We start from the raw sequence: 119,858 nt of genomic DNA on the forward strand, positions 1-119,858 counted from the left end.
CAGTAGCCATTTTAACTGTCTCATTGTTGTTATTATTATTGTTTGTGTTGCATCAGCACTGTGTTGTTAATAAATGCGCATTGCACTTTTTCAGATTTGTATTCCTTATCCTCATTTTTCAAAAATATGATAGTACTGATGAAGGCACATAAAAAGTGCATGCAACACATGACCAGCAGATGGCGGTAGTGTGCACTTAAAAAAAGTCTTCTTTAGACCATGTAAATACTATTAATGTATGTGTTTGAGATACTATAAGTATATACAAGTATATATCTTACTGACTACCTGTCAATTGCACATATCATAGACAATTACACTAATACAGTTATGTTATCAAAATATCTGTAAGTAATGTCAACTTTAATTTTAATGATGATTCATTTACTAAAAAACATTGGTAATTAAAACATTTCTGAGGTGTCTGTGTTATTGTCAAAGAGCTCGTCAGATTGCAGCCTGTGCTTGGTAACTCCCATCACGTATTTGATCCAGCTGTAATAGAGGGACAGTCGAGTGTACACGCCGTACTTGCCCTCTTTGGCACACTCCTCTCCCCAGCTCACGATGCCCGTCAGGAACCATGTGTTCTGGTGCAGGTTCACATGTGGCCCCCCGCTGTCCCCCTGACAGGCGTCTTTGGCCTGGCTGTGGTAGCCCGCACAGAACATGAAGCGGGTGATGCGGGCGCTGCTTGTCTCTTTACAGTGTGAGCGGTCAGTGAGGGGCACGTCCACCTGCTGCAGCACATTAGACATTGAGCCCAAGAAGCGTGTTCGTCCCCAGCCACTGACTGTGGCTGGAGAGGCCCGCCGCACCAAAGCCTCAGTGAAGGTGCGGGGCCCCACACATATAGGCCTGGCTGTGGGGGAGAAGGAAATGGGGGTCCTCAGAAACAGCAGGGCGATATCATGGTTGTACAGGCTCACGCTGGAGTTGTATCGAGGGTGAATGTGGCGCTCCAACACCTCATGGTCCTGCTCAGTGCCTTCTGAGAGAAAGAGGTCATGCTCCCCTGTGGGACAATCATCATGATTTATTCAGGTTCACTAATATTGGCAGTCAGCACATTCATCTGTGTCTCTCACCTGCTCGAATGATAAAGGGGCCAGGAGCCTCTGCTATGCAATGAGCAGCAGTGATCACCCAGCGACTGCTCAGAATGGACCCTCCACAGAACAAGTGGCCACTTGGATGAGCTATTATTGCCACCTGGACATACGATGAGACAGAAACAAAACTAATGTACATTTGTGATGCTGATATGGATTAAAGTGATCTTTTTGGTTTTGAATCAGTTTGCAAACTGTGATTTACTGCTGGCACTTGACTTCCTCTTGATATAAACACTTCGGACAAATCTTTCAAGAATAATAGTACACTCTATGAAAAAAATCTATTAGTAAAACTGTATACAGAATTATCATGGCCCTGCTTCTACATATCATTATTCAAACTGAAAAAACAAAAAAATTCTTGATTTGGCCCAGTTTTTCGGTGAAAGCAGCACACAAATCAGAAAGTCTGCTGAGTGAAAGTCTGCTGAGCGCTGCCTTTGACACAGTGGACCACGGGATCTTACTTCACAGGTTAGAAAACTGGGTGGGAATCTCTGGTACTGCTCTAAACTGGTTTAAGTCCTATCTCGAAGACAGGACGTACTTTGTTGAAATTGGCAACTGTGTCTCAGACAAAATTGCCATGACCTGTGGAGTCCCCCAGGGGTCAATCTTGGGACCTCTCTTATTCAACTTGTACATGCTTCCATTGGGTCAGCTAATAAACAGCAACAATGTGTCGTACCACAACTATGCAGATGACACTCAAATCTACGTGTCACTGACGGCTGGTGAACATGGGCCTGTAGATACTCTCTGTCACTGCATCCAACAGATCAGTTTGTGGATGCAAAACAACTTTCTCCAACTAAACTCAGACAAAACTGAGATCATTGTTTTTGGCCCACAGGCACAAAGACAAAGTGTTATCAGTCACCTCGAGTCTCTCTCTCTAAAACCAAAAAATCAGGTTAGAAATCTAGGAGTAATCATGGACTCAGACCTGAACTTAAACAGCCACATCAAAGCCATAACATCATCAGCTTTTTACCATCTGAAAAACATTGCTAAGATCAGAGGAATAGTGTCAAAACCAGACTTAGAGAGACTTATCCATGCATTTGTCTCCAGCAGGTTAGACTATTGTAACGGCCTGCTCACTGGCCTCTCTAAACGAGCTGTCAGACAGCTACAATACATCCAGAACGCTGCTGCTCGAGTCCTGACAAGAACCAGGAAATACGACCATATTAGTCCAGTGCTCCGGTCTCTGCACTGGCTTCCTGTCAAAACAGCTCTGCTTGTCTACAAGTCTTTTCATGGTTTAGCACCAAAGTACATCTCTGACATGTTACAGCCGTATGAACCATCTCGGGCCCTGAGAACTTCAGGGAGGGGCCTCCTGGTGGTTCCCAGAGTCAATAATAAACACGGTGAGGCTGCGTTTCAGTTTCATGCAGCTAAAATCTGGAACAGTCTTCATGAGGATGTGAGACAGGCCTCAACTCTGACAATGTTCAAATCCAGGCTGAAAACAGTTCTTTTTACCGATGCATATGACTGAAAGTATTTTATCTGCACTCTCGCCTTTTACTGTAATTGATTAATTTTATGTTGATGTTTTTTATTGATTCTATTTGTTTTCTTGTATTTATGCAACTGTGAAGCACTTTGAATTGCCTTGTGTATGAATTGTGCTCTACAAATAAACTTGCCTTGCCTTGCCTTGATTGGTCGGATTAGTTCACAACAATGAAATCATTAAACATGGGAAAATAAAGTCAAGACTTGCAGTGTGCGTAGTAGGACATCACAAAACTATTCTTTTCATTTTATTTTCTTAAAGGCATTAGCAGCAACATGTGTGTGGTGACTTCATGTTGTGCATCATACCTGCCATGGCAGCTCCCCTGGGATGACTTGATGACCTCCTACAATGCGTTTGTTAGCTAGTCTTGGCTCCTCAGTTGGAGCCCCTGTACTGTTGAACCCCCACAGTGGCCGTGTGTCTGCTGAGGTGTTTGTGTCCAGAGATCGTGGGGCTACTGTTGTCAAAGTGCTGATATTGTTTTCACCATTGGCCAAAGACCGTTTGGTGAGTTTTATCAAATCCGTAAGGACTGTTCTGCCACATGGGAATTCATCTAATAACAAAAACAACTTGTCAAAAAAAAATAGAATTGTGATATGCAAAACAAATGTATATTTTTACCTTCTGGTTCGCAGTCGTTCCCATTCTCTTGTAGCTGATATCCCAGTGCGCAAGAGCATTTGGCCCCAAAGGTACCCGTAGACTCACAGAAATGCATGCACTCCCCGTTGTTCACGTCACATCTTCTGGCTACAACTAGGAGGAAGACAAGTAACAGATGGGACACATCACTGAGCAGTGTGGATGATTGTTGAAAACTATAACAAAAAAACATGGAACATTATCCATACTATTCATATTTTTATATTTTTTATCATTCAGAGTGCTGTTGTCTCTTACCGATCTCACAGTTCCTGCCAGTGAAACCAGACTCACACAGGCAGGTGTAGTAGCCAATGTGGTCTTTGCACGAGCCCTTGTTCACACATGGACTGGAAGCACACTGGTTACCATCTGAGATAAAAGGAAATATTCAAGTTTCAGTATGACATTCCTAAGTAAACTCTTCACAAATGTACAGTTCAATAAGTGTTTAGTCTGTTGCTTTTACTCAGAATGTAACAAACAACTTCTCTTACAAGAAGTGACAGTGCGCACTCTTGAGGTAGGCCTATATTAAACTTTACCACTCAACAAACATAAAGAGTAAAATGTGTTGTTGTTGTTGCTGCGTCCTCTGAACTGTATTACGGTTTGAGAGTGATATCCATACCTACATACACAGACCAGAACTCCATCTGCACACATTTAAGCACACATTTAATGCAACTTTATCCAAAGGAGATGTTTTGTTTTTTTCTCCAGACAGAACGCTCCTCACCGTCTTCTCGTCGTTCTCGAAAGTCTCCCTAGCCTCCTCCAGGTCACACTTCTCCTCCATGCACTCCCGCTCCAGGTTTCCCTGCTGGAGCTCCTCCAGCCACCCGGTGTTGTAGCGTTTATGGCGCTGGAGAACGGCGTTAGCAGCTTGGGTGGTCGAGAACACACCACCCCCCACTGGGGCCAAGAAACACAAGAGAAAGGGGAAATATTTGAAGTTAGTTAGTTGAAAAGTGTTCATCAATCAAATTATAATAATCTAGGCGCCCGTATTTACCTCCAGAGATCGATGAAAGCGCGCAACATAATAATATCTGTAAAGTTTCCATGTCACAGTTACGGATTTACTTAGTAGCCTCTCATTCCAAAGTACAAAATCTTTTTTGTTTACCGTTCTGTGCACTTAAGCTTTCGAGTAAATAGCCTATATTTAACAGATAAAGTAGCCCTAAATGTATTTGACTTAAGGAGAAGAATACGGCCCTCACCTCGGCACGTCTCTTAATTTTCAATATTCATAATAAAAAGTATTAAACATTGAATAATTGTACTTTTCATTTTTAGCCACAAGATGGCGCAGTTAGACCTCAATGACCCCATGATGAGAAGCCATAATATCTTTTATACCAGTAATTAGTTATGTTTTATTTCATTAATGTATTTGTTTGTATTTCGTCTAGTAAGTAGTTGTACAGTTGTGTTGTACGTTTTGTTAGTCTTCAAGCCTTAAAACACATGCCAACACTCAGCTGCAGCGCCTCATGACTTGCTTCATTCCAGTTCCTCTCAGATCTCCCATGTCTGCTCAGACAGAGATGAAGCAGAGTGTGATGTAGTGTCTGAGCTGACTCAGGGCCACAGCAGGTTGAAGTGTGGTGAACAAATCCCCCACAGGGACTCTGCGCTCGTCTTCAGTGCTGGCAACTATCACAACCGCCCATTTATATTTAAGCAAATCGTTAAAGACCTCAATTATTCATAGTGCAGTAAATAACACTGTCTGCTTGTTGTAAGGGTTCCAGATATGTCTCTAAAGGAGGGTAACTTGGGGATATGTGGGATCTGCACTTTGCCAGTGAGTGTCATGAGTCTGACTCCCAGCTCTGGAGATTTGCAAGGTCATTTTCACCCTCTTCATAATGAACAATCTGATGGAGCCTGGTGTATGGTGTGGATTTCCAAAACAGCCGCATCTTTTTGATCCTCATTCTAGAACACTTGTATGGGTCTGCGTCATTAAAAAACAAAAGTATTCAAATGTCCTTTCTGTCAATAAGCACAATTAAAGCTGTCTATCTTATGTGACTGAAGAAACAAACTACCATAGATATTTTCCCCATAACGCACATCCCTTCACAATGCTTATACTGACTGTGACAAAAATAAACTATATATATAGTTATTTTTTGTCACAGTCAACTGTCTGAACTTAATCGAACAAAAAACATGCTTATTATATTATTTACGGCGAAATACTGCATAATAATTTTTGATTTTATATGGAAATATGGCATATTGTGTGCTTAAATTACATGCACATACATATTTGTAGCGACCATATCTGTAAAATGGATTGTGCCTTGTTTATTGGTTTATTTTGTTGAAATATTAGATGTAAAGAATCTAAGAGGATTTTGGTTAATATCATTTAGTGGGGAAAAAAAATCAGAAAAAAGGAATGATGATAATGGCTTACGCTTATATTGCACTTTACAATCCTGTGTTACCAAGTTTCCCAAAGCGCCACACTGTAGTCTTTTTCATTCACCCCATACCACCTCAAGATACGGAAGTGAGGCTGCCAGTCTGCGCCATCGGCCCCTACGCAGAGACACGGGGAGAACATGCAAACTCTCCGTCCTGGGACCAAACGCGGGCCCTTCGCTGTGAAGCACAAGCGCTTTGCCACCGCGCCACATAAATCAAACAAGCTCTAAAAACAGTGCAGTGGTTTGTCTCTATATTGTTGATAATGACGCAGGGCAGTCAGAGCGATGGAGTCTGATACAGTTGAGGAAGTGAAGTGAATAGTCTGTTGATTTACACCTTCTCCCTGATGTCTCTGTCTCCTCTGCTCTCGGCAGAGACACACAGACAGGGAATCACTGTCGACTCCAATTAGATTAGTCACCAGAGAGTCCAGAAAGACGTGCACATTGCAGAAAGTCGTCGGCCTCCTCAGGGATGTTGACTGTTAGGTAACTTCTCTCGCACGTTTGTCGAGCAGTTAGGGTTCTGCCAAAACCAATGAACTAATATGGTGCAACAGGCCTCATTTTACAGTATTTTACCATGAACCTCTTAACCCCCACCTGAACCAAGCACATTTTCTCCAGTTTGGCTTTACCCAAATCTAAAAGCGTCTTGAAAAAAAGCATGAAAATTGTGACGAAAATGAAGATGAAAACGAAATAAAAATGTGACAAAAACACGAATACAGAGATGAAAAAGAGACAAAAACACAAGAAAAAAAACAACTTCAAAATCACAACAAAAAAGCGATGAAAAAAAAGACACGAAAACACGACAAAAATGTGATAAAACGTGGCGACGTTGCAGCAAAAGTTACGATCAGTTTAGCAGGTCTGAGCTTTCAAATGAGGCATTGCACAGGCCAAGCTCTCAAGTCGCAAAGCTTTTAGATTTGAGTAAAGCTCATTTAACTGATTTTCTCTTATTTTAAACAGAATTATGGTTAAATTGGCCAATGACTGTAGTCCACTCCAAACATATTTAAAATCTCTTAATTCAAGCAATTGAAGTAATTTACTGAGAGGGTCAGTTTTAGGCGATTCCACTACATCAAAGAATGAAAGTCTCTTGTAAAAGTTTAGAAAATTAAGCCAATAGTAAAACAGATTTCTGTAGAGATATAAGTATTTCATTCATTGTAGAGACTAAGTTGAATACAGAACTTTTTGCATGTCAGTTGTGGTTTCGTTTTCCCGAGTGATATGGACGGACTACTGTCTCAGCACATTACATTGACAGAGCCATGAGTGTGAACACTGTGCCCACGTTGGACTCTCTGAGTTGTACATGTTCTGTCTTATTATCAACAACAGGAAACTATTGACAGACACTGCACTGAAAGAATGCTGCAGGTTTTTTGCTTTTGTTTTGAAGTTGAAGAACTTTTTCATTGGTCCATTTGTGCTAATGAGTATTTCCAGAGTGTCGAATGCAGATAAAAAACTCAGCAGGTCTCAAAGCGCTAATCCTGAAATCATTACACCTGACATTTAGTGATATTTGAGCGAATCCCTTCATTAGGTCAGGTCCTCTATGAAAATTCAAAATGGTTACACCCATCCCACATGGGCCCGTCCAGATGTATGTTCAAAACACGAATAACAAAACACACAGTACATGACTTTTCAGCACAAAACTCTGAGCTTCACTCTCAAGAAAAGACTTGGAAACAAACACTGAAGTCCAATAAATAAACTAATCATATTGTATTTATCAGCAGATGTTGCCCATTTATAGATTGACGAAACAAAACATAACTTCATCCGGCTACTCAGTTTGGTCAGTACTTGGATTGATGGGGTTGGGCAAATATTTAAAAAAGTGCTTTTGTTTGTTACACATTTTAGCAAGTGCATTGGTTTCTTCTAAAACCTTTTCAAATTACTTTCCCCTCCTGCTTCCTACCTATGCTATTTGTTCTTAGATTTTTCAGGTTGCCATACAAATAAACTTGCCTTGCCTTGCCTATAGTTACTATGTGTAGGCCATGGAGTGAGATCTTTGTTTTTATGTGGGGTTCTGTGAAGCGTGTTCCTGTCAAGTAATGCTTTAGGCAGTGAGATGTGCAGCCAGCATTAAGGAAAAGTGTGGAGGCTCCTGGTCAGAGGAAGCTTCACTGAATGTCAAGAGCCTCTAACGCTGCTCATACAGACAGAGTCAAGGGGCTTACATCCCTTTCTGTATTGATTTGTTATTCATTAACATTAACATTAACATTTAACAGAGCATATACACTCTACTTCCCTGGTTCTTAATTGTTGTGCTCGACAGGGGCTGATGAAGACTTCATGACAGATGGATGCACTTTGTCAACTGCAGTGAAACACGTATATATCATCTCACAGTGAACTGAGGTACACCCCAACTTGGCGACATGCGAGGTATAAAAATGCGATCTGGGTAAGGGCCAAGTCGATTACGCGCAGTATTACAGCACGACATGACAGAAATACAACTTGGCGGCACACCCCCGGACCCTGACCTCTTCAATAAGAAATAACCAGATGACCTCCATGGCGGCCTCCCGCTCTTATTGGTCAGATTGGTGAAATCCATCCTGAGGCAATGAGATGAATGAGCAAGTTTAACTGTCCGAGTGCTGGTGTTAGTGGCATCCTTCATTTTGATGACCAGCCAGTGAAGCCACAAACGCATCCCTGAATGTATCTGTATAGGCTCTCAGTCGTACAGGAGATATCCATTTAAGATGAAGGTTCAGAGTCATCTTCTGTACTCTGCAGTTGAAGTGTAGGACGTCATCCAAAAGGCTTCGTCAGCAACAATAAAGTTTTCAGCTTTGATATGGAGCATTGGGAGGGGTCAGCTTGACTATGTCCCTCCGCTCTATTAACGGCTGCTCTCAAACGAGTCTGCGTCAGAGCTGAAAACTTTAGTGTCGCTGACGAAGCCTTTTGGATGGGAGGCGAAACATACAACACTTCAACAACAGAGTACAGAGGATGACTCAAGAACCTTCATCATCCCTACATATCGCTCATGCATGCAACACATTAGCCCCTCAGTTCATTTCAATCCTTGGATTTTACTGCTTCATTGCACTGCATTGGTAATGACTTTGTTCAAAACCTGTAATGAGTTTCTTACTTTGAGGTGACAGCTGAGACCAATGTTCATTTATTTGATTTCACATTTTTGGCTTTGTGTTATTTGAAAGCAGGTTTAAAATTCCCAAAATGGAAAGTACGCAATTTTGGTCATGTGATTTAGAAGCTGCTCTAAATTTTTCAGCATCAGATGTATGTCTTGAGTGCATTGTGTAAGTTGAGGTCGGTCAGTGCTGTAGGTGATGGCCCTGTGTTCAGCAGACTGACTGGAGGGCGACTCTCCTCAGAAGTGATTCTGTCCAAACCAACTGTTGGGGAAATGTGGCAGAGCGTCCTGCTGCAAAGGTCAGAGGGCATCACAGGGAACGAACACAGTAGGGACGCAACTCATTGACATTTAGAATGCCCTTAACCTTTGAAGTTTTACTCTGAACTTATGCACAGTCATGAAATGCGTTTTAGTAATTGGCACGGGTCATGAAGTACAGTAAAGGTCAGTATTGGTTGAATATTAACCAAGAAGCAAAAGTCAAAGTTAAAGGAGGGATAAGTCCTCACGCACAAAAGCACATCTTGTGGTTTAGGAAAAGCATATTATACACCTCTTCATCACAAAGATACAGTACTATTAATTGCACACCGAATTGGATTAGAAGTTGAAAATAAGATGACAATGCTTTTTTGGATCCGAACAATTTTAGTCTTCAAAGCAGCAGCAGTCACTGAAGACGACAGGGTGTGCTCTAAACGTCTCGGGAAGATCTGAGCATGTCAAGAAAGTTTAAAGGGGGTCCTGTTTCTGCTAAAAATAGCAACCTTATAGATCCAGTAACCATCAGCCCCCAGGTCTGTTTCCCCCAGTGCCACTGAGAGCTAGGAGCTGCGGGAGATGTGACATAAGCCCCAAGCAAAGCTACAGACCGGACTCTTTTTTGACAGGAAGATAAAGGCTACAGTGAAGGCCAAACAGCAGGAGAGGCTCCATCCTGTATTTCTAATCAAGAGTACCACAACTTTGAGGAGCTACTTCAAAGGTAAAAAACATATCAAAACCTAACAACTGTAGTAAAAAAAAGGATATTTTGCTATTTAAAAGCAAGTTTCTGTAGGCTTCATAGAAAGAAAGAAAAAAAAGTAATCCATGTTCTTTCAATTAAAGAAAGTTTGAGCAATTTTAATGGCTTGGCTTTCCTTCTTTTGGTAACGCAGTCTTTGTCACAGATTGTCTAAAAGTTTGCAAACGAAGCTGAACGTGGGCATTTTTGTTCACAAAAAAGGGAAATAAGCGCAAATGACTCACTTGTAATATGAGCACGTTCCCCCCATAACGCAATGCTGCAACAGATGATAGTGCGTCTCAAACGCAGTCACCTCCACAGTCCCCCTCTCTTGGCGGAGTCCTCTTGTTTTTGCTGGCGAATGGAGCTACTTTCCCTCGCTCGCATTCACCACTCTGGAGCCAAACAACGTCCGCGGCGTGAATGTGGCGCTGTGACTGGGGAGCGCTCGCACGTCGTATCCTGTTGATTCCGCTCACCGTGCGTGCGTTTCCAGAAGCACAGCCGCTGTAGGGAAGCCTCAGACAAGGGGGGATCACTGGATGGCATTTCACACTCGGTTTGTTTGTAGATAGGACTTTCGCTCTTGTTTTTGTATTGAGCTCGCGTGCGTAAAAACACCACGACGCACCATCAGAGGCTTTCGTTCTCCAGAGAAGGTCGTTTCTTTTTGGTTCTACACAAAATAACAAGATTAATGGTGGGAACAGCACCTTTCATCAATGTGCATTGATGTAGCCGGAACCGTGGAGGAGATAAGGTAAGTGGATGGTTCAGAGGTAGAAACGGTGCGTTTTTCGGTGTGTTGACTATAGGCTATTATGGGCTTTTGGTCGCGTGTGGGATTCTAAGCGACATCATCATCATAGATCATTGGTAGACAATTATACACAGCTTGTGACCAGTGGTCCTCAAGCGCTATTGTCTCTCAGTGATTCGACTGAGAGCCAAATGTGACAGTAACACCGCGCTTTTCCTTACAGAAACCTTATCTCAGCACCGGGAATCTTTGGGAGGGATTTCATTGAGGACGGTGGGCTTGTAAAAGGATATCGATTCTTGTCTAAACCAGGACTTACACATCCAAACTGGGATCTATGAGCGGCAAAGTGGCGAAGCCTAAAGAAGACAAGGATGCTTCCAAGGGTAAGAGGCAAATCATTCCTTCCGCATCAGTAGAAGATTGTCTATTAGGTTTTATTTACCACATCCCCATCATTCATTTTGCATGGCATTGGAGAGTTGACTGAAATAACCAGGCTGCAACATCGAGAGCATCCCCAGCACGGTGCATGCTTCTGCTACTTGAAGAGATTGAGATGTGAGCAGGTGCTACTGTGTAGGCCTATACTGCACCATGTGTTGCCTTGGATCACACGCGCGTTCTCTTGTGGACGCACAAAACCAAACACCAGCAAAAGAGCAGGAAAAAAAGAAAAAACAAAATCACAGTCTAGTGAAGTTACTGATCTCTTTTTGAGTCGGCTCGTTACGTTTCCCCCGCGCTTTCAGCGAAGCATCAGCGCGCCGTTAAAGCTCCTTCTCGAAGCCCCCCGTCTATGGCTTATGGCGTGAGGAGCAGCCTTTTAGCCCCGCAGATGCAGAACAGGGAAGTAGAGGAAGTAAACTGCCTTGGCATCGCCATGGAGACAGAGTGGAGACGGGGTTGCCAGAGAAACGTGGCGGGACTAATCAGTTCAGTGATGGGCACGACACTTTACGCACTGCTACGCACGTTACTGCACCTTTTGTCTCACTGTGGCTCTTACTTACAAAAAGAACATAGGCCTAAAAGAAACATGTAGGTTACATTGAAACGCTCTGCCAACGATTTGTTGGGATATAATCTGCTACAGTCATGAGAACGAAGATGAATAATAGCTGCTTAATGTCTTCTTAATCCATTATCTTTTCTCACCGTCAGCTCGTCTCTGTTTGAGGGAAAAATCTTGTGTCGATAACGATACAGCAGTGAAAACTGTGTCATTTTAATATGTTAAGCCTACATTATTATTGTGTTGTGTGTTTCTGTTATTGACCTTGGAAATTAATTTACATGGTATTTTGGGGACTGATATGACATCACATTACATAATTATAATGATGCAATGACTATGTCTCACTGTGACTAAATCATCTCTAAACATACTAATTGATGCGGGCAATTTTTTCTTCTTCTCTCATTTAACAAAGCTTTTCTTAATTAAATGCTGAGGCTATAGTCAGTCCCACCACTCAGTATCCATTGGTTCCATAAGTCTGTTGTCAGATTAAAACACATCAGTGTGTTCATGCTGACACCAGAATGCTCAGGGGAAGTGATGTGAAGATTAACCTCTGCTTATCTCGGCCTCTCGCATATGTGACAAGCTGACTCGTTTAAGCCTTTACACAGCACTCTGTCCAAGAAACAATCGAATACATTTACTTAAAGGCCCTTACAGATTTTTCTTTTTCTAGTTGTGGAATGAATTTTGCTTAGCCTTCCTTCAGGGTATTGTAAAGTCATATATTTGTGGAAATAATACTGTATATCTAATTTTAAAGTATTTGCATCAATTTCATGAACATACAGGTTATTTTCTGGCATTTCTGTGACGGTGACCCTGAAAAGTTGTAAAATGTTCATATGAACTCATCCCTATAAAGACATAAGAGGCTAAAAATGTGTTGGGAAAGTTAGGAATGACTTTTGACCACAATTAACTATTGAATTTGATTGCTTCCGCTTTCAAAAAACAGGTATAGAGCCTTTAATGCCATGAATTACCCCCTTCCCTGAATGGCAAGGAACTTTGCAGTGCAGAGGGGGTGCTGAGTGTTGGTAACTGAGGGAAAGTCTGTTAAAGATACAGCCATCTGCTCACTCTTCCTGTAGGCTCTCTGCCAAAGCTCAGGACTTTCCCAGCCAATTTGTTCAATTTTGCCATAATGATGTGGACACACACTGATAGGTTTTGTTATCGTGCCTTTGTGTGAAGTGATTTGCCAAAGTTGCTCCTCTGAATACCTTTCTTAATGCGAACTTAATTTTAGACCGACACAAAACTCCAAGACTCCTCAAGGAATCACTTAGACTTTCACTATGTAAACAAACAAGAACAGAGGTCTATAATAAGTAATGATCATAATAATAATGATTGGTGTAAAAAAAAATCTGCATGAAGCATTTAGCGATGTGGCATATATGTATTCAACAACATGTATTAGGCTAGGAAAACAGGGATGCACGTATGTAATGATCACTAAGTTTGTTTGTTTTCTAGGCAGCCCCCAAAGAAAAGCTTACACAGGCATTAAGACTGAAATAGCGTGGAGTTTCCTTGTTCTTGGAGAGTTACAGTTCAGAGACAGATTGGCCATGCTTGTGCTTACTCAGGCTGGTCCTCCCTGTAGTGCATCTAAGACAGAAGGTGCAGACCGGTGCAGCATGCTAATATTTTGCTGGTTTAAACACTATGTGTGTTCTAATGTACAGGATATAGCTGTTGTGTGAAGGGGGTGGAGAGCTGGGTGGATCAGCAGATTCCCACAGCAATGTGTTCAAGCAGGAATGTTGAGTACAAAGACTTTTTCCAGAACCATTTTTATATTTGATGGATTTATAGTTGTTTATCCATTCTGTATTTTAACAGTTTGTTTCAGTCAATGCCTCATATTATTTTCACAGACAAATATTGCATCCATGAGATACACAAATCGCTATTGTCTTGTTTTGATAAAACTTTCCTTTTTGTTTTTTCAGTATTATCTTGATTTGACTTTTCACTTTGTACCAAATGGCAAGCATAAATTGCACATATTTCTATGACTGCATTGCTGTTTTATGGCTTTGGTGATGGTGCATTTCTGCACTCAACAAGTTCTTACCCAAGCGCTCTTCATCTGGGTGTCTTTGATAGACTCCTCCCCGGGGCTGCCAGTGTCAGCTCGTGGATTCATGCCTGTCTCACATTGCAGCTCTGAGCACAGCAGAAGGCATAACTCTTGCATATTCGTGGCAGATTAATCTGTACTGAGGCCAGCCATGGCGTTTGAATCAATACATACCAAGAAAGGAGTTTATGCTGCTTCATTCATCACAGTATAGACAGCTGTGTGCTCCACGCTCTCGGACACCTGCACCGACCACACAAGGCTGCTCATAATTTAGATTAAAACATATACATAATAATTGTGCATTATGTTGAAAGAAGTTGTTGATCAGTTTTGTCTGTAAAGTGATAGGCTGGTGCAATAAGACTCCAAATGTTAGATTATTATGGATTTTAATTCAAATTCAAAACATGCCAGAATGATTTAAGGTGAAGGTGTATCCCCGTAGGAAAATTTGTCCTCTGCATTTGACCCATCCTTCTATGCCGCTGGGGCAACCCATAAGGAGCAGTGGGTGACCGCAGTGCAGCACCTAGGGACCCATCTCCAGCCAGGCTCATGGTCAGTGTCACCTATTGTGCATGTTTTCAGTTGATGGGGAAACCGGTAGCCTGGCCACTATTCTCTGTTTATTTAAAACCGTTTATTCTGAATTGGAGATTACCTTCTTTTGAATATATCTTAAGTATAAAGAGAAAGCAGCGTGTATGGCTGGCCAGGCTAGGAATCCAGAGCACCGGGAGTCGTAGTAGTTTTCACAGCCAAGATATTATTATCACGGGATGGTGTCATGTTGTATTTTTTTGCATTATTCAATGCAATCCCAAACTGCATAATGTAGTAATAATATATTTGTGATGTGTAAGTTTTTTCTTTGAAATGCTGAGTAGCCTTCAGTAGCAGCTCTGTCCAACAGTCCTTTACACCAATACATGTGGGACACAGTGTAAAAAAGACCAGCTGCTTCAAGAGGTCATCACACCCGGGTCTTCAAATGCTAATCCTACAGACTGCATTACCATCACTAGCAGTTTTACATTAATAGCACACTGCATATCTCTCAATTAGTTCAACCAATGAAAGGGTAAACTGATTTTGCTGTCTTTAAAATGCTCTGGGTTTATATTTTGACGCTGCATAGATCTCAATAATCTGAAACAAAGCTGTGCTGTGTCAAACTTAAATACTCTTAAACATTACTCTGCAGTAAACTGTTAGGTGATGGTGTCTCATTGCTGTCCAGGGGCTCACACCCCAGATCAGCCCATGCTTCTCTCTCACGGTCCACTCGGGGTGTGGGTCACTGCATGAGATGCAATGACTCTCACATTGAAAGTCTGTGATGAATGGTGTTGCACAAGTCAAGGGACATCTCCAAAAAGGTTAATGGGTGTCCTCGGATGGCTAGTCTCGCATGTTAAAAGTCTTCAAATGAAATGCCAGATATGATCCGGTAAATCTCTAAACACCTGACAGCTCAGATGCATTAGTCAGCTCGGGCCAGTAATCCCCACAGCAGCAGTCTTTTCAGGCAAAGCCTTTGTGAGTGGTACCTCTCTGCTCAAGCTAGTGGTCAGAAACTGCCAACACGAGAATGAGAATACAATAAGAATACACTTCTATAGTTTGTGATCATCAAATATTCTTCAACATATGCTTAAAGAAACACTACTTCAGTAGACTGTACATTTCTGTTTCAGTATTTTTGCATGTAACTCTTTTTGCTCTTGTGGTGACACTGGCACGTCTGGGGCATGATCACCAATAGTGCATGTTGTATGCCTGGGCTCCAAAGGCATTTTGTCATAAAAGTCAGCCATATTCAAAAACAACAACAAAATAAACTAGAAATGCAATGGCTGCGCCATTGCGATTGACTGCGGAATTGCGGGAAGCGAATGCAGAAATTGCATAAACCGTTCAAATTGCATAAAATGCTTAATTTGCATAATCTAATTTGCATAAACTGGTAAAATGCATAAAATGTCATGTTGCATAAACTGTATAAACTGCATAAAGTGGTAAAATGAGCGGGTTAATTTGCATAAATTATGTAAATTGCACAAACTCTTTAAAATTCATAAATCCTAAATGGCATAAACTCTTAAGTTGCATAAATGGTTTAAAATGCATAAAGTGGTTACTTTGCATAAATTGTTAATATTGCATAAACTTTTATATTCCATAAACTGGTCAAACTGTTGAAATGGCCTCAGTGCTTGATTGGCAGAAGCTGCACAAATGGCTGAAAGGCGGAGTCTCCCCATTGGCTGGATTCCCCCATACACACCAATGCAAAAATTTCAAACTCTCGTATAAAAAAACTGGAAAACTGCAGAAGGTCAATTTTTTCTCAAAACCCACAAGTTGCATAAGCTGAACATGCACAAAGTGCAGAAATTGCATAAAATGCAGAAAAAAGTGCAGAAAAGCATGGATTTGCGGCAGCCCCATTATAAGTCAATGGGAAAAATCTCCGACATTTTGGCGGAAAAACCGTAAGTTGCAGAAGTCCCAAAAGTAATAGCACCCTTCTCCTCAACATGCAGAACATTTTGATGCATAACTTGCATAAATTGCACAAAGCATGAAAGTGCTGAAAGCTCTAGAAAATCGGGAAAAAGATGGAAGAGGAATAATAATAAAGAACATGAAAACCAATAATTGACTGCGGAACAATTCCGCAGTCAATCAATGAATAAAATAAACAAACAGGCAACTATACTTAATCACATGCACATGTGCCGCACAGATGTCCATTTCTAATCGCTGTCCTCACTCCCTATGGTACAGCTCAGAACTTCTGCCGTGAGAAGGGTATTTTAGTATTTGCTGCCATATTCCAGTGATGTCATCCATTCGTTTAGCCTTAATTTGTTGTATATTAAGATGCATCATTCCACTGCAACAGTGCTTCTACCGTACTTTGTAATAATAAAATAATAATCTGATATTATAATAAAAAGTACAATCTTAGTTTTCTGACCCTAATAATTTTATGTATTTTCTACTTGGATGAAATTACCTGTATGAAAACAAAAAACACAAATAAGCGTTTTGTGTCAACTTTTAACCATATTTTAAAAGTCTCCTACTTCTTCCTACAAAAGTTATTGTTGATTCTTTAACTTTTTTCCTACATTGCAATTTTATACAGAGTGCACAACTTGATTTTGTTATTGTCTCCAGGATATGTCTCTTGCTGGACAGTTTGTGATCTGTGCTCCAAATACTATGTGATCAAATCTAATCTCATTTCCACACCTGGCTATTCATCAGAATAATGGGCTCAGATCTGAAAAGGCTGATTCTGTACGTATGGGATTATGTGTTACCTGTGGATTTACTTTGGCTTACTCCCTTTTTACTCTCACAGATGAAACTCCACCTCAGTTAATCCATCCAAAGATAATTCTGTATAATTGATGCTATGTGTGTCAGAGTCAAACACTAAAACAACATAGCAACACGTGCTTTAATTCAAGTGATAAATCTTATGTTCCCTCAGTGCTCAACAAGACATTTCAAAATAGCCCCTCTTCATTTTTTTTCATTAAAGTGGACACGTTATGCATGACTGTGGCTGTAAAGTCATGCATATACTGTATCATGTCCATTTTAAGATTTATATGAAATAATACCTACATGGAAAAGACAAGTAAGGCATGAGAGACTGGGCTGGTCAGAATTTCAAATTGACTTTTCAATTGCCCTCTGCTGGCCGCAATGGGAACGACATGAATTAAAACTGAAAAGCTTTGAGCTTTTCAGTTTTTTTGATGTACTTTTTATGCTCATTAAGTGCTCAGAACGGCTCCGGTGATGAATTGTGGACTTTAAAAATAAAGCCAGTTCTGTGTTCCCTCTGTAGACAACAAAATCCAGGAAATACAAATTGCATCGCTTCAGCCGTAGAAGAAGAAACTACTAAAGTAAAGCAGATTACTCAAATCTGCGTGAATGAAGTGAAGTATACTCCAGGTATGTCTTTCATGAGTGAACAAAGAGTTATGACATGGAAAGATTTTGCATGATAGATTCACTTTGTTGCATACAGAAGCACATTTTTTATGCATCATAGATCTAGAAATGATATGTGTGATACTATAAAGGAAACATCAGAGATTTGGAAAGAAGAAGACCATGGAGGCGACTGCGACTCGCAGAGGTTACAGCAGAAGCCATGTACTGTTATCATCACTGTTGGCAGGCTGCACAGATCTGCCGGGTCCGGGGCACTCTTGTGTAAAATTACTGCGTGTTACTGATCCGGTATGAGGCAGTTCAGTGTTCACTGTCACTGGTGAAATATTTCTCTTGGAGGTCTTAAAATTATGTTGTGTGCAAAGGGATTTTACGGTTAGCGCAATTTTGTGTTTTAAATCAAGCCCAAGACACATAGCACTGGAACTTGGCACTGAACAAGCTTGTACAAGTCATTACTATAGTTTGGGTTAATGGGTTGCTATAAAAAGCTTTACATTATGTTACACCAGGGCATAAATATCCCTTTTATTCCTATTATTACTCTGCAAATATTATATATGCATATTGTTTGGTCAGCATTTTTTTGTTTTATTCCATTGATAATATCATCTATGTTGTAATCATGCATATATTCGAAATATTTTGATGGTATCACACACAGGGGAAGGCAAGTTTGCTTGATGGTCCAACTTTTTCCTATAGTCAAAAAGCAAGCTGTTAAAGCCTCTTCACGGTGACCCAAACTCATGCACTGCTTTGTAGAAATACAACAAACAGTTCCAATATTGAGACCTACACATGATATACATGCCTTTCAGTCATGTGACCGTTGCTGTTTTGGCGGCCACTTTGAATACCGAAGTAGAATAAGCCCATCTCGGGTCGCCCGTTGCATTATGGGTAATGGAATTTCTTTTGGCTAACAAACAATATTGATAGTTAGCGTGAAGCAACGAAGAAAGCTCTGATTTGGACCGTTTGAGCCGCTGGAAAGTTGATGATGTAAATTGTTTTTGTCGTCGCTGTGGAGCTTATTACAATATTAGCAATTATTAGCAAATATTAGCAGTCTATTTTAGATAGATAGACAGAAACTGAAAGAACTGAAGGGCTGTTCATATGTAGAGATGCCTTAAAAGTGACGACCAGTCCTTGTTCACACAGTTGAAACAACTATGTGAGAAAAACATTTCTGCTCCTTGAAGGCGACTGTTAGACAAAGTCCAGGGTCTGAAACTGTGGCCTCATGTCGCCGATATTCAGATTTTGTCAATAAGGAAGTGGACAGCAAACAAAATCTTTCTTATTATTATTTTGATCAGAGAGATCCACATACACATATGCCATCTAAATTTACTTTATTTGTATTTTTTGTACGAGTGATCTGATGGTGTACATCAGGGCCTGTTGTCCCCTGTCCGCTATGGTCCTCTCCTGCCTACGGAGCCGCTGTCCTGACTTTTCCCTCGCTTTCAAGATATTGACAACATAAATATTTGCAACAAATGTCACTTGACACTTTAAACCAATGCCCGTAATTCACAGTTATGGCTCAATATACTTCAGTGTTCACGCTCCGCTACCTGAACTCCCTCACACATTTCAATAGCGGAGCGGTTTGTTTGGTAGCCGAAATTAAGAGCCTGATTGACCCACGCATGGGCAGTCGAGATGGGCATTCGGCTTATTATGCAGTACTACAACAATATCTCTACTCAGGATATAAAAGAAAGACAACTGACACAGTGGCATTTTTATGTACTCGTAATCATTGCTCAAGAAGATAACAGTAAAGACACGGCCCCAGGGAGCGCACGTTTATTTAAAGAAACCATTGAGTCATTGTTTATGTTAAGATGTTAGCATGCTACCGATTAGCATTTAGTGGTTAGCTCGACAGACAGAGCTGCTACGTCTGTGCCACATTTGCTGGTTATATCACATAACCCTGCGTCTCTGGGGCCGAGTACATAAAAATTCCACTGTCAATCATTTGTCTTTCATTTTCATCCTGAGTGGAGATTTGTTGTAGTACTGCAAAATTCTGCTTCGGTATTCAAAATGGCCACCGGAACTACGCTTGATGTCACTGGAAACACATGTATACTGGGCCAGAGGGTATACTGCTGGCCAAAATTTGGCTCCCGGGCCTGATGTTGCCTACCCCTAGTACTGGGAAATAGAATTTTTCCCACCTTTAAACCAGATTGATACTTAAGATGAAAGCTTTACTCCACTTTCCTTCCAGGATTGACAGCAGCGGCAGTTACTGACTGTGACTTTGTGATTTTTGACAGAGTAAGCAATTTCAGTCTCTCTCTCCTCATTAATTAAAGACCTGACTGACCTCAGTAAAGATACAGCGCACTCTGGAGGTTACTACTATTACTGCCCCTATCGATCCCTCACACTCAGTGAAAACACACATTATTGGAAAGAGTCTATGGCCAGAGTCTGAGGGTAAATGTCACAGCAGGGAGGGATTATGATTTACATTATAGGTGCCAAAAAGCAAGAACAAAGCCTCACGGGAAAAGCACAGTCCCTTATTTTAAACAAATTACTATTGTTTTCATGCTCACTTTATCATTCTGAAAATAGATAGAAATGTAGCCAACTGCAATTTAAACAATGTTGATGTGAATGTATAAACCAGTTCCAAATGATTCGTATTAGTATTACGAAATAGCAAAGTTTGTGGCTTTTATATTGAGTCACAATAAATTCTTTGCCTCAGTTTAATGTCACATTTTCAGAGCTCTTTCAGCCATGACCTTGTGTGTTCATAAGCAGCCTTGAACTGCACATGGACTTGTGAGTTATGACCCTGAAATACCATAAAGGTATTGCTCATGAATGAAATTAGAAGTGGTGGACATAGTGTCTCACAAATCCGATTTTAGCGTGTCCCTGTTATATTTTGGTGTGCTACGTGTAATAATGACAAAGTGTTAAACTTGTGTGGGCCCTCTGTTTAGTGGATGTGAGAACAAATGGCAAGCCGAGACATTGTTAAAGACCGGGGCTAAATTTAGCCACAGTCATTCATTGGCTCCTGACTCCAGATTCTCTTAGACTGGAGCATCATGCCTGCCACGGCAACAAAACCCCAATGAGCACAGCGCCTTTGAGGCACAGGACGGGGTTAGCAAGGTGTGTCCCGTGTACATACTCTTGATGTCCTGAGAGGCAACGCTTTCTCACAGGAACATATGCTCCGGCCCAAGGGAACAGGCCAATATGGAGAGGGGCATTAGATTATTAAAAGGCAGGCTGGGACAGCAACTGAGGCACAGTGCGCGGATGGAGGATTGGCGATTTTGTCTCTGTTAGTCACCCTGAGATAAGTTCACTTCAACCAAATCTAAAATAATGGATTATATGTACTCTTATCCACATGTGCATGATGAGGAAGTTGCTGTTTAGGTGTAGAATGGGCCCAGACCTGTTCACCACAACTGCCTCTAAAACCCTGCACGGTCACTGAAAAAGGTGTTACTTCGGGTTAATATAGAAGGTGCAGTTACACGTATGACCTGAGGTGGCAGTAGAGTATAAAATGGGCAACTTGCATCTAGCCCCTTTAATGTTACTGTCTTTGGCATACAGTGGTTCAAAGGCATACCGTCCGTTGAGAAGTTATGGAAACAATTCCCACTACTCTAGTATTTGTATGGCTTTTTTTTTACCCCTTGTTACATCATCACATAAAAGGGAGCGTGTCGGAGGTGTTTGATTGTTGATTAAGTAGAAGTGTATTTATAAACCTGATTACACAACCCATCAGAATGACATCATGACTGTGTGGAGTGATGGGCAGAGAAGAGGAGGAGACCAAAGTGTTGTAACTGTGCACTGCAGTGATTTATTGATGCCACTGCCTGCATAAAATTAGTATCTCAACCTCTGCCTGAGTGATGGAGGCCTTTGAAACAAAGACAATGTACAATGATAACTAAAGCTACAGAATAATGGCCATTGGTCAATTCAGGACATACTAAATTATACACTGGTTCACAGGTTAAAAAATACAATGATTAAAGGCGCTAGATGCAAGCTAGCCATTTTATGCTCACTACTGCCACCTCAGGTCTTATCCGTAGCTGCAGCTTCTATATTAAGCTTGTGCATGACACTTTGGACCCGAATTAACACCTTTTTGAGTGACAGTGCAGGATTTTAGAGGCAGTTGTGGTGAACAGATCTGAGCTCATTCTACACAATAGGACATTGTTGGAACATGTAGGGGATGGAAATACTTCATTTTAACATTTTTAAACTCTGCATAGTCCCTTTAAGAGACAATCAAATCTTTAATGGATTAAGATGACTCAAGTGCCGTCAAGGGAATTTTCTGATTTTGCATGCCCTCAGAGAGGGTCATTGCTCTGAAGAGACTTCAGCTCCATTTCCACCAGACCTCCCTGGCTCACGTTACAAGCTTTCTACAGTATTATCCAGTCTTTACCGGTACCAGGTACTTTTTGTGCCAGCTCTGGTACAGAATACTAGGACCTGAAGTGGTGTGTTGGAGTGTCGTATCCATTGATACAGTAATGATCAGTAGAAATCCAAGATGAGCTGAGTAGAGCTGTGGGAAAATAAGGCTTTTGAGATGTTCCTATTAGCCAATAGAATTTAGAAGATGTTTTGATGCTACATTGGAAGAACTAGTGAACTTGTTTCTATTCTGAACTATTCTATATTAAAATGGGCAAAAATGTAATCGGCCTGGCAAATATTGAAGCCAAAGCCCTATTGATGGCACTATCACCATGTATTTAGTCTTGGGATCAGCATATACTACACTTGTCTCCTCTTGTTATATGTTTTCTACGAATCACTTTTAAGTATACTGCCTAAAAAATACCACCTCAATGAATGAGGGATGTCAAATTATAAACCACAGGCTCCCACTATATCTTCTCCAATAGCCTATTTTTTATAGAGAAATCCATCGCTGGTGAACTCTTCCGCTGATGTGATTCAGCATCCCACCTGACAAAGTTTCCTTTTGTGTTGTCAGATGTCGTCAGTGGCTCTCAGTGGTGAATGATCACATAATTTGTCCGTAATTGGAAGAGACAAGTGCCCTCCTCCGCAGCTGAGGAGAGAGTGAGATAAAGAGCCAGAGTGCGGAGGGATGGCATTCAGCGATCTAACGTTAATCCATAAGAGCAGCTCCGCACAGACGAGAACAGGGCTTTAGGCCGGAGGGAAAGGCGACAGTAATGACAAAACGCCGCAGCTTTGGTCACATGGAAAATGACAATGTGGACAATGTAAAGTAAGCATTTTTTGATTAAGTGCTGAGGAAATGAAGTTGCTTTAGTTTAAGCAATCAAATTCCCGCCGTGTATTTTTATGTGTGCAAAAATGTTCTCAGGTCTATTTAAAGCCATACTGCGTAACATTCCAGGTTATATGTCGTTATGTCACAAGAGCAACTTGACTGTCGTAAAACTCCAAACATTAAAAACATGCCAACGATACCCAACATGCCCCTGATGCTTAACTAACTAACTAGACGGTGGGTTTCAGTGGGTTAACAAAACAAGAAGACATAAGGAATTATGCGTATTCCGAGCAAAGCGGAATCATCTGGAGTTGGGCAGCTGATGTCCGGCACCCACAAATCAATTTGGTATTTGATAATCGAATGCATATTACCCTCTGGTGCCATTCAGGCTTGCTCATTAGCAACAATACACGCTAGCTAAATAATGTGCTTAGGGAAAGGAGTTGTTATAATTCTTTATGTCTGTGCCTTCTATAAAAGATGTGGAAATATGACCCACTCCACCTTCTTTTATTGTTGTCAATAATTGTTTTGTGCTTGTGGTCCTGTGTCTATTCTTAGCACTGAGACCTTTGTGTGACAGCAACCTTTAGAGCACGTCTGACACGCAGTAAATATAATAAGACCCCCAACCAGCCCAGAGGTGGCTCACTTTCACATGGACTGTCATGTTTTATAACTCCCATAATGTCACTGGCGCTGTAGCTCGTTTGTTGGCTTGAAAGATAACATACAGTGTTTGTCCTTGACCATGTTTTCAGAGAAAAAGCCACGTTATTATTTGCAAATATTGAGGAAGCACAATATCCGCTGCAAACAAGAATACGATCTCCTCTGAGAGCACTGTAGTATAAACAGTTCAAACAAAACGTGTTCATGTGTTTCTTGTCCTACGGTTTAGGAGTCATATTTCAAATTTCAATGCTCCGAGAAGTGCTTACGGTGAACTGCCACTGCAATTGCAAATCTTTTCCTTACGGTTTGGTTACCCCCTTGAATGGAATATGTTGCAGTCGAAATGTGTTTTGCAGTCATCCGATGTGTGACAGTATAAGAGAGGTTCGCATAATTCCTACGCCTCTTGACTTGACGAATAAAAAGACAAAAAAAAGACACATCGCACATTAGGAGCAATTGTTTTGCCTCTTTTCTTCTTGCCTATCACCGAACACAGGACACACTTCAAAGCCGTGGCCCTCCCCCCACACCATCCCATTTCGGTGCAGATAACGCTGGTTCTGGTGTATGAGCGAAGCCATGATTCCTCTCAGCGCTCAATGAGAAAAGCACTCACATGTTGTTGGCACACGTTGTTCTTGTCATGTTTGTTGAATATCATCCTGCGGAAATGCTGCGGCGAACCTCTCGTGCCATGAATGCTCCTGGAAGTGATCGTGAGATTAGTTAAATAGATACATATACAGATAGTTGTGTTCTAAGGGATTGTACACATTTTAGGTGCACCCGAGAGAACATATACGTAAGTAAGTGCTTTATTTGTCATTGTACAAGCTTCCAACGAAATAGTGTTCAGGTGTTAGTCCTGAGCTGCTGCGTCTGAGTCGCGTTGACCCAACCTGACCAGCATGTTTTTGGAGATAGAGAAAACTGTAGCACCCGGAGGAAACCTAGCTGGCTGCCTTCAGTCTTCTCTGAAACGGTGCACCGCCTCCTAGGTGTGTCCATGTTTCAGAGCGTGGTGTCCTGCACTGGTCAGGTCCTCCTTCCTCTTCCTCCAGCGCAGCTCTCTCCGCTCCACAACAGTCTTTCACCATCTTCTGGGAAGCCAGAACAATAGAAGGCATGTGTTGCTTAGTCTCGCCCGGGTACCTCTTCGTTTGTCCCCTTTTTGCTTCCTGTAGCTCCTCTTGTGACGCCTCCACTGTGCTGCAGGTGCGGGGGACTCTCGGTGCCTCTTCAGTGTCTCAGAAGAAGAAATTAGTAGGTCTCAAATGGGTTTAGCTGATAAGCTAATGATTTGTTTACTTTTAAAAAGCTGCTTCTTCAGGACCATTATGGACTCTCTGCAGTAAAAAAAAATCCACTGAACCACAAAAAGATGTAGAAAAATATCCACTAAAACAATGTGGAACAGAGTAACCACAAATGCGGTTCGTAGAAAAAGATTTATAAGGTCTACGAAGAAAAAAAGCCCCACACGGTCTTTGGAACAACTCGGGACCTTCTGGGTTAGAACACTGAATGCTGCCAAGACTTTTCTCTTTGTCTTTTGAGAAGTTGTTTATCTTTTTAATGACATGTTTAGTCTTCATCTGTTAAGTTTGGGCTTTTTGGTGTGAGTTAACTGAGATATCTCTATAACTACCATCACCAATGTCCTGACCTGCACTGGCATCTCCCCCCCCTGGGATCGGCAGCTTTTTAGATTAAACACAAGACACAACCCATGTGCCGTTGTCTGCACTTTGTTTTACAGCTCTGTGCATTGCAGCCAGTCCTTTAGTCCCCGCGTGTGTAATTAGCTGTTAGCCTAATAATGAGGCTCTAATTAGCAGCAAATTGCAAACGCAGATTAAACAGAGAAATAAGTGAGCATTTTTGGCGCATAAATCTGACGGCAGTGTTCTACAGGGGACAGTGTGGCGCGCGGTGGAGTGATGGGGAAAGGTTAATATATCCCCAGTCAGTGTGAATTGATGCTCTTGCTCTCGCCTGCCTCACGCTGCTCTGCATTTAACACAGCACATTAACATTGCAGGTGCATCCAGCATCTCACAATATATAACTAATGACTGCGCTGTCAGACTTCAGCTGTTACTACCTCCAAGGAGGCGATGTTGTTGCCTTTACTGGGGGTTTTGTTCCTTTGCATTTTTCCAGAAATGGTTTGGAATTTTTTTCGGGGGGAAGATTGAATGTCCTTTATGTTGAAAGTTTCTCATGAATGTCATTTTCTGGATTTACATTTGCTGATATTAAGACTTATTGCACTGTGCTTGAGAAAACATAAAAATATGACAAACTCTAAAATAGTATAGCAAAAAGGCATTTTCTAACTATCTCTGTAGGTCTATCTATAAAGGGATGGAAGGCTCATTAAAATGAAGACTTTCCAAATAGAAGCTCATAAAGTTATGTAAGCCAGAAGCGTCTGAGGGTAAATGATGAGACCTCAAGGACCTTATAAAAGCAACAGAAGAAAAAATAAGGTTCTTTAGTTGCTTCTAGCCAAAGTTAAAGTCAAACTAAATTAAGTAGCTCATGCCCCTATAGAGGCCATAAGCGCCACTGCAGGTGTCGTAGCATGTTGCATTTTTTCATTCTCATTATTGTCCGTGAGAGTAAATTCTAAGCCGACAGAAAAGGCAAAGGGAGAGAGGGATATTGTGCATCCAATTACACAATGGAGATCATTTTTGTTATTCAAACTTGGCTGTAAACACTGCTAAAGTGGTGCTAGCCCGCAGTTAGCTTTGCCCGTTAGCCTGTTAGCTTCTTCTTCATGATTCTACTAGTGTGTATTGCGCCTCTGACCCGTAGGCCTCGCACCAGGGGAAGATGAAACGCTTGTATTACCCCCAGAGGAACCACAAAAAGTATTTATTAAGGTAAACAAGTCACTTAGTTCTTCTTTGATAATACAAACGCACAGTATTTCTGCACTAATGTAACTGCAGATGTAATTGTCGTTGGTAATGAAGCTGCACTGTTTGTTGTCCACTCCTTTGCTGTTGTTCTCTCAGTTGACCACATTCATCACATTTCGCCTCGCACTGAATCCTGCCGAGTCAGCACCTAAGATGAACAACTTCATTTAAGATCTGCAGGTGTTTAATCAAAGACCGTTGAGGTTTCCATCTACAATACGGCCTCTCTGACAGAATATCAACACCGCGCTCACATTTAGATATAAACAGTAGCATTACTCACTGGCCTGCTGGCACGCTGCCATTCTCAGTACAACCACTACAGTGAAGTCAGTAAACCTGAAAATCATTGCTTCTGTAAAACCTAAGAGCCAAACGTGCCCCGACGTAATTGCAGTGGTGTGCTCAGTCCTTTTGTTACAAACTATCTTGGGCTCAACTTATTAAAGCCGTGCTGCTGATAATTAAGTTGTTTATCTTTGCAAAGCGTTCTCCGCCTGCCCACTGCCACGGTCTGCACGCGCTGGTGTCAGGGAGGCTGCATAGTCGCTGATGGAGGAAAAAGATGCAAGCAGTGCAACAGAGGAGAAATGATCTAAAGCTGTTGAGTTTTTACCGTGGTGGTGCCAGAGCTGAGCTGCGCCGCTTTGTGTTGTTAACAGCCGTTTGTGTGGGTGCTCCTATAAAGTTCAGCTGTTGCCTTTGAGTTGAAAGGATATTACGAGAAATGCACTGTAGCTTAAGATTTCACAGCATTATTTCATATCTCAGTAGCGAGCCTGATTCTGAACAATGCATCGTGAAGCGTCATTGCAGAACATTCAAGATGGACTAAAAGGTCTCAAAATGTTGATAAATAAACGGACATGCCAACGGTGCGCTGAATGATCAGGTAACAACGATCTCAAGGAGGAAAATGTAAATCTCACATTTGGCTACATCCAAGCTCACAGTAAAGACACATGGTTTTAGAGGGACTTGCACATGAGTTAGTGCTATCAGTGTATTGCAGATAACAAGAGTTACCCATATCCGTGTTGCATTTGCTCTTTATATTAATAGCCTGTCATTATCTCTCTGGGACATCCTTAAGTATTGAAGTAAAAAACTTTCAATCAAGTTGTAGAAGATTTGTGGATGAACCGTCTTTGCCGAGTGTCCTTTCAGAGGTTAAGTGTTTAAGAAAGAGCATCTCAAAATGTGTCAAAAACCAAAATGAAAGAAGCATCTCCGGGTGACTCAGCAGCGGGATTATCCTGCAGCGAGGGCTTAATAGAGAGACCGACAGGAGATGTTATTTATTTAAGTGTTTTGCAGCAGGGATGTGTACCTCTGTTTAAACCACTCACTGCTGCAGGATGCAGCTTTGTAAATGCTGATGAATGCCTAACACAGATATGGGCAAACTTTTTTATGCAGGGGCTACATTGGGTTTTTTAACTTGCTGAGACGGCCAGACCAAGACAGAATTGGGTTGATTCAAACAAGTACAATTTTCAAATAGACTGTAATTGCCTAAACACATTTTAAGAAGCAACAAAATAACTGTCGTTATGATTATTTGTATTCATGTCAATGAAAACATAGGTGTCTTTCCCCGTTTAGGCATTGCATATTGGGCTTTATCATCTTTTGCAGGCCAGATTGAAGGGCTAGGCCCCTGTGCTTTAGTTTGCCCACCCCTGGTCTAACACAGAGTCTGCCACTGATCTCATCGTCTGTCCCCTCCAAACACTTTCGAGTCAGAAGCCAAAGAAGTTATCTTTCCTTATTCCAACACTGAATTTTCTGCCTGCCTACATTTCCAATCGCTAACTCCTCCATCAACTTTGGCTCCAGAACTCAACTCGACTCTCCACTCCCATCTTCCTCCCTGGGCTTGGATTTCATGTTGTCAACTTTCATGCGGCTGCGCTGGCACTGAGCGGGTAATAACCTGAGAGAGAAGTTTTACATGAGTGAGTGAGTGGTGGTGTAATACCTGCCGACCACTGACTCAGATATGCACACCATGCACCTTAGGCCAAAAGTCTGACACTCAGCTCCACAAACACAAATGTGCAGTGTAAAACACACAGAGAAGGTTGGTAAGTTAAGTTCATTGTATTTCCTTTTAATATTATTTATATTGTGCATCTTGATACTGTATATTTTATGTAAAACAACGACCTGATGTGTCCCAACCTTGTACATGTTCACCTCTGGTGATTTGCCTTCAGGTTTGCAGAGAATAAACTCTTGATTTATCCAATAATCCTCTAGTTGCTCGTGTTCCTTTTTCCTTATGTTGCAATCACTTTGTATTGCTATGTCAACCACAATGGCACATATACATGTGTATATATCATTCTCTTCAGTCTCCTTTGATCTTCTAATCGTATCCATTCATATTATGTGTGTGTGTGCGTGCGTGCGTGCGTGCGTGCGTGCGTGCGTGTGTGTGTGTGTGTGTGTGTGTGTGTGCGTGCGTGTGCGTGCGTGTGTGTGAGTGTGAACTCGTGTTCCTGTGAAATCGCTGCACGAGGAGCAACAGTGGTGGCGCATAAGTGCCGATCCCAGCGTGCAAGTGCTTGAGGAAATGTAAGCAGCTTACGCAGTCCATGATGTTGTCATCTCTGCTCAGCTGAGCTCCCAAAAATAACAGGCCCTGTGGGCACAGACCAGAGAGCGATGCAGAGGACAGGCTACAGACAGGCCAGAACAAGCCAGCCCACATTACAATGGCACTGGCTCAAGTCACAACTTGCAATACTGATTATTAATCATAATATGAATTAATTATCATAATGATATGAAAACTAACGTAATGAATATGCTCTGTACTGGCTGCTGCTCTGCCCTGAGCCACTGGTTGAAAGATGGGTCAAATACAGTGGCTAAAATTCATAATGTGGACAATAAAGCCTACAAAATATGACTAAAAAATAAACATGAACACAGAAGGCAAAGTCATACGATATTCAGGGTTTAGTTTTCATGTTTTGACAATACGTTCTTAAGCAGTGATGTAATTGGCAATAGCGAGTTTTTTCTCACATACGCTCTCAAACTAGGTCCGATGAAGGAGCTAGATGTGTCAGAGTCGATGGGACAGGAGCCAGAGAAGTGCTTAAGTCTCCTCTGATGCTCCCCTTTCTCCCATCTAGGTCACAGTGTGGCCCACTATAGGCTTCCCTCTGTCTCCTCTGTATGTCAGGCAAAGCAATGTATATGTGGAGAAGTGTCACCTCTTCTGTATCATAGTATCTTACAGCATATGATTATTGTATGTGTTCTGTGTGGGCTCCCAATGTGGTTGTCCCGCTGATAATGGAGGAGTAATGGAAGAGCTCATTCGCACCTGTAAATTATATGGGACTTATTCATGAGTCAGAGCTACACTTCACACATATCACAACAAGCTATTTCTACAGAGTCTTGTTTAAACTGATTTACAAAGGAATGGATTTTCTTCAGTCACACAGTTCTCAAGACGTTACGAAGTGGGAATAAATAAACACCAAATGTCAGCTATATCAACTGGTTACTCGAAATACTCGGAAATCACAATGTTTTAGATGTATTGTAGTTCACTGGCTGTATGTATTTGGACATAGAATGAGTCTAACAATAATGTAATAAAATATCTTTTCCAAAATCTGCGAGCTACTTCTGTTTTTCTTACTCTTTTACTCTGCTGTAATTCTAATTTGAGTAATCCATGGTTAGTCAGCCCCTCTGGCCTTTTAGTGGCGTGTTCACAGCTTCCCCCCTTGCCTAGTGTCATAGCTCCTGTTTATGGCTCGGGTCATAGGTCAGGCTGTTGAGGAGGCACAGAGGCGTGAGGAGAATGCTGATGGATGGTACAAGTCGGTGCTGATTGGTTTCAATTAGCCCTGTGCGTTGTATATGTGGCTTTACACTGTGACTATGTGTTGGATGTGTTGGTCATGACAGGGGAGATGTTCAAAGACTTTGGAGAATGGAATCAGGTCAGTAGGTCTGCATAGCTCAGTCAGGTCGGCTAAAATGGGGCTGCTTTGATGTGAAATATGAGATTATAAGTGCGAGGCAGCATGGCATTTATGAAAGCGCCTGTGTTTTAACCTTTACAGCTCACTTGAAATTGATCTGATGTTGATCAAGACATATCCAATTATGTTCTCTACCTCAAGTGAATCGAGACTGTATGTGCGGCAAAGGTCATAACAAAATACCATTCATTATAGAGTTTTGTCAACAGATGAAAAGAAGACACTATAAAAACCTGTATAACTTATCAACTTGTAGTTAAATCGAAATACATTCAAAATGTGTGTTTTCACTAAAAATGGTGCTTATTTGAATTAGCATAGAATATTCATCCATTCAATCTTTATTAAGGACACAAGTGAATATGATAGAATAGAATAGAATGTGATCGAATAGAATAGAATGTGATCGAGTAGAATAGAACATGATACAATAGAATAGAATAGAATAGAATAGAATAGAATATGATCGAAGAGAATAGAAATATGATCGAATAGAATAGACTATGATCGAAGAGAATATAATATGATTGAATAGAATAGAAGAGAATATGATCGAAGAGAATAGAACGCAATATGATCGAAGAGAATACAATGTGATAGAATCGAATAGAATATGATTGAAGAGAATAGAATACAATATGATTGAAGAGAATAGAATATAATATGATTGAAGAGAAGAGAATATGATAGAATAGAAGAGAATATGATAGAATAGAAGAGAATATGATAGAATATGATAGAATATGAGAGAAGAGAAGAGAAGAGAAGAGAAGAGAAGAGAAGAGAAGAGAAGAGAAGAGAAGAGAAGAGAAGAGAAGAGAAGAGAAGAGAAGAGAAGAGAAGAGAAGAGAAGAGAAGAGAAGAGAAGAGAAGAGAAGAGAAGAGAAGAGAAGAGAAGAGAAGAGAAGAGAAGAGAAGAGAAGAGAAGAGAAGAGAAGAGAAGAGAAGAGAAGAGAAGAGAAGAGAAGAGAAGAGAAGAGAAGAGAAGAGAAGAGAATATTTAACCTTCATAGTGATGGCAGTATAGGCTTGCTCATTCCCATTCTTTCAGCTGTACGTGTGCACACCCTATAAAAATAACAAAGTACAGTGCAATAAGTTCATAAGTTCTTAACAGAAACATTGCAGAAACAGCAGCAGTTCACCTCATCAATAGAAAAAGAATGCGCAGACTGAGTGACATTGAGGCGTCTCACATAACTTTTCTTTGTGACGTGGCTGACTTTTTGTAACAACACAGACTGAACTGCAGCAATGGCCACTCGATCCTAATGGCTTTTTGACATTGTGTGGTAATCGGAGTTTTGCTGAAAATGTGAGCTTTGGGAGCACCAATGGAGCTGAGGTGCTTTGTGCTCTGGGCAGCATCCTGCAGGGTTTGTGGTCTCCAGCCCCAGTGGACGGTGCGTGTGCGCGTAAATTATACTGTACGTGTGGGCGGGACATGTGAAGGACAAAGGCTAATCCATGTTCATTTGATTTAAACCTGATAGAGTGTGTAAAAGCGCCTGCTGCGAGTCCGTGAGCGGATGTAAACACCGAAGCCTGTTGCCGTAAGGACTGCAGTCTCTGGATTTCAACCTCGGCAAGAAAAATAGATCATGGAGAAATAGTTTTTGAGTGTCAAAGAAGAAGAAAAACATCTGGATTGTGATGCTCACATATAGATTGGCTTCAACTAGGGCTCATTTTATGTTTGTGCTGAGGTTTATGTAAAAGGCCCATCTCGTCTTTATTCATAAATCACCATAGTAAAAGCTGTTTTCATCAGTGGTTAATGGGGAAACGCTGAAATGGCTGCAGAATTGGCTGTGGACCTGACAATTATTGATTATTGAGGCTGACCAAAATTGAGATGAAGATTAAATTTTGATCAACTGCATAGCCCTACAATGCCAACAAGTGTAGGCAAGATTCCTCTTCTGCCTCTCAATGTCATCCGTTGTTCTTGTTGGTAGAAGCCCCGCTAAATGATCCTGCTACTGTATCGAGGAGGGCAGAGGATATTGGATCTATTCTTGGGACCGCTCCACTGCAGTTGAATGGGACATCTGGCACTATAGGCTCTGTGAGCAGGGAAACAGCGTGGTTGAAGTATCTGTCTCTGCGTTGTTCTCAACAGTGTGGTGCAGCTGGGTGACATTTGTTCGCTGTTGGGACAGAAAGGGCAAAGCTGCTTTAGTGCAAACTGACCTATGAAAGTCACACTGCAAAAATGTACAGTCAGTGACAAAGTGACATACGGTTTTCTGTGTTTGTTCTGGTGGAGATGGTCTGTGTCTGTTTGTATGTATGTGGTCACGTTGTCCCAGCTTGACCCACCAGCTGCTGCTCCTTGCTTTTTGGATGGGGTCTCTGGCACCGTCCTCACAGCAAATGTCCCCCCCCCCCCCACACAGTTTCACTCTTCCCCGGTAAGTGCTATTCTCCAGAACCTAGATGGGAAGACAAGTCCCGCGTTTCCGACGTCAACAAAAAAGAAGGAACCGAAGTACCGGGAAGCACTGGTTCTGTGAGAAAGTAGGAACACACCCATTGCAGGGAGCCCAACCAACAAAAATGATAAAAGCTGAACAGGAAACATGACAAAGAGCACAAAAATGAAGAATCCTTTATGAATAGCCAACCGGATTTGGCACAACAATGGCTGTTTCCCAATTGCCAGGATCCTCGGTGTCTCGACCACTTCTGACGTCATTTGTGTCATCACAGCGCCGCCAAGTGGTGTTCCATTTCACCTGGACCACTCGCCCCCTCGCAGCTCGACTCCTCCGTTTGGCTCATTTACGAAGGATACAGCAGTGGATCCTCCGCTGTCTCGGAGAGCTGAAATTACCCATGATGCACTGCAACATAGTTTCTTTTTTCTTTTCTCGCAAAACTTTATTAGTTTGAACTCACTTTAAAAAAAGTTGTGTTCCACATAAACAGTTTCCTGGCCTCTGTTATTCATAAAACAGTTGTTTTAATGAGCATAGATTGACACGTGACCTGACGCAGCCGCTCGCTCCGGAGGCCGTTCCATTTGAGCTCAAAGGCGGCGGGGAGAGGACACTCCGCTCCGTTTTGGAGGAGCCGCCACCGAGGACGTCAACGAAGTGGCCAAACGGAGGACGGATCCTCGCAATTGAGAAACAGCCAGTGTGTCTAGGACTTATTTAGAAGGATAACATCAGTTGCATAATTACCATTTTTTTACAGAACATTTTAGAAAAGTTATTATTTGAATGTTTAGGCTGCTGACAGGAAGTGACATAGAAGAAGGTAGCCTCATTCCGATTTCCAACCGAGTTAAGCCATAAGCCACGCCCCCGCGAATTCTGGATGGGATGTCATTCCAAATGCAGCTTTAATATTGCCGTTTTACAAATGTTTAAGGTTGGGAATTAAGGTTTCCTGTTAGTGTTAGGAAAAAGGATTTGGTTTAGAGAACAATGTGGGGGATCATGGCGTAACTGGGTTGGAAAGCAGAAAGACGCAAGAAGTTATAACGTTCCACAGAAGTTTGACTCATTTCCCATAGATACAGACGGCATCTCTGGAATCGCCCATATATGGTCATGTTTGAAAACAGTTAAGCGGGAAAACAATTTGGAGAAAAATTTAACCTTTCTCTATTCCAAAACGACTTTAACAAATGCTGAATTATGGATATAGTTTTCTACTAAATAAAGATACAAGGATATGGAGAGGAGCAAAGTGGTTCAACAGCCCATAAATAATGAAGAATGCTAGCATAATGCTAGATGTTAGCGCCAATGCTAATGCTAGCTAGCACTAGCTACGACTGCCGTTTTTTCGCTTCTACGGAACAATCTGCTGTGAGAAAACATCCATATGGGCCCGATTTAGACTTGAATGTATTTATGTGTGATAAATAAGTTTATATTCCACCAGAAAATGGCTAAAAACTTGTAAAAACTTGCTAAAAAAATTGTGTTTTACAAAAATTCTATTTTCCCTCTCGGCGAAGTCAGGCCCCATTTATGACGCGTTGCCGTTCTATTGACTTAACATGGTTGCACTGCAACAGTTTAAAATTGTTTACCTTCTCCTAGGTCATTTCCTGTTGGTGTCCAACAAGGAAGTGAAACTATAAACATCACAAAAAACGTCCAAACCAAAGAAAGCTGGGTACAATCTTTAACAAAATCTTATGTTTTCGCAAAAATTGTGTCTAATGTGTCATATGCCCTTTAAGTTATAAGCACGTCTATTACATTGAACAAGAGAGCATTTACCCTGGAACTGATAAGTGTCCTGGTGTATTCTGTTATGCATCATTTGTGCTTGATGTCAACTTAGGGCATTCTCTACACTCTGCAGTGCCGACAACACTTTGAAACAACAATATTATGCTCCTGTAAGCGAAGTCGTCAGTGCTCATGCAAGCAGTTAAAAGGCTTTGCAGTGATTGAGTCAAAGCCATCACTCGGTCGAACACATCTCGTCATCAAATATTTAGCATGCTGTGGTATATGGGAGTGGGGTGGTGGAAAAGAGAGATGAAAATATATCATTTTACGCTTGCTATTCTAAGTCGTATTCGTGGCTTCCCATATGTATGTCCTGGAATCTGTGTTTTGATGGTCACACACTTTCCCAGGCCGTGACACAACCATTAATGTCTAATTGCTTCCATCGTCTCTCATTACTCCAGTATTGACCACATTAAAGGCTCCCCGTCCCCAGAGGAAAAACGCCTCATTTAATACAATTCAGACCTCGCGCGCCGTTTCCTATACAGTCTCGGTCTCCGTGTTTTGTGTTGCGCGTCCAACCTGTATCTGTTGTCATGGTAATTATCATTGTGCTGCAGAGGAGTTTCGTGGCCTTGGCTCGGGCTCATCAACGTTGGCTGTACAAACACAAACACGGGCGCAAACAGCTGTGGATGTGCTAATGAGGGACAACGCAGTAATCTTTGTGAGCAGCTGGAGCGGACAATAAAAAAAGTAACCAACATCAATCACTTTATTGAGCAAAATGATGTGGGTTTTTTGCACTGCCTGTGTGTCGTCTAAAAACATGATGTCTGGAATTTGGTGGACCACAATCAATATTTTTGAGGGATACTTCAACCTTTCAGGCCAACGTTGTGAGAGAGAAGAATTTGTTCTTAATGTTTTGCCTGATGTATTAAAGAAAAAAAAAATAAAACATTTGCTTACCATTGTTGGTATAAAATGTAACAGGGAAGCTCTGTGTAAATATTCATTCGAAATGGGGGTGGGATTAAATTAAAGTTTAAAGTTTTCTTCCTCACATCCCCCTTCAGACAAAATTGCAGTTTGCTTAATTGCTTCATTTTGTTGTTTTTTATCATATTTTTTTTAATCAATATAGTATAAAAATATAATATAATTCAGTTCATTTTGTTCGAGGGGCTGGACTGGACCACAGTTGGTGAATGCAGGTGGAAGCCGAGAAGGGAGAGAGTTCAGTTTCCTAACTCCCTGGTGGTGGTGGACTTGACCTGTAGACTCACATTGTCCTCCCTGAAAGGAGTACACACTAAAGAAACTTTGTGATGGGTCGTCAACTGGACTGGGTTTGGTTGAGTTGAGGAAGTTTCGCTTCACGAAAGTAAAAAGTGGTCTTATACGCATAAGACTCCCAAGGGAAGGGCACCAAAACTGTCAATCTATTCACATTCAATTAACAAGTCTTTGTTGTGCTCTGCCACTGAGCCAGTGTCTCATTCTGACCACAAGAACTAAGAAGTAACTTCTGTGAATAGAAGCGAAACATCCTCAACTCAACCAAACCCAGCCCAGCGACAGTTTAAGCTTCACAACGATTAATACTTCCAGGATGAATGAGAGTCTTCACAAACATGTGTGACGGGTGCGTGATTGCCCCCATAAGGCTTATTGGGTGAGACGGGTGGAGTAAATGTCATAAATTAAGGAGAGAGTGGCACCGATGATCTTCTCAGCTGCTCTCACTATGCACTGGAGGCTCCTATAAATATCATTCGTAACAGGAAAAGTCCATTTGTTACACAAATGAAACCATTTGTTTTGCTGCCATCAGGCACAACAATGCACAATTCAATCTCTCCAGCAAGCATTTTTCCAATGATTTTTATTTGCTCCCTTGCAAAGAAAGAAATGTGAAGAAAACCACTCAGTGCAGTATATTAGCAATCATAAATGTATAAACATCTTGTTTATATATAAATTGACCCGTGAAATCAGTGGGTCCATAGACTGACGCTGGTCGTGGGGGTCCAGTCGGGTGCAGACTCTTCTAGAATGATGACGCTGCGGTGTAACAGGCCGTTTTTAGTTACACATTCATCCCTTCACACGCGGATCCTTAACAACTGGCTCTTTACTTCACTCACCATCCACTGTCACCACCCCTCACTCTCCCCTCAATCTCCCTTCATATCAATTATATTCTCCGGACGTTCCCACTGGCCAATGAATAAGTCTGTATCAAGTTAAGAGGCTGTTGCTGGGAAATTATGTAATGGCATATCTATTTGAAAGTTCCATATTTATCTTCATTTGAGAACCCCCTGGTGGTAGCAATGACGTGCTATGGTGCTAATCCAAAACAACTTCAGAAACACTCATACCTCTGTCATTTTAGCCTACACGGACGTACGTAGAGGTAATGATTTACGGCCTTGTTTAGGTTGTCCATCTGTCCACGATTGCTTTTCATTCCTGGCAGCAGGGAATGCTGGGAATTGCCTACAGCTTAGTAAAAATAGTGTCAAACAGCGGCAGTGGAACAAGATACTTAAGTAAATTGCTCCAGAGCACTGGTTCTCAATGGGTGGGTCACAGAACTGCCCTCAGTCGGTGGCGAGCCTTTCCAGAAAACCTTTCTTTTAATATTTATGCTCGGAAAAACTTGAATCTGTTGAGATTACTGTTATTGTGTTGTTATGATCATAATTTTTGGCTTACTTAAAGGCACACTTCGTAACTTTTTGGACTATACTGTTGCCATCAGTACAAAACATGCTCCTAATGACCAGCTCGACACAGAAAATGCTATTTTTGCAGGGGGTAATCAAAGAATGAATCTGGATGAGGGCCTAGGTTTTTTAAATCTCAAATTCTGCTGACTTTAGCCTTCATGGAGACGAGCTGGAGACGTACCCACTCCAGGTAAAGTTACAGTCATGTCTTAGGAGAGGTGAGCCGTTCACAGCAAAGGCTCATGATTGTTTGTACATTTATGAGGTATTTTTCAATTATGAATAAATGCTTATATTTCAATTTTGTTTATTGAGTGAAATTTTACGTGGTATGGCTTTAATGCATATCCAAAAACCCTTTTGGAGAAATATACAATATTTTACATGGCTATATTTTACAAGTCTGAGTCTACTTGGGTCATGGCTTGTTATCCTTTGTGAGTCCCGACACCAAGCCAGTTGATAACCACTGCTACTGCTGTATACTGTACATCTGAAACATGCCGTCAACACAAAAAGATTCATAAAATCCCACTTGGTTGCTTGTTAAGCTAATAGCTCTGTGAAGGCTGGAATGTCCTCTGGGGAACTAAATATTGTGTCTTTGGTAACCTTGGTTATCACAGCTGATTATCCGACAAATACTTTTATAGCCTTTGAGTTTTGGGACAAATCTTCTCTAATTAAAATGGAGAGTTTTGTGGTTATGAGTTACCACATTCACTTCTACCCTGCATCAAGTGGAAGGGACGGTGAACTCCTTTGCAATTGCGGGCTGTACGTTCATCTGACAATCAAAAATGCAAATGTCTGTTCTTATTTCAAATATTGACTATGAGCCATAGATTGTACATTGTAAAGGGTGAAGAGGAAGTGGCAGTAAAACATTTTTATTATCTGCATTATTAGTGTAGCATGTATGATGCTTCAGTTAAAGAATAGTATTCAGATATGATGTGATGATAGGTTAGGTCAATCAGAAGACAAGGTTCGGCTCGGAGGAAAATGAGGTGCTCAATGGAAACCGGACACAGTGTTGCAGTTCTTAATTGTTGTATTTGTTTTTACCGTGCGGGGGGAGTTTTTACAAAATATTTACACAGTGCACATAATTGGTTGACACAGTCAGTATCAGCAAGAGTTCATTTGCTTGGATTAAACCATTAAAAACAGAGTCCAGAGTTCATTGGTAACATGTCCGTATTGAACACGATTGAGCGAATGTATTGCGATATGGTAAGTAATTATATTATTTATCATAGTTAGTGATATGTTTACCTTAAAATGTGAAAAAAGTCAAAATGCCATTTGACATTTACTAAAGTGTTTAGATTGAAAAGTGCATTAACACAAAATGTGACTAAGTCTTGTAACTGTTACTGGAAAACAAAGGAGTGTATGCCTCCAAGCACAAAGTATTGCAATCAAAGTCCGATCTGCTATTTTGTCCCAGCCCTAATATATGCCTTAATAATGGGAATTTATTCTCTTGCTAGGTCGTATGTAACATTACTCGTAACGTTGATAACTGTTGCATAAGGATGACTTTCATTTTTGTGTAATTGTATATTATACAGTATTGTGTTTTTCAACAGACTTCAGGAAGAATAGCAGCAGCTTCCCTTGTGGCTAATGGGAAATAAATAAACATAAACAATGTGACACTCAGATGCTCACTCCTGAGACAGTAATCCCAGTTTAAAATGTGGTCCTGCTGGGAAACAACTGTTGATAGTCAGAGTAGTGAGTCTCCTGAGGGCAGGGAGAGCTGGTGTAGCTTTACAGCTGCCACTTGTTGCATGTGGTCTGACTCTGGTGTCCGTGTAAGGCCAGCCAAGGCAGTTTGATAAGACTGGGAAAAAGCGCTGTCTTAAGCAGTTCCCGTGTAACTGTGATCCCTCTGATCAGGCTCTGTAAACAGCCCGTAGTAAACCAAGATTATACTTACTGCCAGACACTTGCTTCTCGCTTTCTTACACCCCGGCCAATGCCTGCCTACATTTTGTTGTGAATAAATGTGTTAGAGGGCAATGGGAGAACACAACTATGTTTCTATATTAATCAGACAGGATACTGTATGTGTGCAATCACCGTACATGAGGACTGCTCTTTGGAGGATGCTGGTCAGGAAACGAGGACCCAGCAGCTAGAATTGCCTACTGTACATGATGTCCAAACTGCAAACATAGAAACAACATGCACACTAGGGGAGCAATAGTTGTACTCAATATTGATTATATCCTTAAAACATTTGTCCTTTTGCAGAATGCTGTCACAATCCTCCATCCTTGGCTGAAATTTTCCTACATATAAATATCCAATAAGAGAGTCCAATTCACTTCAGTGCTTTATATGTGACCCTTCATTGAATTTTCGTGATGAGGCATTTCCAAAGTGAGAGCCCACTTCACAGCTCTTCTGTTCTGATTCACTGCTGTCATAACACTAGGACTGCTCCATCTGCCACACATGTCCCTGCTCCATGTACAGTGGAATCTCAGCTCTATGTCCACAGCCCGCACATGCATTTCTAAATCCTCAACACTTTTAGAACTGCCACGTCATGTTATTCTGTCAGTCTTCATTAAGTTCAACTCTAATATTTTACACACAAAGTAAAAAACTAAAAAACTACAGATACTCGCTCTCCAATGTCTTTCATCATTCTGATGTACTTGCAAGCCTCAATTTGTACTCCTTAAGTGCAATTTCTCTGGTAAAATGTGGTGATTACTGATGAGTTACCATTTGTTTCTCTCCGACATACAGCTTCAGCCCCTCTGAGTGGGGCGCTGTGTCTGAATCTTGTTCGGTGCAGTCCTGTGAGGAAGCTCCTGTTGTGATATTGAGCTATACATTGATTGCTCCAGTGATGGGCAGTGGCCTGTATCCAACCCCTGGAAATACCCCGTACCATCAAATCCAGTCCAACTTTATTTATACAGCGCATTTCAACTACTCAGACTGTTTCCAAAGTGAGGAACAATATATACTACAAAAAAACATAAAATAAGTACAAATGAAAGTAACATTGATTTCAAATGTGTTGATGCTGTACAATTAACATTGTTTATGCTATAATTACTTGCCTCACAGGCCTTATTGTATTTATCAAATTTAACAAAGAAATAGAACATTTTAACAATGGCAACAGTGCATTTCATGTACCGATTCCTTGATGTAAGTGCTCTGTTAAGTAACACTTTTGAGCAGCTTTTGGGCACTTCTTTTCCCAACTTGCTTTGGGTCCATGGGGCATTCATACGCGCTACATGCCTGAATGGACCGGCTGCATAATTCATGTGTCGATGTTGAGCTAAGTCCTCTCACTGCTGTACAGTGTGCCTGTTTAATGGCCATGTGTAGTCATAAAACAGGGCAGGCATAAGCTAATGCCCTGCACTCACAGACGGCATGCAGTGCAGAATGTGAATCAGACTCAGCAGCTTTCAAAAGACACTTCATCATTTTGTCCTTGGGACAAATATTCACAATGGTAAAAGTACTTCATAAATCATATTTGTATATATCTATGTTGTCTATCAGGCTTTTCCCTTTTTGAGTTTACACTAATGGATGTCTTGTCAATAGTGTCATGCAGATGGGATTATGTTGCAACAGTTTAAACAGATTTAGATAAGATGCAGACAGAAGTGAAAAAGACATGTAAAAGATTCCCTGTTGAAAGAACGTTATTTTCATCTGTGGTTAACTAATGAGTGCTGCCCACCTGGGACACTTATCAATTACCATGTGGATATGAGGCCCAGCCTAAAATAACCAACTCTGTGCCTCTCTTGTCCTTGCCCCTGGTGCCTGTAGGGAATGTGTGCTTGTGTTTGGACAGTGTTTGCTGTGGTCAGTTAGTGTCACGTCAGAAGCCCTGCCACACTGAATAAAGGCTACTGAAGTTTGCACAACTACAGAGGACTGAGGCCACACGGGGTCACATCACAAATGACCGTTATGCTTGGTAGTAGTACTTGTGGTACTTCTGCTAGTACTGCGCTACATGTATGCACTTTTTTAAAATTTTCAACAGGATTCTTGATGTCCCTCAACTCAACAGCACTTATTTGGCTTCTCTTACTCTGCTGTAACATCATCTGCATTTTCTCTATTAAGAAATGTGTATTGCTCTGATTATTACAACTTAACTTACACAAACTGTTCAGATATCCCCGGGCAGCATCGGGGTGAAAACTCTTCAGATTAGCACAAGAACCAGTCAAGCATCATTATGACAGTTTGACAAAAGTCACTCTTTTGTGGCCTAACTCTGAAAATCAGTTCAGTGCCAGGTTTTACTACAACAACTACATGATTTAACTTCCTTTTTTATGTGTAGTTTCAAATGAGGTCTCCTCTTTCAAATGTTCCACAGCGAGATCCTAAAGAGAGACAGTCTATGTGTGGCCCCTGATGTATTCTGTGCACAATGTCTTCAGTGTTGTCTGCCATCATTGTCCACATGCTACCACTGCTACTGCACTAGTGCAGAGCACATGAGAGCACTTGGCAGTATTTTGAGAAATGATCAGACTGGGAACAGCTGCTGGACAACCAGATCCACTGGGTGACAGAGCAGCACAGACACACTGGAGCTCACTTCATGTGTACAATGACTTAGTAGAACTGTTATGAAATGTAATAATACATATATTTACTTTATGTCATCAGGCAAAACATTAAGACCAAATTCTTATTTACAACGTTGGCCTGAAAGTAGGACAAGATAAAACTCAGAAAAAAAATATCTAAGCATTATTATTGATGTTTTTTTTTACTTGTATATTATACAAGTAATAATATACAGTTCAAAATATAATGTACATGTTTGTTCTTCCAGACTTTTTATGGCTTACAAACCCTAATCTAATATCTTTAAAAACAAACCTTCATTAATTATTTCATAATTGCCCTTACATTGACACCTGAATAAAACACAAAACTGCAAGTGGCATGTGTAGAATTATAATATTATTTGATTTCTCTGAATGCTCTTGATTGTGGATAAACCCATTCCATTTGTATCCTGTTTCTCGCCTGAGATCTTCCATGGCTGTTTCTTAAATGGGCCAAATACACTTGAAAGTGAGGAGGACACTTGGATCTGTCCCACCTTAAAGATATAATCATAATCATGAGCAGTGGAATGCTAATCCCATGTATATGAACATTCATATAGAGCGTTGGCGTTAGCCGTCCCTTAATCTCTCCTTTGGAACCAGTGCCAATCTAGGCCCGGTGTAATCCAGCATCAAAGACAAGTGGTGAGGACTCTTGGGCCACTTCAGATAGACAATATTCATATGTTTCAACAACATGGAACAGGAATACTATACCTTGGCATTTGGCTGAAAAAGGTGGTTTGTCGGTATACTCACATGCTTGCCGCGTGTAGCCTGTGTGGCTGCGATGCTTGCAGAGGCTTCATGACTCACTCAAGTGTTAAATACATCGCTTTTGCACCAGGGCCTGAATAGACCGGAGCGTTCCCCAGTGCAGAGAGATGAATCAGGTGTTCATTGTGACACAGCTGAGGTGTTGAGGGCTGCGCTCCGAGCCACGCACGGCTGCTGACCTCATAGTAACCTGCAGAGATAGATGCATGTGCACTTAGCCACGGCCAAGCAAGCAGACATCAGTGAAGGCAGTGACAGTGCGCAATGAGCCGCACAGACACTGCTCAGCTCATGGCAAAACACTGTAAATAAGTCGTTTTGGCTAATTTGCTTTGGAAAATGATGTGTATATATATAATTACTTTTTCTACTTTGTTGTGATTCACTGAACAAGCATTGACAAGTTATTGTGATTTCTGTTTAGTGCACTTTTGCTATCAGTTAACAGATTAGACCCCATTGAGACACAAACACTATTGAACAATCTAAATATTTGCAGTGTAATTTGGTAGTGGCGGATTATCTATTTTGATTTCTATTTGATTGCGATGAATTGTGCCACTGATGATTTATGTAGGCATTTTATCATGGAACGAGTTATTTATGCTGAATATTAATGCTTCAAAGGATGTTCTTGAACAATTGTTGTCTTCTGAAGTGAGTCCCTTTGCGCTGCTGCAGACGTGTATGATAGATCTCTGATAGGTTAATGATGCTGCAGTCTCCAGGTCTCTGCGCAGGGCCGTGTTCTCAGAGATTACCTGCTGTTATGTAAGCACCAGACGACAGTGTTCTGCTGGCACACAGCCTTTTCTGCGCTCCGCCAAATGCTTTAAGCCACTACTGCGCCAGTGAAGGACAAACTCCGGCAAACTTCAAAGTGACTTATGTAACGCATGCAATCGAGGCTTTTAGTGGAAAATAAGGTAAATATTTGCCTCGGTCGGCTCCAAACTTTGCTTAAACTGCAGAAATGGCTTGATGACATGATGGACTGAAGGGTACAGCACGGCACAGTTTTAGAGCTGCATCTCAGAAGGACAAATGGGGTTTTATTCATTGTTGTAGCTACTCCATTTTAGGGTTGGAGCCTATTTTACTAGCTTTGAGCATTAGGGCGCCCAAATTTGATTAGAATGCTAAACTTCCTCTATAGCCAGTATTATGTTTCTTGCGTAAATTATAGGTATACTATACTGATATAGGAAACATAACATCATGAAAATGATCATGTGATTAGCTCAGTAGCTTTATGAATTATCTTTGTGGTGTACAATAATGAATGTACGTTTTTACTGTATTTACAATTACATATACATTAGCTTGATGATTGAATTTTCTTGACTTAACGCTGCCGGCTTGTTCACAAGCAGGGGGACACAGTGGGTGGTTAGCCACACAAAACAATCACTGCCAAACTCTAGCACACACCTTTTATACATATTTTATATACTACTTTCACAAATTTTGTCACCATAAGTTCCCGTGTACTCGGTGCAGTTTATTGTTTCTTATTACACGTGAACCTCATCCCACAACACTTCAAATCTCCCAGGCCTGATAATGAGCTGGTGGTGTGCTTTATGTAATTCTGTCAGATCGTAATGAGCATGAAAGAGCATGAAAAGCAGCTTCTCTCTGTTGACAAAGAATGCACCTTGCTCTCTAGGTTTGTGTCAGGCTGATTGAAGGAAACGGGAGGAAAATGACTGGAAGTGACTGCGATGCTGGATCATTGAGCCCTCATACTCTAAAGAGCTGTGTCCATGATCGACCACAGCAATATATATATATTTATTTATTTGTTTATTTGAACAAGGGCAATGCACGTTAATGGTAAATCTCTCTAAATGTGCCAGTTTTTGCCATAAAGCTACTTATAGCTAAATACACATATTGACACATTGTGTAATAGACCATTCTCAGTCATATGACTTTTGGTTGGTAATCAGCTGTTTGGAACTGTGCCTATTTCAACATGAATTAAAATGGAACCTCAAATGAATGGACACATAATAACAACTCTGTAGCGGTGGGCGGAGTTGCCAACGGCTGATTTGCCAACCAAAATGACAGAGACTGAGAATGGTCTATAAGTAATATTTCAATGGGAAACCGTAATTTCCCATTTCTATAATATTATAACATTTCTGTGTGTTACACCCAGTTTTTAAATGGAGAGGGTTTTTTCATTCGACAAATTGCATTAACGTAAATGCAAAGGAGCAAGTGATCGACAAGTTAATAAATTGTTTACATTACATAAAAAGAGTTCAGTGTTCCAATTTTCCTTTGAGCTGTCGCCCGCTCTACATGTGCTTAATTCTGAGTCTAATTCTGTGAGTTCTTCAGTAAGTGTTCTACAGATTGTATCTCCATATCCTGCGGGCGCTGTTAATCTTACGGAGGCCATGACAGCGTTTCGGTTGATTACTCCTGTCCTTGAACCTTGTCTCAACATGGCGTTTATGAGGCTGAAGACGCTTTGTCACATAAAAGCTTTCTGTTACATCACAGCCGTATCCTTGGAGCGAAGGGCAGCCGGCTAGTTAATGGCATGTTTTGCAGAGGCAGCTGTAAATTTGACACTCAAAGGGCCATGTAGTTATTGTAAAGCTGCAACACGTATGCACCTCAAGACACCAGCGCTCACCACCAGGCTTGTTGCCTCCTTAGCGGTGAGATTTACAGCCGGTGTGCTCTGAAGGTCCGGTGTGAGAAGTGTAGATCACAGGCTATTATGAACCCCGCTGACAGCTCACTCTGACGTGGAGTGAGCACTAAGGCCTGGCCACCGGTGTGTCATCCGCCGCACATCCGTCACTCCACATCTCTGCTCTTGGCCGGGGCAGGGCGAGAACAGAGGAGACATCCTGTAAAAGATGGCCACCACTACCTCTTCTGCCTCCCCCCCCCTCGCCTCCCCCGCCGTCACTCACTTTTATTGCCCCTGATGAGGCGGCAGTTAGTGGGATCATTAATAAAGCCAGGGCCCGAATTGGACATTTGTGGAAGATCTCAAGAGGGCGCTTAGTCACTCCGGGTGACACAAAGGCGTTTTATCAAGCTCAATTACAGTGACTCGGATGGACAATATCTGGGACTTCTTTAGCGGACAGAGTTTCTAAAGGTTGTGCCAAAATATTGAAAATTGTCCCTCTGATGACTTATTCAGTGCAAGCTATAAACTCAGTAAGAACATTTTGTGAGTTTATTATAAACGATTTGGATGATTTGGAAGCTGATTTCACTGTGAACTCACTTAATGCTGCAAATGTAGCAGGAGTTGCTAATGCTGCTTTCCAAGGAACTGGGAGATTGGCTATTTCCCTTTATTCCAGTATGTAAACAACATGGCTAATGTTATAAACAGTATTGGGGGTAATGTAGTGCAAAAGTAACAAATTACAAAAAATATTTACTTCTTCAGTAACTAAGGAATATTTCATGTTACTTACAAAATACAGCAATATATTAGTCATCACATTTCCAGTAACTTGCGTTAACTTACAAGTGCATTTAAGTATGAACAAAAAAGTGCCAAACTCCACCCAAATAAAATACAGCATGACAAATGTGAGAATGGAGGAAAGCGAAGGAAAAGGACATCTCTGACTGCACTTTTGCTCAGTGGCATTATTACTATTTTCAGTTTATATTTTGCCAAAAGTAACTCAGTAAACTCAAAGTAGTGTAACTCAGCTACATTTTTGAAACAGAAATGTGTCTGGCAGTAATATCGAGCGGCACGGTAGCACAGCAGTGAGCCCTCGTGTGTCACAGCTAGACGGATGGAAATTAGCCCAAGGCTACATTCTGGAGTGGCGTGTTTACATGCAGGAGAACCATGCATGTTCCAATGCAAACCAATAAATAAAATAAAAAATAAACTTAATAAAAAACATACTACATTTTTAAAGCTGTAATCACTAGTATATAACATATTACAATTTAACTTAGTAACTTGCCCAAGACTGGTTAGAAACCATTGAAGCCAAAATATCAATAAAAATATTATTAGAACCAATAAACAAGGTTCTTTCTTTTGAATCAGTGCAAGCTAAGGTTTTATTATTGAAATGCACTTGCTGCTTGTTGTAATACATCACTCATGTCTGAAGTCAGACTAGTGCCTACAATGAATACCAATAACTTAAAAGTTCCTGGTTGCCTCGATCGTATTGTTGTTGTTGTTTTGTTGATTTAGGGTAAAGCCAACTTGGCATTACTGTACTTTGGAATTTGGTCAGATGCAAGCCACATTTCTGCTATGTAAGAGTTGTGATTAATCATATCTAGACCATAGCTTTTATATCAACGACCAACACTCCAGGAGAGCTGACTGTAATGGTCTAGTGCTGGATACAGTGGGGCAGCTCTGCACCTCTGAGAATGGGGCCGTGCGGTGGAAAGTTGGATATAACCGTGTCATTCCAGAGGAGCAGTAAACTTTAAGCAGGACTGGGTCAACGTGGATAGTGTCTGAGGAGGTTTAGGAGTGTCTGCAGGTTCCCAGAGCTGAAGCGCATGTACCCCCCCACACACACACACACACTGTACAGTGGGAGCAGATACTGATAAGTCCCACAGGAGCGGAGGCATGTCGTGATTAATTGCACCGGGTGTGGAGCCCTGATTATCTTCTCTTGCTTGCTGTGCTGCTGCTGTGTTTTATGGGCCAAAGGCGCTGGGGAGGCTACTGTCAGCTAAATGCCACAGCACAATGGATCGTGGCCAGTTATTGTTGAATATGAGAGGCCCCAAGTTTGGATCTTTATGCAGAGTGTGCACTGATCGATGCTGGATAGGCACCAAAGACATGTCTTATTTCCGTTTTCTTTATACATCATTGTTAGTTAAAATCAGAGTATGTGAGTGAATGAAACATTATAGTTATTTTGTGATTAGTCGTTTATGTATCGTCGAGAGGCACTGTAGACCTTTATTGGCAACGGTGTTATATGTTCTGTGGCTGGAAATAATTTTGTAATCCACAGTGCAAAGGATATGTAGGTCCATTATGTGAACCAACACTGTACACTTAACACAAACGGGTGGGAGAAAACGAAGCATGTGCATGTCTTTGCATCTGCTGAAAAAGGGTGATATGAATCTGCAGAAGAAACGCATTAAAATAGCATATGAATAATTGCCTGCATGTTGCCCTCTCTGTTTTAACTTCTGTTCTCACCCCATGACCCTTTGGCTGCCTGCCTGTCCCCCATTTGTGTCCTAACTTTTCCCTTACAGCACTGAAGGACATACAATTGTCTCCCTATTGTTTACAATGCTTTGAGTGTTGTTTTGTTCTTTATGTTTCTCTCTTTTCCATATGATAAAGCTATAGTTGTAGTTGTGAATTTGATTTTCTTGTGATTCTGCCTTTTTTTTTTTGGTTGTTTTCTTTCATTTGTTTCTGTGGTGAGCCTTCTAACCCCACCTTCGTTCTGTTATGGCACCACCGCAGTCCAGGATGACGCTGCCCCAGGTACCCAGGAGTACATTATGCTACGGCAGGACTCCATCCACTCCGCGGATATAAGGAATAAAGGGTCCCCGTTTCGTGCAAAGTGTCATGAAATCTTCTGCTGCCCACTGAAGCAAGCCGTCCTCAAAGAGAGCGCAGCACCTGAAGGTTTGTCTGCTACCCCTTCCTTATTCTCTATGTGCTCCTTCCATCCACCATACATATCCCATCACGTTTGGCCTCATAATGCAGTATGACATGTTCTGACTTACCATTTCACCAAAACAGTTTACCAATATTGTGACGACCTTAAATCAGAACTAAGTAACTCGTGCCTCTAGAAAAGGGAGAGAGGGATATTGTACATTATGCCACAACCCAATTCGACAATGGAGATATTTTTGGCCACTCAAACTGACAGCTAGCTTTGCCTGTTAGCCTATTAGCTTCTTTTTTGTGATTCCATTAGTGTGTATTGCCTCTCCGACCCAGAGCAGGGAAATTGTGAGGGTGGTTTTCTGGCCAGAGACACCAGGGAGAGATGAAAGACCCCCCAATCATCCCATTAACACTTGTATTACCCCCAGAGGGACTACGGAAAGGATTTTTTTTAAGGTAAACAAGTTTCTTAGTTCTTCTTTAATCTAGGCGACCTGCTCGGCACTCTCAAATTTTAAGCCTTTTTTTTTTCTTGCAGTACTGACACAGTTTATAAATAGGAGTGATTTAGGCCTTTTCCCCTCAGATAATCTCCCTGACAAAATGGGTGGTGTGTCTTTCCCATGGACACACAAAAAAATTAAGTTAAAATGTATATTATCCAACAGTAAAGCACATCCTCATGATCATTATTAACCTGGTCAAAAACAAAAACTAAACGGTTTTATAAAGTGGACTAAATAGCAGCGGCAAGTCTTTCTCAACAGATTCTACCTGTAGCTTTGACTATTTGCTCCATCCGTCCCCTCCAGTGCTTCTAAACATATTTCTTATTTGCTACAATCCCACTTTCCCCCAATCCGATTGTCTCTCTTATTGCAGCACTTGCAGCCACATGTGTTCTGCAGTCTTATTAATCCATGTACAGTTGTAACAACAACATGAAACGACAAAGCCCTCGCAGCAGTGTGTAGCATGCACTTAGCCTCTGCCACCGCGTCATTCATCATCCGCCCCTCATGCACTAATGTAGATATCGCCTTTTCTTGGCAAAGCCCCCCATAGATACGGTGCATCTTCCCGGTACTGCTTTTTTTTTTTTTTTTGTCGTTCTTCAGATGAGTTGACCTGCTGATAGCGAGTGCTTACATACGTATCCACATGAACACATGTGCATGCTGGAGCGTGTGTGATAGCAATAGAAAAAAACAAAACAAAAAAAAATCACATTGGAGGTCTGGCGAGCGAAGTACAGATGTATTATTCAGTTTGACTGCAGCTTTACTTGGACGTGACTGAATTTACAAAGGAAGGAGACTACAACACTTGCATAAGATGTTAGGGGAACATCGTTTTTTGAGTGCATGAAACTCTTGCATACATGTGCATACATATCGCTGTCTGCCGGCTTCCACCTCAGCCGGTTCGCGCTTGGCACCGGTTAAATATGCGCAAGGACGTTTGTGCATTTAAATACTGCGATGTTGTCTGTGGGAGCACATGACGCTCAATGACGTTGTGGGTTTTGAAAGCGTACTACACTGTTACCATAGCAACAGCATGTCTAAAATCTCCGTGCTCATTAATGCTATCAGTTTGATCCGCTACTGTATAGTATGTTGCTGGCATATGAAGAAAATAAATCAATTTCATAAGCTTCATAACTCTGTAGTTGTCACTGCTAAACATGCAGTAAACAGAATTATTTAAAGATTGTACTAAAACAATTACCCAATTTTCATTAGTTTGGTATTTTTTGTGATGTTTCCTTATGGTACACTACAGGAAGTGACATAGGAAAACGATTTAAAACTGTTGAACTTTCCCTTGATCTATTTCATTAACTTAAACTTAAACAAAGATCACTTCCCAATTCTGAAAGTCTGCCCGGTGCAAATTTGAAAGATCTGGTCACTCTCATGGACCCATTTCTTGGACACTACTAGGCACAGTGTGTGGACTATCTTGCCGAAAGGGACACATGCTTTTTTACCCCCTGAATACTGAGTATAACCTCAGTGCCATACTAAAGATCAGTCTATCTATACAGCTGCAGGCGAAATTGTGTCCAATGATATAAGTGAGTCCTGCCAGCACTTCTATCCTCTCTGTTCTCCAAAGACCTCACCTGTTACATTAGCATTCTCTGGGCTCACCGTACATGCTGTAAGCCTCAGGGCCTGATGTGTAAATACAGTGTTTCATCCATAATTTACCCGTACTATTATACATTTCCGTCTGTCAAGCCGCACAACTGCATCCTACTGCATGTGCCAAAATAGAAGATGGCAGCTCGTAGTTAATTTATAGGTGCCATTTACTTGATTTATATGATGATGTCGCACTACTCAAGGACTATAGACAGTGGTAATTAAAGTTCTTTAATGTATTACTTAAAAGTACATTTACTTCTGGCCACATAATATCCCAATTAAAATAAAAGTCAAAGTACTGAAGTAATAGCTGTAGAAAATGTAGTGTTACTAGTAGAAATGAATTCACAGACACCTATGTACACACTTCAATGTGATGGAAACAAATTTGGTGGGGTTCATGGAATAATTCATAGGTGTCAAGGCAAATACAAGAGGAAAGAAGCAGCTAAAAGATGAACTATGAGGGCAAGAAACATGCTAAAGTTATGCTAACACCAGCTAAAGTTGTGCTAACAGCGGCTAAGAGTAATCATCGGCAAAACACTCTTTTCCAACAGCAGTATGATGTGAACTATTAAAGCCGCATGACCTGCATGTTAATAGTGAGGGCTGTCCTCGCTCTCGTTCGCCAGTCAGACAGCAGCAGTCTGTTCACGTCACGTTAGTCTCGGTTCAGCGCTTTGGCCACAGCCAGAGGTCGGTCCCAAAACTTGTGCCTGATGAGACTGGTTTGGCCCTGGCCTAGTGGGGACGGTCGCCTACCCGGGTTGACTAGGCACTGGGCTGGGCAGGGCCTGCCAGTGGAAACATCCCAGAAGCTTCTGCCTTGTCATGAGTCAGGGGCATTAACCTGCAGACTGCCACCTACTGTTCTGGAGTGTTCATCATCAGGATTTTAAAATGTATAAGGTGGAGTAAAAGCAATAAGTTCTCAACAACAACAAAAAAGACTACGCAAGTAAAATGCAGATCCTCAGAATCTTCACTTTGCATCGGACAGCCCTAAAATTCAAAAACAGGTTCACCTTTTGGTATACCATTAGATTGTTCTGATAAATAGATTTAGAAACGTGTGAAATCTAAAACACACAAGGTTTTCCACAATTCCACCCTGAACCACGGACAAGGCAGTCGATTTTAAAGGTTTAGTGGATGCACTTCTCTGATCGAATATCAAGGCCCTCGCAAATGTGTTTCTGCTTTGTTGACTAGATAACTCATCGACTGCCCACTCATTCATAGCTCTGCAGGCACAGGCAGTGCAAGAATGGACCGCGCCGCCATTCAACCATTAGCCTCAATCACTCCAGTGCTGTAATGTTGTTGCGTCCTCAGCCGAAACAATATCAAACTAAAGATTTGTTTATTCTTTTTATTTTCTGCATATTTAACAAGCCTCTGTGTTTGTCAATGTGCATGAATAGACTGCATGAATGAATAATGTCTGTGGTAATGTAAGGTGCCGGGAGAGATCAGTCTGGAGGACAAGTGTCAATACTGCCTCAGAGGTTAGGTATACCTGATGAATAATTCCACATAACGAAGTTTGCATGATTAAAGCTGTACTTATTTGTTTAAATGTGCATGTGTGAGAGTGTATAGACAAGGACAGTCATTTTGTTAGCGTTCAACCTTGCCATCGACTTGAAAGGAAAGTGTATTGCATACCAGACACCATGTTACAATCCCTTCTCTGCTAAATGCTCTCAATGTATTCAACCTTGAGTACGCATAGCCTGCAAAATCCCCTGTCAAAATATTGGAGGCGGTAGTACCTCCACGGAGAATGACTTTATAATCCAGGCTTATGCTGCTGTAATGGACTGGACATGATGTTCTTTTATTTACTGATGGTAGCATAATGAGGCTACAGTTTAATCTGGGCTAAATGGGAAAAGTGCAGAACATACAAGAGTGCATTTTCACAGTGATGAGCTAATTATGAGCAGCACCGGGGCACAGTGCTAACTCAGCAACACGAGAGTGAGCAGCTGTCGTTCGCCAACATTGCTGTTTTTTTTCTAACATTATGACATTATGGGGAATTGCCACGTTGCAAAGTCATCAAAATTCACTCTTAGCCAAAAATAACATGGCTGAAGGTGTATTTAACAAAGGATTGAAGTCTTCTCTTTACCTTTAAACATGTCTTGATTACTTGGTAAGCCGATATCTTCTGTAAAGCAAAATATCTGTGTAAAGTAGGGTTGCAAACTGCCCATGGGATTTTACTGGTTAAATAAAGTGAAAACAAAATTAAATGAGGCTAAATATATGCTAAAAATTATGCTATGCAATTGATTGTATACCGCATGATTTTTTTTAATTACATGGTTACCTAGTAAAAGTCTTTGTCTTGAAGCAATTTCATCTCATACTTCGGTAATATAAGAGAGTATTGTGTGTGTTGTGTGTGAATTTCTCGTGACGAGCCTCATCACCACAGAGTGCTTCACTGTGAGTCAATCTTCTTTTCATCTGACGGGATGAATCGAGCCCTTTTTTCCCTAATAGATGTAATTTTAGTGCTGCTTTCTTCTGAAAATAGCAATGTAGCTATTTTTACCATTCACATTTCCAGGTTAGTATCGGCTATTAGCAAACAGTGGGTACAGTGAGGAAGCATTTTATTTCAACAGTACATACTACATACAGTTTGCACATGGCTTTATTGTGCCAAGTTGCTGTAGTTAACTAATATCAGAAGTTATGCCACATGCCAGGTAACTAACTGTACATACAAAAGTGTTTCCTAGCTCAGATGCTATAAATGCTTGGAAATTTACATACAGGTGAAACTCGGAAAATTTGTAAAATCGTAAAAAAAGTTAATTTATTTCTGTAATACAACTTCAAAAGTGAAACTAATGTATGTTATAGAGTCATGACAGACAAAGTGACATGTCAAGCCTTTGTTTGTTTTAATTTTGATGATCATGGTTTACTGTCCATTTTCAAAATATTTTATTATTATTATTATATTATGTATTTTCTGAGATGTTTTATTTGGGGGTTTTACAAGCTGTGAGCCATAATTATCAAAGTTATAACAAATAAAGGCTTGATATATCTCACTTGCATGATGATTAGGACTTAAAGTTTCTAAAAAACGCAAATTCTAAATATCTGAATATATTGTGAAAAGGGACTATGTTGTAGGCTCAAAGTGTCACCCTTTCATCAGATAATTTATCCAAAACACCTGCAAAGTGTCCCTGAGACTTTAAATGGTCTCTCAGTCTGGTTCAGTAGTTCACCATCATGAGGGAGACTGCTGACCTGACAGTTGTGCATCACTGACACCCTGCATAAGGAGGGAAAGCCTCAAAAACAAATAGCAAAATAAGTTGGATGTTCTCAAAGTGCTGCATCAAAGCACATTAATAGAAAGTTTGGAAGAAAAAAGGTGCACAAGCCACAGGGATGACTGCTGTCTGGAGAGGATTGTCAGGAAAAGGCTATCATACAGTAAGTGTGGGGGACCTTTACAAGGAGTGAACTGAGGCTGGAGTCAGTGCATCAAGAGCCACCACACACAGATGGATCCTGGACATGGGCTTCAGATGTCATATTCCTCTGGTTGAAGCATCCTGGTCTTCCATGACACCTCAGCAGTGCCTGATAGCATCAGCCTGCCCAAACCAATTAAAAAAAAAAAGATTTCATGTAATATTCTTTTGAATTTGAGATTTTGAATTTGGGGCTTTTACAAGCTATAACCAAAATCATCCAAATGAAAACAAAGGCTTGACATATGTCACTTTGCATGTCATGAGTCTATATCATATATTAGTTTCACATTTTAATTTGAATTACAGAAATAATTCAACTTTTTCACAATGTTCAAATTTTCCGAGTTTCACCTGTATCGCAAACATTTTGTTGTTGTTGTTTTTTGAATAAGTGGTTTCTAGTTGAATTGTTGTGGACCTGGCGTTGGACGAGCTGTACAGCATACATAATGTATCATGCTCTATACGTGTTATGTGTGGAGGTGGTGGTACATCATTGTTCTCATCAGCAGTTCTCAGGGTCAGCTGTCAAGGTTGCAGTAAATGTAGGTGTCCGGACAATGGATGACTCTGGTGCATGTTGTTCATAAAACAACAATTCTTCAGCACCTCTTAGTACTTGATGTTGCTTTAACCCTTGGCCCCGTCATGGAGATTGCTCCTCAGACTCAGTGGTCCAGCCTCATTACCCTTCATACACACTAACTCAGACAAGGCAGCTTGCTCTGATGTGCTACATCCATAAGCTTCTTCACTGTGCGGCAGTTTGATGTACAGCACGTTACTGCTCTCCATCACCATACTGTAACAGCTGAATTACCACAGCCGCGCTCTGAGAAGGGCCTCAAAGTAAGAAACATAAAACTAAAGCATGCATGGGAAACATGATTACTCAGAACATCAAACTGTTCAAAATTGTATAACAAGGAACTGGGGTTCATTGCAGATCTTAGACTTCCCAGAGATGGAGTACAAATAATCCAGTTTCCACACCAAGACTGATAGTTACTGTGGAGGTGCAGCAGGATGGCCTGTTAGGTAGGCTGCAACCAGGACTGGGCAATTCATCAAAATGTAATCGAAATCTCTACTTTGGTCAATGTCGATAATCGTCATGAGACTTTACATAATCGACAGGTTTACCGCCAGTTCTTTGACAGACGGCATCTCTGGAACTGCCCATATATGGTCATGTTTGAAAACAGTTAAGGGGGAAAACAATTTTGAGAAAAATCTAAACTTTCTCTAACTATCCAAAAACTACTTAAACAAATGCTGAATTATGAATATGGTAAAAAGACATGGAGAGGGGCAAAGTGGTTCAACAGCCCATAAATACACAAATACAAAAATTATGACTGCCGTTATTTCACTTCTACTGAACAATCTGCTGTGAATAAATATCCATATGGACCCGATTTAGACTTGACTTTATTTGTATGTGATAAATAAGTTTATATTCCACCCGAAAATGGCAAAAAAGTGTGAAAAACTGTGTTTCCCAAAAGATTCTATTTTCCCCCTGGGCGAGGCCACACCCCCTTCTATGACGCAATGCCGGGTTAAAGGAAACTGGAGGTGAAGTGTTTTTGTTTGCGAAAAGGTTTGAATAAAAGTTATGTCTAAGTTCATGAATCAGCTACATGTCTTTTTATTTATTATGACAAACATTAAACATTCCAGTTCAAATTACGACGTTTGATCACTCTATTATGAATTTGTTTCAAAGGACTTTCAAACAGTCCTAGTCATATCTGCAAAAGGTTCTTCAATGCACCCTCAGAAAGAATTTGAACAGGAAAGTTCTGCCAAATACTGTGTGCAAAACAGTACATACCAGGAGCCTTATTGAGCTGTACATGTGGCATATGGTCAGTACAGTGTGCTCCTTAGTCCTGACAGCAGCCTATGTTAATCCAGCCGCTGCAGAGACAATTATTCACACATCTCGTCAAGCCATGCTGTATATGGGCTGACAGCTCTCTCAGGCTCGATTAAGCTACAGAACTAAATTAAAACTTGATTTATAGAATGATAAATCGGTTTAGCGGGGGTTAATGTGGTGTTTACGGGCGCTGAACACTTAACATGTGTCCTGAGTGTTGTAATGGGCAGCAACAAGGAAGACAGAGGTTCTTCAGATTCACTATAAAACCATAACAGGTCAGTGTCGTACCTCATTCTGGCTCCAAGCATACACCGCTTAGTGTGACCTAAACACACACAATGGTCCTCATTCATCAGAAGCCCTACACCAGATTTCTTTCAGGTAACCTAACCAACAACAACTAGCTTGTAGCCTGCAATGATAGAAATCAATAGAGATAGAGAACTGTGTATGCGCTTTTACAATATACTGAAGGACAAGGCAAATTGGATTCCAAAAGCATCAGATATAGAGCTTTTAAATATACATTCAGTTATGAGCTAGTCCAGCCAGCTGCGAGTGCATTGGGCGTTTTTTTTTTTTGTCCCATAGGCATTATTAGACAGCCCAGTGAAGCGTGAAATGGCATGAAGAGTGGGAGGAGACATTCAGGAAAAAAAAGTCACAGCCAGGACTCACAAGTTCAAGGTCAGCATGGTGGTCACTGCAGTCTAACCCCTGGGCCCTTGTGCAGCACTTAGCCGTCCATTCTCGTGCACAGATTTACCCTCAAGGCCGACAGAAGTGTGTGGCTGGACGTACATTTTGTCACACATTTGTTTTTTGTCTTTGGCTTGAGTACAACCTCAGCTGTGAGTTCCTTTGGGCACAGCACAGCAATTCGATCACAGTAAAGAGTAATTACTGCAGGCTTCAGAGGTCAAGGCCTTTGCAGCCACAGATTGGAATCGGGCCATGGCTGTATGGTGTTACTCCTTCTTCAAACATGACAACCTGACAACAAACACAAAGCTTAGAGTAATGTCTGTGTCGCAGCTTTGGACGATAATTACAAACGGTAACTATTCAGAGACATGAAGGCTGTCATTGTGTCCTTTGGCAAGACACAGTAATTAAACTGATGAATATGAATATGAATGTTCATATTGTCTGTGTACCAATTTAGATATAAAAGGGAAAAAAAAGAAAAGTGCATTGGAAAATGAAAGACTACTTTACTGCGTGTACTGGAAAATAGTATGAAAAGTATACTCCCCACCTTAACCTCTTAACCCCCGCCTTAACCAAATGCATTTTCTACAGTTCAGCTTCACCCAAATCTAAAAGGTTACAGCCTATGTAACGCCTCACTTTAAAGCTTGGACCTACAAAACTGATTTGAACTGATCTTTTTCCTTGCGTTGTTGCCGTGTTGTCGCAACCTTTTTTTTTTTACATTTCTTTGCATTGCTTTTTGTCTTTTCGTCACACATTTTTGTCACATTTCTGTTGCTTTTTTGTAACATTTCTGTTGCTTTTTTGTCACTTTACTGTTGCTCTTTTGTGGCATTTGTGTTCCTTTCTCGTCACACATTTCTGTTATTCTTTGGTCGCTTTGTCGCACCTTCTGGCTGTGAGGCAGGAACACCAACCACTGCACCACCGTGCCACCCGTGAGGATGAACATCTGCATGTAGGCTGAACAATAGCGGCATTTATGGCCATTGCCTCATCTTACTGTTCATTTTGTGCCCAGTGGAGGCTTGATAGCTGTGAGCTGTTGCTGCTGTGATTTGGCCTACATTCTTTACTCCACTGTTCTCTATCAGAGCCAGCAGCTCCTCCCACCTGTTCCAACTGTGCTTCTCCTCCATCCATTGTCATCATGTTCCCATTATTTCTCCTGTCTTCAGTATAGAAAACATAGCCTTACCCATACAGAGTGCCACCACATATATACTGTACAACTCCGATGTACAACTATGGTCATTATTATTCCAGACTCCAAGTCTGTAAAAACTGATTTAAGTTTAAGGACGATGCCAACCTCATCGTGCTCATTGTGGATAGCGATGAGTCTGCCTATACTTCATCTCTCACTTTTTCTCCTGTTATTTATTGATTATACTGTAAAAATAAACTGCAGTTATTTTAAGCGCATAGCTAATAAAAGATGGACTTAATAGAACTTCTATCAGTCTTTTTCAAAACAATGATATTTATAAAAACAAGCTGATGTTTTTCTTTTTCTCAAAGCGACGTCCTCAGGTCAACAGTAATTGTGACGCTGTCTTCTGTTTAATCCAAGTCCTTTCTTCATTTTGATGTGTCATTTTGTTGGTGCTATCTAGGACATCTTCTGAGATGCACTATATTTATGGGTTTTGAGAAGCACTAAAATTAGTAAAGACTTATTAAAATAAACTTTGGGTCTGAGCATTTTGGCAGGCTGGTACTGGAGGAGCTGTACAGCAGGTGTCCCTTTACTGTGTAATGCACATCCATTTCCAGACTGTTCTACTTAATGGGACAGAAATAACTTCAAAGACATATAAAGAAATAGTCTGCAAGCTAATACATTTTCCTCATGATTCACATGTGAGTTGTGGGGTGTCATCTTGTGAATGCTCTTGTGTGATTTTAAAAATATTCGCAGTTTTTTGTATACATTAAGATAAAGGGTCAGACCTGGCGCAAGGACAGCTTTGCTCCAAACGACACATGTCATCTTGCTGCATGTGGAGCAGCTTTTGAACTATGTGCCTGCGCCACTAGCAAGAGGGCGTCACTTATTAAAAAAGGATGTCGACTGAGACATGTTTTTTTATTTACTCCTATGGCATTCTTTCCTCATTTACATGCCGCCTCGTGTTCTTCCTTTAGCATTACAGGCTTTTATACGCTCTATAAACTTAAAACTTTATGTATCCCACCGTGTTTGTCCGTGTCCCGAGCCGGTCCTCCTGTAGGCGAGTTGATGACTATGGTTTGCACTCAGCCGAAACGTGACAAACAAACAAAAGCACATGTTCACCGCCAGCTCCCGAGGACCCATCTCCACATGAGGAGCCAGGCTGATGGTCAGAATCACCTGGCTGGAGGAGTAACTTGTTTTTGGATGATGAGGCAAACCGCAGCAGCCAGAGGAAACCCATCCAGCAACGAGGAGAGAAACATGAAAACTCAAACCGGAAACTCAAACCGTGCTGGTGTTATTATACCAGTATGGGCCCGTCTTATCTATTTATGGAGGTATAGGAAAGACCAAGGCATGGACGAAACATGGACACATGGTGAACTCTGTCAGTCTTAGTCCAAAAAAAACCCTCCTTCTTCAATTGAGGCAATGAGTCTCAATTGAAGCACTGTAGTCCCATGATGATACTCAAACTTATTCAAAACCTTAAGAATCAATCTTTTAAAAACATATGATTTATATTTATATTTAGCTTAGCATCGTAGAAATGCTTGGAGTAACATCAAAAGCAGCAGGAGCTTCATTAAGTAGCCAGTATACGACAGCAGAGTGTAATGTGTAGCAACAATAGTAACTGTGGCTGTAGCACATTACACTTTTCTTACCACTTGTCTTCTGGCTAAAAATTAAACAGTTATTCTGACATACATATCCCTTGAGTTTTGCATCCGAGATATTTTGCTGGCCTAACCTCCCTCCCATGTTAGTCACAGGAGCTTTCAGGCACAATCCTCAATTCTGCAGACTGACTCACATACACTGGAGGGCTCTTCTTGGCTGCAGGTGTGAGATGCACAAATGTACAATCGAGTGTTGCGGTGACGTGGTACATATGATCTCATTGATATTTCATAACCCTTATTGGCAAAAACAACAGCCTACAGCGTCGACAATATTGGATTTTCATTTTAACTTGATTGCTTTTGTGAAGAAGAATTCATGTGGCTCTAGACTTTAACTAAATATTTATTTGTTGTCCAAATGTGAAGCAGAAAATAGCATCTGGCAGCTTTTAAGCTTCTGTCCTACACCCAGCATTTTGTTTGTTTTGTATATAGCTGCCAGGACACCCACAAGTTTTGAAGGTGGTGTTGAAACAATTAGCGAAACAAACGATTGGTGGTCACGGGTTTACTGTTAAAAAAAAAATATATATTAAAAAGAAGAAGAAGATCATATTGGGCTTGTGAACAGCGGCAGTGGCCCAGGTGGTATAGAGCAGGTTGCTTTATCCTAGGTGAGTGGTTCGATCCCAGTCTGTTGTGTCATTAGGCTAAACACTTGTTTACACTGACCATGCCGCACTCAGCACAGCTATGACTAAATATGTTTTACTAAGGGCCATGCTTATAGGCTTCAGGCAGGACTTGAAATGGCTAAACATTTGGCAGAGGATGACTGCTAGTCTGCCCAAGGCCAACAGTGACAGAGAAACTATATCAGTCTAATCCACTAATGTCATTAATGTTATTATTTCCATTAGTCTGACCTCTACATTTTTACACATAGGTCTCGTGTATACATAAATACATCTCTTTGTTGGCCTTGCCTGTGTTATGTCTATTGCATTTTGCATTATGCCCCCTCCTGTGATTTGAGAAGAGTAGATGAAGAGAGGTGACAGATTGAGCCTCCTCTAACCATAGCCGGCTTGTGGAGGGGCTGTGAAGGGAGGGACATCACACCATCATTGCAGTTGGCTTGTGCCTGTCTCCTCCTCTGCTGGAACCATAACTGACTGATGATTTCTTCCTCTGTAATTCCCAACCCCCATTCACCACACTCATATGACCACCCCCCTCTCCTCCCCTGGTCTATCTCTCACACACACAGTCGCTTACGTATGCGCTGTCTCCATGGTAACGCGTGGTATCACTGTGGCACTGGTGGCCTAGCATGCAAGCTGCTGTTGTAATGGATTTACTGTACCAGTGCTGACTGAATGAGCAGCCAGCAGCTCGACACTGCCTCCAGGCTTTTGGAGGTTTGAGCGTCCCTTGAGCTTTGGACAGATCAATTCTTTTTCACCCCATCGCTATAGCAGATATTAACCTAGAAAATACTCCCTTTGTAGTGCGCACTGTGATCACTGTCGAATACATGAAAGTCAAAGAGCACAGCTTAGGAGTAGATACTGTGACCTCTATTCCAGGCCATGAGCAAGGTTATCCTGTTATTTACTCAGTGTTCAGGGCTGGGGCCCACTTTCCTCTCTGAATTTAAAAATTCATTCAACCCTGGAGAGAATTACATTGTAAATATGAAGCGCTTCATTTAGTTGGACAATATTTAATAGTCCAAAGGTCAATGTGATGTCTAACCTTGGTTAAGCACTTCATCTGTTTAGTCACTTCCATCTAGTGGTGAAGATCGGTAAGGAACAGCAGGGCGCCAGAACCTTCTTCCACTGGTTGCTTGGGTTAATTACAGTTTTGCCATGTTTGCCAGTGACCCTTTGCTGATCTTTATGAGAAACACAAATATTCCCAACTGCACTGCTGTGCTGCTGTTGAGTATAGCTAGTCGCAATTCCAGTGTTTTCACTTGTTGCCAATCCAACAAGGTTAAACTTGATCAGCTTTTAAAAGAAAAGCCATACCAAAGAATCATCTACTGTCAGATCTCAGAAGCTAGGCAGGGAAGGGCCTGGTTCGTACTTGAATGGGAGACCGTTTCGGAACTTAAGGGAGCCTGGGGTAAATATGGTGTGTGAGTGAGGAGTTGGTGGTGGCCAGAGGGGCCAATGGCGCAGATTGGCAGCCTCACTTCCGTCAGCCTACCCCATGCTACAATGTGGCTGCAATAGTAGCCTACCACCAATAAGTAAGGAGTGAATGAAAAATGCAATGTAAAGCGTCTTTGTGTGTCCAGAAAAGCGCTATATAAAACCAGTGCTTTGTTATTATTATTATAGTTATTGTTATTATTGTTATGATCGGAGTTTATCAAGTCCTCAAGTGGGATTTTGATTTATCTATTTCAAAGTTGTTTCATGTAGGCCCTTAGTATGACATATTTTCTAAGACACATGTATGTGTATCTTTAAATAACATGCTTTAGATTTAACTTTTTGAAAAAAATCTTTACAAAGAGTTGGTGAAAGAAAGATGCAGAATATCATAAAGTATTGTTATAATTATCCTGTATGACCAGGGTTTGATGTGGCTTGAGTCAAATCAAATAAGCTACATTCCAATGAGTTATGACGTTTTGACCTGTTGTTGGTTTTATGAAAACACTCTACAGCTCAGCGTAGTAAAATCTTTAAGAGTTATCATGTCGGACTTAAACATGTGCATCATATCATTTTACCAACATTTATATTCAGCCAAAGGCAAAATAAAAATGATTTTCTGTTACTTTGATGTTGGACAAGTGAAACCAAGCGGTTCATTCAAGGCAACATGGTTTGTTTCTTGTTTACGTGCGCCCTCTAGTGAATAAACAGGGAAATTGTGGTTCTTTGCTCAAATACGACTGCAGATAGTTAAAACCTTTTCGATACATTTTGTCAGCAACTTTATTCTTCAAATAAACATTATCACTGATTACTTTAATGTGACCAATCACGTATTCACTATAGGCTGTAATTAAAGCAAAAAAACAAACAAACAAGTAAATGAATAGCCCAATTGATGCAGTTCCCAAAAACTTTTCCAAAATCTGAAGCAGTCTCACGGGACACACAGCTGTTCCTCTGTCTTTAAACCTTCACTGTGCTGTAGAATATAGACTGTGAATCCTTCCACTCAGTACTTATGCCACATCAATATATTTCCGTTGAAAGTGGAGGGCCCTGCGTAACCGGTTTACTCAACGCATTATCGGATCAATTTACATCAGTTTTGTAACATGAGAGCAAAGCCATATCTGGCCCATGCGAGGAAGTCAAATCTTTGCAGCATTTCCAGTCTATTTCTTCAAGCGGCCACAACGCGTTTTCTTTGTTTTCCGGATCAACGAGACCCCCGAATGAATGTTTAATGAGCGTTTAAGAAGTCATAATGGCATGTCGCTAATGTCCCGTAACGATCTCCCAGTTGTGTGGCCACGCCTCGACGCTGCATGCCCCATCGCTGCGCCGCGGAGAGTTGTGTTATTCTGGGAACGGATTGAAGTTTTTGTCTAAATGTGAGAGAAGTCGGCTCACTGCACTCAGCTGGAAGACTGCGCGTAAACCCCGGACAATCTCAACTCTCGCTCGACAAGGCCAACATGAGTTTTCCGCTCAGAAAAGCAGTGTCAGGTACGCGTCCTTTACTGTAAGTGGATTGCTCTGATTCCTTGACATGTGCTGTCTCCAGATTGGTGCACAAGTTGCACTGCGGCGTGTGTTCTTGAAATAGAGCAAGTACATGTATAAAATATTCAACATTGTTTTGATTGTTTGGTCTCTTTTCGTCGATAACCGCCGTGGAGCTGTCCATGGTGCTGAAAACACATTTGTCATGTCGTTCCAATCCATGAGATCAGTTTACGGTTTCAAAGTTATGTTGTTTTGTTGTAGGCTACTTTGAGTTAATTGTATTCGTCCCATATTCAAACGCTCAGAAATAGAACAGGCCTATCGCTTATATTGACTAATATCATTTCCTATGTTGATTGTCATGTTTGCACTCAAGCGTTTTTCCCTCGTTTATTTCGCGAGAAAAGGTCTATCTCACAACTTCTAGACGAATTACTCTCCTGTGTAATTTATTCTAGACATATCGAAGCAATTGGACAGTTGGCGCGATGGTGCATTTTTATATGTTGACTCTAGAGGGCAGCATTGGTTAGCTAAAAGTCATCCAACCACAGACAAGAGCACCACTGACACAAAACATATGTATTTTTGTTTTTCTTGAGTGAAAGTTCAAACTGGGCTATGCATATTTCAGCTTTTATAGCTTGAAAAAACAACAACAACAACAACAACAACAACAACAACAACAACAACAACAACAACAACAACAAAACACCTCAATAACCCTATTTTGTCAGTGATTGTGTTGAAATTGATTCAGAGACGATATTTGCTGTGTGTGCTCAGTTTTTAGAATGAACGAAAACCATCTGACCGCTGTTACACATTGGCGCGTGTAATGATCCCATTGTGTAGCCTACTATAAGGCGTGTGCGCAATAACTGCTAGTGTCTGTGCACCCCTCCTTCTCTCACTACTCGCTGCTTGTTGTAGGAGGGATACTCGGAGCATAGTTTAGTTAGTGTGGTCGTCCACAATGGAGCACTTGAGCCAATATCTTGACTGTACTTCAGTCAGAGCCACGATGGCGCTCAGACGATGGCAGTGAGTGAGGAGACAAAGGAGGTGCAACAAACAGGTGTTTCCAGCCAGGGGCCGCGCTCAACTCCATTCACTCTGCTGCTTCAGCCATGTGCGCTGCGCGGTAGTTCACCCTTGCTTTGATGTGTGGACTCAAGGATGGGGACATGTCGCGCGGCGTGAGCGTCTCTACGAATCGCTTTAAGTGGACTGTTTGTTTTTTCTTTCTTGGACTGGCTTTTATTGAAATGATAAGGATTCAAAAATGATTCGTTAGAAGGTTACCTAACAGCCCACTGTGTCGTGAACTGCTTGAAGGTGTAAAGGGGGGTGGGGGGAAAGTTAGTGATTCCATTGCTGGGAATCGCCCTCCTGAATCCAGTGCTCTGGGTTCTAACGGGGTGAGATTTGACTCAAGAAGTGTTCCCACACTGCCGCCAAGCTGGCCATGGCAGCGGCTATCGCCAGCTCCCTCATCAGGCAGAAGAGGCAGGCGAGGGAGCGGGAAAAGACTAACGCCTGCCGCTGCGTGAGCAGTCCCAATAAAACCAAAGGAAGCTGCGACAAACCGAACAGACTCAATGTGTTCTCCCGAGTCAAACTCTTCGGTTCCAAGAAGAGAGGCAGAAGACGCCCAGGTCTGTAGAGCGCAGGAGACTGCTTTTCTCAGCGTCATTTATTATAACAGTGCAGTCTGTCCTGACCTAAACACTCGCCACTGTGATATCACTTCGAAGATATTGTAACTGACTGTGTATAAATGAATTAGACCACTTTTATTCTCTGTCATTGCTTTCATTATGACAGCTTCTTGTCATATAACACTGCAGCTCTCACAGTGATGTAAACTCTCCACAAAGCATCATATAATCCAGTCAGAAATGTTGCATTGCCTTCTTCAAGTTTCAAAGTTTCTTTAGCTAAGTCTACAGTCATAAATCAAGATTTACGACTTAAATATTAGTTAATTTATATCAAACATTAGTTAATATATATCAATATGAACTAATGTGATTGATTTGTGTCCTTCCAAAGACTTGATGAAACTTTTCTCACTCGCTATGGTTGTCTCATTTATATGAGAGTGCACTTTGAGTTGACAAAGTTGGAGTTTTCTGATCCTCCCTAAGCGCACGGTGCAGTAGAAATAACCTTATCCATAGTGGAAAGGGCGGTTTTGAAAGGTAAGTGAGATGAAAGGATAGATGAAAGGTGTGGTAAACCATAGTAAAGGACACTCCACTTGGGACAATAACTGGGGAATAGAGAGCACTCAGCTCCAACACACAGACACAGACAGACAGGCGAGACAGGAGCACTTCTATTGAAAATATTGACTCCTAGAGTGGAGCGTTAATTATGCATTCAGAGAAACCAGCACAGTATTTTGGTGTTCTTTGGGAGGGGTACAAAATGAAAATATCAGAATTTCTGCCTTATCCATGTCGTTTTGTCTCTCACAAAGGTTTTATCTAGAAAAAAGTAGCTCATGAAACTTTGGTAAAGGTGACAACTTTGATATAAAGGGACAGAGTGTGTTCTGACAGCTTCCAGCTATCTTTATAAAATCTTAAATCCTACACGAAAGTTGAATCCAGTTTGTGTTTGTGTGTGCTTTTACAGAGCCCCAGTTGAAGGGGATTGTGACAAAGCTGTACAGCCGACAGGGCTTCCACCTCCAGCTGCAGGCTGACGGGACCATCGATGGAACCAAGGAGGAGGACAATGGATACAGTGAGTCTCACTGACACTCATTTAGACTTTATTCTCAAATGTTCTCCTAAAAATTACATTGGGCCTCATTCATGATATCTTCTTATGCACACATTTGTTCTTAAGCACTTATTTGGAAGATGTTTGGCGTTCACAAAATGTGTTCTTAGCTGAACATGTTCTTCTGGAAGAACAACAGTCAGGAGGACTCTTAACACAACAATTTCCCAACTATTTCATTAACATATTCGAGAGAATAATATTGATCAGTCGTGGTATAGAGCAGAGATAGCATTAATCTAAATGAGACTTTCCCAGGTCAATGCTGCTCTCAGCTCCTGGTCACATGCTCAGAGGTGAGGACAGCAGCCGAAATACAGTATCTACAGTAAGAGCAATATTACTTTTAAACAAACCAATTAAGTGCAAGTCAAAGTAGTTTAACAATTACTATAGGAAAAGTAAAAAAAAGCAAACATAAAATGATGTGAACATTGTGATATTTCACTATGAAAATCAAATAGATCATTTTAGGGAAAAGAAAAAATAAGTGAAGTTTAAACAATTAAGCATTTTTAATTAATTCATATTAATTAGTCAATATTAATAATAGAAATATGAATTAATATTTTTTATATTAATGGTACTAAGTTCTTTTGCTTACTTAAAACATACTTTACTTAAAATATTACTTCTAATATAACAAGAAGAAAAAGGTGCCTTTGTATTCCATTCTCATGCATTCATGGTGGCACAGCGGTTATCGCTTGTGCTTCACCGCTAGAAGGTCCCGGGTTCGATCACTGGACGGGGCCTTTCTGTGTGGAGTTTGCATGTTCTCCACGTGTCTGTAGGTTTCCTCTGGATGCTCCAGTTTTCCCCACCACTTAAAACATGTACAATAGGCCAGGATGTGTCACCTTTGTGAATTTGGTGAGGGATATGGCTGCTTCAGAACACTTTGTGAATCTGACGTACTATTCTCCAGAAACTTCTTAAAGTGGAAAACATTCATGAATGAGGTCCATTGATTATTCAAGTTTTACTGTCATAACCGAGCAACAATGTACTCGTAAGAAATATTATAATTGTGACAAAGCTTTAAAGTGTTCTGAATATATAGTATTTTTAAATTATATAAATAAATAAAATAATGTTATACAAATAAAAAACATTTTATATAATAATAAACCACAAACACACCACACTAAGACCTAGCCTTAGCTAAACTGCAACTTACTGTGAGATAAAACAGCTGTTACACTGCAGATGAATATATTCAGCTATATCACTAACTTGATAGGACGACAGCTGAAGTGAAAGGCTCTGCACGGCACATTGAAAGAACGTTGATGATCCGTGTAATTGACAGTCAGCAGATTGAAAGCCTCTGAAATGACAGCTCTGTTTTCAGTCTGAATCCTGGAGTAAATTCAATAATGACCAAGTGCTGATGTGTTTTTCTCTCTGGCTACTGCATCTATGACACCGCTTACATAACAACTGGCCCACATCCCTGAAACATAGTTCTTGAAAAGAAAATTAAAGTGTGTCTAAACAGGAAGAGTGAAGCTCTTTGCACCGCTCCAAAAATAGCGTTGTTAGGGTGCGCTTGTCTCCATGGTGACGGAGAGTCGAGTCCTCTTAGAGATACTGGAGTCTTATGATGGTAGGAGAGGACCTACTATAATACACACTCAACTTACAATGTTACATGAGTGTGACCTGCTAGTAATGTGATTTTAAAGTAAGAGTACAGGTTTGATTTGTATATTTGTCCCTTCTTAAATGTCCATCTCTCTGTTTGAAAATATGGACCAGCCATCACTATTGTCAACCCTTGTTGAGACAGTAATAATGACAGTCCCTTTGAACACTGTCTCCAGCTTGTCTCGTGACCTCTGACCCCTTTTATAGCAGCAGTATCAGGAGGAGAAAGTGTCAAAGAAAAGAAGAGCTACAGCTTCTCACAGTCTCCTGTGGAGGAAACTGTAAGACACATATCCTCTATCGTTTGACCCTCCATATGTGAGCTAAATGTTTTAAATGTCTCCAGACACAAAAGCAGGTTCACTGTAAATTGTCCTGACTTGTTTGGTACTGGTGGGCGGATCAATCATGGCAGCTGTCCCCAGGGCCTCCTCACATTTCACCCAAACGCTGTGGGTGTCTGCCCTGTCATCCACTCCACTGGTGCTCAGGTGCTCCCTCAGCCGCCTGGTAATTGAGTTTCCCCTGCCCCGCCGTCACCTGGAGGATACGTTATCCTGCTCAATCGAAGTGGACTAGATGAGTACAAAAGTCGTGTAAGGAGCTTCATGGAGAACTGAGATTCAGAGAGATGAAAAGAATTTGTGTGAAAAAAATGAACCTACAAAAAGCAGTGCAAGAGTGTCCCTATAGCGGTGTAAAACTTGTGCTGATAGTTGCATCTGTAACTTTTTGGCCCCGGACCATAAAACGTCTGCACTGCAGCACTGAGCAGTGTTCCTAAAAGTTGCAAAACTTTGCAAGACACCAAAAGTACAGTATTGTCTCTTGGCACCTCCGCAGAATGTGCAATCTGTTTGTTTTCCAAACAGTTAATAATAATTGTTTTAAAAAAATATCTTAATGTAATATTCTTGAACCAAATTATGATTCAATACTGGAGCAAAACCTGGGAATGTAGAAACTATCCTCAACAAAATAATCCACTTGTCATCAGAGGCAACATTATCTTGTAAAACAGGCTTTATCCCAGCTATAGTAACCAGTGCGAGACAATTCTGAGGAGGGTGTGAATAGAGGACCGTGGCTGCCAAAACAATAAATATATACAGTATATAAATAAATATCCTATATCAATGGGTATGATGCAAACTCAGGACTGGCTGTAGGAAATGTCATTGCGAGTAGGTTTATTAGAGGACTCACTGGAGGCGTTCTTTATTTCTATTGGTTGAGATCCTCCCAAGATTTAGTCCTATGTACATGTATGTATGTCACGTTGTAGGAAACAAGTCGTCAAAGGCTTTTATTCTGAACAATGATCTTCATGTCACATTGTGTTTTCTCAGCCATGTTCAACCTTATTCCCGTGGGGCTGCGGGTGGTCGCCATCCAGGGAGTGCAGACAAAACTCTACCTGGCCATGAACAGCGAGGGCTTCTTATACACATCTGTAAGTACTTCTTTTCACTGTCCTGACCACGTGAATGATACAGTTGTAATTCGAAGGCTCGGTAATCCAGCAGCATCACTTTCCAAACTACAGAGAGGGTTGGCAGTGGAGTGTGAGCTAAATTGCTTTTTTTTATTTTGAATGAGCGGGATTATAAATAATTCACTTGCTGGACGAACAAAGCTCATTTTCTTCCAAAATGTCAGAGTGTTGTTCTGTGACAGGCCTCGGCAGAGTGATGCCCCCACAGGACACACACAAACACAGCAGACACGTCACTGTAGACGGTGCGGCGTGTGTTTCCAGGTCTGAGTGCTCTCTGACAGTTCGAATAATAGATACAAGAGTTTGAGGAAATTCATCTTGCAAATTGCATATTGGATTATAGTGACAGTGATGTGGGGTCGGGAAGGGGACTTCTGACCTCTTCACACTGGCTTATCGTAAGAGCACAAAATCAAACTGGACTTAGCCAATATTACCAAAAATGCAGCAGGGTTTGGGGAGGAAAATGATTTGAAATAAACAGATACATGAAAAATGACTTTGATTATGTTTCTTAGAGGTATATCCTGTGTAATGCTCATGAGCAAAGGCTGACGGTGTAATTACCACAGCCTGTAGTGAGATAGGTTATGCATGCAATTATACGTTCATAGCACAAGTCACTGTTTGACAACATATCCGTGGGGGTGCGTGTGGCTAAGCTCACCCGAGGGGAGTGTACTAATATAATTGAAATACAACACTCCATCAGTACTCTGCACATACACAGTAATGTAACATGGCTCCCCAGCAGCCTGCCACTCGCACTGATCCTAATGAAGGCCACTCGGCTCACTGTAATTAAGCATATTAAATAAGCCTCTAGATTAATTCAATAAAGCTCAATGTCAACAAGCCACTAACAGCAGCTTAAATGGAAAGACAATGAACCCTTGTCTTACAGCTACTGTGGACAAAGCTTAACTCAGAACAATCAAACTTCTATTTAAAACACTTTGACAAAACTTTGCCATTTGTAAAACTGTTTTGTAACATGCAAAGTGTTGGCCTTTATAAAGTGGGGGGTGAAACAATTTGCAGCGAGTCGCAAGCTTTTCCAAGTTAGGTTTTTTTCAATATTAAGTACCTGAGTCTATGAAAATGACTTTGAGTGAAAATGAGATCTTTTGGGCATGACTTTAGCTGAAAAACTATTCAATGCTTAAAACAACCACTGATCTTTGGGAAAACAGTATTTTTAAAGAGTGTTTTATGGGTTGCAAAAAATATCCTTTTTTTTCTTTTAATTTATGTGGCGGCTTGTTACTAGGGCTGTCACGATAAATAGTATATTGACTTATCTTCATTAAAAAACAGATAAATGATACATTTTTGGGCTCGATATCGTCTGTACATGTCTGTGGCATTTCCCCCCATTCTTCCATTGTAAAACTTTTTTCACTAAAGCAAATATAGTTTCAATATATTTCATGTTTATGTGTAGTATTTTAGGATATGATGATGCACTTCTAGGCCTGTCACGATAAGAAATATGAAGTTCGATATATTGAGGCAGGAAAGTATCGCGATAAACAATATTATTGACTCTAATGATGCTAGATACTGTCAATTGTTTATCTGTTTTTTATTGAACGATAAGTCGATATATAGTATTTATCGTGATAAACAATTGACAGTGTCTAGTATTGTTAGATACTTTCCTGCCTCAATATATCAAACTTCAAATTTCTTTTTGTGACAGGCCTACTTGGTTCTTCTTTCCCAACACTTAAAAAACACTGATATGAAATAAAAATAAAGCCTGTGGATGAGACAAGTTGATGAAAGAAGGTAAAGGCTTACACATATATTACCTATGTATCTAATTGCTACTGATGTTTTCATATTTTCTTGGACATAAATTGCTTAAATAAGCAGATGGAATGAAATGACCGCGTTGTTTGTCAGAAACTTACAATTTGCATAGTGTACGTAGAGCACAATCAGATCAGTGTCATAAGCACCTCGTATTGTTGATATTCTTGCTGTGGCTGTGATTCATTTCGGCAGTAAGTGAGCAAATTGTTCTCAAAGTTGATGTGTTAGAATTATGTAAACAGTGTAAGAATTTGAGTTGAGTTGGAGATGAGTGGTTGGCACCTTCTGTTTGAAAGAGAAGGAGGAAAGGTTGACTTTATCATCATAGCATGCATGGGTTTGATGTATTCATTTACAGGCGTGCTGTTGCAGAGTTGTTAGCCTTTTATGAGACCACGTGCTCTTCGATCAGAGCTGCTCTCGCCCCGTTCCTCATTAAGTTCTGCCTGAGCAGTGAGCTTAAAGAAATAGACCACCGTTTTTCCATACTGTGATATGTTCTTACCTGAGCTTAGACGAGTTGATGCGTACCCGTCTGGTCTTCGCATCAACTCGTCTAAGCTCAGGTAAGAACATATCTCAGTATGTAAAAACGGTGGCCGGTTCCTTTAAGGCTAACTAATCACAAAAACTATTTTCCATCAGTCCTACTGAAAATGGTACTGTGACCCACTTTGGGGTCCAAACCACTATTTGAGAACCCCCGGACAATTCTGTCTTACTGTAAATCTCATTTATTATAGTTACATAATATAATCAAGTAACAGAGTGTAGTGTTATATGTACTGTATGTCCTGAGATTTGAGGAGCAGGAGGTGATATAAAATGAGAAAAGCTGTGACTGAGGCTGTGAATATATTCAGGCTTCAGCGTCACTAAGTGGTGAAGACACTTTCGTAACTTGTACTTGCAAATTTACACATCTCTGCTCTAGGGCTACAGAGTACACCACCACGTTATTGTTATCGCAGTATTATGTGAAGCTTTTATCATTGTGTCTTTGATTTGATTTTACTGGCTATGGACTACAGTATATATATAACATACATACCATTATTTAAGTAGTTAAGTATTGCTTAAAGAGGGCGAGAGTGGCACAGTTGGTAGAGCAAGTCGTCTCATGACCGAAAGGTAGAAAAGTGCTATATAAGTTGAGACCATTTACCATTTTTAAACTAACCAGGGCTGAATTCTTCCCTTTATTTGCTCTTTCCATTTTGTGTCCCATGAGTTATTGGACATTGCGAAAAGCAAAGACCGATTGCAGAGCCACGCTGTCACATCCATGTTGACCCTATAAGTGCAGCAAACAAGTGCATGTCATTGTGTTGGCCCCTTTTGACTCCACTTGTGTTAGAGATGCTGCAGTCACAGTCCTAAGGCTTTTATCCATTTAATGCTCACAATGCCTTCAGTAAATAACTGCCGCTCTGGCGTCTCCCTCCACTGGGCTGTGTCATTAACTCGTCCAACGTGCACGGGCGCTCCATTGTCGACACAATGTGGGTGTGTCTGTTTCTGTTTGCGATTTGTTAGGCTGTTCAAAGCAGCGTATTCCCAACAAGAAAACCCTCCTTTATTTGACTAAAAGGAAGTAGCATTTTCAGCCCAGACGGGTCCAACCCTGACAGAGAGCAACTTATGCTTAGTGGATTTGAGATGGAGTGTACTATGGGCAGTTGGTAGTCTAGTCAATAAGAAGGAAAAAGAAATTAAGCATCCTGATCTACTTTTACTATATTTAACAAATTGTTTGCTGCTTCTGCTCAACTCATTCATATAACTCAACTTAGGTGCACAGTGAGGATATGTATCTGTAAATGTAACAGGATGAACTGGAGTTATTTTGCTAAGACAGAATCAAATGAGACTGTTTGAGCTGAAATGAAGCTAGCCTTTGGGGAGCTCCATAGAACAAGTGGAGACAGAGCTGTTATCTCCTGAGCTACAGGTTGGAAATCCCCGTTTCAAGCCATCCTGAATAAGGCAGTGGACATCACTTTTAGTCTAATTTGTGTTGTGTGCGATTGTTTTAAACCAAGGGGAAAAGTGGGAGATCGACTGGTTTCATAATTTCACTTTAAAATTGCTGTCGTTTAAGCTTTCCTTTAGCATTGATTGGGCTTATGTGAGAAAATGTATTTTTGCAGAGGATGTTAGACCCATTAAAAGTGCCTCTCCTCCTACTTACTGACTGGTAAACATGATCTGTAATTACTCCCCAGGAAGCAGCACAAAAGGATCATCATTTATTGTGGTTTGGCTCGGAACATTTATTTTGTTGCTGAGAGTAAATACATTAGATTTAGAGGCGTATTGTGTTCATTGTACTACATAAAAAGGGGAGGCTGGTTTTGTCTCGTGATATACCTTCATGAGAAAAACTGCTTCTCGGCAGGAAGCGCAGGAGGAGAGAGACTTGATCAAAGACTAACAATCTGAACAGTAGGTGCATAGAGGAATGGGCATAGAGATGATATTATTAGGGCATCACAGACTATTAGGCTGGTGTACTGCAGAGGTTGCCAGCTCCTTCAGCCAGAGCGGCGTTAATCATCATCCGCCACATTTTTCTATTGCATACAGTATTTCCTTATATACTGTATTCCCCAAGACCTCGAGGCGGGACATTCAAAATATTCCACTTCTTTGTAATGTTAACAAATGCTCTGTAGAGCTTCCAGCACCAAACTGTCAAAACAAATTCTGAGAGCGGCAAAAATAAACAGAGGCAAGAAACAGCTGACAGACATGACACTTCACACAACAGCAGCGCCACATCAAAGACGGCTATTTCTGCTCCGACAGAACCGGCTTCACATGCTGCTGTAATTGTTATTATGAACATGACCACAGACCAAACAATATACTTATCAGGGGCCGGGAGTTACAACAAGACTTGCAGTGAGTTCAGGAAGTATATATTATTTTTTATGCTGAAGTCTAATACTAAAGATGTCAAAGGCTGTAGCTTTTTATGGAATTGGCAATAAATGGATTTTACCACAGATTGAAACTTTTGTGAATGGGAATGGGTCTGCAGTGGAGTTTAAATACTACGTTTTAAATGGATGTGATGTGATCTTACCATTGACAATATAATGATTTTAGTGTAAGACTGCAAATGGGAGTTATTCAGAGCGCTCTGAAAACTTTGTGAAGCCAGCAGAAAGACACTAAGGAGGTCATTTACCAAGCGTTTGCTCATGTGCAAAACAAGTAGCACGTGTAAAAGTGGATCAGCAGCAGAGTCTTTTACACATCAGATTTGGGGGCCTAAAACACAGGCCATTCAAATATTAAATTAGGTGCAACATGCCCATCAAAAAACGTTATGCTTATGGCTTGCACTCACTGATTTGCACTTTATTTATTGGTTTACTTGGTCGAGACAGTGCATGTTCATGAACATACATGGGTCTCATGCATGTAAACAAGCCACACTGGATTTCCATCCGTCCCCCCCTCCATGCGCACTCTCAAACACACTCTCATTCATCCTGTCCTATTGTACATGTTTTTAGTGGTAGGCGAAACCACAGTACCCGGAGGAAACCTACGCAGACGCGGGGAGAATATGCAAACTCCACACAGAGGCCCAGGTGGGAATCGAACCGGACGTTCTGAAGCATGAGAGCTAACCGACGGCCATGTTTCTCATTTTGCATCAGACGCGAGGCCTAGAAGTACCAGGCAAATGACTCTTACAATTCATTAGATCATCTTAATTAGCTGAGCCTAAGCTCGTGCAAACCTGCATGTTTATTATCATTGATGCTGTTAAGGTACTTGTAAGGAAACGGTGCAAATAATATTTTCCAAGGTGTTACCAAGGAGTATTGCAGTGTTGTTCTCAGTGTAAACTAGTGACAGTCTGCTGGGGCAGGAGCATCAGAAACAGAGTGATCAAAAACATCAGTGTGAGGCTGGAACTGCTCAGAAGCTGTGAACAGAAGACAATGAAGTTGAAAACTACTGGTCACACATTGAACTGGAGAGCGGTTGTAGAGATGATACAATTGTTATGAAGAATGTGCAGACAAAGCTATTTGTTGTTAAGCTCATAATAAAGAGATGATAACCCAAGTTAAAATCTTACAAAAGCTTCACTGTTTAAGTGGTCAAATATGTCATCTGCACTCAACACATTCTTCAATTCAGCTGCAATTTAAATTCCTGCAATTAGCAAAGACTGAGAGGGATGCATAAGAAATCCTTTCTGCATGAACTCCATTACAGCTGAGAGTGTAATGATTTGTCTTGTTCCCCTGTTTTTGTATCTTTTGTCTTTGGTCTAGTCCTGTGTTTTATTTTGACATGTGTTCTGTCCTTGTGATTTTGCTTTGCTTCCCTCGTTGCCTGCCTGCCCCGCCCTGATGTGTTTCACCTGTGCCCTGTTTCCTCTTGTATTTATACCCCTGTGTTTCCCTTGTCCTTTGTCGCGTCATTGTCTATGTCAGCCCCGGTTTGTTTGAGTTTTTGGTTACTTCTGGATTTTGCTATTTTAGTTTTTGTCCGTTATTAAACATCACCAGTTTTGTTGCAGTCCTGCATTTTGGGTTTTCTTTTCTTCACACCACCACAAACCATGACAGAGAGTTTTGAACAAACTGATTCTGAAATGCATGTGATTCTTCAGTTGAGCAGTTTATGCCTCAATCTTCTGTCAAATGCTAATGTTTGAAATGAGCACTTTGAACTGGATCTTGGTTTTACATTTTATTCTTTTGCAATTTTTCAAATTGCAATCCAGATATTTGGCAGTCCCCTTGTTTTAGCCACATTTACACCATTTTAAACTTTACATTTTGATTTTAACATGTGCTTATTAAACACTGTGTCAACAATTATTATGCAAATTATATTTTAGTGCCATAAAGGTGATTTTTTTAAATGTATTTTTTTTCCTCAATGAAACTCATGGATGGCATTGTGTCTCACGGCTCTTTGAATCACAGATTTCAATCTCAGACGCCTGGGATGATTAAAAGGACGTTCCATATTATTATTAATTATAATAATTGCATCGGTTTTATGTAGTGCTTTTCTGGACACTCAAAGACGCTTTACATTGCATTATTCGTTCACACCATACTCGGTTATAAAGCAGACCACCATTTTCAAGCAATAAGGGAAAGAAAAAGGCTCTCACCGCTGAAGAAAAGTGTGAAATAGTTGAATGCCTTGGAATAGGTATGAAAACCTTCAATTCAGGTGTTCTTTTTGTACCATGGAAGAAAGTGGTCAGTCAGAAACTCCACATACTTTTCAGAGGTCATTTTCACACCTTCAGCAAGCTTAAAAGGGCCGACCAGCTCTCTCCCCATGACTCCAGGCCAAAATATGACTCCGCCCCCTCCTTACTGACGTCACAGCCTTGTTGGGACATGATGGCCTTTCACCAACCATCCATCACTCCATCCATCTGACCATCCAGGGTTACACGACACTCATCAGTGAACAAGACTGTTATAAAATGAGTCTTCATGTATTTCTTATTCATTTCAAGGATAGCCCCGTTGAGATGAACCATCTCTTTTTCAAGGGGGTCCTGAACACAAAATAACAAAACATAGCAAGTATTGTCACATACATACAACAGTCACATACACATAACAACATAACATCACGAGGTCTCATGTCTTGCTCCCCATCCCCGCCCACCCCACCAATGTCCCCCACTTTCAATACAAAACAATATTAACAATAGGTATAAAGAGAAAATAAAATAACATAAGAAGAGGGATGATAGTAAAAAAAAAGACAAAAGGAATAATAATAATAAAAGGTTACAACATTGTTTGGACATTAGGAAAATGCTAGTAACATTGACATTGACATTTCAGATTATTGTACCAGGATGTTTTGAATATATGTAAAGATGTCGTTGATCTAAGTTCTATTGATATATTATTCCAGTCATATGGGGCTTTATAACGAAAGGCTCTCCTGCCTACCTCTTTTTTTATATGTGGCACTCGATAGAACGGTTTGTCCAGATCTCTAAGTGCGTATGATGACGTGAAAGGAACCATATGCTGTTTTAAATATGTAGGATAATCATATCGAATACATTTATAAATTAGAATAATCCAGTGGAGCCGTCTTCTGTCTTTGGGTTGTAGCCAGTCAAGTGTGTTGTACATAGTACAGTGATGGGTCAAATAATTACATCGAAGCACAAATCTGCAGAGCGAGTTTGTGAGGGTTGTCAGTGGTTTAAGAACAGCATCTGTGGTGTTTTGGTAAACAATGTCTCCATAGTCGATTATTCTTTTCCTGATATCGAGGGTAAAACAGTTGATAGATCTATATAGTTGACCAAGACAAGCATTTACTTTGTTAGTTACATATTCAATATGGTTTTTAAAGTTCTTGGTCAAGCCATAGTCCTAAATATTTAAATTTATCTGTGTTTTCAATCAGGTTTCCCTTTGAATAGTGTATATTAAGGCTCTGCAGAGAAGTGAGACGATTCTTAAAAAGCATACTGTAGGACTTCTTGTTGTTAAGTATCAAATTATGTTGAAAAAGCCAATGCAGCCATTGCTGCTCGTCAGCATTCAATTAACAGTTTGGGGAGGCCCGGATAGAAGGTTTATGGACAGCTGCAAGCCTCTGGAGGGTACTACACCTTGATGTTCGGCAGAGGTACCAGTAGCTTCAAATATCTGTTTGCTGCTTTGTAGCAGCTGTTCTCTCAATCTGATGTATTTGTCTGGCAGAAACCATCCTCATTGTGCCTTTATCTGCACAAACCTGTGTGTGCTCTGAATCAGCCCCAAATCTCTTAACAGTACGATGATTACGCTTAATCTTTCATGAAATATCGAAATATATCTCATACCTAGTCCAAGGCATTAAACTGTTTCACGCTTTTCATCAGCAGAGAGATCCTTTTTCTTTCCCATATTGCTTGAAAATGATGGTCTGCTTAATAATGTGGAACGTTAAGCAGTTTTTCGCCTAACTGGGCTCACCTGACAACTAATCATCACAGGCGAGATTGATGTCAGTGATTCAAAGAGCCTGAGACACAATACCATCCATGAATCCATGAGTTTAATTGACTTGAATTAATCTTTGTTTTTTTTTTTACCTTTATGACACTGAAATACAATTTGCATTATAATTGTTCACGTAGTGTAGTTGTGAAAGACTGTATATGTTCCTCTATATTCTCCTTGTGTCTTAATAAAAGAGAGCGAGGAAAGAAGGCCCCACTACTGTCCCTCAGCCAGGCTCAGGGGGGAATTGTCTCCTGATTAGAGTGGAGTTTTTAGACTCTTCGCACTGGCAGCTCCACAAATTGGGCAAACACACACACACGCACACACCTACACACATACCACCAGACACGTAACCGCCCAGATACACACACATTTTCACTCCGGGGAAATAAACCACTGCCACACTCTTGTAGTATTAATTGGCAAATCCTATATAGGCTCCTGATCCTAAACCAAACAAAGTGCTGGAGTGAACCCTGATGCAGTATGGAGCCTGCAAAATGAACTGCAAACCCTCTGGTCTCTGAGGAGGCTCCCCACAGCCCGTTCATTAGTGGAACTACAACAGCATTAAAAATAAAGCACGTGGTCACACTCATCTAATCTATGGAGAGGTCCTTGTCCATCTGCTATTTTGACAACTTAAGACTACTCTGACCGGAGTAGTTTTGTACAGCCTGGGCAAAATGTCTCTCCATATGCACATGTCAAATGTGGGCGGCACGGTAGCGCAACGGTTCACAGCGGTGCCTTTCTGTGTGGAGTCTGCATGTTCTCCCCGTGCTTGCTTAGGTTTCCTCTGGGTACTCCGGATTCCCCTACCACTAAAAACATGTACAACAGTCAAGGATGAATGATGTGTGTGAATGATTGAATGATGATGGTGGTCAGAGGGACCGTTGGCGCAGACGTGTGTAGTTGCAACAGCGCTTCTGTCAGTCTCCCCCAGAGGAAGCTGAAGCTACAAACATAGCTTACCACCACCGAGTATGGAGTGAATGTACAATTGTGTCATGTAAAGCGCTTTGTGACTATGTCTGTGAAAGGCGCTATATATAAATAAAGATCTTCTTCTTCAAATAAACCACTTGATCCGAGACAAACTTCTCTTGTTTTTTTATTCTTCTAAACCAAATCACAAGACCAAACACATTACACCAAACACACTGATTCCACTGGTCTTCTACCATGAAGCCATTACTGAGACAAATACAAAGAGGTCAGTGATGTTATAATTACAGTATGTTTTCAATGCTGTGGACAACATAGTCTGGGAGATAATGAACTATACATAATTAACAGCCAGGACTTTATCTAGCCTTATGCTTTATTTATGCATCTCACTATCTGTCACATCAGTGTTATCTATGCCACAAAGTGCTGCATTATTAACAGCGGGAAATGTTAGGGATTTTGATTATTCCCTGGATTTCATATAAGGCTGTCTTTTTGTGACTTACTAACTATAGCAATGTCTTTTTCTACACCTTTGACAAAAAATGTTTATCTTTCCAACCAAAAACTGTGTGTCTGGGATTGAATGTTGAATGTAAATGAAGTGTAAAAAAAAACAACACGATTCACTACCAAAATCCAAAATTAACTAATTGGCATGTATGGTTGTTCCTGCAGCAGCGTAACTCACTTCGTTTTGGGGACAATATATTTTCATATTTTTGTTCCTTTGGCAAATGAATATACTCAAAATGAACATAAATGATCTTAATTCAAGTAATGCTCACATGCTTTAAAAAAAAAAATCTAATTTAAATGATATTTTTTCCCTGTAAATGTTCTAAACCTGGACTTGCTCTAATTCCTGCAGTAAAGCTGTAACAAGCATAGACTAAATTGGAACACGCCATTGAGAAACCAGGATCCCCAGTTGTCTCCATCCCACACTCTACTGCACATTGTACTTCTGTAGACAAGTGTTTATTCATTGTGTTTGTTGCCATGCTGTGTGTCTCCTCAGGAACACTTCACGACGGAGTGTAATTTCAAAGAATCGGTGTTTGAGAACTACTATGTGACGTACTCTTCAATGAACTATCGGCAGCAGCAGTCGGGCCGGGGCTGGTACCTGGGCCTCAACAAGGAGGGCGAGATCATGAAGGGCAACCACGTGAAGAAGAACAAGCCAGCCGCACATTTTCTTCCTAAACCGCTCAAAGGTAAATCTCATGCCACTGTTGTTGCTACACGTCAAACTATGGCGCGAGAGCTCATGTATTTCAACTACACTACAATGGTTTTCTTCAATCGGATAATCAATTGGGCTCACATTGTGAAAGAGTGGTTCAGGGAGCATGAGACATCACAAGGACTGGCCACAACAGAGTCCAGATCTGAACCCCTTTGAGAATCTTTGGGATGTGCTGGCGAAGGCTTTGAGCAGTGGTCACACTCTCCCATCATCAATACAAAATGAATGCGACACTGGATCTTTTGACTTTGCAGAAGCTTATTGAAACAGTGTCACAGTGAATGTGTGCTTTAATCAAGACTAAAGGCAACCAAATATCAGAGCGTGTGACCTTTTGTCTGCTGTGCATGTGTGTGGTACATGAAATCTTTGTGCAATAATTTCTGGGAAAGAAATAGAAAAGAGCTTACCCGCATGGTCTTTCTTTCCCATTTAATCCTCACTTAACCCCTTAACATCCACCTACACAAGCACATTTTCTCCAGTTTTTATCCCATTATCCAGGCATTACCCAAATCTAAAAGCACCCTGAACAAAGAGTCGAATTAGCGACGTAAACGAGATGTAAATGAGGATGAAAACGCAACAGAAACACTACAAAAAGACCACAAAAGAGTGACGATAAAGTTACAAAAACAAAACAAGAACCCACAAAAAAGACAAAAGTGATGATAAAGTAACAAAAACGTGACGAAAAAGCGACTACAACGCGGCAACAAGGCATGGGAACATGAGGAAAGAACTTATATCAGTTTTGTAGGGGAGAAAATGCGCTCTAAGATGTAATAATTGAAACGTTGGTGCCGACAACTGATGTAGGTTATACATAAATATTATACATTATTGCTCTAAGTGTAAAGCTCCTGTGTACTGATAAAAATATACATATTTCCTCACTGAGAAGTGATCTCCAGCTCCTCTATAAAATTGAGTTACAACATGCAGAAGGCTAAAGCTCTTCCTGGAGACAAGAATGAAAGATGAATTTGTCTGAGCCGCTCAGAGAGAATCCTCTGTTACAAGGCACCAATTAGGCAGAGCAGTGTGTGTGTGTGCCCGGGAAGCCCTGACTCCCCGGCCCCGCATCTACTGTCTGAGCTCTACTGCTCAACACGCTGCTAACGTCAGCCCAGTCTACTCCGATTCTGTCACTGCAGTGTGCTAAGACTCATGCTGAAGCCTTAAAATTGGTAAAGTTAGACTCTCTCAGATATTAATATTTCAAAGATACTTAAAAATGCTTGAGCTGGTGACATAATCTGCAGGTAGATGTCCTACAACAGCCTGTCTGTTAGATGCACTTACGAACAGACAGGGATGGTCTGAAGTCTAAGTGCTACAGCCAAAGTGTCTGACATTTCTTTAAGAGTAAGTAGAGTCATCAGAGTATTGAGGACAGAGGGATGATGACAGTGTCCTGAAAGCCAGCGCTCAGATTACTAATCATTTTGGTAAAAAGCTGTGGATGCAAATTGGCCTTTGCTGCGCACACAGCAGAGCTAAAGCCCCAGCGACTCCTGAATTTATAATGAAAAACACCAAGAGCCCCCTGTGGAATCTTCAGCTTCAGCAGTTTACACAAAAACAAAGTACTATGGCCTGGCTTTATCTGACTCGATCCTAACTTTTGCTACATTACAAACATGCCAGCAATACCAAACATACTATTTGCGCAATGTGCGATCCCAGTTAGAGCATTTGGATGTGGACCAAACACTTTCACATCAGTCTTTTGCTTTCCATGATCTAATACAGTTGCTGATCAAACTGCTTTGTGGTTTGGCCATTCCTAATTTGAAACTGTCCCTCTTTTTCCCCCCCTTCCCCCAGTCGCCATGTTCAGAGAGCCAACCATCCAGGAGCTGACAGAGTTCACTCGCTCGGGCAGCGGCACCCCCACCAAGAGCCGGAGCGCGTCCGCCGTGCTGAACGGGGGCAAGACGGTGAGCCAGCACGAGTCGACGTAGCGAGGGACCTCCTTTGGGACAGAAACCTCTGAACCTTACCTCCAGCAGAGCGTCATCCACAATGTTTCTCTCTATTCAGGACTATAACAAAAACACCATTATTATTATTATTATCATCACTAAAGGACACTTCCATTCTGGTATTTAACTTTTCTGTTACGACACCAGTAATAAAACACAATGGCACATTTACCATATTCTCTATAGAAAAAAAAAAATTTGAATATCGTTTTAGCTTGAGATTTCTTTCTTTCTTTCTTTCTTTCTTTCTTGCATCCCTCTCGGGGTGAAATTCGCTCATGTTAAAAGATGATTTGTAATTTTTTTTTTCTTTTCGCGCTCATGCATTATTGAGACAGCGGCGAGGTGTCCCGGCCCATAGTGGTGCTGCGGCGGTCTCGCTCTTGCTTCTGTGAATACAAAGCCTCTGATGATGTCCCTGGTGCGGCGCAGTGCTGTCTCTGCTGTGTCCGGCCAGATGGTAGCTCCTCTGCGCTCCCATGCACACGCTCAGACCGGGCCAATGGTATGGGAGAAGAAGCCTGCGTTGACCTGAATTAAGGACAGCGTGGCTCCTGTTTTCTTTTTTTCCTTTTTCTTCTATGTTAAGATGCCACTGCTGCCCCTTGATTTTTTGCTAATTTTCTAATTTTACTTTCTTTCCTGGTTAGTTTTTTTCTGTCCCTCATGTTGTCTCCCCTTTGCCACCGTTCAGTATCCGTTTTTTTTTTCTTTTTCCGTCGGACGTCGAAAGAGGTTTCAGCAAACCAAAGACAGAACGAAGAGAGTCCCTTTAAGCCGCTAAGAATCGAGCCAGTCTAAAGGCAAAGCTGAAATCCTTTTGATGAGATAGTTCATGGTGTGAAGAATGGGAGCGGGAAGTGATGTGACACACTTTGGAGTTGGAAGCGTGCTACATCTTGCGTTTTATTTTATTTTTTGTGTGTGTGTTGTTGTTTTTTTTCCGATATCTGATATGCTTGACTACTGAAGAATGGGATGATTTGAGTGTGTGCCCTTTCCCTTCTGTTTGGACTGTGTTACAATGTCTCCGTCGTCGCTTGTGATCGTCACGTCATCCTTTTGGCCGTCCTCTTCCATCCTTTTTGTCCTCCTTATTGACTGATGCCGCTGCCGTAAAAGAAACACGGCGTGGCCGAGTCCCTTTCCCAGGATGCTTGTTCCATGTGTTTGAGTAAATTTATTGTGGTGACGACATTTTCTATATCAAAAAGAAAAAAACTGTGGACTTTTAGGTGGCTTAAACATTTTATAGGACATGTCATATTTGTGAAAGTGAAAAAGTAAAAAAAAGAAAACAAAAAAAAGAAAAAATGCACAGGGCATGTACAAACACGAGTGTGTACAAAGCAGTCCCCCTTTTGTGGGCCCCTTTTCCTCCAGCTTCATAACTTCTTTCTGGTACTTGCTTTTGGGAGGTCTTTGTTACTGGGCTGCCCCTCCAGAGGTGGTTTATTCTATATTAGGTAAACCTATCTGTTGCATGGGAGAGAGCAGGGAATTATGGTCTAGAGCTGCATGATGTAGGCTATGTGTATTAACCCATGTTGGATTATGTGTTCCAAACAAACCAGGCGACATCTGAGAAAACAACATTGTCAGGCAGACGCTGCGGCTGCTTGGAAACTTCCAGTTGTTAATTATTTGTTGTATACACAAAAATGCACTGAATAAAATGTTTATATTAAGATATACTTTTAAAACGTGTTCTGGGTTTTCTTTCTTATCACCCATATGTCCGGCAATATGTTTACTCAGCTGCTGTTTCATCTTTCTCCCTCAGAATACGTATATTGGCTAAGATGTTCAAGCTGACAGCATCTAATGATAGCACAAATATGCCAGGTTTTAACAAGCTTATTCTGTCTTTGAATATGAATTGAAATGATATAACTATTTTGAGACACTCTTATTTTGAAATAAACTTCAACCCTTATATCTTGGGTAACATTGTTGTGTCAGTGCCACTGCAGAATAATCTATTTAAAGCCACACTGCAGAACCTTCCATGTGATCTGATGCAATGTCACAAGAGCAACTTATAACAACAAGCGTGCCACCAATACTACACGTGGGTTCAGTGAGAGACACCGATAATGGGTCATCAAAATAACACATCTGGAAGAAGAACATGCGTACGCAAAGCACATCTCCATGGAGATGAGCTCATGACGTCCTGCTCAGGTTTTGAGTCAGGTCTGAGGAAAGGTGAGGCCGCTCAGAGCAAAGACACACGGTTTTAGACATATTTTTCACCAATAAATAACTATGAAATAAACGCTTGCATGTTATTCCATTTTTGGGTGAAATGTTACGCAGACTTAAACATAGACAAGCGGAGGGGATATAGAAGGAAGATTGCAGTAATAACCAACACTATAAGCTTGAGTGTAGGCATTTAAACGTTTTATCAGGGTAACTTAGCCCAGCCTTCTGCAGCCTCAGAGCACTGTGGTGTCTGCAGACTGCCTCATTACGTCTGGGGCTGCAGTGGCAGAAGAACTAATAGGCCTGTGTAATATGAACTGCTTCATCGTTCTTGCAGTTTGACATCCCCCTACTCCCTTCATTTCCTCCGCTCATCTCTGAGCTTCCATTCATTAGACCTGCACCATCCACTGGGTTAGAGAAACTGCCTGCCCTTCTCTTTTTCCTCTAGTAACTATGTCTTTAAGTCTTCCCAGGCGTCAGTATATTACAAAGAGATGGTGTGAAGGCAAATGCAGATACACGTCAGAGGCGAGTGATGCTGTTGTCGAGAGTGAGGATCCGACATGTGTATGAAGCGCTCCATATGAGCTGGGATGTATGCTGTACCTGTGAACGCTCTCATTAGCCTTTATAAGTGCCAGACTACTGCCTCAGGCTCACACTGTTACACACATTTGGGCACTTCAGGAATCAGGAATTCAGGAATGTTTTTTATTCAGTCAACTCTAATACCAAAATAAAAGAATTTAGTTTCTACTTACAAGCACCATTGTAAATACCTTTGGAAATAAACAAGTCAATATGCTTTACAGTCAATACTGCTTGCTTCCTTGTCTTTCTTTCTGTCTTAGGGTTGAAAAATCTTGAGAACACCAGAGTTTTTTTGGGAGCTTTGTGTTGTAAAATTAAACAAACTGACTAATTGAGTATTTGTTTCTCGGTGTAATCTTTATTGATACGTCATTTGCTTCCGTCAAATGCATTGTAATCATTACACAAAGTAATTTCCTTACTGTTGTTCACTACAGCAAACTCAATGCAGATCTGCTTTTCAGAAATGAATGCCTCTCCATCTTGGGAAAGAGACAAAGACAGTCAATTGGATTGACTGTCTGACGCAGAAGCCTCCCTGTGGGACCAGCTGCTGCTCACATGTACAGAACATCTTTTTTTCAATCTCATTCTGTTCTGTGTCTAATATGGGCTCGAGTGGAGAGAGACAGAGTAAATAAGCGCATACTTTCTTCACTTTCCACAACTGGAAACCAGGATGTTTTAGGAATGAAGGCGCCATAAAAAAGAACAAAATGTGTTGTTTTTGAAAAGAGACTGACTCAAATGTTTAAAAACATTGTGAACTTCCTACCTCTACCTCTACAAGGTAAGGGTGTAGAGGATCATGCTCTCCACGTATTTTAGGGTGGTCCTCACTTATTTGAAGGACTGTTTGAGGGTCAAGATGTGGTTTTAGGGTTAGGGTTAGAATTTGGTTTAGATTAGGGTTAGGGTTAGGATTAAGGTTAGGGTTAGGATTAGGGGCCCTAACCTTAGGGTTAGGGTCTGGGTAATACGTTATGTCTATGAGTGTCCTCACTAAGATAGAAGTACAAGATTGTGTGTGTGTGTGTGTGTGTGTGTGTGTGTGTGTGTGTTTGTGTGTGTGTGTGTGTGTGTGTGTGTGTGTGTGTGTGTGCGTGCGTGCGTGCGTGTGCGTGTGCGTGTGCGCGTGCGCGTGTGCGCGTGTGCGCGTGTGTGTGTGTTTGCGTGCACGCGCGTTCGTGTGTGTGTGTGCGTGTGTGTGTGTGTGTGTGTGTGTGTTTGCGTGTGTGCACCATTTGCTTCTTCACCCCCAGGCTTTGTGACAAGAACCTAATCCTTCATAGCAGGTGACAAGAGTAGACACACTGGCTGATGCGCCAAAGGCCACTGTCAGGGCGCCAAACTGATGAAATTGACTGAATATATCATCGCAATTCCCCCCCAGTTTATCTCAGTATCTTATGTCCCCTCATCTTCCTCTCCATGTGACCAAAGGTGTCCATAGATTAGCCTGAGCACAGAGGGTCTCACCCCTTTCTCAACGAGAGGCTCCTCTCGGGACAAAGATAGGCACCAAAGAAGGGTCAGACAGCGATAACATCAACTGCAAATAGGAACCAAAGTCAGTGTGTGCAGAGTGTGCGGCCCATTAGTGCAGACGAGTGTAGTACTGTCCCTCCTGCTTCTTCAGTTCCTCGATGTACTCTAAGAATGGATCATTTCTTGCACATTTTTCACAAGCACTAGCAAATGTTTCACAAGTACTAGATACGCAAGATCAAGTACCGGTTCATCATTTCCGATTAGTGCACAGCATGACAAGTGAAAATCTTTGTGCAAAGTATAAGGCCATAACCAAAATAACAAAACTATGCGTCATTTCACACAAGGAAAGCAACAAAGCGCTGCTGCACAACTGCAGCCCCAACCCTGACATACTTCTGCAGTTAGGCTTACAGATATGTGGGGACTGGAAGTAAAGATATTATTAACATTTCAAAAACGCTGGATAACAAATACCTTTAAGAATATTAAGGTATCTGATGCAGGACCGGACTGAAAATAGGGCTTGGTACTACTGTTGCAAAAGTACTCGCCGCAAAGTATACAGTGACTGTGTTCCCTCTGGACTCCAGCACAGTCTTTGGTGTGTGAGCACATTCACACATTGGGGATCGCTCTACTAGACCATTCATCAATGTAATGTGTTTCAGAAGCTGAAAAAGGTTTCAATATTTTTCTATCATTTCAATAGCTGCTCTTTGTGCTTTTTGGATTAATGTACAGAGGGAATCCCGAGTGTTGCCTCACTGCAGTGGATGAGGTCAGGTGTTACGTAACAGGGAAAATGAGCCAGACTCTGCTTCTGCCGCTGCTGTTTTTTATGCAGTCGAGCAATACTCCAGGCGAGCCGTATCTAATATTTATAATTCTCTGCAGTCTCATTTTGTCTGCCCAAGCTCTGCCACATTACAGTTCATGTGCCCCACTATAATACCACGTACAAACTAGATTAGAATAAGAGTCACCACCAAGCATTTGTGGCTCTTGGTGGGAGACGTTTCCCGGGTTTCAGTCGACAATATAAAAAAAAGTATGAATTAGACATACCAAATATCTCCCTCATATCTCTTGTACATGCAGTATATAAAAATGTGCCACAAAATACATCAAGCTCTGTATATCACACTCTTTGATTTTGCTACTGACAATCTGAATGCTATTGTCAGAGTGTATACGATCTGCTGGTGATTTCTTAAGGCAATAAAACAACACTCACAAATTACTGTATGAATTACCTCGACATAAACCATGGGGCAGTTGACACGATAAAACGTGACTTTAAAAAATGAGCCATAAATCAAGGACCATAAAATGTTGCTAATAGATGGTTTGATATACAGTAACTAAGCAGTAAGGCTTGACATTTAGCCAGACTATCTGCACGTGCTACAAAGGCCACATTAACAATTCATGTTTACCACAGAAGACGTTAAGATATAAAGAATCCAACGATTAAAAAGGCACTCAGAGTGTTGGTTCATACTTTAATCTGCCCTGCACAATATCAACACTGGCAAAGTTAAAATATCAAGACCTGCTGTAGGAACTGCTATTTTTATTGAGCTCCTATTGTAGCTCTGTTCTTAACATGAAGGGAAACTAAAACTCCCAGTGGCTACATTTTTAGATCTAACAAACTTTGTGCTGCCCTATTTTGCATCATTTGAATGTTTTTCCTTACATAATAATAACGACATATGAGAATGGGCCACTGCACATCAATCTTCTCTTTATCGTTACTGTCGCACATTCTGAAAGGGTGATCCTTGTCTTGCAAACAATTGCACCATTGTGAGTTTGCTGCTTTTCTGCTGTCTAATCTTTGGTGTTCATCTGCTCTCCTTTTGCCTCAAGCTTCGCACAGCACATCGTCATTTCATTCTTTATCGGTGCTTTGTGGAAAAAAACACTTCACTCACTTCACGACCTGTATAGCCTTGAGTGCATGACGTATTTGTCTTCGGTGGGACTTGTGGAGATGGCTGAGAGGTTAAAACCTATTCAAAGCCCTGAGGTTCAGCATGCCGATATCTAAAGACACTCAACTTGTGAAGCCCAAGAGGCATTATTTGTGGTGTCTAATCAAACCTCCAGTAAGTGATCCAACTCTTCGAACTGAGCAAATCAATTTATGCCTAACGAGTAGGACAATCAATATGGTCGGCTCACTTTGGTGAGATAATTGAGTATGGCGTGTTGCTCTAAATCTGTGACTTCTCATCAGCATGTGGTTGGAGAGTGTTTGCATTTGCAAGCCTAAAGTTTGTTTTACTGTCTGCCAGTCTCAGCAGGGGTTGGCAACAGGAAGACAGTGACACCCCTCACTGCTCATCAGAGTTACTAATGTATATTTGCGCATGGTATGGAAGCAGAGCGCCCATATGTTTGTGTTACATTCTAAGTATTTGTGTGCGGTTACTCAAGCACACGTCCTTTTCCTTTACCTCTGGGATGTAAAACTGTACTTTTACTTTACCTTACCTTTAGAAATGTTACTGCTTCTATATCAGTTTCTGAAACTGTTCTTCGAAAATATCCAAATACTCCTAATATTTGATGTTGTTGTATGTTATTGGCAACATTACTCTTACTTGAGCAAACATTTCGGCTCCTCTATACTGACCTTTATGAACATGGGGACACCAATTGCACAATTATCTGTCCATTATGAGGATGACACTGAAAAGTCCTGAACTGTTTGTAGCCGTGTTACTCCTGGAGGCTGTTTAGAGGCAGCTACGCATCAATTAACAGAGAGTAAACAAAACAGCATGCAGGAGCTAATGGAAAGTCTTTTTTCTATGGGTTTTTGTAGAATACTATGATATTACATGAGTACATCTTTCTGTGTTTTATAGTAAAAACAAGACATAAAAAAATATTGAATGCTCTGTATTATAATGATGTGATTCACTAAACAGCAATGTAATATGTCTAAACATGGCAAGGCTCTCTTTCATTAAAGGCTTATGTCCCTATTTTGGAGATTTAGGAGAATTGGGTCCCTGACGTGCATAGAAGGAATCAATGTGTTATGAGCAAAATGGCAGGCGAGGTCCCCAATAAATGAAAGCTTTTCACATCGAGATCAAGAGGGTGGCGGTTTATTAAGAGGCGTGAAAAGTGATTTCTGCTTTGCCCATCTATGACACCCACAGAATATTCATAGTCCTCAATATGACATGGGTTAACAAGGGAAAGACGAGAGAGGGTGGATTTCAAGAAACGGGGGGGGGGGCTTGTCGTACCACGAGGCCCACACAAAGATGGTGGTCGCCATGGTTACTGAGCCGTTGTGGCTGGGGGTGTTCTCTTGAGCCGATGGGAGGCAGGCAGCTGGCTGGTTAAACAGCAGCAGATGGATCAGCGCAGGTTTCCAGGAGCCATCAGCCAGTTAGGCAGCGACGGTTCATCCGATGTGTCACATCACAGTTAGCTTCTGCAAGGCGCACAGCTGACACCCAGGGGAGGGGTTAGCCACAGGGACATAACAAGATTTTAGCCTTTTATGTGGCAGCAATGTAGCGCACAACACAACAAAGACGCCAGGCCATATTCATGCTATAATGTGGTCTTCCAGACAGGAGCGGTTTGATGCTAAATGGGGCAAAGAGCTAATTGACATGACAAATGACTGAGGGGTTTGTCGCATATAACATCAAACGTGAGTCCAATTTAGCATGATGTGAGAAAAGACCTATAGTACGTGCTGTCACTCTGTATCTACATAAAAACAACTACCGACTAGGAATGACTATGTCTTTAAAGGCCCTGTCCCTGTTTTTTTTTCTTGTACTGTAGCGTGCACATAAAAGGTTTTTCAGAAGAACAAGTGTTGACCTGGCGTTTGTCTGTTGAAGAGCATGTGGTGTACAGACCGCTGCCAAATTCAATCAGCAAATCACTGCAATTGTATCAAGGCAATTTACCATGATTTTGCAATTACAACACTACATGCAAAATAACTATTGCGCTTCTGTTTCTGTTCTGTCGGCCCTTATTTTCCCAGAATGCCTTTTTAGTGCTGTTACCGAGGCGACCGTGATTATAGTCCGCCACCATGGCACTGTTTCCAATTAGAACCTGGCCTAAAACCAAGCCCAGTGGTGCCAACTGGTATCTGAGCCGTACTCATCGCAGGCAGAAGAGCAGCGCAGTCGTCCTGAGACTGAAGCTGTTTGGAGATAGAGGGGAGGACAGTGGAGTGTCCCAAGAGTGTTACAGTGCAAATGGACAGGCCACAAGATAAAGCAGCTCTTAATGCTTGGATAGAGCCATTTGGCTGATCTCAACTAATGAGTGTGCAGCTGTTACTCTCAGAGGAGGTTGATATAAGAAAATATAGTTTGATGAGTATCAATATCGAGCCTGGTAGGCCACACCCACTCTCTTTCTGTTCAGTTTAAAATAAAGAGCGGAGTTTTGTATGCCAGAGCCAGGCTATGTTTACACTGTTTTTTCTGCTTGCACAAAACATTAGTATTTAAGGTGTAAATTTAAACTAATCTTTGTGTGTAATTAAAAATATCCTTATTCTTACACGTAGGGGCCAACAGATGGATCAGGTAATCATGCAGCTTCTAGTATAAGGCTAAAAATAAAGTAGCTGCTAGTTATTAAAAACATGCTTTCTAGTTGAGGCAGTTTTAGAATTGAAATCTTCATGTGACGAAGTTTAGCTGCCCTTTTTTGCTGATGTTGATGTCTCTCGACTTCACTGTATAGATGTACTTGGGATGTACTTTATTTTATTAAGAGAAAATGCAATGTATTCTTTAATGCATTTATGTTTGGTGTTTTTCTAGTTTACACCCACTTTAGACATCATTTAGTCCAATTGCAATCCTTTTGTCGACCCGGTTCTGTCCTGATTTGATCTGGTCTGGTGGGTCAAAGGTAAAAGGGCAAATATTTTAAGGGATAGTACTTGGAAGGTCAGATATGTTTGGGGGGCACTTGGCATGAAAACGTTGGTATAGAGCTTAAATGGAACCAGCTTGAGCTAGTCTCATGATACAATAGTCTTTCCTGAGTAATCAAAAACTCGCTTTCCCAAATGGTCCAATCCTTCTAAACAAGGCTCTTTTAAACCAGCTTGATTTCAACTTTATTCCATTGCTGCATATGCTGGTAGGATCACTCAGAATGCATGAATGAAACAAAACTCTACTCCAGGTTGGGTTTTCATGAGTGAACGGTCATTTTTTTAAACATTTTATGGTTCACAAATGAACTGGAAGAAATGTGAAATGTGTGTACAGCTTATACTTGCTATCTTGGGTAAAATGTCAGAATCGACCACAATCTCACAGACAGTTCAACCACGGCAACCACAGCACTGTTCTTTTCCATCACGCATCTCATCCATCTCCGCCCTCGTGTAAAGCAGGGGGAATAGGAGCAACAGCGGCATTAGGCCCATTAGAATATTTCATTTCCTCTGGCAGGTCAAATGAAAATGTATTGCCGTTATTAATAATGTGCTCGCCGGGTCCAAAAACAGCCGTGCGATGACAGAGATGGAGTAGGTTGGATGTATTAGCCTAAGAACCTCTTGGTCCCCAAGCTAAGCTCAAGTATATCTCCAGAGTTGCATGTACATATAGTGTGCTATAGTTTAATTGGTACATGCAGAAGCTGTTCATGTAAACTGGATACGTGTAGGGCGCAATATGGCACTGTATGTGGTCCCTGTATTGATTCATTCCCAAAGATATCATATAATTCATCATCTCTGTGGAGCAGGGTGTGTTTTCCACACAGCCATAAATCACAGACTGTAATTGCCCACTGCTGGAATTATTTAGCACCAACTACAAGGCAGTAGACAGAATCATTCAACAATCAATAATATAATCAGCACTTCACACAACAGCAGGTTGTAATGATAAATGACAACAGACTGACAATTGTTAAATGATAAAATATATACAGTATAGTAGTTAAAAAGTATGCTACAAAATACAGATATTTTGTAAAGGACTCTGACTTAATGGATTTTTATTAAAAAGTATCTTAATCTTTTGAAGAACAGAGTAAGGGTGCAGCTTTGCTGTGTGAATGCTTGCTGGGAAACATACTTTGTATGCTTATTTAGCAAAAAAAAAAGTTGATTTACTGCAGTTTAACAAGTTCAAAGAAAAGTTAAAAATGCTTAACAGGATGCTATAGTAGAGGAAATATAATCCACCAAAAAACAACTAAAAGAGCTGGAATGAGCAGTTAACACCTGGAACCTGATCTCTGTCGATTTGGTCAAATCTGATGCTAGTGCTGAGGCTCGCTGACACGGCACTACATGAAACCAGTCCCACTTACGCATGGACTTTGTTCAACAGTCACTAATTACTCTGTTTCTATGGACAAACGTTTGGATATAATGCCAATTTACTGGGTTTATGTATTGTAGCATGCAAAGGTCATTCAAACAAGCTTCCTGTTTCCTGACCTCTGACACCTCCGGGGAAATGGTGTCAGGGGTCACCTCCAGTTTCTCAGGTGCTCTGCCTAAATACTTTTCATTAATACAACATAGAAATGAATTACTAATTCACCGCTCTTTTTAATAATAAGGTCTTACAGTTGAATTGGTCTTTACATGTCTGAGTTGACAAGCTTCTCAAAGAGCTGCCCTGGGGAGGCTGCCGGACACGTTTTGGTTCTCCTGTCAAGTGCTTCAGTCACTGGTTTCTTTCTGTGCAGGGGTAGAAGCCCAGTCAGCCTGTAGCCTACAGCTAACAGCGTTAACAGATACTCTGGTCATTTGAAGCCCAGGCACTAGGAACACCAACTGTTCTCTGTCCTTTTATTTTATTCTGTCCAATAAACTGGAAACTGAAGAAATTTCTATCAACTAAACCTCCTTAAACAGAAGGAGGTTCAGTTCGCTAAAGTCCAAACAAATTGATATGTGAAATGAATGTAGCTTAATTTGAAATGGACAACAAACCTTTGCGAACGTAAATGGTAGTTTTCTTCTTTTGTTTTTGTCTGTTCATTTAACTTAATCATAACATCACACTTCATTTATTTCACAGCTAAAGGTTGATTTCGCTATCATTACCCACCTAGTTCACCCTGCACAGTGTGATCAGTGTCAGTTTAATGTAAGGGGGCAAACACAAGTGTCCCTTGATTGTTTCATTCAGTTTGTGAATGGCCGACAATAGAGTATAGTCAACTGTCCTGGATCACATGATGTTGTGTGCTTACAGTAGGTGCCTTAGAAAGCATGTGTGTTTGTGTGCAAGTATCTGTCAGGCCTGTCCTACAGCACTAATGGTTTAATAGCCCCCCCGGTGAGCCTCACAGCCCCCTGGAGAGGGGCACACTCTCAGTCAGGGAGCACAAAGGCAGAGCCATGTCTCTGGAGACAGGCGGGCCACTGCCACACTGACTGCTGTTGGCCTCATGGTGATTACCTCCCCAGGGGGTCCACATTGTGAGCCCTGAGACCCACATATTCACCTTTACATACCCTCCTGGAGCGCCGCACCAGGGGTCCCACACACCCCTGTCCATCACTGTGGAGTGGAGCAGCCAGAATCTGTAGCTGAGTCCTTCAATGACATCACACTGAGATAAGTTGCAGGTTTATTCAGCATTACAATCAATCATAAAGTGTGTTAGTGCCTGCTGTGCATGTGCAACACCCACATATTTATCTATTAGACAAAATAAACATGTGCATTTTGTCATCCTTTTCACTGTGTTCACATGCGGTCAAAGCTCAGATAGGATCATATACGTATATTTTTTGACTTGTTAATGTACTGACCGTATCAAGATTTGTTGCAAACATACATCCCACCATTATTCCGAACAATTCTCCTCTATTGACCTTCAAACTAACAATCAAACACATGTGCTCACACAGGAAGCTGAGAACAGTACGCATATCTAGTCCCACACACTCGTCCCACTGCAACCTAAACAGTATATCCACCAGTCTAATATGCATGTCAGTACACAGAATGTGTGACGGAAAATCGGTGAATGTGTTTCTGTGAGCAGTCTGCAGGTCATGCCCCGTGTCCAAACCAGAGAGTCAGACAGCATGGTTCTGATCAGGGTCAGCGTGGAGGGTTAGAGCCTCCTAAACAGTACAACACCCACCAGATCTGCTGCTGTCATGGAGACTGTAGCAAATGTACTTCTGTTTCTGTCTTGGAGTCTCAGTGTGGAGACATACATACACTGTACTACTGTTACTCAAATCTCTGTACTTCAGAAAGCACTTTCTCCGTGAGTACTTGCCACACTTAAGTGCACTCTCATGGTTAACCTCTGGAAACATGTACAGTATATCCTTTTAGTAATATAGACTATAATGTAACTAAATCTCCTATAGGTGCTTTACTTACATACAGCTGCCTGGCTACACTGACCTTAAAGCTGGGCTCTGTACAACATTTCTCACATTTTGTCTAATACAGTTACAAACAGTAACTACAAACAGATAGTATACAGTACGTTCCGGTTTGTGAGGCAAAGAAACGTGTTCAAATGTAGTAACCAAAGGGTTCTTGGGCATCAGGTGATGATTATACACTGACTTATAGACAGCATTAATATCTATAAGGAGGCCAATTTATTATCATTACTATTTTTTATGAGCAACTGAGTTTATGAAGTGATTATTGTGAGGTTTCAGACGAGGTGTGGAGAGATGACAGTCCATTAAAGAATGGGACTCAATAGCAAAGTTGCTTAATTTGTAATAGAAATAGATCCCCAAATGACCTCATGATCGTATTGAAAAGTCTTGAAGCTTTTGAGGTGGAAAAAATACCTAATTATCCTAAAGCCTGTGGGATGATCATTTGTTTTTGAGAATTTATGTACTGCTGATAGCCGTGTGTCCACTGAGTAATGAGGTGTATCCAGGTGCAGAGGGGACATCTCCCTGAAGAGCACAGACACATAAATTTCTATTAATGATCACACAACCTCTGCTGCTAATGCCACTGGAGACACAGTGCACATACTCAGTGCTCTAATAAGCATGTACAAAGCTGTCTATTCTCATCTTTTCTACCGACTACGACCACTCCAAAAGCTTCCTCATCTCAAACTACTTATCCCCATTCATAACTCGGCGTCCCCTGAACTGCGCCTATAGCAAATTAAACAGTAGAAAAGGCGCTGAAAGTCCTTCACATTTGTCTGAAATAATAAATGCTTACTGGCAATTAGTTTGACGTTTTGATGTATTTGTGGCGACCCGGCCTGAGCAGAGGGGGCTTTGAGGAAGAAAGTTTGTGAACCACTGCTCAAAGCATCACCACCAGTGTCAGACCTCCACTGTTCTTTCACATATATTTAACACAAGAAATGATATTGCATTTGAAAGGTGTTTCATTGTTGGGGTTATGTACTTTGTGTAAAGAGTGTCGCACGGTGTGTGTGTGTGCGAGAGTAAGTCAGAGTTCTGTAAAATAAGAAAAAGACTCCCGACATAGAAGTCACGGCTTGCATCATTAATTCATGTCACCAGGACAACATGCGCAGGAGGCCAGGAGCCAAGCTCTCGCCTGGGGACACTCTGAGGGAGCTAGGTGTGGTCAGACTGTAATGGAGGTGATAAAAGACCTGCAGACAAATGCTCTAATGTGATTGAGATAACAAGGAAATTCATGTAACATATTGCTGGTGTTGGTAGTGGTGTTGATGATTAAATAAAGAACCGTATTTTCTGGACTATGAGTGGCATCGGAGTATAAATCGCACCAGCCAAAAAATGCATAATGAAGAAGAAAAAAACATATATAAGTCACACCAGAGTATAAGTCACACCATTGGCAACTACCGGGGCATCCAGGAATAACTGCACCATTGACATTCCTCTCCCGGCATCACATTGTTCAACCTCTCATTTGTGAACTCGTTCCTCTTCCTGTGGCCATCTATAGCTTTTAGCCCATGATTAGCTTTTTTTGTTTTCTTCATTGCAGTAGAGTAACCCCCACTTTTTGCCAGTCCCTCACACGTTTTATGCTCAGGTCAACCTTTCTTTCTGCTGCTCGATTACCGGTTTTTAATTTTGGTGGTGCAGGAGACACTAGTACACAAGCCTAGAGCGCCCTCTAGTGGCTGTCAGTGTGAAAATAACACACATGTGAAATTATATATTTTGATATATAAGTCGCACCTGAGAATAAGTCGCACCCCCAGCCAAACAAAGTACTGAAAAATGGTGCGACTTATAGTCCGGAAAATACGGTATGTGAAATGATAATGAATGATTCTTCAGTACAAGAGTGACGCACACATATATGTTTGTTAATTAAATAAGCTAAAGTCCTTAAAATTGATCCAAAATGCTGCTTAATGAAGAATCAAATTCACAACTTGCTTCCTAAAAGACACTTTTACTCCCTGCATGTGATTTAAAACACAGACATATACTAACCTTGACCTCCCTCTGCCAACCTTTGCAGGACTTAACCCAGAGTCTCCCTCCCCATAGCAGAAGTGCATGTCGTAAATCAGGGGGGAAAAAGCCTCTCAAATGACCTTTTCTCCACATATTACTCTTGTGTTAAAGCGAAACAGAAATTGGCTACATTTGTACAACAATCAACACTTCTCTTTCCACTCCGCTGAAGGAGTCCAAATGACAATGAATCACCCGCTACAAATGTCAGCCTTTGTGCCACGTCAGGTTTTTGTGTATGATCAAGGCTCACAGGATAGTTCTTATCCGCTCACTCCGGTCTCCACTCAGATTCACTGTAGTTATGTAAGCTCTGAGAGTCCGCTCTGTGGAGGCTGCAGCGTTGGATGACGGTCTCCAGATATGTGTCTTATTTAGAACAAGAAACTTCAACTAGAGAGATGTGTGAGTTGGACTTGTATTGGTGCTCTCGAACTTGTCACGTCTAATAAATACTATTTCTGGCTTGACTTTCTGAATAACACCAGAAAATACCTGCTCGGCCTAATATTTTTTTCTCACATTTGTATTACAGAGAGAGAGAGAGAGAGAGAGAGAGAGAGAGAGAGAGAGAGAGACAGAATCAATACTTAGTACATCCTTTTTACAGGTCGTATATTGCTCATACAGTTATGTTCAAATGTAAACCCCATCAAGGAAGCAAACAACAACAAAGCGAAAAAGACTAAAATGGCCGCGCAAACAATCATCTCCACAAATTTGTTTTTTGTTATTGAGAAATCTTGCCCTTAGAGACTAATACAAGACTGCTGATTTGTAGTGCAAACAGTAAAATGTGTAGGATTATTTCACAGTAATCTTTTGTTTCAGCCTGTTCTTAACATGTAGAGAGAGAGAGAAAAAAAAAACTATTGTGCTAAGACAAAGTGTGTCCAAAGGCAGCTGTTCTATCACACAGCATCATGACACATATCTTTTTCCCTGTTGCCTGTCCTGACTTGCCTTGTCTTAGTAGCTGTGCTCACTGCTCAGTCAGCGGCTGATGTGCAGCGTTTCAGTCCTCGGTGGACCAGCTAATCTCACTTTACTCCAGTCTGTGATATAGTAAAAAGCCCAGGGGTGGTGTTGCTCTCTGCCGCTCACCTCCTCCACTGTTAGCCTCATCACATAAGTGTATCCTTCCTGCAGCTTCCTGCATTAAGATCTCACAGACACCACCACAGCTCAGATTAGTGCTTTTACAAAATGACCTGGAGGTTAGCCCACTTCTGAGGGTATTCCCGCTGGAGTTATTAATGACCATCTCCACGGCAAAGACTCACAAACCAAGACATTAGCAGTGTCGAGATTGGTTCAAACCAGCAAAGACATTGGTACAATTTGAGGATATAAATCCACAATACCCTATATTGAGACTGCATCCAATACGACACTGTAATTAGAAAATAATGTCCTGTGAATACAAAAGGAAATCAATCTCCATAGAGATTTCTCATGATTAAAACTGTCCCAGGGGTTTAGACCACTGCAAACATGCAATACTTGTAACGGTTTATATTTCAGTCTTCTCTCAATACACTATGTTCTATTTTCAAACCTTGGGACCCTCTATAGAGCTCAGGGGTTTAAGCCCAAATGCCATAAAGCCATCCTCACTGAAAAGGCTAAACTGGTTTCAAGATTATTTGTCCTTTTTTTTTTAACAAAGTTTAAGTAGGTTTGTGCAAAAAGAATACAGAAGAAGCGGAATCTGCCTGTTTCTGTCACTGGAGTCTTGCTTCAAACGCTTCCACTGTCACCTCTGCACCTGCAGCCACAAACACGTGATAAAACGCCAGATATAAATACATCAAGGAGATAAATAGGAGCATTTTTTACCTCTTATGACAGCTCTGTGGCGCGAGCTGGAGTGGATCAGATATGGTGTGCAATGCTCCCACCTGCAGGACAAAAGAAGAACTGACCTACAAACAATAGCAGCGTTATTGTGTCGTCAAAAAGAAAACAAATATGTGCCATGATTCTACCACTGTGACAGAACAACTGAACTCATTTATTTTACAATTTACTTATTTAGATTAAATTACATTATTTTTGTGTTTGTAAAAGCGTAATTATTTTTCTGCACAGTTGATGAACAAAGCACCGTGTCATTGATTTTAAGTATAGATTCAAGTAACAACTAGACTAAACTTGTCAGTCTTGTAAATTTCAAATTGATAATCTCAGTGCACGTCTATGGCTAAAAGGGCCTTTTTCTGTTGGGCGTGTGACTCCATGCACAGAAAGACCGTGTAATCTGATAACATACGGATCAGATCAGACCTACATGTTTAACATGTTTACAAGCAGGCTAGACTTTGAATCTGTACAGTCCTAGACATATCAGCCTTCCGCCAGTGGGCTGGCTGTTCAGAGGGATGATGCTCTAAAACAGGGGGGTCAGACTAAACGTGTTGCTCTTATCCTGTACTCCCAAACCAACATTAAATTAAATGAACACAGACCCTCCCCATGTGAATCACAGGGGCCCCAAGAGATTACTCGGGGGTAATTAATAAGAGTAGTCCTGATTAACAAATGATTGTACTGAACATATTGTGTGTGTTGTGACCCAGGGAGCTCACAGGATGTCCCACAGCCGGACACTTACCCCCCACTGTCCAAGAGCCCCCCACTGAGAGATGTCTCGCCACTGTCCACATTTAAGAGGTTTGCTTCTAGCTGCTCCTTTTGGCTGAATTAACACCTTCACATGATCAACCAGAAGCAAGCAGGGAGATTATATCTACAAAAACAAATACATCGTCTGCAATCATTTTGAACATTTCCCACTGATGCTTATTAGTGGTACCTTTTCTTGCTCCTGTTGGCTGGGCTTATTTTGATCTGTACTATGGTTATGAAATACATAATGAGTTTGTTTTTTCTTACGGGACTCAGATTTTCTTGCTCAATCCTTCTTTAGATACAAGAAACAAACAAACAAAGCACTTTGACTTTCTCAACAGTTGTAAACATATAGTGCACTTATATATCTCTTCAGTGCCTCACAGGAAATATAAAGAGCTAATATGGAGCTATTTTTGTTGCAAACAGATTTATGTATAGACTCACGGGCATCTAAAATTAGATTAACAGCAACGCATGGTGGTAAATGCTAATCATTACAGACTAATTACATTATTACATTACATTATTTTTGCAACAATAATAGTTCCATCTGAAAGTTTAAAAAAAGTTTAACATATAACACACACACACACACACACACGCACGCACGCACGCACGCACGCACACACACACACACACACACACACACACACACACACGCACACACACACACACACACACACACACACATAAAATGTTACAAGCCCATCCTCTGATCTATAATGTGATCTTCAAAAGTTAACTTGATCCACGTGGAGCAGATGTGGATCAAATACTTTGTTGCCAGTAGAAATTATTGAAACATTTTGAGCCCTGCTGATGCACATTCTGTGATAGCGGGCAGATGAACATGCATTATACAATAGTAAAAGCGGAAACCCGCTTGCTCTGACTTGAAAAGGCAATAGCGCTAACAAGGAAGCCACATTATAGAGATTATTCTATTGTTTCCGTACAGATGTGGTGGATGCGCATGGTGCGTTTGGAGGAAGGAGCGCAGCGAGAGCCGAATCAGACGCAATTTACACTTTCATGTCACACTGAGCCTGCGTTTGTGACCCGACATTTCATCAGCCGTGCCCTCAAACACACTCCACTTCACTGCAGCTCCTCTGTTTGGGGTGAAGGACGGAGTTTACACTGGAGTGCCATCTAGTGAGTAAAGAGAGACTACTGCAAATAGGCCAAAAGCCATTATGATGACATGATGCTCACAGAAACTGAACCTACAAAACTCTTCACATTTAGTCCAGGGAAATCTTTCAAGTATGGAGTTTCATCTGTTTTATCAGGAAGGCAACTCGTGTGCAATAACATCTTTGCAAAACCACGTGCAATAACCTCTGTATCAATCACCTGCACTATGACTGTGCACTTGTACTGCCAATGTTGACTTTTGATTTTTATACATATTCATTGTACTTCATTGCACATTGTCTATTTGCACCATGAGTGTTTCTTGAGAGCTGATGTAAGTGAATTTCCCCATGGTGAGATCAATAAAGTCCTATCTTATCTTACCTTAAATTGAGTGTTATTGAGTCTTCTGAATAGATTCACAGTCGTCAGTTTACAACATGGTTCTGCAGCCTATGTTATTTAAGGGATAAATCAAATGCTTAAATCTTAGTGAGACAATCCTGGCGCCTCTTTGCTCAGAAGACTCATCCTTAATTACATAATGGGATGAATTAATTGATTCTATTAATCCAGGTAGCCATCTGTTGGCTGGGCCTCTCCAGACTGAGGGCGCTTTGATGGAGGCAATCCTCACTCTTCTATTTAATATGTGTCAATCGAAGAGCTAATGCATATGCTTTGTTTTTTGCATGGCAGTGTTATTAAAAAAAATCAGATCTATTTTAGTGCAGTAAAAGATCTAGTCACTGATTCTTGGTCACTTGAGTGTCACATGAATCACCTGTAAACACAATGATGCTCTTGAAGTACTAAAGTAGAGCTGTCTGTTTTACAAGTGACCTCTTCTGACAGCAGGGCTCTGAGCATATCGTTAGCCAGAGAAATACTATATCGCTAAAAGAAAGTTTTTGTTGTTGTTTTTTTTTTCAACATCATTTAAAAATGTAACTCCGCTCACATGTCCGGCATATTCAAACCGACTCTCCCAATGTTGCTTTGACTGTGGTCTCCTAAAGCCACATTTCTTGCCTTATCATTTCTTTCCCTAAGACCTAAAGACAAAACGATGTGAAGAAAGCAAAGTGTGCAACCAGAACAACAAATCCGCAATATTTCCTCTTGACTCTGACTTCATACATTCATCAGAACAAAACTTTATAATTTGACGTACTTTACTTTACTCTCCTCCAGGGCTAACTCCAGGGCTCTCCTGTTCAAACTGAACTCCCTGAAAGACTGGCACCCAAAGGCACACCTTTAGCTTTTTTTTTTTTACCCTGTTCTATGTATTCATTCATATATTACGAGCTCATGGGCCCTGGGTGGTAGCGGTGTGGTGATTCACATGACTTGGAACACTCTCCCCTAATAGCAGATATGTGGAGAGGTGGTGTGCCAGAACCACTCTGCATGTGTGCCCTAATGATAGCAGTCCACAGAGGAAGGATTAGTGGGATTTGGGTGTAAATATAACGCACTTTGTGTTTATTCACTGCACAAGAGATGTCACGGGGATGATGCAGTCACAGTGATACATGTTATGGATCTGACACTAAAGCCATTAAACCATCCTTTTGAACTTAGTGGGAATAGTAGTAATGGGAGAAAATAAGGCGCAAGTCTTTCATTTCAATTTTACATGTGATATTTTTACACCCGGCTGATTTATAAATGAAGTCATCAAGTATTATGAGGGCAGCAGCCATCGTGAGATATTCAAATCTATTGGGGTTGGTATTTTAGAATCAACTTGTCAAAATGTCTAAAGCAGGCGCAACCACCCATAAAATATCTGACCTTCAGGTACCACCACACTGCAAAAAGTGAATATCAAGCATTGGCTTAAATGACTGGAATTGAGGAAATGTATCTTGTTTAGAGCGGTTTTCACTCATTTAGACACTTTTCCTGATCGGACCAAGTTTCCTTTGCTTGTTTGAGGACATTTCAGACCAGTTCTAGGGTAAATCTCGCTTGAAATAAGAAAGTGAAATTGCCAATGAGATAAGACCAATTTTCTTACCCCATTGGCAAAGAACCAGTCAAAACAACTAAAATGTGGATGATTATGCTCAAATTGAGATGTTTATACTGATCTAGTTAGTTACTTTTTGCAGTGCAGGGCTAGATCAAGGTCTAAACAAGGCCAAAAGTAGAAGTGGACTGAATTGAAATATAGAATAATTATGTGTGTTTGCAAATTGAGGGCAGTTAGATTGTTAGTGGTCGTCCAAACTCATTCCTAATTTCCCAAATGTAAACAACCACCACTGGCCTGCTATTTCACGATCGTAAAAAAAAAAAAAAAAATCTTTGGGAGGTCAAAAAGAAAAAAAGAACTGGCACATGTGCGCCAGTAGAGGGCGGTGTGGAGCTTGATTGTAAACTCCCTGTCAAAGCCGTGTCCTCAACTGGCAGTCCCTCTTTACTCCAAGTCCAATTCCCAATTCTGTGTATTGTGCCACCAAGCTGTTTACTGTGGACTTTGTGAGTTGGGTGCGTTGTGTACGCTGTGACTCGCTCGCTCTTTTCCGTATAGTGCTACAAGACAATGTGACGCAAACCCGAACCCAACCGAAAGTGGTGATTTGGTGGATTATGTTGTCACTTTTGCAGCTCTGCGACTCTCTGATAGCGTTTGCATGCGCTTGCCATTGCACTCAGCTCCCCCCCCCCAAACCCCAAAATGTGTGTGTGTGTGTGTGTGTGTGTGTGTGTGTGTGTGTGTGTGTGTGTGTGTGTGTGTGTGTGTGTGTGTGTGTGTGTGTGTGTGTGTGTGTGTGTGTGTGTGTGTGTGTGTGTGTGTGTGTGTGTGTGTGTGTGTGTGTGTGTGCGCGTGTGCAGAGCTTTTCTCCAAGCACTAAATAAATCCCTTTTTTTTAAACAGAGGCGTAATGAGCGTCAAGGCCTATAAAACTCTAAAAAGGGCAGAGAATAGAGACGTGGCGAGATGAGATGGGGGGAAATCAAGATGAGTGCACGGAGGCTTGATAGTTCGTGCCAAATATACGGCAAAAGCAGGCAAAGGGTTCTGAGCCCCTGTTTATAACTCCAAACCCTAATAGGAATCTCTCTGGTCTACGCCTGGACTATGATCACGTTCCAGCCCAAAGCTTCTTCTTTTTTCCCCCCTCTCTCTTCTTGTTTTGGAGAGAGAGAGAGAGAGGGAGAGAGAGAGAGGGAGAGAGAGAGAGAGAGAGAGAGAGAGAGAGAGAGAGAGAGAGAGAGAAGACGCGCGCGCGCAGCGAATATCGCGTCTGTGCGATGCGAGGTCAGCGGCAACTGTGCAGAGGCCTAGATTTATCCAATCAAACCAGGCTCTCTGCGCGCACTTCAAATAGCCACCCCTCTGACTTCAGCTCTGCCACTAAAAGAAGCCCTCATCTTCCCTCTGACCACACCGCAACACCAAAAGAAATGCTTATTATTTTATGGGCTGTGATCTCCCCGCACACGTATATAAAAAAAAAAAAAAGAAAAAAGAAAAGAAAAGGCTAACCTGAAAGTATATCTTCGTGGGGTTGCATGCCGTAAGAAATAACGGTGCGACTTGGATTGGCTGTGGCGACTGCGCGTCTCAAATAAGGACATCACATTAGGAGTCTGTCTGAAGCAGCTGCTAAAGAGAAAGAGAGAGAGAGAGTGAGAGTGAGGGGGGAGAAAAAATGTTTTGCATAAAGCTAATTTCTATTTCAATTTGAGAGCTTTTTTTTATTTTTTTTATTTAGTGAACCTTTTTAATCTACGTTTTCCTGGCCAGTGCACCGGATCAAAGGGAGAGCCGACCGCAGCTCATCACGCCAGAAATAACGTGATATAGGTTCCATTACTAGGGGAAAAAAAAAAAAAAAACATTAGCCAGATCACCGCTGAGTAACCACTTGCATATGCTATATCAAGCGCAAAATTAACTGGTGTTTAGTTTCCAGGGAAAGAGATTGGAATTTCAATTCTGAGACAAAAAAATAAAAAGAAGCTAGATTGTTATTTTTTTTGACAGAATACTAAACAATTGAAATGTGGCAGTGTTGGGAAGACAATAGAAGAAGAAAATAAGAAATCACGAGAGTTTAGTAAAAAACACACACAAAAAAAGAAGGAAAAAAAAGAAAAGTATCCTATTCTGGATTACAAGGTCACACACATCAAAAGTGAGTGCAGGCCTTCTGGCATCTTAATCTCAGCAGTGATTTATAGGATTGATATGTGCACGATGAGAATGAGAATGAGGATACTACAGGCTGGGAGTACGGAGGATTTGAATGTGACGCTGCATAAATGCTCTAAAGTCTATTGAACAGTGAAGTCTGGGAGAAATGTAATTATGGATTACATTAGCGCTTTGGTCGCTGAGTCCAGGATCTCTTTATAAAACATGAAGGTTCCAGTGAAGATCAAGTCAAATTATTGTTTTTTTTTTGTTTTTTTTATACAAATAACATGAAACCTTGGATAAATGAAGTGAACCCTGACACAATCATTAATGATGTAACAAACATGCAAAAGCACACAGTATAGATTGTGAAATATTATAGAGGGAAATGCTCACAATCTGAATTATTTGACACTTTTTTGACTTGACATTTATGTGCATTGTCAAATTGCCCCCCCCTACCCATCACAGTCATTTATTTTTAGCATGTTTATGACACATTTATTGAAGTTTAATAGTTGCAGCTCATATACACGAGACTGTGATTTATTTAAAGAGAACTTTGCATGCTTCAGCGTGAGTTTTCCGAAGACACAACATGACATGCATACTAAACATCCTTAACCAACTGACTCCCACAGACAAATATCGGAATATTTTAGGCTGATGAAATGTTAAGAGTTGTATTTCATCTCGCTGGATAAACATTGCCTTTGCTGTTCTGAGAGACGTGGTATGTTCTATACATCTGGTTTATTGCTGCAGTTTGACAGCGATGACAGGTTGTAAATTATGCATTTTAAGACACTAGCTGAGGGCCACATAAAACCTGACCCGGGGCTCGCAGTGGCCCCTGCGGTGGACGGGGGACAGGCTGCTCCGGATGCGTTGATACAAATGTAGCAGAAAACACAAGATCTGAAGTGAATTCCGTTTATTTTCAGATACACTGCGGAAGAACCCACATCTACTCCTTAATGGCGTCTGATTGAATATGTCAGTGCAAAAGGATGCTTTTCTCCAACTTTTTGAAATATTTTAGTCACCAAGAGCTATTAAGAAATGAAAAAGGTCCATAGCGAGTGTATGATTTTACTTTTTTTACTTGGATGAGGTTTTCATGTCCTGTCATTCAACAGGCAGCACATAGACATAATAATGAGATAAATACTTTGTAACTGTTATTTTGACTTGCGCACTGTTGTCAGAATAGGAACTCAACTTGGACGTCAGAATGTGACGACTTGATTTGGTCAATGATTCCTGTTTCTGGGGAAAAAAGGTTATTACTCGAAATCTTTAAAGCCGACGAGTAAAGTACGATTTTATTCACTGCGTTGATTGTACAAAGAAATAATGTTTCCAGACTGCCACAGCTGTTGACATGTTGCTACAGTCAAACTAACCAGTATTTTGACATTTTTTCTGCTTCATGCAGCGACTTTTTAATATACTATTTTTTTTTTTTAAAGAACAGCACGCATCAAACATCTCTGCCTCCCTTCATGCCATAATTTACAATATAATTGAGTGTTTTTGCCCGTGCATTAGCCCAGGATCACAGGCCCCCGAGGTTCAGGCACCTCTTTCTCTCACAACACATCAAATAGAGCCAGTTAACCAACACATTGAGTTTCCCCACGCAAATGGAAAATTGGGGGCGCATAAATATAGATTTTAATCACTGCCCACTATTTATCTTTCTTCTCCTCACACCGCTTTTGATGTTGCCGTATTTCCCTGCTTTTAAAATATGAGTAATCTGGATATGACGGGGGGGGAGGGAGGTGGGCTGGGGAGGTGACCTGAGACTGCTTTATGTAATTGTTGTGTCACTGCATGAGAAAAACGGAGATCAATTATTCATAACAAAATGAAAAATAAAAAAATAGTGAGGTGAAAATGGGTGATTTTAACTTTCGAGTCATGTTCTCTATACGATTGTCCAGAAGAACATTTCAGGATTAGAACTTTGCATACAGGGACACTAGTTACATCCTATTCTGAAGGGTTACACAGCTTTTCAGTTGCATTACAAATAAAATAGTTGGTTCCTTTTTCGCTATGTATTCGTTCAGGTTTTAACTGATACTCATGCTCATGCTAATATCTGTATCTGGTGCAGTTTTGAAATCCAATCTGAACGCCTATGTTGTTTCCCTATAAAGACAAATCACACTCGACCACTTCCTGCACTTTTCTCATTCAAACATTGAGTTCCTTGCTACAGGATAGTGAAGACTAATCACGTTGAGGCAGGACGTGTGGGTGATTGACTTTTCTTACAGAGCCAGGCTCGGGACAAAAGCTCAAAAGGGGGTCCAAGTGGGAAAAGCCCAAAAAATGTGGCCGGCCAGCTCCCTCTGTCCCTTTGTGAGCGCTTACCACATTTCTTGAATTGTCAGTGACTCCTTCGGCTCCGTCCCCTCTGCACATCCGTCACAGGGCTGTCCTATTTTTTATTTTTTTTTGCTGTTGTCCGCCTTTCCTCCTGTGCCCTTTTTGTTTTTGTTTCTCTCCCTCATTGTGGGGCGTTTTAGCGGAGGGTTTTATAGAGGCGGCTGAATGGTGTTGATGAAGCACACACTCAATGGACAGCATCTGACCCAGCTGACCAAAAGGCCCCTTTATGCGCCCGCCTTTCCTTTGTTGTTTTTGTTTTTGTTTGTCTACGAGAAGAAGGGGAGAAAAGAACACTTCATTGGGTAGGAGGTTACCGACGTGCTTCTACTTGAGGCTCTGGAGGCTTTTCATTAAACGCAAGTCAAACAAGGCAATAAATAATAACATATGACCTGTGAAGCCGGCGGACGGGCCGTATCAAACTGTTTCCCCAAGAGAGTTTTTTCATTTTTTTTTTCTTTTTTTTTTCAAATATCATTCCACACAGGTCATTTCTCCACAAATCATTATCTGAGCTGGATATGTTGCTTCATGCCTCAGCAGCCGTGTTGGTACAAGGCTGATTAAGTGCTCACTAAAGGGGAAATGCCCACTCCTTACTCCTTTACCCGAGGCCGCGAGATCTGACTGCAGCCCCAAAGTATTATTTATTTTGTGTGTTTGTTTGTTAATGTCATACATATATTTGACTTGACAGGCTCGATTTTACGACTGCAAAACATATTTCAAATACAACGTTTTTTTGTTTTTTTTTGATTGTCAGGTGACAGCTGGAAAAAAGATCAAACTTGAGCTCTCACATGCGTTCATAACGTTTTGGTTTTTTTTCCCTTCAATAAATTAACAAGATTGTTCAAAATTGTCAGTCCAGTATCTTCAAATGCCGCAGAATCAGTTCCTCCTTTTGCCAAACATAACTCAACAATAATATGGAAGAAATCTGTTCTTTGGGGGTCAATACAAAACAATGGGGAGTTTGTATTGACCCCATCGATTTTGTATTGACCCCCGCACCTGTTCGCTTCTTTCCCCCTTTCAAATTGAGCTGTTGGTATTTTTTTTTTTTTGCGCCTCACCTCATTTGCCGGGACAAACTGTGAGGCCCCCCTTTTTTTTTTTTTTTTTAATTAAAGATTAAGTCCGAGCGGGGACCTCCCAATCCGACCTACATTTCATTGCTGGGTAAATCTGCGTGACCGGTTCTTGGACGGGGAGGCTTTTTTTTTTGCTGAGTTTGCCCCATTCTGTGGCCTCCGGGAATTCTACAACAGCAGCAGCAGCAGCGAGCGGGCTCCGCGGTCCCCCTGGAACTCTGCAGCACTTCCTGTAATCATCCCCACATGTGGCACACGTCATTAAGGCGCGCTTTTGAGCTGGTCTACCTTTGCTCCGGGCCAAAGGGGAACTTTCTTTATGAAGGGAGGGAGGGGGGTCCTGGGATAGTGGGAGGTGGGGGTTAATGAACCACTGTTTGAATCGTACCACCAAGAGAGGTTTTGACGCGCCGAGGTAAAGCGCCAGTGGCCCCCTTATGTTTCCGCGGTGGCTAAGCATGGCCAGCGTCGGTCCGGATAGTGGTCATGTCGGGGTGTTAGGGGCCAAAGGTCAAGCTGTAAATCCCACACGGAGACCGGCCCGCAGGTCATTCAGTCGTGGCGATTAGAGCAGTCATCTACAAGTGGCGAGAGAAATTGGGGGTGGCAGAAAAGTCTCAAACTATTTGGAGTGATAGGACAGGACAGGATTGTTTCCTAAGGTGCTTCTTTGAGGAGATGTGTTTTTTTTTTTTTTTTGTTCAATGATAGCGAGACGATGAGAAGTTGGTAAACAAATATGAGTTACAGGCGACGCATTTGCATAGAGCAAGTGCTAAATCAGATCCGAGTGTGTTTACTCACGCAGGACTGTCAGATCCAGTTTGACATTTAGTGTCTAAACGTATTATACCATCAACTCAAAGCTACAGATCTAGAATGACAGCCTCCCTGTCCCATCTGTAGCATATGTTCAAGTGACAATTTCTTCTGGGCATTTGAAAAAGTCTCAGAGACATTACAAGACAAGACGATGAGATGTGAGAGCCTAGTGGTGTTGATTTAGTCCCTGTGCTGTAATTGTGTTATTACTATCAGGAAATTATCCAAAATGTTTCCTGCAAAATTGTCAATCGCCAATCTTTGAAAATTGGATATTTTCACAATGCTTGCCAGTACCCAGCCTAAATTAGATTTTAATCTCACACTTAATTCATAAAGGATCTGAAGATTTCTAGGTTTATTCTAGATTGCATTTTTCAAACAATTCCCGGCGGACGTGCAAGGCAACCGAAACAAACCTCATAAAGAGTCACTCATCATTTTAAAAATCAGAAAGTCAGTCATGAAGAAAAGACAATAATTGAATCTGCACCATTTGTTTGTGAATACGTAATCTCTCTGAATAAGGATTTCGTCATATCAGCCACATTGTCCTTTTACTGCCACATTAACAATTAACTTTAATAACCCATCAAATGCACACTTAAATGAACGTGATACAGATTTGCACATGAAGCCCATGGTTATAATGGAGAGTGTTGAACATAATTAGAGCAGCTCAAAGGTGCTTTATTTTCATTATGGGTTTGCTTTAATCAAGGAGGAAAGACGGTTACTGTAAGTCTGTACAATTTCTCAACAATGACTATTATTACCACGAGTGCAATTAGTACGACCACAATCAACCGCTAGAAGGCAAACATTTTCATTTCAACGTTTTCTTTTACTTTCCCATTCAAAGTGCAAGGGGCTCATTCTTTTTTAAAACACATTTCCAAGCCTTCATTTGACTTTCACTGATGATTTTGAACCTTATCTTAATGTATTTTTTGGATCAAATTAGGCCTATTCAATCGTTATCCCTTTACTGTGTCGATGCCTGTGTTGGATATGTATTTACTGAGCGCACTAATGCTGAAAAAGCTTTTACAAGTGAAGTAGCTCTTGTTATTGACTAAACCTTGTCTATTTATTTTGAAGGTAAACAACCCACAAAGCAGAACAAACACTCGGAGGCGACGCCGCACAATGAGCGCTTGAACGGCCCTCACAATGGCAGTAAATTCCTGATCCCCCCTTTAGGAAGCTCTTTGCACTCCAGTTCACTTTGATTGGCTGACCCCCGTTCACCTCCAGACAAGTTAACTATGTCCTCCACTCAGCCCCATGTCCGCGCCGAGACGGGACACTTAAAACGATCCCCGGGCGCATGAGAGGCGTAGCCACCAAACCTCCCCGCATTCACCCAAAACGCCCTTAAATGAGGGAGAAGTCAAAAAAGGAGAATTTCTAATCACTCGCCTCCTCTCCTTTTTTTTGTGTGTGTCCGCGCAGATATAAAGGACAGAGCATTTGAAGCCGGGCCAAAGGCAGGGGAGGCATTGTTGGATGATCTCCACAGAGAGGGAAAGGGAAGGCAGGGGCTGAAAAGAGTGCCGTCTTGTTAGTTGTGTTTGCAATGAACAACTTTCACGAGCCAGTTGGTCAATGGGAATTCACAATGCGCCCGCTTACGAATTCACACTGATGATGGATGGCGGGGCGCAGATCTCCCTCACAAGGCAAATAATGAATGGATTAATATCATGATCAGCCAATCATTTTTATCTGCTGTGTTTGTCTCACTGCGTTTGCCACTGGAGACGGTGAGCGTTATCTTTCATGTCGCTGGTTAAAAGAGACCCCACATCGGTCTTGGTTGGGGAGGGGGCGGTGAGGGTACAGGGGGCTAAGAGTACCCGCCTACATTTGGTCATTTCGTCTTTGGGCCAACCGCCTTCATCACACCCTTTCCCAAACATATACACAGAAAGAAGAAGGGGGAAAAAAGTTTGTTAGTACCCTTTTGTGGCGCGTTTTCTTCTCCGTGCTCTTTACGCTTTTGTCCTAATCACAGCCATGCATGAGCGATCAGTTGTGTCCTGTTGTTTCACTGTTCTGCTAGTTTTCAGTCGGTAGGGTTCCGCCTTTGTTCCTTTTCTTTGCCAAACACAGAGGAAAAGGTAAGGAGTAAGAACAGATAATGAAATCTCTTCTGTAGACTTAGCTCTTTGTAACCCTCATCGGGATTTTGTTTTCTTTTTCCTCAGAAATAGTCCTGACTGTAATTAAGGCGGATTGCCGGTGTGATGCTGCACTCTCTTGTTGCTGCCGTTTTTTCCGGATGCTCTTTGGAGAGTTGGAGGAACAGGCAGCATCAAAGCTCATAACTGAAGTCCAGCAATCATCAAAACTGAGCTGTTTTGATGTTCGAGGCCAATGAAAAAATGATGATCGCAACTTGTCAGAATAACAGGTAGTTGAAATGCTCCAGTGTGGGTTTTCACTTAAGCGGATGGCTGGACCATGGAGGGAAAATCAAATAAATAAATAAATAAACACAAACTGTGTAATAACAAGTCAGCAAGTTAACCCTGTTTTTGTTTTGGTCTGGGCGTGGGTTTTGGGGTTTTGAAGACTTTGTCAGAGGATGCAATGATCAAAGCATGCAAAAAATGTGAGCATAAAACACTAGGTTTGGATCCAAAAGCTGTCTTTGCTTAGCCATGGGCCAAAACTCATGACGTTTTGGATGGAAGAGTGAAAGAATTCCTGGTTGTGGAAGCGCTGCGCAACATAGAAAAAAAAAAGTTGTGACATGCGACACGGGTGTGCAATACAGCGATGACGACATTATTGCAAAGTTTCAACATATATGCTCTGTTCAACTTCAACATGAATCTTATGTCATTTGTTTTTCAGCAAATTGTGACAAAGCAAGACAAAAAGGCAAAAGCAAAACAGGGATTAAATAGATCAAAATTAGGAAAACTAAAACTGAACTTTACATGTATTGTGGCTTCTTGCAATACGGATATTGCATCTGTAACGCCCAGGGTTCTTTCTGATCGACCAGTGCTCAGTGTGGACAACAGTGCACAGGGTCTAGTCAAAAAGGTTATCAAAGTAATATCAAAATGGTGGATGTATCTGAAAGTGCTGGTGTGCCAATTGTACTGGAGGGGGAGAAGTCAGTGGAGGAGGTTGGGTCAATTCCTTTACGGTCCGAGCGGCAAGGCTGTACAGCAGTGGCGCAGTGCGGAGCTTGCATCGAGATTCTTTGTCGAAATTCTTGGGCCACGCCCGCAGATCCCCCTCAAAACACACCTGGACAGAAAGAACACAGAGACACACAGAGCATATAAGTAACAACATAAAACACAAGCATTTCTGTTTAGAGACAATTATAGTAAAGTGAGAATGAGAGAAAGTACATGTGTGTTGCTGTTGAAATGAGACCCGGAGAGCCAGAGCAGTGTCTGATTCCCTGCACCTGTGTCACCACGCCCACAGACACGCCCACAGCACACACAAGGAAGACGAGGTGGGGGATACAGCTCTATCAGGTTACTCATCGCCTAATATAGCGATTTTTTTGCGATATATTGTGCAGGCCTAGTATTATGGTGTAGGCTGGTGCAAATACGGACCAAAAGGTAAAACTGGAAAAAGCTCTTGTTAACGGATAACCACACAGAAGTAGAAAAGCTGTATTTACATCATAGACCTGACACAACATTAAACTAGAGGTATGATCTGTGGAATCGACATTATTTGTTTGTCCATAGTCACACTCAACAGTCTTGAGAGGCCAAAAGTAGCACTGCTCTTTGGATACACTTTCATGGTTTTTCATCATATGTGTTGGCAGAAAACATTGGCGATCAGTAAGAGCACATACAATTTACAATGAATAAAACTTTATAACTATGCTCAGGAATCATAGGTGCAACAAAAAACGAACATTTCTCTTTTACATTTATTTTTATTTTATTTATTTTTTACGTCCCATCTGAATATGAGGAGTTTTTTTTTTTTTTTTTGCAGAGGTGCTGGTCATTTCACAGTGCTCCCCATACGGGCTCAGTGCTGACAGCGGCTGAGGCCCGTTCAAAGGGACAGTCATTGTTGCAGGCCCATCTCTAATCTCTTTGGTTGTCTGGCCTAATTAAAAGTCTTGTGGGTTTGTAGGCTACCCGGGCCTACTCACCGCAGGAAATTATGATCGCAAACGTCTTCCTGTCGAGTCTCGCACTTGAAACTACAAAGTGACGCGGGCCGCCATTACCTGAATGGGCTGGAATCAGAGCAGACAAGCGCATCATCCCGGCTCTTAGTCTATCAGAGGCGTGCACAAGTGGCCATTGTTGACGCCAAAAACGGGATTAAGGAGGGTCTTCAAGGGAATTGATTTTCATGTGAGAACAATAGTGGGGCACAGAACATTGGAGCCTGGGCCTGAATCACACCGCAAAGGAGCTTTATGAAAAAAGGGGTGCGCCGCTAGCACTGAGATTAAAGCAATCAGGTTCTTTACCCCCACTCTTTTGGATAGGCCCTCACCCCCTCCCTGCCCTCTTGTCTGACCAGCACAGTCATTTCAGCCACAATAATGACCATGGAGGATAGATGCCCTGAAAAAGGCACAGGTTGTTAATTTTTCCACATTTTTTCCCCTGGCTAAAAGAAATGGAACAGTCTCTGACGGGACAGTATTTGGTGCAGATTCTTGATTCGGAGTCCAAACACATATGGTTGTTTTGCGGGGACCAGTGTTAGTGCGAACATGACATGTCACTGAGTGGGGATCAGGGGTCATGGATGAAAGGCGCCGCCGCCTTGTGCTCTGTCTTTGGCTGACTGCGTGCAGCTGTGGGCACCATTGTGGGACGGCTCATTTGCATACGTTTGGCAGGAGCTGCGGGAGGCGCTTAGGCCAAGAGGAGCGGTTCTGTTTAAAAAGGACGCAAATGGGCGGGTAAGCAAACACCCAGAGCATGCAGATACATAGCCATACATTATGTTCACTACCGTACACAAACTGCTGTGGCCAAGAGAGAGAAAAGCTTGTTATTCCTCAGTCAACACCTCTGGAGAAACAGTACAACAGCAGTTTTAGTGGAGCTTCAGTGGGTGATAAGTCCATGTCAACCTGATTTCATAATGACAGAAGGAGTTTTGGCTGGCAGCAGAGAGGTGTGTCCTGGCCGGACCAGAGACAGGTTTATTGGGCCTGATGAGTACTAAGCTCCTGAGCTTGGCCACAATGGAGCCTGTGATCTTTCTTTGTGGCTCATTGGGAAGCACTGGTGCGCTCTGCAGCCCCCGTCCCATCATTAGACAGATTGTGAACAGGCTGCACAGGGCCCAGCCAGGGATGACGCAGCCACCAGCCACTTCATTAGGACCATTATAAAGAGAACCCACACTTTCTTCCCTCCGCCTGTGTCCAGAATTCACAGGTTTGTTTAATCACATAATTCCCCTCAAGTGCCTCAAGGAAGCTACAGCACAGCAAGGGCCCGAAGCCCCACAACTTGGAGAGATAAATTATATTCATCTTTTGAAATTTCTGCAGAATAAGAAGGAATTCAATAGTGGCCAGCTTTTATTTTTTCCTCTTGTCTTTCCAAGCAGTCCTTTGATGTGCTGCTGTTATTGTTGAGGGCGTCTGTGGCTGAAGCTTTGATTTGTTTCTGCAGAGGTGAAGGGTTAGCGTTCTGGGGTCCAGGGCCAAGATGTCCTACCTTGTGTCTTGGAGATGGTTGACCTCTAGACCCATGGGTTGGTCATAGAGACTTTAGAACCCGCCTCCCTTTTGATGCACGCTCTTTCATAGTGGTTAATTAGCCAGGGTGGCTAAACGTTTAGCCTGGGTGTGAAAGAGTTGGCAAGAGCATATGTGTCAGAAACATTGCCCGCTCTTCTGTGTGTCACCGGGTCTTTTGAAACAATGGGCTATTGGTAGACTTGTTTGCATAAGACACAGGGGGAATGCAGCGGCCCCTTTGGGCGCCTTATTCATTTGGCAGAATTTGGACCTGGGTTGTTGAGGAGAGTGCTTGACATTTCACTCATCTCCCCTCAGAAGTTATATAGATCTTTATCACATCCTTAGTCTCTACACATTGATATATGCACGACACAGTGGTTGAGGTATTCGCATTCATGGCTCATAGCACCAAGCTCCCAGGTTCAATAAAAGAGGAGAGGGACTTTCGGTGGAGAGTTTGCATGTTCTCTCCCTGCCTAATAGGTTTCGCCAGATGCTCTTTTTCTTATCAACCTAAAAAATGCACAACACGCCAATAGTCCTTCCACTCTGGAGCAACTGTAAAGTCTTGGTCACCTTTGTATAATTTTACAGATGGGTGAGGAAGTAAACAGATGTACTGATAATCAAACATGAAGATGGAGAACAGTATGGCTCGTGGTAGAAAAAGATATCACAGTCAAGGGACACTGGTGTCAATAATGTTCAAAAATAATGAAAATGCAAAATAAACAAGTAAAATGACTATAATCAAACAAGAAATGAGAACAAGCACTATGTACATTTCACATTGATATTTTGACTTGTAAAGATTGGGAACCCATGCATTACATGACCATCAATCCCTATTGTTTTTGAGGGGCCTTCATTTGCTTCAGGGAGTAATACCCAACTTGATTTCACAGAACTTACGATTCCAAAAAGATGCAGTGGATCCTTGCCACCAGGCTACCAACCCTGAAACTGTCTGAAGATCTGGGGAAGGCTCTCCACGGTCACATCACTTATTTATATGGAAGGAATTCTATTGTTCACAACAAATATAACTTTTGTGAAGAACAATAGGCATTATACTGACACATTTGGGGCCCAGATCAAAAGTTCTGTTAATATTTACAGTGCCTAGTGAGTTATTAAGCCCAGGTAACACTGTTTTCTTCCTAATCACCTTTAGCCGAGGGCAACATTCAATCACCTGCCTGAGGGGAAAGATCAAATAAAACTTTACTTTTGCATGGATCCTCGAGACGTCATTGGTCTAGTCTAGACATGGCAGAGATATTGATCCACCATTGGGTTTCACACTGTGTCCACTGGGAACCAAATATGGCTTTCTAAAATGTGGGCAACTGTGCTTTTCCTGGTCTTTCTTCGGATTTATTTGAACACATAGCAGTCGATATCGAGCTGAGAAGAGCTATCGTTATTGTAAATCCGTATTGTTACTTTTTTCTTACATTTTTCTTACTATTATAATTCTTACTCTCATTTGGACTGAAACAGATGTCAGCTTTTATTTCTGTTGATCGCAGAGTGTAGTAGCCGCTCTGTATTGCCGTGTTCTTGTGTGAGTGGTTGTTTAGTCGACGGGATAGATTTCAGCACAGTGGACAGCTGTTGTGTTTTTCAGCTCGGCCACCTGCAGCTTTGGATCAATCACTTCTCCTGGACCACATCTAACTCAGCATCAAGGCCCCACGCCGCCCCCAAAAGCCCCCGCCCAATATGCCTTCCTCTCTTTCTGTGGACTAACATGCTTTTCACTGTAAATACGAAACCGCCCCATGAAAGGACAAAAATGAACCAATAAAATCAACTTTAAACCTAAATGCCCTCGAGACCTGTGTGTTTTAAGTCACTTTTGGGATAAAATTATCTGGTAGATTTAGCAAAACCTGACTTATCACTAATTGGATATTAATATACAACATTTTAACCAATAACAAAATATGATGTCTTTATATATAAAAATGCAGTACAGCTTTTAACAATCATTTATCAGTGATTTGGTCGTATGTTGATAAGATCACATTATTAATTATTATTTGTTTGTCACATGTAGAAGATTGACACCATACTTTTATTTTAATATACTGACCGTCATTCGAGCAAATGTCCCACAGATTTCAGAAGACTCCATTATTGTAATTTGTGTGCGTGTGTATTTTTAGGTTTACTTTGAACCCACATTCGGTTGGGAAACATGTCCCTCACCATCTGTGTGAAGAGTATATCCAAGTTTAGTTCATCTTTTATTTGTGACTGCACGAGCAGCGATTGCACAGCCAATCCTAGTCTATGTTTCTCTTCAAAACATGTGCAATTTGAATATATGACGTAGCAATTAGGGTAATGGAAAATGTTGGATATGTAATTGACATTCATAGAGTTTCACATGTTAACACTGTGCTGCATATTAACAATAATAACATGCAGCATCCACCAAAGGTGAGGTGGCATGTCCATGTTTATCCCAAACAGCGGAACTAAGGAGCTGCTTTAGAGGCTCTGCTGACTCAAATCCCTCTTATTTTAGCTGCACTCACCGCGTCAACCTCACGGCGGCTCATGAGTTTTGACAAGAACAAACTGGAGCCGCTGGAGAGGCTGAGGTGGAGCCAGGCCGTTACAAGGCACTCCCTGTTGCAAATCCAGACGAGAGAAGTTTTCTATTATCAAGGCCTCTCCCTTAATGATGAAGGTAAACAACATGAACACAAGTGTTTAATATTTGATATGCCACCCACAGGTGTGCGCGGCGTGTGCGGGGAATAGCACGCAGATCCACACGTAGCACGTTGGTCTGATTAAGGCAGCCCAGGGCCCTGCAGCGTTAGCCCTCATGTCCTGGACCTGTGCGGCGGTTCCTGAAATATCTGCTGCCTAAGACTTTCCCCTTGTTCTCCTCCCTCCCTCCTTCGCCTGCTGCTGATATATGGAACATATGGGAAATTATTGGGGTTATAAAGGGCTGTTGACTTCAGCAGACATGCAGTAAATTAAACCGTGCAGGGGAGGAAAAACACACACTCTTTAGGATCACTTAGTGCACATTTCCTGAACAGACCCCACTCTACTTTTACCCCTAACTCCGCCTCTCCATCCCGTCTCCTTGTTCCCCTCTTCCTTTCGCAGTTAGAACACAATCTTGTTCTGTTCTCCTTGTTGGTGGCAACACAGTGGGATATATCCACACAAATTAGACACATAAAACTCATAAAGCCTGGAAAACATTTTAATAGTTTCCGCACCCCCTTTGTGGCAACAAGCTGCATGTGCAGAGCTGGTGTGCACCACCGATGTTATTGGTGCAATTAGATGTGAAACAAAGGAAGAACATGGAGAAAAAATAACCCAAAATGGATGTAAACAAGGAAAATGACACTTGACATGTTGTAATTTATGGACGCTGTTTCAAAGCCAGAGATCCCATTCTGCAGAGATGGAAGAATGAGGCACAAAGATCCAGGCATTAGACGAACTATTCACAGAATGTTAGTGCATCAAAGACGTAGAGAGACAAAAAAGGGGAAGAGAAAGCTGTGACTTCAAAGTGGAGGCTTGATGAGCAATGCACAGATAGAGAAAACATTGGAGGCAGAGTATGTGTGTGTCAGGTGGAGAGAGAGATAGTGCCACTGAAATAGAAGGAAGGGGGAACAGCAGGAAGGGATGCCCCTGGATACAAGCAGTCCTCATCTCAAAGAATCCAAAATCATCTCCCATAGTTGTCTGAGGAAGATTTGCCAAGAAGCCCCACCTCAAAACAAAATAGCATCACGCTGTGCATGAGGCTTCTAACATCCACATGTTAACAGTTACCATCCAAAGTCTAATCATCACTCATTGGTGTACTTGGATACTTTTAGGGAGGGATGTGGTCCCTTATTGTGTTTGGCCTCTGCACTCCTCTGAGAGAGAGGAACATTCTTGGTTAAATAATAATCAGCAGAATTGGATAAAATAAACAAAATAATAATATGTTTTTATTTGATAAAACGTACAATAAAATTTAAATATATACAATATTTAAAATGGCAGTATTTGTTTGACTTTGAACAACATTCACTTGAACCCACAAATGGTGCAATTCAACATGAAACTCAGCTCTCTACAGGAAATGAATATGACTACAAATATTGCTAAGTGCAACTTTCATATATGTGTTTTATCACGACAGTTGGATGACGTCTCTTTAAAGCCAAACTGCGGAACATTCAAGGCTTTGTGTTGCTACATAATGCTGATACATAATCAAACATGCAAGTGATACCAAGCACTCAAAATAAAGCCTTTGGGAGAGGACCTGATGTATTGAAACCTTATGTGTGGGCATTTGTGGTCAAAACAATAACCTGCAGGTGAGCTGGTGATGTCTCGATTCCAGCAAAGTTATTCAGATCTGTAGAGAGGCGACCCTGCTTACTGTAAAAAATATTGTTTTTACATGTGTTTTTCCCATTAAATAAAGATGGCTGTAATAAAAGTGCTTGTATTTTATTCTATTAACTGGGTAAAACCATATTATACAGAATGGCTTTAAGCTATGTCATTTAATTAAGACATATGGATTTAGCAGAAAATCTAATGTTTTCCTGACTTTTATCTGCTTTTGGAAACTTTTGAAAGCAAATGTAGCATAGACCTGCATGTGGAGTACTGCCTCAGCTTGCTCTTCAAAGTTACTGAATGTGCCAAAGGCATGGAATAGGAAAAATTGTTTAATTTAATCAAACTGCCATCACTTTACTTGAAAGCCTCTGTTCTTTCTGAG

General features: G+C 41.3%; 2 protein-coding genes across 4 annotated transcripts; one reads left to right on the top strand and one right to left on the bottom strand.

Annotated features, from left to right (window-relative positions):
- Nucleotides 1-404: 404 nt before the first annotated feature.
- f9a (coagulation factor IXa) lies at nucleotides 405-5,237 on the bottom strand (the record flags this gene model as incomplete). Its single annotated transcript, XM_079557152.1, has 8 exons — nucleotides 405-1,015; nucleotides 1,089-1,212; nucleotides 2,952-3,202; nucleotides 3,271-3,405; nucleotides 3,550-3,663; nucleotides 3,923-3,947; nucleotides 4,031-4,206; nucleotides 5,159-5,237. The coding sequence occupies 8 exons, from the start codon at nucleotides 5,235-5,237 to the stop codon at nucleotides 405-407; spliced, it is 1,515 nt and encodes a 504-aa protein (XP_079413278.1).
- A 5,672-nt stretch (nucleotides 5,238-10,909) lies between these two features.
- Nucleotides 10,910-84,079, top strand: fgf13a (fibroblast growth factor 13a). Of its 3 annotated transcripts, XM_079556720.1 has the most exons (6): nucleotides 10,910-11,050; nucleotides 48,497-48,664; nucleotides 66,057-66,167; nucleotides 69,206-69,309; nucleotides 80,158-80,356; nucleotides 82,219-84,079. In XM_079556720.1, exons 1-6 carry the CDS (start codon nucleotides 11,002-11,004, stop codon nucleotides 82,353-82,355), a joined length of 768 nt encoding a protein of 255 aa, XP_079412846.1. In that variant the 5' UTR covers nucleotides 10,910-11,001; the 3' UTR covers nucleotides 82,356-84,079. The 3 variants fall into 3 exon arrangements, with proteins under 3 accessions (XP_079412846.1, XP_079412848.1, XP_079412847.1); XM_079556722.1 differs by lacking the exon at nucleotides 48,497-48,664 and having other exon boundaries at nucleotides 10,918-11,050; XM_079556721.1 differs by lacking the exons at nucleotides 10,910-11,050; nucleotides 48,497-48,664 and adding an exon at nucleotides 64,672-65,071.
- Nucleotides 84,080-119,858: the final 35,779 nt, after the last annotated feature.

The sequence above is a fragment of the Gobius niger genome (assembly GCF_951799975.1).
Source record: "Gobius niger genome assembly, chromosome: 5".
In the NCBI taxonomy this organism is placed as follows: Eukaryota; Metazoa; Chordata; class Actinopteri; order Gobiiformes; family Gobiidae; genus Gobius; species Gobius niger.

Coding starts and splice junctions, on each gene's coding strand:
- fgf13a (XM_079556720.1), top strand. CDS start 11,002: ATGAGCGGCAAAGTGGCGAAGCCTAAAGAAGACAAGGATGCTTCCAAG. Junction 11,051..48,496: donor AGACAAGGATGCTTCCAAGG/GTAAGAGGCAAA, acceptor GCACCACCGCAG/TCCAGGATGACGCTGCCCCA. Junction 48,665..66,056: donor AGAGAGCGCAGCACCTGAAG/GTTTGTCTGCTA, acceptor GTGCTTTTACAG/AGCCCCAGTTGAAGGGGATT.